At 45.2% G+C, this 123161-nt stretch overlaps 6 protein-coding genes across 9 annotated transcripts; 2 read left to right on the forward strand and 4 right to left on the reverse strand.

The window, feature by feature from the left end:
• Positions 1 to 16489: 16489 nt before the first annotated feature.
• Positions 16490 to 21499, forward strand: LOC139205697 (uncharacterized). The gene is made up of 6 exons (XM_070835987.1): positions 16490 to 16562; positions 16818 to 16992; positions 17100 to 17208; positions 18222 to 18307; positions 19658 to 19728; positions 19992 to 21499. Exons 1-6 carry the CDS (start codon positions 16514 to 16516, stop codon positions 21464 to 21466), a joined length of 1965 nt encoding a protein of 654 aa, XP_070692088.1. The 5' UTR covers positions 16490 to 16513; the 3' UTR covers positions 21467 to 21499.
• Positions 21500 to 23354: 1855 nt separating this feature from the next.
• Positions 23355 to 35815, reverse strand: LOC139204950 (aldehyde dehydrogenase, mitochondrial-like). The gene is made up of 13 exons (XM_070834989.1): positions 35645 to 35815; positions 32482 to 32586; positions 31279 to 31419; positions 30309 to 30388; positions 30086 to 30197; positions 29573 to 29701; positions 28857 to 28970; positions 27249 to 27351; positions 26257 to 26441; positions 25858 to 26022; positions 25036 to 25193; positions 24477 to 24591; positions 23355 to 23710 (listed from the first exon to the last, which is right to left on the reverse strand). The coding sequence occupies exons 1-13, from the start codon at positions 35759 to 35761 to the stop codon at positions 23678 to 23680; spliced, it is 1557 nt and encodes a 518-aa protein (XP_070691090.1). The 5' UTR covers positions 35762 to 35815; the 3' UTR covers positions 23355 to 23677.
• Positions 35816 to 36999: 1184 nt separating this feature from the next.
• On the forward strand, positions 37000 to 44328 carry rbm42 (RNA binding motif protein 42). Of its 2 annotated transcripts, none has more exons than XM_070835518.1 (12): positions 37000 to 37154; positions 37632 to 37765; positions 38673 to 38808; positions 39489 to 39558; positions 39744 to 39806; positions 40581 to 40735; positions 40908 to 41078; positions 41176 to 41310; positions 41880 to 41997; positions 42145 to 42242; positions 43825 to 43921; positions 44062 to 44328. In XM_070835518.1, the coding sequence occupies exons 2-12, from the start codon at positions 37710 to 37712 to the stop codon at positions 44172 to 44174; spliced, it is 1212 nt and encodes a 403-aa protein (XP_070691619.1). In that variant the 5' UTR covers positions 37000 to 37154; positions 37632 to 37709; the 3' UTR covers positions 44175 to 44328. The 2 variants fall into 2 exon arrangements, with proteins under 2 accessions (XP_070691619.1, XP_070691617.1); XM_070835516.1 differs by lacking the exon at positions 37000 to 37154 and adding an exon at positions 37279 to 37419.
• A 767-nt stretch (positions 44329 to 45095) lies between these two features.
• On the reverse strand, positions 45096 to 53524 carry ppox (protoporphyrinogen oxidase). Of its 2 annotated transcripts, XM_070835515.1 has the most exons (13): positions 53324 to 53524; positions 52651 to 52845; positions 49958 to 50092; positions 49444 to 49559; positions 48914 to 49046; positions 48680 to 48824; positions 48314 to 48507; positions 47366 to 47426; positions 46996 to 47114; positions 46499 to 46612; positions 45633 to 45782; positions 45412 to 45454; positions 45096 to 45320 (listed from the first exon to the last, which is right to left on the reverse strand). In XM_070835515.1, exons 2-13 carry the CDS (start codon positions 52732 to 52734, stop codon positions 45184 to 45186), a joined length of 1431 nt encoding a protein of 476 aa, XP_070691616.1. In that variant the 5' UTR covers positions 52735 to 52845; positions 53324 to 53524; the 3' UTR covers positions 45096 to 45183. The 2 variants fall into 2 exon arrangements, with proteins under 2 accessions (XP_070691616.1, XP_070691615.1); XM_070835514.1 differs by lacking the exon at positions 53324 to 53524 and having other exon boundaries at positions 52651 to 53167.
• A 5004-nt stretch (positions 53525 to 58528) lies between these two features.
• On the reverse strand, positions 58529 to 110367 carry dyrk1b (dual-specificity tyrosine-(Y)-phosphorylation regulated kinase 1B). 2 transcript variants are annotated; one of them, XM_070835513.1, is made up of 13 exons: positions 109635 to 110367; positions 71814 to 71980; positions 68270 to 68389; positions 66410 to 66598; positions 65554 to 65701; positions 63996 to 64145; positions 63422 to 63558; positions 62676 to 62822; positions 61950 to 62090; positions 61392 to 61512; positions 60984 to 61166; positions 60108 to 60211; positions 58529 to 59606 (listed from the first exon to the last, which is right to left on the reverse strand). In XM_070835513.1, exons 2-13 carry the CDS (start codon positions 71880 to 71882, stop codon positions 59091 to 59093), a joined length of 2025 nt encoding a protein of 674 aa, XP_070691614.1. In that variant the 5' UTR covers positions 71883 to 71980; positions 109635 to 110367; the 3' UTR covers positions 58529 to 59090. The 2 variants fall into 2 exon arrangements, with proteins under 2 accessions (XP_070691614.1, XP_070691613.1); XM_070835512.1 differs by lacking the exon at positions 109635 to 110367 and adding an exon at positions 85216 to 87237.
• A 537-nt stretch (positions 110368 to 110904) lies between these two features.
• On the reverse strand, positions 110905 to 119642 carry fbl (fibrillarin). Its single transcript, XM_070835993.1, has 9 exons — positions 119542 to 119642; positions 117648 to 117788; positions 117337 to 117480; positions 116963 to 117057; positions 115958 to 116128; positions 115467 to 115599; positions 114613 to 114725; positions 114166 to 114311; positions 110905 to 112106 (listed from the first exon to the last, which is right to left on the reverse strand). Exons 1-9 carry the CDS (start codon positions 119549 to 119551, stop codon positions 112082 to 112084), a joined length of 978 nt encoding a protein of 325 aa, XP_070692094.1. The 5' UTR covers positions 119552 to 119642; the 3' UTR covers positions 110905 to 112081.
• Positions 119643 to 123161: the final 3519 nt, after the last annotated feature.

Consider the following 123161-nt stretch of genomic DNA (forward strand, 5'->3'; position numbering starts at 1 on the left):
TGACCTCTTGCTGGCAGGGTCGTCCTTGTCATGATGGAGGGTAGCCGGACGGCGCTGGGGGCGTGCCTGTAAGGACCAGCTCTTGGTCCAGCTGGGACCCCCTGACAGGAGGGACTGACACCGACTGACACCGTTCACCAGGGATCCTTAAGACAACAGTTGTAACTTTAGTCACTTACTCACAAATACAATGTCCTAAAAAAGAAAGCGACATGGAACAAAACTATGACAACAACAGACTGAGGTTGTGGGAACAGTTTCCATTTGAAACAGTGTTAATAAATGACAGTGGACATGCTCTGTTCCAAGAGGCACAGGAAAGATGAGGTCAGCTAAAGCATGGAACCAGAAGTTTTCTTTCATGGACAATAAACCTAAATAGGATTCGGTTTGCCTGGTATTTACTACAGCTCCAAATACATGTCAATCACAGCTGTGAGAGCCGATTAAACACGAGCAGTCAGACGAGTAGAAGGTTGGAAACAAACTCATCTGGAGGAGAAAGCCAAGGTGAGTGATCTGCCTCCTGCCTCGGCCGTGCCGTACTCCATGTAGGCCGATGAACAGTTGTCCTGTGCAGTGAGGGGTTGCTACTGACCGTCCATGTGGGCTCACTCCAGACAAATTGGTTTAGATGATTAACTGTCGGCTTGTTTCCAACCTGTCTGACTGCTCGTGCTCCTGTCGTTACAGTCAGCGTGTTCCCAGATGAACATGATTAGGACCACGCTGCCGGACAGCGGGGAGAGGTCCCACAGCAGTGGCAGTGCTGCTGAAGAAAAGTGTGAGTGTGACAGAGGAGACACTGATGTACTGACCCCTGAGGCTCGTGGGGGTGCGGGACCTCAGAGTCCTGGCCGGGACAGCAGCGCTCTGCGGTCTCTCTGTGTTTTCAGCTGTCAGCCTGTTTTTCATTGGGTGTTTGTGCTGAGAACTGTGTGTGTGTTTTGCAGTTTCTATGCATTTGGGGTTGAGCAGCAAAGGTGTGTTTTGTGTTGTGTGTGAGCGCAGTGTCCTGGTTGATGCTGAGCTCTGTTGGAATGTGTGTGTGTTTTCCTGCAGGTCTATGTGCTGTACAGTGTGTGTAATTCTCCCTGTGCACATTTTTGATTGTGTTTGCATGTTTTGTTCTTTACTTTTTGGTGTGTGTGAATCCTGAGACAAGTTGGTTCTTTGCCCTTTGTTGGTGTGTTCATGGGGGCAGATGTGTTTTGAAATGTGCATGTTTCGTGCACTGTGTGTGTTTCTGTGTGTGTTTCTGTGTGTGTGAGTGACTATTTGTGGCGTGTGCACACAATGCCTAGTGCGTGTGTTTTTCTGTGTGTGTGTGTTAGGTACCGTCTGTGTATTTCGCGGCGCATGTGACAGTGTGTTTTTCGCCGTGCGTTTGTGTGTGCGTGTTTGTATGTGTGTGTGCTTGTGTGTGGCACGGTGTGTGTCTCTGAATTCCCTGAGGGACAGGAAAAGAACTTTGCGGACCAGACGTTCTTCACACCACGGCATCCCATCACTGATGTCCTGCAGAGTCACACACACACAGACACCATCAGCCAGCTGAGGAGACGTTCTCCTCCAACACATCAGACTGCAGTAACATGTCGTCATGGAAACACACAGAAAAAAACAGTACAGTAAACTTTTTACACTCGCCATATCAGCTGTCTTGGCGTTTACTTGTCTCCCTGCGTCATACAGCAGTCAATCAGGAAGAGCTGCTGATAAGCTGAAGGCCTCACTGTCTGTCAGACCGTCTGACACCTGTATTGTGTTTCCAGCACTGACCATCACTCCACTTTACACAGCCGCTGGTCTGGTTTATGGAGGTGTGGAAGTAGGCTTTCACACGGCTACTCCCGTCACTTTTCTTGTGAAAAACTGCGCGCCTATAAAGAGATACAGTCCAAGTGTCTGACAGCAGCGTCGCTCAGCAGACCAAAGGGGGGACGAGCTGTTGACAGCAGGCCCCTCACCTCCGCTTCCGTGGGCCTTTCACAACACACAGAAACACCTCTCCACCCCCATCTGCTCAGTCTAAACCACACTGAGCCTGACCCTCAGTAGGAGGGGGGCAGAGGGCTGAGCCTGATGATACGAGCTTCTTGATCAGGCCGAGCCTGACTGACATCATCGGCCAGTCTGGACTCAGAGTTTAGGTACTAAATGTACCGAACTAAAGAACAGGGAGGTTGTGTGTGTGTGTGTGTGTGTGTGTGTGTGTGTGTGTGTGTAAAGGGGTGTGTACATGTGAATAGACAAAGGAAAGCTATGTGCTGTAGCTGTTAGCTTAGCTTTGTCTCTCAGTCGAGGCCTATTGTGACACTGTATGTGAGTGTGTAGATAAAGGTGCAGGTTAGGAGAGGATGGTTAGTCTGTAGACTCTGTGTCTGTGTGCTGCTTTCTCAGCCTGTTGATGAACCAGGCTGGAAGAAGGTTGTGCTTCTTTGTCCTTGCTGTCCTGGTTGCAGGTTGGAGGAATCTGGTTGCTCCTTTGTTCCTTGCTAGTTACCAGCTCAGTGTTAACTCGCTGGTGTGCTGCTGTTGATCTGAAGATCAGCTGGTAGACTTTGGGTCATACCTGCTGGTGCTGAGAAACTTAGTTCAGGCAGGACTTCATGTTGCTGCCATGAAAAAGATGGTCTGGTCTGGTACAGGCCACACTGAGGCTGGAGCTGGAGGAGACAGCTGCAGGCCTGGAACTGGACCCTCAGGGGACCAGGTGAGATGAGGTGTAAGGCTTGAGCTGGTCTCCAGTAGAGCCCAAGGAGGAGAGAGTGAGAGAGAGAGCAGTGGGGGAGCTCTGGTTTTGTCGACCTGAGGTTGTAGGGTCATGTGTCACACATTGACCAATGGCGGCTGTAAAGCTGGGTCCAGGGGTGTATTAGGATATATGTGTGAAAGTAAAGGACTCTGGGAAACTGAGTTCAGAGAGGGCTCCCTTTGTTCAAAAGACAAAGAAACATGTCGTCCTCATTTCTGTTGGAGGCCAACATATGAATTTCTCATTTTTTCATTTTTTTTTTTTCCCTCAGCCCGATGTTTAAACTAACGTGTTTCTATGCGATTATCTTTTCATGCCTGCAGGACATCTTTTTCCTGCCAATAGGACTTCTGTAGGACCTGGAAGCACACAAGCTGTGCTGTAAGTTCTCATTTCATATTCGTTTTTTTACCTATAACAGCTACATCACTCAACATTTACTCAACCACTCCACCATCTCATCGGTGGTCCACACAGCCCTCACCCACCTGGAGAGCAGGAACTCATACGTCCGTCTGCTCTTCCTGGATCTCACCTCCGCCTTCAACACCATCATTCCACAGACCCTGGTGCTGAAACCCTCTACTCTGGGGCTGAGTCCTTCACTGGGGAACTGGGTCCTGGACTTCCTGACCAACAGGCCGCAGACCATCAGGATCCACGACACCGTCTCCTCTCCCATCACCCTCAGTACTGGCTCCCCCCAGGGCTGTGTGCTAAGCCCCCTCCTGTTCACTCTGCTAACATATGACTGCCCTGTGAAACACCACAGCTGTCATATAGTGGAGCATCACCAACAACGATGAGTCCAAGTACAGAGAGGAGGTGGAGCACCTGGTGGGTTGGTGCACAGAAAACAACCTCTGCATCAACGAGAAGAAAACCAAGGAGATGGTGGTGAACTTTAGGAGGGACAGGCACCCCCTCCCTCCCCTGCACATCGGAGGAGCAGCTGTGGAAGTGGTCTCCAGCTTCAGGTACCTGGGGGTACATCTGACCGAGGACCTCACCTGGAGCTGCGACACCTCCCGCCTGGTCAGGAAGGCCCACCAGCGTCTCTACTTCCTCAGGAAGCTGTGGCGTGCTGGACTGGGGAGCTCAGTCCTGAGGAGCTTCTACCGATGTGCGGTGGAGAGCATCCTCTGCACCAGCATCACTGTGTGGCACGGCAACTGCTCTGCTGCAGACAGGAAGGCTCTGCAGAGGGTGGTGAAGGCTGGACTGTGGGGAACGGCCTACCCACCACCACGGACATTTACACCAGCAGATGCAGGAAAAGGGCCATCTGCATCATGAAGGACTCCTCCTGCTGAACTCTGGCAGTGCTCTGTAGACCCTACGCCCCCCCACCCCAACCCCACACACATACCTACTCGCACTACGAACACTTTATTACATAGGTGCAATATAGGCCAACTGGCCAACTGGATCCCATAATATGGATTAGAGCAGTAGTGGAATAGAATCAATCCTTCCTCTGCACAACACAACTGATGCTCTCAGACACATTAAGAAGGTAAGAAACTCCACAAAAGAACTGTTGACAAAGCACAAGTGTTCATGGAAAACCATCCAGGTGACGACCTCATGAAGCTGACTGAGAGAACGCCAAGAGTGCAAAGCTGTCATCACAGCAAAAGGAGGTGACTGTGAAGAATCTCAAATATAAAACATATTCTGCTTTAACACTTTTTTGTTTACTACCTAATTCCACGTGTTCCTTCATAGTTTTGATGTTTTTAATATCAATATCAATCTACAATGTAGAAAATAATGAGAATAAAGAAAAACTATTGAATGAGAAGGTGTGTCCAAACTTTTGACTGGTACTACAGATGCAGTGTTATTACTAATTGGGCTGTACTAGATATGTGATATATAAATGTGATATAGATATAATTTTAATAAAGTACACCATGTTGTGGCCATGTCCAACTATTGTTTTGAGCTCTCCATCAGTTGGCTTCATTCCATTTAGAATTGCTGTCGCTCGGCCGTAAACTGAATCCAAACACCCCCGTATCTCTTGAGAAAAGGTTTTTAATAACCTGTGATTGTAGAATGTGAAGGTGCTCATTTAATTTTGTATTTAGTAGAATATGTGACTGAAGATATTTAATATGAAATTAACTTTCTTAAAACAATGAAACACACAAAGGTGTGTGTGTGTGTGTGTGTGTGTGTGTCACATCCCTGCATGTCACATTCATAGATTTGATCAAACTGGACTTTAGACTGTGAAATGCATCCAGCCTCCACTGTTACATAATGTTATTATTTATCCACATGTCACACCATCATATGTTTCACAGACTTAGACCTCATTTGTTTCTCCATATCCTCTTTGTACCATCAATATTTCATTTCAAGTGTCTGTCTTTCATAACCATTAGCCTACTGTTAGCCTACTATTCTGCTCTGTAAATACATTTGAAAATTTCAATTAATGTTTTTGATATTGGGCCCACTTTTTATTTCATTTCATAAAGCGTGCCTTCAAAGTGCTCTTTGACACTAGACCTGGGATGCCTTGTGAGCTGAACCAAATACATCATTAGAAATGTGTCAGAGTAACAGAGATCAGTATGAAGATGCTACATGGCTCCTGCTGTGTGATTCTGACCTTTGAACCTTTGAACCTTTGAACCTTGACCTCAGTGCATGTTTGCAGGTTTATAATTCAGCATGATACACACGTGGACAAAATTGTTGGTACCCCTCTGTTAATGAAAGAAAAACCCACAATGGTCACTGAAATCACTTGAAACTTACAAAAGTAACAATAAATAAAAATTTATTGAAAATTAAACAATCAAAATCAGCTATTACTTTTGAATTGTTGTTCAACAGAATTATTTAAAAAAACAAACTAATGAAACAGGCCTGGACAAAAATGATGGTACCCATAACTTAATATTTTGTTGCACAACCTTTTGAGGCAATCACTGCAATCAAACGATTTCTGTAACTGTCAATGAGACTTCTGCTCCTGTCAACAGGTATTTTGGCCCACTCCTCGTGAGCAAACTGCTCCAGTTGTCTCAGGTTTGAAGGGTGTCTTCTCCAGATGGCATGTTTCAGCTCCTTCCACAGATGTTCAATGGGATTTAGATCTGGGCTCATAGAAGGCCACTTCAGAATAGTCCAATGCTTTTCTCTTAGCCATTCTTGGGTGTTTTTGGCTGTGTGTTTTGGGTCGTTATCCTGTTGGAAGACCCATGACCTGTGACTGAGACCAAGCTTTCTGACACTAGGCAGCACATTTCTCTCCAGAATGCCTTGATAGTCTTGAGATTTCATTGTACCTTGCACAGATTCAAGACACCCTGTGCCAGATGCAGCAAAGCAGCCCTAGAACATAACCAAGCCTCCTCCATGTTTCACAGTAGGGACAGTGTTCTTTTCTTGGTATGCTTCATTTTTGCGTCTATGAACATAGAGTTGATGTGCCTTACCAAAAAGCTCCAGTTTTGTCTCATCTGTCCAAAGGACATTCTCCCAGAAGCTTTGTGGCTTGTCAATATGCATTTTCGCGAATTCCAGTCTCGCTTTTTTATGATTTGCTTTCAACAGTGGTGTCCTCCTTGGTCGTCTCCCATGAAGTCCACTTTGACTCAAACAACGACGAATGGTGCGATCTGACACTGATGTACCTTGGCCTTGGAGTTCACCTTTAATTTCTTTGGAGGTTGTTCTGGGCTCTTTGGATACCATTCAAACTATCCGTCTCTTCAATTTCTCATCAATTTTCCTCTTGCGGCCACGTCCAGGGAGGTTGGCTACAGTCCCATGGATCTTAAACTTCTGAATAATACGTGCCACTGTTGTCACAGGAACATCAAGCTGCTTGGAGATGGTCTTATAGCCTTTACCTTTAACATGCTTGTCTATAATTTTCTTTCTAATCTCCTGAGACAACTCTCTCCTTCGCTTTCTGTGGTCCATGTTCAGTGTGGTACACACCATGTCACCAAACAGCACAGTGACTATTTGTCACCCTTTAAATAGGCAGACTGACTGATTATGAGTTTGAAGACACCTGTGATGCCAATTAAAGGACACACCTGAGTTAAACATGTCCCTCTGGTCAAATTATTTTCAATCTTTTATAGAGGTACCATCATTTTTGTCCAGGCCTGTTTCATTAGTTTGTTTTTTTAAAATATTTCTGTTGAACCACAATTCAAAAGTAATGGCTGATTTTCAATGGTTAATTTCCAGTAAATTTTTATTTATTGTTACTTTTGTAAGTTTCAAGTGATTTCAGTGACCATTGTGGGGTTTTCTTTCATTAACAGAGGGGTACCAACAATTTTGTCCACGTGTGTAAGTGGCTACACACATGGGACCAGCTGTTGTAGAGAGCTCAGGTATAGGCAACAACTGGGGGGGTTGTTGTGATGTTATGTTGAGAAATGTTTAACAGGAAGCAGCAACAGTGAGGAAAAGCAGAGCGTCTTCACCTCACTAGAAACATTGGAGCCACTAAACATTGACACAAAACATGATTATTCAGGACGAAAGGAGAAATAAATTAAAATGGATGGTCACAGCATAAACCACTCGTCTGCTGACTTGTCAAACATGTTGTTGACCACCGTGGACTGATGTGGACTGAGGGAAATCTGGTGGTTAAATGTTGAGTAACGTAGCGGTTATAGTTTAAAACCTCATATAAAATGAGAAACAGCAGTACAGCTTCTGTGCTCCCAAGTCCTACAGAAGTCCTACCGGCAGGAAAAAGACGGAACACAGACATGAAAAGATAATCCTACAGAAGTACATTAGTTTGAAAATCGTGCTGAGGGACACAAAAAATGAGAGATTTGAGTCCACAGACACCACAGTCTGCCTCTAAACACTGACTAGGAGGCGGTACACTTCACTCAGGTCTGTCTGTGTGCATTTGTTTGTGATTTAAGGTTTTTTTCTTTTCATTAGTCTCCAAAATATGTGGAATCTGAGAAAACTTAAGAAATACAAACGGTGTGTTTCCAGCCAGTGCTACAGCACAGCAGAGAGGAAAGAACTTTGACTTACATATTTCTTCTTGATGATATTCCGCTTGGGTCTGTCTGTACTCATCTTGCCCAGCAGACACTGACTGGTCACATGAATTACAGAAGCCTTGTCTGTCACTCTTTCGCCTTGTTTTCTCTTCAGGTGTGGAAAGTTCACAGCCCTGTCCTGGAAAAGAGGAGAAGTCAAGAAATGTAACACAAAGCACAACTTCAAGTGTCAAACTGACCCCATGTCTGTGGTCAACAATAATGACTCCAACGACAATTCAGAAATGTGCACAACAATTAGTACAAATACGAGGGGAAAGTGTCATTCAGGCTAATTAAAGAAAGGGTTCATACAATCTCAGACTGTAGGAATATTGGCCCTCTTCATATATATATATATATATATATATATATATATATATATATACACACATACATACATATACACACACACACACACACACACACACACACACACATATATATATATATATATATATATATATATATATATATATATATATATATATATATACACACACACATACATACATATACACACACACACACACACACACATATATACACACTAAACCACCGTGATAGCCAGCACTTCATTATTTAACCCTGAGCACCATCTTTCCTTGCTCGTAACTGAGAAGTCACTACGTTTCCTCACCCCTACAACACCTGAACCATATTTCAGTTGCCATTCACAAGTGTTGTGGACATTTCTAATTGAAAACCTGTAAAAGTTCAAAAGAGGACCTGCAGACAGAAAACACACCAACGAGTGTTATGTCAGTGAGGATGCTTCCGCCAAGCACTGCCTGTGTGCCTCTGTAGAAGACATTTCAGTCCAGACAGGCATTCTGGGTAACATGCACAACTGACAAAAGTATCCATCCATCCATCATCTATGCCGCCATTATCCATCAGGGTCACAGGGGAGCTGGAGCCAATCCCAGCTGAGAGGGGGGGTCACCCTGGACTGGTCACCAGCCAATCACAGGGCCAACACACACAGACAGACAACCACTCACAGTCACACACACACCTACGGGCAGTTCAGAGTCACCAGTTAACCTGCATGTCTGTGGACTGTGGGAGGAAGATGGAGTACCTGATGAAAACCCACACAAGCACAGGGAGAACATGAGAACTCCACACAGACAGACCCCAGGTTCCAACCTGGAACCTTCTTGCTGTGAGGCAACAGTACCAACCACTGTACCACCGACAAAAGCATGAAACAGGAGAACAGCGTGATGGAAGAACAGAGCCCAAACTGTACACCCATTCAATCAATCATCAATCAATCAATCTTTATTTATAGAGCGCCAATTCACAACAGCGTTATCTCAAGACTCTTTCCATAAAGAGCAGGTCTAGACCAAACTCTTTAATTAGAGAGAGACCCAACGATTCAGGAATTGAGCGTAAACCTCCTTCCTGACTTGGAAACTGTTTGACAAACAAATCTTGTCTCCAGATCGACTAGCTGTGGGAACACAGGGGACCAGAGCCAAACAGAGCACAAAAAGAGGAGCAACACTTACAGGGGAAGCAGGACCTTGAGTTAATTGAGGTTTTTTGTCAAATTACAAGAATGATCTAATACCATGACCTGACCATGATCCCTAAGCTAATGTCCCTTTGATGCCCTTTAATTTTGAATTCCTGGATCGTTGGGTCTCTTCATTAAAGAGTTTGCTCTTTATGGAAAGCGTCTTGAGATAACACTGTTATGAATTGGCGATGGATGGATAGATAGAGATAGGTGGTGAAAGTCCAGTGATACTAAACTCCTTAATGCAGAGCACAGTTTTCATAAAATGCATACACATGTCAGTGACCTACACCACAGCAGTAGTGGGGGGTTTACTGTGTTTATTGTGCTCACAGTAAGAGTCCATATGCCAAGTGGCAACAGGAAGTGAAGCCTTGGTTCATCGGATGTACACACAGTTTCTAACACGTCATCTCCAGTACCATGTCGTCCACGCAGGAAGTATTCCTTTTCTGATTCAGGTAACGTTGGATGGTCACACACACTCAAGGCCACATCGACCCATCAAAATGACAACATTTAGACTTGTGACATCACACACAGGAATCTGTTGATCATGTGACCTCCTTCAGCAGGCTGATGGTCTGCTGATGGTCACTGTCTGCCACTGCTATGTGGCTAACGCTGCTCTGCCCCCCCCCCCCATCTGAGGAGGTAAAGACCAGAGGATTCACATTATTTTGGACGCACTTGTGGCAGAAATGGTAAATGGTCTGTATTTGTGTCATTTTGACCACTCAAATCACTTTAACATCACATCCTCATTCACCCATCATTCATTCAGGAGGAATCTCAGCTGGAGGAGACTGTTTTCACACACTGAAGCTGCTTCAGGAGCAGGTTGGGGTTCAGTGTCTGTCAGTGTCACTTTGACTTGCTGACTCAGAGGAGCCGGGGGTCAAACCAGCGATACCTCTGAGCCACAGCCTCCCTCACAGCAACTGCAAAACACATCTGTTATGTGTATACAACTTTATTTACTAGGACAGCTTTGTAACGAGGGCCGGTAACGGTCTGAGCTCCAAACTGAATCAACAGCAGCCCCCTGTGAGCGACACTTTACACTGGAGCTGGAGGTCGTGTCATGTTCTCTGTGGCTCTGATGGTTAGTCTGTTGAACGTGGCATTAGCATTTCTGCTCGGCCAGTGTGACCCCCCTTTGGAGAGCAGAGCTGGTGCTGTGATAGCTGACCAATCAGAGCAGACTGGGCTTTTCAGGAGGGGGGGGCCTTAATGAGACAAGAGCTAAAACTGAGCATTTGACAGAGGCTGAACACAGCAGCACGCAGTATGACAGGGTAAGGAAAAGGATGTGTTTTTAAAACAGGACCCCGAATCCAAGATGGACCTGAAGATGAGCAGAATATGTCCCCTTTAAATTCCTGTGTTCTGATTCATGCATCGCTCGTTGATTTTGATTTGAGTTGTTTCCATTAAATACAATGTCTACCTCAATGTTGCAGCATTTCAAAGATCATAATGAGTAAATGTGAAGTTTTCTGTTGTAGTCCTGAGGCATGCACTCCTACATAGCAGCAACCTACTACTCATTCCCAAGTGTCTCCACTTTTGCAGTGGGAATTGCCCTTTAGTAAATGGTCACTGATGTAATTTGCTGCTAAACATGCAGACTTCTTTAACAATGCAGTTTGTGCAGATTGTGTTCATGTGTAAATAACCTCACCCAAATCAGGTGTTACAGAAGTGCACTTGTAGCTGAAATAAAAACAGTGATATTTAGTATCAGACAGTACAGCAGGACTGGAACTGGGCAACGCTGCCTATTGCTTCTCTACTCAGCCCATTGCCGTGCCTCCGGAGAAGGCCGTGCCTCTGGAGAAGGCCGTGCCTCCGGAGAAGGCCGTGCACGGCACTACAGAGGCCCATCTCACAAAAAAGGCGGCCTCATGATGTGAGGACGTACACTCAAAGTCCAGTCCATCAGGTCCTCCTGTGGGGACCAGCCCTCCTTCAGGAAGCCTGTGAGGGGCCCACACTGGTCACACTGTCTCTCAGGGAGGGGATGGATCCACATCCTGGGGTGTGTTCAACCGCTCTGGTATACAGAGGGGTGTTCATTCTACCCTCAGTGGACAGAATAATAGGAACACCTGGCAGTGTTAAACGATCAGAGGCCTCCTGAAGGAGGGGTTCTGCAGGATGACCCTGAGATGCTTTCAAAGTGGGGGGTTACTGGTGGGGTGGGTGCACATGGCCTGGATCCTCTGCTCCTCTTCTGCTAACACGGACAGAGCTGAGCTTTTGTCTGCTCCACAGTCACAGCGCGGCTGGGGGGCCTTCGGGCGACCGCCGTCCGCTCACAGACACGGCAAAGACGAACAGGACCGGGGGGGTGGGGGGGGGGGCTATAAGTGTTTAAATGAAGACGGACACCCTCAGGAGGACAGCGACGCTTCCTCTTCCTGTTTAACATCTGCCGTTACTACAAGCAACCAGCGACGCATTCAGGGACCAGATCCGGATCATACGGAGCCCAGATGCACGTAGACCGAACCTGGGGGGGGGGGGGGGGGTTACCAAGCAGCAGCAGCAGGATGGATGGGTGAGAGGGACCGTCTGTGGTGCAGGCCTCCAGCATACGGACACCGACGCTGCAGGTGGCAACCCCCCCGCTCCAATCACTCAAATCATCACACACAGAAACCACAATCCAGCACCCACCTCCTGCAGGACTGCCGGCCTGATGGTCCACCGGAGCCGAGCTCACCGACGACCACACGGACAGGGGGGCTGCACGATGCCAAACCCTGAAACGAGGCACAGAAAAAATACTCCCCCCGCCCGCCGGCTCCGACTGTCCGTACTGAGCCTCCGGAGCGGTGTGACACCGGAGGGGCACCTGCACGGCTGTCCAGCAGCACCGCAGTCCTGGAGCCGCCTGTCCGGACCAAGGCCAGCCTGCTGGATCCTAGTGCGCCTGTACTGGTGGAGCTACGGCCACCACGTGACGTCAAAACCAATCTAGGTCCAGCACCCCCGGGGCTCTCCCCTCCTGATGCCGAATGCTCGCACTGACAGCTGTCCGCCCCCCGATCCTGGCCCGGCCCCGGAACCAGAAGCAGAAGCAGGCTGCAGAGCGCACACACGGTCACTCCGCCCACCCGCACATTGTGGTGCGCGTGTGCTGCTACAGTTACGGTACCGGCTGCTCGCTCCCTGGTGATGTCCCTCTGGGGGTGTCCCTGTGGGGGTGTCCCACAAGACACGAGCAGACCAGCAGAGACACAGAGGGACATCCAGCAGGATCTCACACAGAGGAGCCCCCACCACTGGCTGTCTGTCTTTCACCCTGTCTTTTTGTCTGCTTCTATCTGTCTGTCTGTCTGCCTGTGTGCTTTTCTCTCTGTGTGCCTCTCAGCCTGTCTCTCTGTCTGTCTGTCTTCCTGTCTGTCTCTGTCTGTGAGTCTGTCTGTCTTCCTGTCTGTCTCTCTGTCTGACTGCCTCTCTGCCTATCTCTCACTGTCTGTCTGTCTGTCTGTCACTCAATCTCACTGTGTCCCTCTCTCTGTCTGTCTGCCTGTGAGTCTGTCCGTTTGCCTGCCTGTCTGTCTGTGAGTCTGTCTGCCTGCCTGTTACTCTGTCTGAGAGTCTGTCTGTCCGTCTATTTGTCTGCCTGTCTGTCTCTGCCTGTAAGTCTTCCTGTCTGTCTGTCTTTCTTTCTGTCTTCTTGTCTCTCTCTCTGTCTGTCTCTCTGTCTGTCTGTCTCTCTATATGTCTGCCTCTCTGCCTGTGAGTCTGTCTGCCTGTCTGTCTGTGAGTCTGTCTGTTTGCTGGCCTGCGAGTCTGTCTGTCTGTCTTCCTGAATGTGACCCTGTCTGTCACTCAGTCTTCCTGTCTGTCTCTTTGTCTGTCTCTCTGCCTGTCTATCTGTCTGTGTCTCTGTCTGTCTGTCTGTCTGCCTATCTCTCTGCCTATCTCTGTCAGCCTGCCTGCCTGTCTGTCTGTCTGTCCCTCTGCCTGCCTGTCTGTTTCTCTCTCTCTGCCTGTATGTCTTCCTGTCTGTCCCACTGTCTGTCTTTCTCTCTGTCTTCCTGTTTCTCTCTCAGTCTGTCTCTCTGCGAGTCAGTCTGACTGTCTGTCTTCCTGTCTGTCACTCAGTCTCACAGCCTGTTTCTCTGTCTGCCTGCATCTGTGTCTGTTTGTCTGTCCGTCCATCTAGTTGTCTATCTGTCTGTCTTTCCTGTCCCTCTGCCTGCCTGCCTGTCTGTCTGCCTGTCTCTCTCTCTCTCTGTCTGTCTCTCTGCCTGCCGTCTGTCTGTCCATCTGTCTCTTTCTGTCTGCCTGTGTGTGTGTGTGTGTGTGTGTGTGTGTCTGTCCGTCCATCTATTTGTCTGTCTGTCTTTCCTGTCTCTCTCTGTCAGCCTGCCCACCTGTCTGTCCACCTGTCTGTCCATCCGTCTGCCTGTCTCTCTGCCTGCCTGTCTCTCAGCCTGTCATTTTCTCTGCTTGTCTGTCTCTTTGCCTGTCTGTCACTCTGCCTGTCTGTCTCCCAGACGGCTTCATACGTCACGTGACTGGGTGATGAGGCCTGGGGGGCAGCAGGTGTGATAAAGAGGTGGGGAGGCCTCCCGGGCCCAGACCCAGACCGGCTCCGGTCGCGGTGAGGACTGCAGCATGCCGCCGGTGTTCGCGTGCCTTCTCTGGGCTTTGTTCCGTGGCTCACTGGGGGGTCCGCTTCAGCGCGCGCCGTGGTCGGAGGGGCTCAGCGTGGACGCTTCGTTCCACCGTCTGCCGATGTTCCTGCACTCACCGGGGCCACTTGTAGCACGAGAGCTGCTCCGGCCGGACTTTAAGAAAAGCCCGCTCCCCCCCTGGCTCACTGCGCTGCTCTTACCCCCACTGACACCGCAGCAGAGCGTCCCGGGGACCGGACCGCGCGCCGTGGAGCTCTGGTGCGGTGGCGACCACATGTCGGTGCGCGTGGACCGCTTCCAGCTGCGCGCTTGGACCGTCCCGTCCCACTTCCGACTGGGCTCGTGCCAAGCGAGCAGAATCGGCCCCCGCTTCGTGTACTTCCACTACAGACTGATGGAGTGCGGCGGAGAGCCCAAGGTCGGGACACGGTTTCATAGCAGCACACCTCCTGGCTGCAGCATGTGTGGAGACATGAGGAATGACGTGTGTGTGTGTGTGTGTGTGTGGGTGTGTGTGTGTGTGTGTGGGGGGGGGGGGGGGGGCTCGGGTCCATCCTGAACACAAAGACCCTCCTGGGCTCAGAGCTAAAGATTTTCTTCATTTTAATGAAATGTATCATAAATGTGACTTCCACTCAGTATTGTGACACTAACAGTACAGCTCCAGTTCCCTCTGCCCACAGTGTCCAGAACATTACTACTACTATAACCACATGAAGTAGACAGAAAAACAAAGCAGACTCCAGAACCCCACCTGTTCCTCAGTGGAACAAGGTCCACTCAGTGGCAGAACAGAGACGAGCCTCCTCACAGGGAACCTTTGACCTCATGGTGGATTCTACTGAGAGGGCTGCTCTACTGAAGCTACCCAGTGCAGCTGTGAGCACTCAGTATTGCCCCGTTTTAATTGTCGATGTCATACACATCTCAGCCAACATCTGGTGACACACACACACACACACACCACCTATTGTCAACTGAAGAAGCACAGACGCAGCAGCAGCAAAGACGAGGCAGAGGGTGGATGTAAACCATGAAGGCTCCAGTGTATTCAGGAAGGAAGGTTTCATGACAAAGTGTTGGTTAAACCGGCAGCATACATGTGTCACACTTCAAAACGTTAAAGAGAAGCAGCACAGAAGTGTGTGTGGGGTGTGTGTGTGTGGGGGGGTCTCGCATCAGTTCATCTGCTTGCTTGTTTCCATCAGCATCTGGTGGAGCAGGGCGCCCCTGCAGTGGTTTGGGGTGGCTCAGTATCACCGTATGTGGTGAGGCCGGTTGTAGCACCATTTTTACAGGGTTTTTCTTTTTTTGTGTGTCAAGTTACTTACTTGTGACCTTGTTGCTCTACAAATGAGCTTTAATTGTCAGGCTGTCGGTAGGTGTTGCTGAGGGATCTGCCTTGCAGCTGTGATCCAGATAACGTGGAGCTCCTAGCAGGTGATCACTGCTGCAGAGACGGTCGGACTCGGAGCTGTTGGCTAAAGGGAACTCTGTAAAATGTTGCTGTGTTTTCAGTGAGGGATGAGCCCGTTTAGATTCAGGCCCACAGCAGCAGTCTCTTGTCAGTAGGTTCTCCGTCCTCATGCAGCATTTGGGAAAGCGGTGAATATGTCAGTTGTGGTGGCTGCTTGATATTCACTGTGGTTTCTTGTGGTTATGCTGACAGCCCTGGGATGAGGATGCAGCATTGTCATTTTTTAGGCAATAAAAAGCCAAACGTAATGACGGTGACATCTAGATTGATTCCAATAGCTTTAACTCTAGCTTGGACAATCGATGGGTTTTGAACGTCTCTGGTTCCTGTCTCTCAGGTTGATGGTGGTCAGCTGGTGTATACCTTCTCCCTGACTTATACTCCTCCTCGGCAAGCCTACGTCATCAGAGCTCTACCACTAAACCTCCACATCCACTGCCGTTACAACAGGTAATAATTAACCCCCGTCCACTGCCTGTCAGGGCTTTGAGCAGCAGCCAGAGCCCAGCAGACAGCTGCCACCACAGACATCTTAAATGTGTCCTCCACAGGAGCTCGAGGCCGAGACTGTCTTTGATTGGACTCCTACTCTCATCAGCTTAGCTTGTATTATTGAAAACCTTTGATTCCTTTCAAACAATCAACCTTTCTTAGCACTGATTCACTAGATTGTTTGTTCGCTTACACTTGTTTATTTCAGTGAACTTTGTAAAGCACTATGAGACACTCTGTTGTGATATTGAATTGAACACGCATTCCATGAAGAGCAGCCCAGACCAAACTCTTTCATTAAGAGAGATCCAACCATTCAGGAATTCAACATTGAGGATTCAAGGATCCCCATGAGTGGTTCAGCCGGTTCCCACTGTGTTCTGTTAGCAGCTTTAGTCTCTGATGACTTAGTGTGTCAGTGTTTATCAGCTGTAGTGATGTGGGCAAACGTTGTCCAGGTTTCCTCTGTGATGTGAATATCCTTTTTTCTGTCTCAGGTTTCATTACTCTTACCAAGTTGGCTTCAGACCTCAAGTTCAGCACACAACCCTTATGAAGAGCATCAGGAGTAAACTGAGCTTCAGCCTCATTGTCTGCAATGGTAACAGCTTCCAGTACCTTCCCAGGCCTCGGGTCAGTGGCATCTGTGCAGGCTGATGGTGCCACTGAAACTGGCATCATCTCCTCTTTCAGCCAAACCTATTACTAGAGATGGAACCTCATCTGGAAGTGTTGTTTTTGAACATGACAATGACTTTTAGCTCTAATGTGGAAGTCCATACAATTGATCATGTGCAGCAAATGCAACTAAACACAAGGGATCTGCTATGATTGGTGTGTGTGTGTGTTTTAACAGCCCAATGGGAGCCACTCCCTCCAAGCCACTGGTTCTTTTTAGGGGAGCCGGTGTATTTTGTGGCGCAGTCAGGAGTTTTGTTGGCTGGGGAGAGGCTGTTCATAGACTCCTGCTATGTCACAAGCTCCAGAGACCCAAAGAGCACGCCCAGACTGGAGATCATCACTAACTACGGGTGCGTCTCCAGTACGAACACCGTCACCAGCCCTTTTCTTCCTCTAATTGGTTTGTCACTTTACATGTCTTGATTTGATGTGTATGTGCTCTGATTTTTGATTGCAGCTGCATGACAGACAGCAGGAGGGAGGGCAGCAGCTCCAGGTTCCTGTTGGGAGGGGGCAGTGTGCTCAAGTTCTCTGTTGATGCCTTTCTCTTCAGATCAGTGTCACAGGTAAGAACAAACCTTTAAGGCCCTGCACACTCTGACCTGTCTTCAGGGATTTTGTCAGAGCAGAACTCTGAGTTGTGGAGCGATCACCTGAAATCACAAAACGTCATGCGACTACCAAAAGTGTATGAAGTTAGCAAAGGCAAGGCAAGTGCTTGGGATCAAGCAGTTGCTTGTGCTGCACATTAACATTAAAAGCGTTGTGACAAAGTGCAAAAGAAGCACATTAGAAAGGGACATTTGAATAAAGTGCTGAGACAATAGAGTGGTTAAAAACTAAAATAGAATGGCACAGGTATAAATGACAAGAATAAAAGTTACAGTGCAACAAATGAGTCCAGTATTTGATTTACTGAGAAGCGGCAGCAAACAGAAAGGTCCTAGGACGATGAAGGCTGCCCGCTCCCAGCCAGTTGGAGCCCCAGAAAGAAGGCTAATTGTTCAAGTGTGGATCTCATCATTTCACCTCATGGGGAGGTGACCAGGGACAATTAATTGGCACCTACTGATTGTTTGCAATGGCAACAGGGATGCATGGAGATGCAGCAGCTGGTGGATCCTTTACAGTTCTATCTCTGAAAACGTGCATTACCCATGTCAGAAACTCACAGTGGAGGCACTGAAAATGAAACTTTAGTTTAAGAGCAGCGGACCTGCAGATGGCTGCCACGGCGCCCTGTCACCATCAGAGACCAAAACACCACAGCGGTTGGTGCCACACCCCCACTTGGATAAACGGCCAAGCTAATCCAGCTGCTCATGGCTAATGCCTGGCTCTGGGAAGGTGGAGTGGACATGATGGGGAAATCGGACTGTTGTGCCCACATCTAGTGCTTTGAGTAGTCGAAATGACTAGAAAGGCGCTAAACAAATACAGACCATCTTTACGGGCTGAATAAGCAGAGCTGACCAACATTGGTGGAGGATTAGGTGTCAAAGCTAGAATAGAAGGCGCCTATTTGAGCTCTATGTCTTAAGCAGTGTTTCATGGCTGTTGACCTTGTGTGTCTGTACAGGTGCTTTACCTCCACTGTTCAATGTCCGTCGGTCTCACCACCTCTCACACCGCCAAGTCCTGCAACTACAACCAGGCTGCTGGCAGGTAACAACCAGTGTTACTAAAGAACCTTCTTTACAATGATAAAACGTTGGTGCTTGAATAATATAAGAATCAGAATTTTCACACATTTTGGACAGTCCATGAAGGAGTTACATGTCACTTCCTGTGTCCCCTGTGTGGCGCTAGAGAACAGCCACTAATCATGTTCTATATTCCAGTATATGAAGTGTTGACTACACCATGAAAATTTCATGCAAATCAAATGATTGTCACAGAAGTTTTACTTGCTGCTGCCACTAGGTGGTGCAATGACTGTTTGAATGAAGTTTGGAACAGATTGGATACTGTATACTGAAGTTACAACAATTTCCTGTTTCATGGTGAACAAGGCGTTGCCATGGTGACTGTGTTTGACGAAACCTCAAGAGCTTCATAACTTAGCATCATCCATATCTTGGGAATGTTTTGACTGAATTTGAAGTGGCTGTGGCTAACCTGCTGGGATGGATACTCAGAATAGAACGTATCACTTCCTGTCACCACTAGGTGGCGCAATGAGTATAGTTCAAAATTGTTCTGTAGATGTCTTCAGACTCAAATTGTAATCCAATGTATTCAATTTGGTAAAAATAGGACCTTGTACAGTCGAGTTACAGCAGTTCAAAATCTAGTTGAGAACATCACCAAGGTATTGAGGCTTTTCTGTCAAAACAAACACACAAAGTGTGAAACGGTAATGTACACTGAAGTTACAATAACTTCCTGTGTCATGGCGAGACATGGAAATTTGACAGTTCGCCACGAGTACGCCATTAAAGTTTTGCAGAGACCTTTGGCAGCTTTTCATCGTTAATGTCTTTTGTACATGCTGACCAAGTTTGAGGTGGATCGGATCAACCCCCTTGGACTAGTTTGTTAATTTACGACCCCTGTAAATGGCCGAAACTTGACCAAATTTAATGCTTAATAATTAAAGATGGACGACTTCCTGTAGGTTGTAGGTCATGGCACCAAGAGACTTTTTTTGTAGGTCTCATCATGCTTCATATGCGTCTTGAATTTTGTACATGTACGTGAAATGTAGCCCAGGGGCTAGTTCGTCAAACGCTGACCAAGTTTGAAGTTGATCGGTTCAACCTCCTCGGACTAGTTCGTTCATTTATGGCCCCTGTAAATCGCCAAAAATGCAATATGGCTGACTTCCTGTTGGGTTTACGTCATGGCTTCAAGAGACTATTTTGTATATCTTGAAGAGATGCATGTACCTACCAAATTTCGTACATGTACATAAAACGCAATTCTGGGGTTTGAATTTGGCACTAGGCCTCGCCTTGAATGAAGTAAACCATTTGCACTAATGGACATGACTGCTGTGTTCTTTGATGTGTGTAGGTGGGAGGAGCTGGAAGCCCACCCCTCAGTGTGCTCCTGCTGTGACTCCATGTGCACTGGTGCACTGGACTGTAAGTTCCGAGAACATAGTACAAGCAAAGTGTAGTAAGCCACACCACAGCAGCTGCCCACTGTAGATCAGTAAACACATGAGTGTGGCAAAGACAGATAAAGGAATATTGCATGATCTACAATGGTGACCATCTAGGAATTTTTTGTAAGACATAATCTGGTGCAATCATCTCCAATGCATCCACTCATTTAAATGAAGGTTGAAAAATGCCATTATTGTTTAGACTTTTCTGCACAGAACAATTGTCCTTTTTCTCCACAGCTATGAAGCACACAGTGAGAAGTCCAGGCTGGCACATTGGACAGACCGGTGAAGAGAAACCAAGGCCTAGGGCCATATCGTTTGAAATGGAGAAGAGCAAAGAATGGGTGGATGAAGAAGAGAAGAGGGAAGACAAAATGGACGAGGGCCTTCAAGTCCACACTTTTCCCCAGGAGACAGAGATTGGCCATGGGGAGGAAAACGGAGAGGCTGTTCCTGGGAAGACTTCTGAGCTCCCTGCTGAGAAAAAACAGTGGAGGCAGAGTGCTGCGGTCCGCCATCGGCAAAACGAAGAAAAGGAGGAGGATGAGACAGAAGAGGTGCTTATGGAAACGGCACACGGTCAGCCCAAAGAATTAACACAAGACATGGTTATGTCTGACCGGACGAGAGCAGAGGGGAACGACACTGTTCAGTCCAGGGGGGAGGTCAGTACTAAAAATGGCTCTGAGAGTGGGTCATCCAGTGAGAACAGGAGCACTAATGCTCTCAGAGATGGTTCTGGGACCACCATTATGACCACAAGAAATTTCAGTCCTGGTATTGACCATGATGATACAAGCACTCATGGTTCTGCTGACAATGTTTCCACAGGTGTCGTTCCTATCATAACACCTTGTTCAAATCCTGACCAAATAAGCTGTGGTGCCACTGGAGTTGCTGACCAGCGTGAAAGGGCTATTCCTAGTGCTGGACACGGAACCACGTATACCACTAATGGCTCGTATGACGTGAGGGCTACGTCTGGTGCCATTGAAGCTGGTTCAAAAGTCTTTGAGAGTCCACTTGGCAGTAGACTTGGGACACCAGCTGGGACACATTCCGCCACCAGTAACTTTGAAATTGACCCCCCTGTTTTTCTAGATGTCAAAGAATCAAAAGAGAGCAGGCTGGAGTCAGAGAAGTTGGACACACTACTGTGGTCAGCTGTGGACATCCAGTCTGTTAATGAATCACAGGACACCAGGTCTGACAGGATGCCAGGGCGTGTCGGTGGCTCTGTTGGCAGTAAAGGACCACATGGAGGAGATGATGATGATGATGATGATGATGGGCCTCATAGTCTACAGGTCGAAGGCTCTCAGTCAGACCAGTCAGCTCATTCAGCTGGGCTCAGGGATCCCACCTGTGAAGGTGGGGTATTTGGTGAGTGTAATTCTGGAGCTGAAGAGGATGAAGCTCTTCATCTGAGTCACTTTACTAGAGCAGTGAAGACGAAGACAGAAGTACAAGAATTTTCTGGAAGACGACACAGTGTCGGCTCACAGCAAGACGGCCTCCATCCTCCTGCTGTGGTGACAGTCGGAGCCAGCCTGCGAGGCTCTGAGAGCGGCCTCAGGTCTGACAGGGACTGGGCTGACGTGGTCCCAGGATGGGACTTGCAGAGTTTGGGCTTTGTGGTGGAGCAACCAGCAGAGTTTGGAGAGAAGTTGAGACGGGAGGAAGTGGAGGACTATCAAGATATGGTTGTCTGATTCTTCTGGGCTGTTGTACCAGAGGGCGTTGGATTACAGGTGTTAAGTCATTGTCAATACAGACGAGGGGCTGAAACGGAGCTGTGCACGAGAGAAAAGTGAGGTTAAGAAGTTGTCAAGGTCACAGTGGGGTCGCGACCTGAATTCATTAAAGCAGCAGCAGTGAGCGGAAATGATGCAGTGGATCCTCCCTCCTAAGTCAGGACCTTGAACAGCAGTATAGAGCATTGGAACTCCCAAACTGGGACCTCAACACATGAAATAAAGACCTGGATCCAGGGCAAACCTTGTCAAGACTGGAGCAGCTCAAATAGTTGGTGTAGACCTGTCGATAAATAATAAACTTCTCTGACCAAGTCCCATCTACCTTTGCCTTGCTTTCATTAGCAACATCTCAGACTAGGAAATGATTCACATGCACTGTATGGGGAAAGTATTCATCTACCCGCATCACTAGGTGCTCCGATCAGAATTTTTGGGGCTGATCTCTAGAAGCAGTATCTGCCAATACTGATCACGGGTCTATTTGAAGTCCTGTGTATTATTTAACTAGTCTGAATAATGTTGTGTATTAACCCTCATGTAAAACAATGATAAATGTGTGGTCTGAGTGTCACCACATAAAAATGTCTTTAGAACTACCCAGCCAAATTTGAAGTACATAAATCAGCATTGTTCTCTGCTCTGAAATGCAGCTAACGTCCCAATGAATTCATGTACGTGGATACAAATTTTAAACCCAAGTATTTCCATAGGATTATCTTTTCATGGCTTTGTCACGTCTTTTTCCTGCCGGTAGGACTTCTATTCAATTCAATTCAATTTTATTTGTATAGCCCAATATCACAACAGAGTGTCTCATAGTGCTTTACAAAGTTCACTGAAATAAACAAGTGTAAGCGAACAAACAATCTAATAAAGAGTCCAGCGGTCGATGAGGCCAATGGATCAGTCCGAGGCATCCCCTGCCCTTTATGACCCTCCTTCTTCAGGAAGGAAAAACTCAAAAAAACCCAGTGGGAAAAGAGAAACCTCCGGGAGCACCACAGTGAAGGAGAGATCCAGCTCCCAAGGACGGACAGGCTGTAGCCTTGGACAGACGCACATCCATTGGCTTCTGTAGGACCTGGGAGCACAGGAGCTGTGCTGTTGTTTCTCATTTTATATTCATTTTTAAACTATAACCGCTGCATTACTCAACATTTAACCACCAGATTTTTTCCTTGCTTTCCTCTTTATTTCAAAAACGAGTCCTTTATAAGTCATCTATACAACCGGTTAATGCTCTGACCATCCATTTGAATTAATTTCTCCTTCCACCCTGAAAAATCATGTAACCCCAACTTGAACCCCAACTTGCATGTGCATTTTTGCATTTGTGTGAATGAGTAAGAAAGAACAGCTTAGATTCCTCCTGAATGAATGATGTGTGAATGAAGATGTGATGTGACTCAAGTGCTTTGAGTAGTTGAAATAACTAGAAAGGAGCTGTACAAATACAGACCATTTATGTTGACATGCAGAATGGAAGGACATCCAGGAACTAATAATTAGAAAGGTGCTACACAAGTACAGTCCATTTGCCATCACATCTGATTTATACTGGATGTTCTTTGCTCCACCAAAAATAGGGTTATATTGGTAATTATGGATAGATGACAATAGATGACAAAGAATGTGAATTATCCTGAGGAGAACTATTGAGGGGCGGACTGTAGGGAAGGATACTTTCTGCTTGTGCTCTCTGTCTTGTCTTTTAGTTTTGCCTTTCATGGCAAACGTTTGGACATATTAAAAAGGAGAACAAGAAGCAAACTGAGTTTTCACTGAAACATGTAGAAGTTAGTTCCTCTCCTCCAAATAACTCACAAAGATGAGGGACAGAGCCGAGTGCCTCAGGTGCATTTATTATGTAAAACTAGAAATCTCAAAGCCACAGATTACAAAGAGACATGACTTAACCTCCAATCAGGTGGAAGATTTAATGTAAGCTTACAAACAGGTTTCTATATTCTGGTGCTTCATCATCAGTGCTGCAGAAAGTAATTTATTCAAATGTTTGACAACTGTATTCACCATTTTATTCAATCAAGATGGAAATTGTAAGTGTGAACCCACAGCGCTCAAAAGAGAGGGATTCCTCCCTGTTTCACCAGACAGACAGACAGACAGACATCAGTCTGACGTCTCCTCTCAGTCGCTGTCTGACGTCTAAGAATTCTTCTGTGGTACCTTGATGGTCACCTGGCAACAGACAGAAATTATTTCAGGATTTGAAGATGAACATTTAATGAACCTTTCATTGTCAGGGTGATCACTGTGTCATTCATAACCATCAGTTATTTCAGTATCAATGTCCCATCTGGACTGTGTTGTGAGCACGTGGTTATTAAAGGAATGAAAGTTTAAATTTAATACATTATTCACTCTTCACCTGGGTCTGCTGAATAGGATTTTCTTCTCTTATCAGACAAGGTTAAACTTTAAACCTTCTATACATAGAAAATGGGCTTCAAACACAAAGTCTCTTCATTTGAACCAAATGCCATTGCATAAAATGTCACTTTTGTAAAAGTGATCAAACTTCCACAGCAATTCTGCCCCTAATTCTATCTGCCTGCCCTGTTAGGTTCAGAAATGTACTAAACTAGCAGACTGCTGCTTCTATTTGATTTAAAACTCCATAAGACGTCATAGAAAAGTGATTTAGCTGTAGTTCAGAGATGCTCTGAGCGAGTGCACACCACAGCTCAAAGTGAGTGCCACACATGCTGAATGAGTGCTGGCTACGTCTACTGGTTGTAGCAGTGATGATTTCCTGGTTGATCATGACTGATGAGGTAAAGGCTCATGATTACTAACTGGACAATTCCACATTGTAGCAAGTTAGCATTAGCTGTGTGTCTTGACAGAAAGAGCTGCGTACCCCACATCCTGGAGGTCCTGATTCAAAGCATTTGTGTGATGGTGTGTGTGTGTGTGTGTGGTACACATGTGGTTTAGTAATTACCGTTTTGACCTCTGTGTAGTTGTCCAGACCATACTCTCCGAGCTCTCTGCCATTACCTGAAGCCTTGTAACCTCCAAACGGAGCCTGAGCCCCAAACACGTCATAGCAGTTAATCCTGCAGAGGAACACACACACACACACACACACACACACACATTTATTTTACAACATAAAAAGAACACAAGACATACTATATATAAAAAACAATACATAATAATTCCAAAAGTAATAAGTATATAGTATAAAAGTGCTAAAATGTGATCTATCTGAAAGCAGGGCAGTCAGCACTGGCTGTTTGCTGGCCAATAATTGGAAACACTAAAAACCTGCCTGTCTGCCTGCCTCCTCATATCCAGCTGTCTGTCTGCACCAGACACATCTTTGATCAGTTCACCACTAATATTGTTCAGTTTTTCCAATTTTGAACATATTTTCAAAGTTGGACACTTGTCACATACCCCTTGACCTGAGCATATCATAGCTGATAGGAATGGAGGTCAAAACCATGCTGTCAAATAACACAAGGGTTAGCCATGAATAGCTTTAGTAACACTCCTACCAGACTGTGCCGGCACGCAGTCCACTGGAGACATAGTTGGCCTTATCAATGTCTTTTGTAAACACAGCAGCTGCTAGCCCATATTTGGTGTCGTTGGCTCTGGCCAGCACCTCCTCCAGTGTCTTAAACTTCAAGATCTGCATCACTGGGCCAAAGATCTGCAAGAGAAAACATGGCCGAAACAAAGAGATAGAGATGCATTATTCAGGCCAAAATGAAAACCACAAACAACAGCATCACTTCCAGGACTGCTTGTTCCTCTTTATGCTGAAGATAGTTCCTGATGACACTGGCTGTATGTTTGGGGTCGCTGTCCTGCTGCAGGATAAATTTGGGGCCTGTTTGTATTGCATGATGGGTAAGTATCTGCCTGTATTAACTCTGACCAAACCCCAGCTCCATCTGCAGAAATGAAGGCCCAAACTTGTGAGGAAGCTCCACCAGCTTCCCTGCTGCCTGCAGATACTCGTTATTGTTCCGCTCTCCAGCCCTTCAGACAACAAACTGCCTTCTACAGCCAAATATGTCAAGTTTTGACTCATCAGTCCAGAACACCTGCTGCCATTTTTCTGCACCACACGGTGTTTTCGTGCACAGTTGAGTCATTGAGTGTTTCCACATTAGAGGTTTGTTCTATGTGATTGACTGGTGACCAGTCCAGGGTGGACCCCACCTCTCGCCCGCTGGCTGCTGGGATTGGTTCTAGCCCCCCCGAGACCTTTAAGGATAAGCGGTGTAGACAATGGATGGATGTGTATTGTATTTCACATTATTCCTTTGTTTAGCTTGCTTTCATATATTCTTCATCTTCTACTATCCTACCTCCTCTCTGGCTATGGTCATGTTGTCCTGGACGTCTCCAAACACAGTGGGCTGGATGAAGTATCCTCTGTCTGCTGCCACTCCTCCTCCACACATCAGCTTTGCTCCATCTCTCTTCCCACTGCTGATGTAGCCCAGAATCTTGTTGAACTGCTCTTGATCTACCTGAACAGGTCATCACAGAGGGAACAGCATCCAGTGTGTGTGACCACGAGTCCAAGCACTGCGTGTGCTCCTGAACACCTTCTTATGTTTTAAAGCTGCATGGAGCCATATTTCTTACATCAACAATGAATGAAATGACAATGAAAGGGACTGCTAGTGGTGACATTAAGAATTCAGCAGTTCCACTGAGCTCTATGAAGCTTTTTGGTCCTTATAGATGTGTTGGTGTGTCACCTGAGGGCCCTGCTCGGTCTTTGAGTCAAACGGGTTTCCCACCACTCGTCTCTTAGCTCGCTCAACACTCCGTTCCACAAACTCATCGTAGATGTCTGCTTGGACGTAGGTTCGAGAGCCAGCACAGCAGCACTGGCCTTGGTTGAAAAACAGAGCAAAGTGGGACTGCTCCACTGCATCTTCCACTGAGGGAGAAAACAACAAAGACAACTTTAACTTCCACAGGGAAGGATTCTCAAAAACACACAACACCAAAAGTTTCAGTTAAAAGTTGTTTAGACTTCATTTTTGTAGTTTTGTTCAGTGGACCAAGACCATTGAACAAACACATCAGCAGGAGTAATACAATACAGCTCATGTAGTCATTATCTAGCCTTGTGTTAGGGAGCACAGTCCCAAAGGGTCTCAGGAAGGCGTGATGGTAAATGGACTGTATTTGTGCAGCACATGTCTAGTCTACAGGCCGTAGCTCTACATTCACATTCACCCACTCCCTGCATACACTGATGCCAGGGGCTCCCATCCACACCAGTATGTTCATAGACTTAGATCCACTTTCATAGTACGTCTGTTTAAAGAACATTATTTTTTCCTGATTTCCTGTGTGGTCAGATGAATTTCATTCTTAATATTCTTGATTTCCTCCAATGTATCCCGTGCCAATGTCTATTGGTGTTTTCTTTCAAAGTCATTTAATCTATTGTGTAGATCCTCTAATCGTCTTATGACGATATTGCTGATTTTCCCCTTTAAAGCATCTCACAAAATGGGAGGAGAGACCTCTCCATTATCATTATGAGACCAATTTCCTTTTTTAATTTCCTCCTTAAAGTTGTTCATTAAGTTCAGGAGGTGAGTATTGAGTCTCCTGATACAGAGGACACAGGACCAGACAAAGAAACAGCCATCACAACACACACAAATCAGTAAAGTATTCAAACACAGTAATGTACAATATCATGCAGTTTGGGAATCCCAGACAGAACACATACTGTTGGCATCAGACAGGATGATATTAGGACTCTTTCCTCCCAGCTCCAGGGTGACTTTCTTCAGGTTACTGCTGCCTGAGGCCTGCTGGATTAGATGCCCCACCTGAAAAGAAAGAGAGGGTGACGCCTTCGCCTCAGCTGAAATTATTTCATTATCATCTCTACCCCACGTAAGCCTTGTGTGTGTGTGTGTGTGTGTGTGTGTGTGTGTGTGTGTGTGTGTGTGTGTCTGTCTTGTGGTCACTGGCAACAAAACCTGTTTTGTTTGCACACATTTTGGCCTCTCTGGCTCAGAAACAGACATCCAGAGATGTTTGGCCCAGAGTCTCTGCAGGTTAATTCCATACCTGATATGTTCTGATCCACTACAGTCACACACGATATGACGTGGATAAATTCTGGTTCCTTCATTGTGTTTCCTGTAGTGGTGACCTCTGTTAGTGCTATAAAACTACTACAGCTTATTCAGACGACACTGTGAGTTACAAGTGGTCATTAAACGGATTGGAACAAAGTTTGTTAATAAAGATTGTACAAAGCCTTTCTAGTTCACATTATTTCATAGACATGCGAGTACAGCGTGCTGCGGCCCCGTGGATGTCGCTGCTGTCTATGAAAGCATGTTGGAGTGTTCACTCACTCTGACATTTATCTCCTTCTTTCACTCTGTGAGAGACATTAGCAGTCTGTCATTTACTAAAAGCTTAATACAGAGCCTTTAATACAGAGGATCACTTTCTCTTTTGCCCTTTCCTCTTTTGTGTCACTGACAGTGACAGCAGAATCATAGCAAAAACACAACCGTACAGTGACCACTTCATGGACACAGCACCTAGTAAACAAATGTGACTGTTCACCCTTTGAGTCAACATTTAGCAGACACCTGCGGCAAGACTTTGCACTACCACTCAAACTTTGTCAAGCTGTGTGGAGACTGAGGGAACTTCAGATCTGTCCAAATTGTGGAGCAGGCTGAGGTCTGGACCAGCTATCAGCTGCCGGCTATTGTTCAGACACATGTGCTTAGAATAAAACACCTGAAAACAGGAAGTTCAAAGCTTTTATTTTTTTGTTCATATCAACCCCATGACCCCATATTCACTGTTACCATGTTGGTCATTATTAGTCATATTCCCATTGTCAGTACTATAGTTACTATTATTATGGTTGTTTGCTGAGCATTTCCCACTGCTCACCGACAGCTGGAACCGTTCTTTTATCCATTCTTGTGCAGCTTTGAACTTCCCGTTTTGAGGTGTTATTGTGCTGCTATATAATCTCCCTCTGTATTGCAGTTGTCAAAACATAGCGAGTTCCTCTGTGGTTGGCCCCTTCCACGTCCTCCCACAGGACCTCCTGCAACGTGATGCTTTTAACACCGTCTTCATGCTGGTGATGGTCTATAGATGTGTGCTATTTGTCTTACATCAAATACAGTGTTTAAGCTTGCTAGCTCTGACGGCCTGATACGGGACGTCACGGTTTGAGTCTCTCTGCCCCATGTGGTCGTACGTGTGTCTCCTGGCATTTAAAGTAGTTAAATTAGTTTATACTAATTAATTAATTATTGTCCTGCCAATGATAACTAAAAGCAAAGACTTTTCCCACCTCTGTGGAGCCAGTGAAGGCCAGCTTGTCAACATCCATGTGCCTCGCGATGGCAGCACCAGCTGATGGTCCCATGCCTGGCAAGATATTCACAACACCTTCAGGAAAGCCCACCTGGAAACAGAACCATGTTCACGAAAACTTGTGAATCTGTGTTGAGAGCATAAAGTGCACAAGTTATTCAGAGTGGGCATCATGAATATTGTATAAAGTAATTACATACACCATCACAAACAGCTGCTATCACCAAAATGCTAACAAACATCCCATAACAACCCGTTCTTCATAAAAACTGCAAAACACAACATCCTTCATTGTTCTTCACTTCTTTACTCCACACTACTGCTGGTGTTGTTGGGGGAATCTAAAACCTGGCGTACCCAGCTTTTACATCAAGGTCTGATGAAGATGAGCCAGAGGAAGCATTTCTGACATTTTCACTCTTTAAGGAAGGAAAATAACTTCTGACACTTAACCTCATTATCTGTGCCCACAAAGCTGAGGCTACCCGCTTTGATACATCTCCTGATGAGCAAAGAGAGCCATGTCTAATGGTTTGGGAACACACAGCAGACCAGTGAGAGCTGTTTGGGTTTAAAAGAGTGAAGTTAATAATTTACTGCTTTGTTGAAGGTGGCCGTATTGTTAGTTTATTGTGTGTTTATGATCATCTCTGTTTGTAAGGAGTGTAAATGAAGAGAAAAGAAACACGGTACCTCTTTAATCAGGCTGGCTACGTAGAGCGCTGTGAGCGGTGTCTGCTCGGCAACTTTCATCACCACAGTGTTACCGGTCGCCAGGGCAGGGCCCAGTTTCCAGGCCTGCATCAGCAAAGGGAAGTTCCACTGCGGGGAGAGAGGGAGACAGACCAGGGGGGAGAGAAGGACAGAGGGAGAACGATCAGGAAGGGGCTGCTCACATTCTGCCTCCAAATATTCATTAGGAGTCCATATACAGTATATGTCCAAAACTACCGTCCTACCGTCCTGTCCTCCAACTACCAGGACAGAAGGTGATTTTTTTCTCTTCAGAGATCTAACATCTATCAAACAAGCTCATGTTGGCTAACAGAGATCTAATAAGCATCTCTCTCAGCGTCCCTCCCTGCCTCGCTCCCTCACTCCCCTGGGGGTTAGGCTCAAGTTGGTCTTTCTCAGGTGAGCTGGTCTCTCTCAGGTGCAGCTGTGCAGCCGATTGTATGCATTTCCAGACTCTGCAGATGCCCTCACCGGTATGATCTGTCCACAGACTCCAATGGGCTCATGTCTGGTGTAGCAGAAATAATCTCCATCGATGGGGATGGTCTTTCCCTCCCATTTGTCAGCCCAGCCTGCGTAGTACCTACACACAACACAGCCACTTATGTGTGTGCACAACATCTGTGCTTCCACAAAAGGGACGTTTTTCCAAAAGCTTAAAGCAGAGCTACTTCATCTAGATTGTGTCCATTACCTGAGACATTTCACCACGTTGGGCAGGTCTACGGTGTAGGAGACAGAATATGGCTTCCCATTGTCAAGGGTCTCCAGTTCCTGTGGCACAAACAAAGAAATCAGCTTTACACGATGTACCTTCTGTAATATTCTGTGAAATGAGGCATTTCCAAATTACTCCCAGTAAAATATAAAATCTCTTATTGGTAAATAAGGGACAATAGAAAACATATGTTAAGGAGTCTGGGTAATGTCCACAGTTTGAAGGTGGAGCCTTATGCTGGCAGGCAGGATGGACTAGTCACAGAGAAAGACTCAAGTTTGGGTTAGTTCAGAAAAGGGCAAAAGGCAATAATAATAATCACCCATAATTCAAGTGGTATACTTAACACAGAGGAAAAAACAATGCCTGCATAGAACATGTGTGACCAATCTGTGCTCCCTGTAGAGGATGTCCTGACCTTACTACTTGGTGGAGGAATTCCCCCCAGTCATCCAATAAGCTTATGATACAGATATTACACATAAGTAACCTTCCCTCAATGTCAGACATTTGTCTTGAATCTGATGTCTCTGCTTAATTATTCCTGTCCTTTATGTCACTATAGTAAAGTTAAGCAGATTGTTCTTTTTATTCTCTGTTCCACTGAGAATGTTTCAGCTATGTGCACTACCGACCTGCATCCACTCTGCCCCTGAACTCAGTGCATTTGTGTCTTGCACAAAGCTAGGCAGAATGAGAACTTAGTGAGCTAACATGTTATCACAAAGCTCAGCCTGTGAGCCCAGAGAGCAGCTGAAGCTAAAGCTAACATTACTTTCCTGACACAGAAGCTGTTTTCTTGCCTTTATAATGTCAGTTTACAGAGTAAATAGTGATTAACGAGAATGTGTGTGTGCTCATGTGTCAACAGCACGTCCAAATAAAAGCAACCCTGTTGATTCCCAGATGCTGCTCGGTGGAGTGTCAACATTTAATACGGACTCACCGCGAGGTAAGCAGCATCCCTCTCAATGGCATCAGCCAAACGGTTCATTAACAGGCCGCGATGAGAGGCATCCATCCGTCGCCACGGTGACCCCAGCCTAAAGGCATCACGTGCTGCTTTCACCGCCTTGTCTACGTCTGCCTGGAAAGATAAAACCACATTTTGTTTAACTTGCTGGTTTGGTGCTTTTAAAAGGAGCACTCCTGTGAAAACAGATGTCTGGAATACCAAATGCTGGAAAGGTGTAGGACACGTAACAGTCGTAACATTACGTTGTAACAAATGTACAATCTACTTCTTCTCTGGTGATTCATACAACTGTGTGACACTATGAGCCAAAAACAATGATCAACTGGAATCAATTCCAAAAACTAAAATAACATCCTGTGTGACTTCCGGCCCTGTGATTGGCTGGCGACCACTCCAGGGTGACCCCGCCTCTCGCCCGAAGTCAGCTGTGATTGGCTCCAGCTCCCCTGACAGATAAGCGGTATAAATAATGGATGGATGGATGGATGTGTGACTGAAAAATAAAACTGAATCTTCTCTGTTGGAGAGTTGTTTTCCTCTTTAAGTTGAATTGATTGTTGTTGTTTTTGGCCCCATTTTCAATGTACACACTTCCCCTCAGTCAGGTGATCAAAAGAATCTTTGCTATGTGGATGACATGCTGTTATAATATTACACTGCAATCCAATAATTGTAGCAGCGTAGCTAATATAACAACACTTCTTTATACAGGCTGTGATACCGACCAATCAGAGGACACGACACTTCTTTATACAGACCGTGATACCGACCAATCAGAGGAGTCTTCAGTTGGAGTTACCAAGGTCCATTTCAGGTGCAGTAAATGTGACCCATACATACTTCCCACTTCCACTGGATTCTAAATGATAGCACTAGTGGTTTCCTCACAGCTTAAGGGTTTGGCCAGAAGGTTTGCAGTTTGAACTTTTCTGTGAGGAGTTTGTATTTTCTCCTGCTCTCCGTTCCTCCCACAGAGGAGGACCAAAGACATGAAGGCTACCTGGTGACTCTGAATTGCCCGTAGGTGTGAGTGGTTGTCTGTCTTTAAGTGTCAGCCCTGTGATTCAGGTCGTGCCCCCCCTCTCGTCCAAAGTCAGCTGGGATTGACTCCAGCCCCCCTGTGACCCTTAAGGATAAGCAGTATAGAGAATGGATGGATAAATGATTGTTTACCCCATCAGCCTCTGCAACTTGACAGATGACTTCCCCGGTTGCTGGGTTGATGGTGGGGAATGTTTTCCCACTCACTGCATCCTGCCACTGGTTGTTGATGAACAGCTGAAACATCCAAATGTATCATGAAGAGGGCTGAAAACAAACATTTCTTTCACTGCTGAAGAAAAACTTTACTCTGTTATTTTACATCGTCAACACTTTTGAATTAATTGTTTACTAAAATAAGTGAAACAATAAATCACGTAAAAAACAGAATAGAAGAAAAAAGATGATCATGTGCTGCTGCTGCTCCAGAAACCACGACCATTTCAAATGTAAATGGAGCAATTTGGGGTTCAGTGTCTTTCCCAAGGACACTTTGACATGTTTGTGGTAGCAGGAGATTTGAATCATGTCAGCCTCGCCTCCACTCTGACAGGCTTTACACAGTATGTTGACTGTCCCACAAGGGAAAACAGGACTGCTTTATGTAATGTCAAGGAGGCATACACTGCTGCAGCCCTTCCACCACTTGGTAGAAGCTCCGCCTGAACTAAGTTTCTCAGCACCAGCAGGTATGACCCAAAGTCTGCCAGCTGATCTTCAGAGCAACAGCAGCACACCAGCGAGTTAACACTGAGCTGCTAACTATCAAGGAACAAAGGAGTGACTGGATTCCTCCAACCTGCAACCAGGACAGCAAGGACAAAGAACCAGAACCTTCTTCCAGCCTGGTTCATCAACAGGCTAAAGGTCTGTACATACTCCACCATGAGAGGTGGCGAGAACAAGAACAAAGTTCGTTCTGGCCAGGACATTTCATACTTCTTCACCGCCTCGGCCAGCTAATCTTCAAAACTCTTCATTGGTGTAGAACCTTCTGGTGTAGAATTTCCGCTTTTCCGCATTAACCACGCCCACTTCAAGTTTCTGACCAATCACACAACGGTTCTCGGACACCACACGAGAAAAAAGTTCTGCCCAGATGATGTGGACCTTCTTCTTCCCTTTTGAGGACTGGTAACAAACTCTAACTGGGCATATATAGCAGAGCATTACTGTATCCATGGCTAAACAATGGTTTAACCTTGTTGATGTGTTGGTTCTGATTTGCTTTAATGTTCACAGAGTTTGATTATTGTGATGTGTTGTAGTTTACTGTGCAGCCATACAGTTAAGTTGATGTTAGTTTGCTCACACAGACACAGAGTCTACAGACTAACCATCCTCTCCTCTAACCTGCACCTTTATCTACACACTCACAAACATACAAATTGGCCTTCTGAGAGACAAAGCCCACACACCAAGAGGTCTGACTGGCCACCATTTTGTCTCCATTTGGTTCTGCCGTCTTTTTGTAGTCCTCCATCTTACCTTCTTTTACATAATCCACTGTATACACACACACACACACACACTCTCTCTCTCTCCCTATTGTTCTTTAGCCAGGGACACTTAGATTGTTTGTATGTTTGACTTCGTTATATTTTATTAAATGTTTTCTGCACATGCTGTCTTCTTTATTATTGTACAAGAGTGAACACTGCCAACCTCTACTCTGTCAGGACCTCTGAAATCCTTCGACTGGCTGTCAGTGTGGTAATTTTGGTTTTAGTTAAGTTAATTATTAATCATTATACCAAACTGATAGTTTAGCTATTTTATGAGACTGACATCTTTTTCCTCATTTATCAAGGTGGTGCCCCAATTGAGGTGGACACTAAGTCCCATTAATCAATATAATAATTCATTTTCCCTGATAATCATTAATCATTTCCGCCTCAGAAAAGGCACCAACCCTGACCATGTTTTGCTGCCCGTGCCAGGCAGAGTACAGACTACAACACATGGTCTCAGGTGTATTGTGATGAACTAATATCATGTTTTACACTGTTGTGTTCAATAAAATGAGTACATTACATCACACTGTGTCGTTTTGTGTAGATGCCAGCCGTTGTTCAGGCGCCTGGTCGGGCCTGCAGCCTGGATCTACAGTGACATGGACAAGACAAGGACCTTTCATGACACTGGTCGAGTCCAACACCCACTCAGGACAAGTCAGCGTGCTAAGTTTGTCGCTCAGTTGAGAGATAAATCTTTTCCACAATGATATAAATCTTACTGAAAATGTTAAATTCATTTAATAAAAAACAAAAGCAAAGAGTGGTGTATAAATACTGAATATTACAACCCAATGCTTTCTGAACACCAATCCTAAAGTGCAAAAGTTGTGTCCACAAAACTTCTAATTAAAAAAATCTGAAATGTTTAACTACTGTCCAACTCTTTTTTTTTTATTCATACTTTTATATATTTATATTTTACTTTGTGTTTGAAGTTTATTCTTATTCTTTTGGAGCTGTGTGTAACAAAAAGCAATTTCCCCCTGGGGATTATTAAAGTGATTCTGATTCTGAACTCTCTATTGAACACTTTTATAAATATTTGTATGCAAATTCTAGCTTGTTGACCAAGAAAATCCTTAAAATTCCAGACTTATTTCTGTTGTGGAAAACTTCTATCTCTCAATCACGTGACAGCCTTTTGGTCATGGTCTTGTCTGGAACCATCGACCACGGCCTGGACAGGCAGCCCCCACCTGACGGGCCCCCACCTGACCCTACCCAAGCACCTGTGTCTTCCTGTATGGTGGCGATTCTGATCCCTTTAAACACTTTAAACACTTTAAACACCGTGCAAACTGGGATGGCTTGATGCCTTTGGGCTTCCATATCTCGCCAGGTGTGCAGAAGAATGCCAGAAATGAAAAGATATGGGATGGCAGGGAGCGGAGGGAGAGCAGGGTGAGGAGGGAGAGGAGGCCAGGCTGGCCTTCTAGTTGAGCACAATCTATTAACGTCACGACCGGACGGGGCAGGAATCGATATGACAAGGGCGCGTGGCTGATAATCAATAGCACGTGACAGCTCCGAGTGGGATTTCGCAATCAACAAGTTGGCCTGGAAGTCCTCTCCAAGAGTCCTGCACTCTCTCACTCTCTCACTCGGTCAGTGCCGAGCAGGGACACCAGAGGTTCTGTGGACCGGAGCCACAGCAGACCTCTGCACGACACACCTGAGACGAGCTTTCCTCCCCACGGAGGCTCAGCTGCTCACACTTGTTGCCTGCGCAGTTGGCCAAAGTCCAACGTCCCGCCGGGGCTCCTGTGAGCCCACCATACCTTGGTGTAGTGGACGTCGGGCTGGGCGCTGGGGGCCGGGATCGCTGCCGCAGAGTAGTGACACACCGGCAGCTGGCTCAACCTGGGGAGGGCCCGCGAAAACACGGTACGGAGCATGGTGCGAGGGAGGCGACACGGACGGGCTGTGTGTGCTGTAACTCGGGCGGTCAGCCTGGGGGTGGCAGAGCTAGACCTCCAGTCCCTCCCACTCTGTATACGTCATGGCCCGACGTAGAAACACTTCCGGATGCACGAGCTCTACAGTCAGGGGTTCATGTCACTGTTGTTCTCCCTCTGACAGCTATTTTTTCAGTGGCTGGTTTGCGTGGATGATTAGATAAGGTTGTACCCATGTGGTCCTGCTGTGTCTACCAAAAGCCACTGCGGTCAGACCAGCCCCCACTTCGGAAAACACGGTCAAACCAGCCTCCACATATTTTTGCCATGTGCGTGTACACATGACATTACGGTAAAAGGACAGAACTGATTTCAAAATAAAAGCAACGTTATAGTAAATGTGATGAACTTACATGCCAATTATGAATGAAAGATAGAGCGATTATACAGTTATTTATGAACGTACTTTATGTTTGTTTGCTTGCTTGAGGGAATCCTCCTGTTGCCGCAGACTAATTTGACTCCAGACTGACAGCAGACCACCCCAGGGTGTCCCTCAGATGATCTCGGGCCATTCTTATGCAGAATTTCAAAATTAATTCAGGATGATAACAGCAACACCCATTACAAGAACAAGATGTTTCCTTCAAGCAAGCAAACAAACATATAGATTCATAAACAAAAACAAATCCATTTATAAATAGCCATATAATCTCTCAATTATTCATCCATAATTGAATTCTAATCAAGGCTATCACATTTACTGGAATGTTGCTTTTATTTTAAAATCCGTTCTGTTCTTTTACCGTCATGACATGTGTACAAGCGCATGGCAAGAGTATGGTTATCACATGTAATTGTTGGCCCGCCTTCCTTTAAGTCACATTAAGTTCTTATAATGACTCTTCCAAATAGATACTGTTCAACGTCTTTAGTCTTATCTTACCTTATCTACCCTCAGCGTCCAGTTTATTAGGTCCACCCAGCTCAAACTCTTGTAGTCCCCTCCTATAGATACATTACAGTAATTAATCATGAAGGTGTTAATCAGCTTTCTGGTGCTATTGCACTGAGAGGTGTTCTAAGAGGGATTATGTAGAAACTGTTCGAAATGTTGTGGTTATGGCGAGCAGTTGGAGACACGGAGGCTTTCCAAACTGAACCCTGGGTTTGAAAATGTATTTGGACTGAGTAAGGCACTAAAAGTAGTATTCTAACGAAAGAGTTAACAGAAAGTCGCTCAGCAACTTGAATGCAGTCGGCCTGCTGCTCCACGTCCACTCCTCCAGTAGATGGCAGCACTGCTCATTTACAACCAACGAAGAAGAAGAGGACGGAACCACTCGCGACGCTACAACGGAAAGGCCAGAAGAAGAACGCCATCAGTCAGGCAGTAAGACCGCAGCTCGTTTGGTGTTATTAGTTAGTGAATAGTTACCATTTGGAGATGGTCACTCCAAGAAGCTAACCGGATTAACGGAGGAGCCACAAAGCACATTTCACGGCTAGAAGCGTTGATACTCTAGTTCTAGCTGCAGTGCTCGCTTAGCTAGCTTGTGATGTCCCAGCTAACGCTACTGTAGTTAAACAGCCTGCTTTAGCTCAGCGTATCCAAGAGGGGACGATTCATATCGAGAACGTCGAAATTATAAATCTAGGCAAGTGTAGTAACCGATAACTCTCATTGTGATCATGCAAAGAATTGGTGGACTAGTGGAGAAACGATGGGACAGTCTCCGGTTCAAACCCGGTGCAGACTAGCGTCACCGTGCTGGTCCGGTCCCCCGATCATGGGGGAGCTCACTGCTTTATGTGGCTTCACACGTTTCCTGCCGCTCCGCAGTGACTTTGTTTTCTCTGTCGTGTCCAGGTGTCCGGTGGCTGGTCTGGAATGTGGCTTGGTTGATCCGTGGTTTCACCCTGCGATCACTGCTTTTGTTTCATAGCAATGGCGCTCAAATCAGGAGAGGAGCGTCTCAAGGAGATGGAGGCTGAGATGGCTCTGTGAGTACTGCTGCTGTAAAGGCTCCCTTCACCCACAGCACACAGGACGAGTGGCACCAGGCTACAGTGGTGTAAGGATGGTAGAACCACACTACTGGTATGGTACAGTGGTGTAAGGATGGTAGAACCACACTACTGGTGTGGTACAGTGGTGGAGGATGGTAGAACCCCACCAGTAGTGTGTTCTGCAGGCTTGGGTCACTGTGACCATGGTGTTACTTGTTAAATCACTTGTGTCTAATAAAGTTACATTAAGCCACGTGCAGAAGAAAAGACTGTTCACACAAAGACATTTTTTGTCCCAGACTGTGACTCAGACTACAAAACTGATCTCAGACCAGGTCTAAATTCACAACTAATCCAAGAATAAACTTAAGCATTATTACAAGAACATCTGGAGAGAGGTCAGGGGCCGGGCTGTGTTTAAGATGTGGACAGGTCACAATGAGGTATAGACACGTCCCTGAACTGCTTGACCCCGAGGATCCATCCTGACTGACAGAACTGCTCATTCTGTGCCAGCGAGGGGGTTTTAGTGTAGAATGAAATGCATCAGTGTGACTGATTACAACACCTCATTGGGTCCATGGTAATCTAGTGTGCCACTCCAGGGAAAGCATGGAGAAAGTCTTGGTAATTCATTGAAACAGGGCACAGAAGTGATGCTTATAATAGATTATATAGAAAAATAACAAATATTTCTAATGAATAAATAATATCCAACATATACAAATAGCAAAAGAATGAAAGAAAACCTTTGTGGGCTACTTTACAGGAGACATCACTCTTCCTGTGGTGGTGTTAATCCCTCGGGGAATGAATTCTCAGCTTTTGTTCTCTGCACCATTTTTCAGTCATTCTTTGTTTTCTCTTTATGTTTTTGTATGTCTGTCCTGTCCTGCTGCAGGTTTGAGCAGGAGGTCCTTGGTGGTCCGGTACCAGTAACAGGAGGCCCACCTATTGTGGAGGCGGTACCTGTAGCTCTTTCTGTTCCAGCAGTCCCAGTAGTGCGAGCCATTATAGGCACCAACACCTACAGACAGGTTTGTACTGTTCCAGCAGCAGCAGTTATGTACTGTCTATGTGCTGTACTTACATACATGTACATACTCTAAATAGTGGGCATGCATGATAATCACCATCATTCTGATCAATAATAAAATCATCATCAGTTACCACAATGATACGTTGATTTGGGGAGTAGAATATTTTTGTTGCACATTGGAATAAACAGAAGAGGGCTTATAACACAGTAACAGAACAATACAACAACAAGTTTGTTCTACGATTTGTTCTACGATTTGTTCTACGATTTGTTCTACGATTTGTTCTACGAGCGAATCATTCGATCATGTTCATTTGATTGTGGAAAGCCAAGGTTGTAACTGAGAGGAATAGTGCTTTACTTTTCCAGTGTTTTGTTGTCCCTGTCCCAGCTCTTGTTGAGATGTGTTGCTGCCATCAAATTCAAAATGAGCTAATCTTTTTTCACGCAGTGGTAAAATGTCTCACTTTCAACATCTGACATGTTGTGTATGTTCTATTTTGAATAAAATATGGGTTCATGAGATTTGCAAATCTTTGCATTCTGTGTTTATGTACAGTTTACACAGCATCCCAACTTCCTTGGAATTGGGGTTGTACTTTTTGTGCTCATTCTGTCATCTATCTCTTTTGCTTTGAGTACTGTTGCTCTCTCTCATTCTCCGTCTGTCTCTTGCAGGTTCAGCAGACATTAGAAGCCAGAGCTGCAAGTTTTGTTGGTCCTCCACCCCCGGCCTTTGTGGGACCAGGTGAACATAACCTCTTATATGCATACACTAGCTAGGGTCTGGCAGTGCTTTACTATGCAGTGAATATTCTGTCCATATTTTTCTTTTTTAAAAAAGATGCATTTGAATACTGAGGTTTGACACACAGCCCAGACCTCAGCCTGCTGTTTGAGTCACACTCACTGTCTGACTTGTGTCTGTCTCAGTCCCTCCAGTACGTCCTGCCATGATGAGACCAGCCTTTGTTCCCCATATCCTGCAGAGACCTGGTAAGGTTACCTTCAGCCTGCTAGTTTGCTGCTCTATTCACTCACTTGCAGTTTTTCCAATTTAAATAGTTTCAGCAGAAATATCATGGTTAAAATGCAGCTGTTAGAATAATAATGCTGCTGCTGATGACGATAATACTGTAAGAAAAACCCTTTAGTGTGATAACAGCCTTCAGAGTGCTTGCAAGCATGTGTGGCTGAGCAAAGGTCATTGTAACAACAGGTATCAGCTGTTGTTAATATCATTAGTTACACCTGTGTGTGTGTGTCTTTTTTATTATTATTTCACTGAATTAGACCATGTTGCTTTCTTGTGTGTATCTGTAGACTAATACAGTATTGATTTATATATACATTTTTGTCCCAATTGTGAGACTACTGCACAATATTGTTATGTTGACTTAGTGTGTGCGCTATAGTAATCCTTGAAGAACATTGCTGAGACTAAAAGTTTTACTTTCAGTGGAAATGCTGTGGTTCCTGTGTGCTATTGATGTTATCCATCAGCTGCAGCAGAGGAATAAGGATCTCAATAAGTAGAGTCAAAGATATTCAAAGCTGAATTAGTCATATCACCCACTAGCTTTTTGACTCTGTCCTGGGGAGGGTGAGCTGAGATCCACGCACACAACAACAGCTTCTTCAAGCAACGAGAACAAAGTGCTTTTCAGAGTTAGGAGGATAATGTTTTCATGCAAACTGGTGAGGACAGAAAGTCTGTGGTGTCCCTGCTCACTTCTCCGCCTTCTTTCTCTATGTTCCTGTCCCCAAAAGGTGGTCAGAGGATGCAGATGATGCGTGGTCCTCCAATGGCACCTCCTCTGCCCCGGCCTCCTCCACCTCCTCCCATGATGCTCCCTCCCACCCTCCAGGGCCAGACACCTCACGGTGCTTCTCCACCCATCCAGCACATGGCTGCTGCGCCTCAGGTCAGAACTGTGTTTCAGCAGGGGGGGGTGCGCCCCTGTAGCAGGGAGCGCCTCCACACACCGGCATGTCTCCTCATGTTCACTGTGACGGTGTCCTCAGTATTCACTACTAACAGAAACAACACGGAGACTTCATTTCTATCCTGTCAACACCACCTTCTGTCTCTCTCAGGTCAGTGACATGGTTTCAATGGTGTCACCACCGCCCACAAGACAGGGGCCCCCGCTTCCCATCAAACCGACTCCGTCAGTCATCCAGGCGGCACCGACCGTGTACTCTGCTCCCCCCGCCCCCGTTGGACAAAGACGAAATGATGTTCGAGCTCTAAGACAAGCCAGAATGGTACTGACTGCTTCTTTGTGCGCCTGAATGTGAAGCTCTGCTGCTGTTGTGCTGTTGATGAGGTGATGGTCTGACTGTCTGTGGGCCCCCCCCCCAGGAGGAACTGGCAGCGCGGGTTGCAGAGCAGCAGGCAGCAGTGATGGCAGCAGGTCTACTGGACAAGAAGGAGAGTGAAGACAGCACCACCGTCATTGGACCCAGCATGCCAGAGCCCGAGCCCCCCCACATTGAGGTAAAGCTGCATTCTGCGCTCCAACTGTGACGCTCTCATGATTTCCTTTAACTCCAACTGAAGAGGAGGGACCCCACTGCTCGACATTTACATTAGAGGTTTATGGGAGATGTTGACATTGTTTTACTATTATTATTATTATTTCATTAGTTTATTTAACAACAGAGAATCGTACCGTACCTGTTACTGTACCTCTGCTAGCCCTGTTAGCCTCCACTCACCTCTTCACTTCAGCTGTCTCCTTTAAATTCACTCGGCCCGTCAGTCAGATCAGGACTGTTTGGTATCGTCTGGTTTAAAAAGGCCTCTCGTCAAACTAATTGCAACCAGTATTGGCTGATGATGATCGGTGGCCGAGCACCCTGAGGAAGAGATTTAGCCACAGACACAGCTGTGACATGAGCATGTACCTCGACCACAGCTTCTACGGCATACTAAACACTACAAATACTGTACACACACACACACACACACACACACACACCTTTCACCATTTAAAATACCAACAATGTACAGGGAAAGACATCATATGTTGTGTGTGTGTGTGTGTGTGTGTGTGTGTGTTCCAGCCTGTGGAAAATGCTACTGAGGACAAAAAGAAAGCGAAGGTGGAGAAGGTGAAGAAGTGTATCCGTACTGCAGCGGGGACCAGCTGGGAGGACCCCAGTCTGCTGGAGTGGGATTCAGGTATGAAGAGCAGCAGGGGGGACTGAACAAGTCTTCATAACGCTGTCCTCATTCAGTCATTCTTGCTGTGTCTGTATGGGCTTGGGGGGGGGTGGAGATGGGTGTGTTTCCCAGCTGATCTGAGTCCTGTTTGTCTCCTGGTTTCAGATGACTTCCGTATATTCTGTGGCGACCTTGGTAATGAGGTTAATGATGACATACTGGCCAGAGCCTTCAGCAGATACCCGTCATTCCTCAAAGCAAAGGTGCGTGTTTCTCCTCTTCAGACAGACCTGACGGAAAGCTCTACAAACTTGGTCTATAGTTTTTTATCAAAGGGTCACAAGGTGCTTGAAGAACTTGAATTTTGCTCTCAGAAATGGAACACCGTGAAAATCAGGCATTTTTTCACTTGGTCCTTGAAAAGTACTTAAATAAACCTTACAGTTAGCTAAAGAAAAGGAGGGGTGTCCAGTGGAGGAGAGGATGCTCTCCGTTCCCATAGAAGAGGTTATAGCTGACGGCAACCTACAAGGCTCATTGAATATCCGTGGATAAAATGACTATAACGGATGTTTCTATCTGTAAGTGGTGTGCATATGACACGGACTTTGCTCAGAATAAATTGGATACTAGGTTTAGGAACTGGACATTAAAAGGCAGAAGTGCTCTTTGTGATCTAATGAAGGAGGGGACAGTGTTCAGTTTGGAATGCTTAAGGACCAGATTTACATTCTTTAACAGTGAGGTGAAGAATGTAAGGAACCAAGCAGAGGTTTGATAGAACTGTTCAGAAAAGTGTTTAACTCCTACTTTGTATATTAGGACACAATGGGAGAGGGAGGGAAAGATAATCATATCTGAGGAAGACTGGAGAACAATGTGGATGTATCAGTGGAAGTGTACCAGTTTACAGACCTGCTGGAAAAACTTAGAACGGCCTCACCTTTTGATGGTAATCCCCCAGTACGCTGGAGAAATAGTAGAAATGTGAACCTCCTGGACGATAACGGCTTACATTAACCATAAACTGGGACTATTTTTGTCACGCTGGGAACATTGGGTTAATTACATAACTCCCAGTAGACCGGATCTTGTATTTGCAAATCTATCTTTTATTTGTAAAGCATCTAAAAATGGGACATCAGACAAACAAAAGGATATTTTATGTAAATGTGTTTGATGCTGATTTAACTAAAACTGAGAGGAGAACAGAAGTGTTGAGGAGCAGTCGGACAGTCTGAGGCCCAGCTGGTGCTTTAGCTGCAGTGTTACAGGCTAACAGCCAACGGAGAGCTAGCGCGATGAGCGAGTGCTGGACTGACAGTGAGGAGGTGGAGGTGTGGCAGCCGTCAGGGCCACACAGGTGAGCTGATGGGAGCAGAGTGGCTGAGCAGTAGAAACAGTGATGGAGCTGAACATGAATGTGAGCCACGTTCTGTGATTAAAATAATGACTGCAGTCCTTCGAGCACAGACTGATGGTGAACAATGAGCTGCTAGGCTGGGCCATGAAACAACCACCTTAATAATCTCAGCTTAATGTTCCCGGAGAGATGTTCGCTACACGTTCCATCGAGCACCCACACACCAGGAAAGGGGGTGCTAATGCACCTTAGACTCTAGCTGACACCTGCCATTAAACTATTATTATTAGATTAGAGAACTGAATCTTTCCTGAAGACAAGTAGCAGGATGAGCAGCGGCTCTGAGTCGGAACAGGGTCCCTGTTTCCTGAGAGAACAACCACTGTAGACGACAATGACACTGACTTCAGGACAGTTCTGGGACGGTGGTGAGGAAGGTGTGGAGTCGTGTGGTCTGTCAGTAAAATCTTTGCTGTCACCAGGTGGTGAGAGACAAACGTACAGGGAAGACCAAAGGCTACGGCTTCGTCAGCTTCAAGGATCCCAACGACTACGTGAGAGCCATGAGGGAGATGAACGGTCAGTCATTTACACACACACACACACACACACACACACGCCTTGTATTCTTCCATTCATCCTTTGTCCTTTGGATTCTTTCCTCTGACACTGGTTAATAGTGGCTCCTGCCTCCATGTGTCCTCTCTATGTTTGTCCAGGGAAATATGTTGGCAGCCGTCCCATCAAACTGAGGAAGAGCATGTGGAAGGACCGCAACATGGAAGTGGTCCGCAAGAAACAAAAAGAGAAGAAAAAACTGGGCCTCAGATAGTGGTGGAGCAGGAGGCCTCCCCAGTGGACAGACGGTGATGCTGAGAACAGGACTCTTTCTTTTAGATCTGTACAAAGGCAGCACGGTGTCTCTCCTGATTGGAGAGGTGGCAGTTATTCTTATTTTCTTCAATAAAAACTTCATTTCTAAGTCACTGACATTCATACATGGATTTTCACACTATGGTACTTCTACTACTCCCTGTAGTACTACTGCTGGTACTGTCTGTAGTAATACTGTAGTACTACTGCTGGTACTGTCTGTAGTAGTACTGTAGTAGTACTGCTGGTACTGTCTGTAGTAGTACTGTAGTAGTACTTCTGCGGTCTCTGCTGCAAAGTTGGTGATGAATCATTTCTGACCTTCTAGGGTACAACCTGCCTCCTGACTGCAGTGACAGAATCTAAAATGCTGCTGACTTCACACAGGTCACACATGCTCATATCAGGGAGTAATGAACCCCTCACAGAACAAACCAGTGATCCCTTTAGGTACAATAAGGCTTCAGCTAAAGTGCAGGTCACATGAGTGATCAGTCATCAGGCAAACAGTGTGAACACACCTGACAGAAGTGTGGAACATAAAGCCTGTGGTGATAGTGACAACACACACACGTGTGCCTGCACTATCTAGAGTGGCTTGGCCACGGCCAACCTGCCTGAGTACACTCTGGTGTTGCATCACAATATAAATAGTAGAATAAAAGAACTCCATACATCTCCTGGGTAGTGCTGAAGCTGAATAAGAAAGCAGCTGTCTGCACGATGACACTGCTGTTATTCTCAAGTGAGTTGAGGTGTGTGTGCTTCTAGCTAAGGAGGCATTATGGGTAATGGTTGCTGGTGATCATATCCTGTGGTCTGCACAATTGACAACTGGCTGCCAAACACATGAAAAGAAATTCTCAACAGCACACGACTGGATGTCTTCATGAGACCAACAAATATGAAATGCTTTACTTTTCTCACACACAAAAAAACAGATCCACATGATGCTGTCAATATCAAATTCAAATTCCAGTTCCCAACAGGTCCTCTACAGCTGTCCGTCCACTAAAGATGACATCGTTCACTGACACGCCATCGTAGGAGGAACCAATCAGAGCCAGTGACAGATTCTTCTCCCTTATGAAGCTCCGCATGGACTCTGGAGAGGCAGCCAGACAGGCAGTACATGACGTTTCACTACACCCTGTAACTGTATAACATTTAGTCGGAACGTATCCACACGTACTCACCTACTCTCCGGGAGTGTCCGAGACCGTACTGAGGTATACAGTCCTGGAAAGAAAGATATCATCACTGTTCCAACAAGCCAACGACATGGATGAGCTTGTGGGCAGGGACACAAAGGTCCAGCCTCTAACAACTCAAAACTATATGTGTAATGTAACAGAGAGCATGTTTGACGTGATGTAGCAGCAGTCATCCGGACTTTCTTTCCACATCCCTGTCGTACCCTCTGTAGAGCCACCCGACTCCAGCTGGGTGCAGCGGTGACTCCCAGGTGCTCCTGCACCGCCTCGGTGGCTCTTGCTAAAAGATGCTCCTCTGTTACGGCTTCTACGGCCCCAAACACTTCATGGAACCAGGCCCCACCCATCATGACCTGGAAGACATGACCGTGACCTTAGGTCAGAGGAGTAGACTCACTGCACTGGGCCACACTGCATACATGTCACGAGCAGAAAGCACCATTTCATCAATACAGTGTCAACGATGGATCAATTGATCAGGTCCCATGTGAAACATGTACACAGTCACTCAGAGATGAAGCCACAGAATTAGCATCAGGAGTCTTTGAGCCTCTTTGAGCTCGCTGTTTTGATTTTCCTATGTTGTGTGAAGGTCCGTCACTTTGTGTCTGAACCCAGCCGAGCCCTGTGCAGTCACCCGAGCCTGGAGGGCAGCACTATTAGGCTAAAGGTCAGGAAAGACACTGGCCCACACTCCTCTACTCTAAATGAGTGCTGGTGTTACTCTAAAAACATGTTCTACATTACTGTCTAAAGGCTGATAATGGAGCCGTAACATGACTTGTCCATGCGTGAAGTTGCCACTGCGCTACAAACCACATGACTACATCAACAGATGATCTGGACGCCTCTGTCTTACAGCCATTTATCAAAGGCAGCGAAAGTCTGGCCATTTCTGCATCTGAAGCTTTGCACTCTCCTCTTGTCAGATCTAAAACAGGCAGTGTTTGTCCACCCACCTGATCTACAAGTGTCCATTTGTGTTACAATGAAGACAGGGAGAAACTAGAATGCCAGATAGGCACTTTCAGTTAGCCCAAAATGTGTGTGTGTGTGTGTGTACACGTACCGTCAGTCTGGTAGTCTGTCCATGAGGTCTGTTGTGTTGAGGGAAGGGAACAGAGTCATAGACCACCCCGAGTACACCCCGATTCTCTGATGATGGGACGAGGTGACCAAACCCCTGACAACACACATACACACTTAAGAGGTAAAGCTGACCATGAGCTATACTGAGCTATTATCACAGGAGGATATTGTGTGGAGTTGTTGGCCCCTGGAGGGTGGGGGGGGTGTGTCCCTCGGTCATTAGGATGTGAAGGATGCTCCTACTGAGTTCACAGGCTTCGTCTCGTCCACACTGTGATCAGCACACACTCTGAGTGGGTGAGATGAGCTCGCACCTCCAGCAAGTTAAAGCACAAATCCTCAGTTTGGAGTCATTTTCCAGTCAGTATGACGGCAAAGAAGGATGCTAATTTGCTGCATTTGTTTGAAATACATTTACCGCCCCAGGAGGGCCCCATACACAATGACCTGTCGGGTGTTTTGTGTGTGTGTTCTCACCATTACAGGCAGCACGTCGCCCTCATACTCCAGATTTACCACAGCGACTGTTACTGAGGAGATGTCCTGCAGCTGCTGGATGAGAGGCTGGCAGGAGGAGGGCAGGGCTGAGGACAGGGCTGTTGGCGTGGGGCAAGAAAAGGGTTTGTTTTCTTTTGTTTTTCTTGTGAATCGTCAGAATGAGTTCTAAAAAGTAAAACCCACGTTCACGAAATGCTGTTGTTCTTACATATTATTCTGCAACAGTAGGTGTAACATCAACAAGTCAAAGACATGAATCATCAAAAGAGAAGGCTAAAATAGTGAGACAGCCTTTAAGCAACATATACTGAGGGGTACGTGAGGCTCTTCTCTGTTCAGCACCACTTGCCTTTAGCAGGTAGTGCAGAGATGATGTGGTTGGCTGAGACGACTCCATCCTCCATATGGATCTGCACACACAGACACGCCGATTGTGAACGCAGCCAAACACACTCACTCTCTCTCTCTCTCTCTCTCTCTACAAAATGTCACGTCAATCCATAACATAGCTGTCAAGACATTTCACTAAAAACCAAAACTGTGAAGATGGTGTACATCACCCTCTGGGGAGCATGAATCTACTGAACAGCTGGGACGACACGGCCGTCCCAAGAGCCACGATGCTAGCAGGCACGCCTACAAATGGGGCGCAAACTTAGTGGCACTTGAGAACTTACAGCTGAGTTATTAAAGATATCTATAACGTTATTCCATTCTAAAGTTATGCAGCCTGGGGCACCAAGCTAAAGCAGCTAAATCCTACCATCATAGTCAGAAATATCACCGCCCCCCCCCCTTTTAAATGATGTGAAGCAGCACAAGCTCTCCACATGATCTCTTTAGAGATCAGAGAGGCTGCTTTCAGCCACTGTTGATGTTTCCATGGTGACAGTAATGTCACTGCAGCAAATATCATTGCAAACCTACAAACTGTAGTTAGAAACTTGACCGGCCAGAGGAAGCTCTCAGGGGGAATGTCACTTCATGGTAACTGATTTGCTTGCATTCTATTTCTTATTAGTATAACCTTTATTTGTTGGAGGGGATATTTACCTTGTTTACAGCCTCACCACTTTCTTTCCTCACCGGGGGGGACCAGCCGACATGCTGAAGTAACTTTATTTCTGAGCCAACTGACAATTTCTTAATCAGATGATCAATGTTTTTAGCCCAAACCTAATGACGGCTATAAATGACGTGCTTAATTATCTGTTCTGTGTGTGTCATGAAGGAGCCAGTGCTGTGCAGTTAAACATGCTTGTATCCAGTCAATGTCTTCTGTGGTCTCCTCACTGACCTTCCAACCAGAGGCTGAGGGGCTGATGTGTTTAACAGCTGCCTCTGTGTGAAGCTGCACTCTCCCACTCTGCTGTAGGTGCTCAGTGATGGATTCTGGGATGGACTCCACACCCCTGCTCAGGGACCACTGGGCCCATGACTCTTTAATAGATCTCTGAGCAAGAGGGCCGGGGGGGACCACGGCGGTGGGACCTGCAGTTTTCACACAGACAGCTTTAGTCCCATAACAGCACACAGATCACAAACAGCATGAATGAAGCGCTACTCTTTTAGCACCACCGTCACTGAGACACACAGAAAACTACTGCGTTAAAAAGCAGCTGGTTCCAGACGCAGCACCAGTGCAGTCAGGCCTGGGGTGTACCTGAGCCCAGCAGCAGCCCCAGGGTCAGGGAACCTCTTCGCTGCTCTGCGTTGAACAAGAGAGGAAAACAAGAACGCACGCTCAACTTCCTGCAGTCCCCCGCAAACACACCACGACACAAGCTGTCCACAGCTATGTCTGCCAGCTAGACAAGGGGACAAACACAGAACATTAATGGTCCACACAGCCCTGGTCCCACAAGTCTGACAGGAAGCTCGGGGATCTTCCTCGTACCTCCTTCCCCAGTCTCCTGGAAACAAATGAATGGATGGACTCATCATCCTCCTTGCCTTTCTTCACCAGTATCTCCATGGCAACACTCAGCAGGAGGGGGCGAGAGAAGGGTGGGACAGTGCGCAGAAGTCCACTGAAAGGAAGATGCAGAGACACACAAAGAAATTATTTCATTCCCTCCAAATGGTGTTTTCTCTCTCACACACACACTCACACACGCACGCACGCACACACACACACACACACACACACACACACACACACACACACACACACACACACACACCAGTGTTGTCCTGTTGTCTTCTTTCTCTGTCAGATAATTAAATACACATTAGAGGTCTGTTTTTAAGAAGACTGGGAAACATAGATTTCCCTCTAGAATTAAAAATGGAATGGATCACAGCAGCACTCAGCCACAGGCCATGAGCTGGATGATGGAGAGACAAAAGGCCGTGTGTGAAAGAGATGTGTGTTTATTTACTAGCAGCCTGGCCAACATGGCAGCTCTGTGCTCGAACCCGTCCTACCTGATTCCTGAAGGCATCCTGTGCAGCTGCCTGTTCACATACACATATCTGTTCTTGGAGGCCACGTGGCTGTAGGTGACTGGCAGAATCTCATCCCCAAGGCCCAGGTCATCCACCTTCACACACACACACACACACACACTTTTTAATGACTTTTTGTATTTTGAATAGTACTTTAAATGTAGAAGTTTGCAGTTGGGTCTTATCCACGCTGCCCCATACTAATCCATCAAACCTGGATGTGTAGTGGTGTCTGGGATGTGGCTACACTCCACACTCTACACAGTCTCCTCCAAGTTCCAAGTTTTTATTTCCAATTCAGAAACCTGCAGTTGATTTTAAAGTTTGCTTATCTTATCTTGGGCGTTTTGTTTGACTACAACATTGACATCTACCGAGTCCCTAAGGCAACAGCTATAACTTCATAAGAAGTCGTGATAAATAACAGTTTAATTATTTTAGAAGTGTGACAGACGATCATCAGTGAACACACCGCTGACTACAGCCTCATTACCATATTGAGTGTGTTGCGTCCAACTGCCCCAGCGGGTCGGATCCCTCTCGGCCCATGTTCAAACACTGCCCCGTCTGACCTCCGGGTGGACCACAGCCAACCTCCAAAACGACTGCTAGACTCCAACACAATAACCTGGAGGAAAAAAAGAAAAAGAGAAAGTTGCATCAGCAGAAATGAAAATAGGCAGAAAGACAGTCGATAGATAAAGCCAAAGCGTTGTAGAGGTCCTCAACTCAAACGCTGCACTACAGCATTTTAGCTGCTAAATCACCAGCAGAGCTCAGAAGCTGCAGCAGAAGAGACAACATATGGACTGTCAGACTGGAGGAAGGTGCCTGCCTATGGTGTCAGACATCCAGACCAATGACAGCAGGATGAAGTTCGACAGAGGACACCAGGCGCATCAATAACTAACTAACTAATTAACAACTCCAGACCGGTGCTAATAAAGCTTCACGACTTGAGCCATGAGCGGAAGATTCTTCTGGCAGACCTCTCATCCAAGCTTGAATCAGCACAATGTGACTCTGACTAAGTCTGTGAGCTGCTCACTCAGGAACACATTCATTTGTAACGCGCTGCCCGGCCACCTTCTGTGTCAACCACTCCTTGTTTGTGGTGGTACAGCAGCATGCTGCAGCCCGGCCCTCAGCAGGCCTGTGCTCTGTGTTACTGTGTCCGGTTCAGGTGTATTTCTACGTTACGCCTCATGTTGTGGGAGCATCAAAGGAAAGTTTGTTTTCTGTTCACCACTGAAATATGTTTTCTTTTCAGTTTTTCGATATCTGCATGGAGGACAACTAGTATGAAGCTGCTGACTGGTCGATATGCTCTGGTCCAACCAAATTCTCATTGGTCGTACAGACACCAGTGTTACACTCATAAATAGAAATGCTCTCTTACAGCTGGGGAGGCAGTTTGTTGGTGTCATTGGGCAGAAATCCCATAATAACCTTTCATCATGTTGTATCTCAGGTGGTCTGATAGAAAACTGGCCTTGTGCGCTTCCTCTGGGCTGCTTTCAGGCTTTAGTAAGTCTACCCGGTGACAGGAGACTTTGGCCAATCACAGGTCCTCTCAGAGAGAGAGAGCGTTCCTATTGGCTGCTCTACAAAGTCTCCCTTCAGGTGTGGCTGAAAGTCTGAAGACGGACTCATCAGACAGAGTCTGACAGAGAGGAGACAATAAGGGCAGTAAGACAGGAGTCAGAGTCACCAAGAGTCTGAGAGAGGAAGAGAAGTTCACATCATTATCCTGTAATATTTCATGTGTAGCAGTGGTTCATTAGCTGGTGTCATGGAGTAACCTTATCATCAGATCTCTTAGAAGACATCCAGATGTTACCAGCAGGTGATGAGTCCCCATGTTTAATATTGTTAATAGTTTAGCCTCCTGCTAACCATAGCCAAAGACTGCAGCTAATTCCAGTTCATGTTCATGTAGCTAATGTTGGAGCCTGAATCACAGTGCATCATGTCAAAGGGCTTCACAGGGCCACACGTCTGCAAAGACAACATGATGTTAACTGCTGCTGATAGTAGCACTGGGATCACAATCATGATGACTGAAGCTGCCAACTTCAGTGTCCCGCGTGTATGAAGCAAACAAAACAAGTGAATATATGATTGTATGAAGTGTATAACTTCATACAGTTCATGCAGAGTATGAAGCGCTGCATTTTCCCGTGCTCGCCTGGTGGGGGGGGCTTAGGACAGACCCGGGAGAGCTGCAGGAAGTTTTTCAAATTTTTCAAATTCTGGCTTTTTTCTTGCCTTTCCCAGATTTCAGCCTGAACTTATGCCGCAATTGGATTGAAGAGAGAAGAACATGAAGCACACGAGGAAAACATGTTACAGATCATACTAACTGTTCGGACAAGATGGGCCATGGCTTATCATGGCTCCATTCAAAATGTCACAGAAAAAGGAAATATACATTCATCTTGTTGTGATGTAAATGTATATTGTGTTTTTGGACCTGTATGGACAAGGAGCTTAGCGGTAGCTTCAAGAATGGAAGACAGCTGGATAAATGATTGCTTTTAGCAAGAAAATGTGTTCTGATAAGTTGGATCAGCCCTCCTACTGTTACTTTATGGTACACAGAGATCTCTGGTGCCCTCCTACATGAGAGGGCGAAGTCTGAAATTATTCATTTCTCAACAGTCCAGCACCAGTGTTTGCCCTGAGGGCTTCCAGGTCACTCACTTGGACTGAGGTGAGGTCGAGGGTGACGGAGCTGATCTAGGGGATCTTTAGGTGGATGATCTAGGGGATCTTTAGGCGGATGATCTAGGGGATCTTTAGGTGAAGGCTTTTTGCTCTAGTTGATTTTAAATCACTTTTCTTGTCTGTGTTTCCTGTTTCCTCCTGGTGATGTGTGCTTTTTACTGTTTGTTTATGATATTCTATGCTGTTGTACTTGTTCTATGTTACTTAAAAGGGTGAAATTAAAAACTCCCACCTCCCACACCGCTGTCTCCCTAAGCTTTTCAGTGCAAAGAGCCCTGAAGCCTTTTGCAGTGTGGGACAGGAGCTACACATTGGCCTCAACATGCTAAATAAATGACATTTGCTATTAGAAACCACCCATCTTCCCTCTTTAAATAAACAGTATCATCCAGAAAGAGCAGCAGAGGATGTGTGAAGCATATAACACTGTGTGTGTGTGTGTGTGTGTGTGTGTGTTACCTTGGTAACCTGAGGGCTCTTGCTGAGGTAGTATGATGCAGCCAAGCCCCCGATCCCCCCTCCAAGGACTGCAACTGTGCTCATTGGCTGACTGCAAACACAACCCGGACTGAATCGCCTGCAGAGCTGGACCAGGGGGCGGGAGAGGTGAGAGCCGCTGTGCTGCTGTGACAGGGTGTGTCTGCTTCGGCAGTTCTGGTGATAAGATGGAAAACAGCTTATCAGACGCCTCATTCTGTGCATCCAACGGTCCACCATCACAGCTCCACCATCACAGCTCCACCACTGTGCTCCTCCACCACTGTGCTCCTCCATCGACCACCATGATTTTTCAAGCAGGATGTCCAGCTTCAGCTTTAAAGGGCTCTGGTACACCTGGTCACCTCCTGTCACTCACAGACACAGGCACAGACACACAGACAGACACAGACAGACACAGACACAGGCACAGGCACAGACACAGACACAGACACTTCTTCTTCTTCTACTGCTGCTGCTGCTTCCAGTACTTCTTCTTCTTCTTCTTCTACTGCTGCTGCGTTCCAGTACTTCTTCTTCTACACAGACACACAGACAGACACAGACACAGACACACAGACACAGACACAGACCTCTGACACACAGACACACAGACACACACACAAACAGTGAAGCTACAAACGTCCGCTGTCACCTTTCATGTGACGCAACAGCCTCCTCCGCCTTCCGCGACACCAGCGACAACACTTCTTCCTCCCCCTGCTGCTGCTGCTTCCAGTACTTCTTCTTCTTCTTCTACTGCTGCTGCGTTCCAGTACTTCTTCTTCTTCTTCTACTGCTGCTGCTTCCAGTATTTCTTCTTCTTCTTCTTCTACTACTACTACTTCTACTGCTGCTGCTGCTTCTTCTTCTACTACTGTGCTGCTTCTTCTTCTTCTGTGACATTTAACGGCAGGGTGGAGCCTTACCGTTGCTCTGGTGCCCCCCTCTGGACTGGACAGTGTCCACAGTGTTAGATTTTCCCATCAGTCCTGGCGGCCCCTCTCACTGTGTGTAGTCCCGGGGCGCTGGGATGGAGGCAGCTCTCTGGGAGGATGTGGCCACGCAGGCTGTGATGTTTTGCCGATAAGGTGAAATCATCCAGAAGCAGCCTGAAGTACAAGCCGGGTTAGTTTAGCTCTGACCCCGGGTCTCTCTCATCCCCTCCCGGGGAGATCGCCCCTCCCGCTGCGGTGCTTGTTCCGGGTGGACAGAAGATGCTGTGGGCAGCGATCGAATTCTGCTTGAATCCAAGTTAATGCAAACGAGTAATGTAGCCACAAGTTAGTGATGGTTAAGCAAGAAAGGCCAAACACTGGCTGCTGTGTAGCAAAGTGTGAACGAGCTTTCAACAGGCCCGTCAACAAATCACACACACATGCTTCAGTACCCCCCCCCCCCCCCCAAAAAAAAATTAGTCCATGCATTTGTCACTTCTAGGTTGGACTATTGTAACTCCTTATTATCAGGCTGCTCCAATAAGTCCTTAAAGACTCTCCAGCTGGTCCAGAACGCTGCTGCTCCTGTTCTGACCAGAACTAAGAGAAGAGACCATATTTCTCCTGTACTGGCTTCTCTTCATTGGCTTCCAGTAAAATCTAGAATAGAATTTAAAATCCTTCTCCTCACCTACAAGGCTCTTAAGGGTCAGGCTCCATCATATCTTAAAGAGCTTATAGTACCGTACTACCCCACTAGAGCACTGTGCTCCCAGACTGCAGGTCTACTGGTGGTTCCTAAAGTCCTCTAAAGTAGTTCAGGAGGCAGAGCTTTCAGCTATCAGGCTCCTCTCCTGTGGAACCTCCTTCCAGTCTGGGTTTGGGTAGATGGATTTTTTCCTTCAGTCTAAAACTTGTCCTGGTGGGGGGTCGTGAATGACAGCAGCTGGCCTCCTACCACTCCCCCACAGCTGGAGCGACCACCAGAGAGAGGATGCTGAACACACTCCTTACTCCACTGCTCACACAACAGGGTCCACTGTGAAGGCGGGGGGGGCTGTGGCTGCTCCGACCTGTTAACACGGACACAGTGGGGAGCTCTGGTTTTGTTGATTTGAGGTTGTAGGGTCATGTGTCACACATTGACCAATGGTGGCTGTAAATCTGGATCCAGGGGTGCGTTTAGCACATATAAGTGAAAACTTAAGGACTCTGGGAAACTGAGTTCAGAGAGGGAGCCCTTTGTTTTTTCTTCAAAAGACAGAGAAATGTATAGTCATCACTATTTTCTAGTGGAGGCCCAACACCATCCATGGTACATTGTTCAGTACCATGATGTAGGTTTTCACAGTTCACATTAAAACACGAGAGCCCCCACAGGCAGGTTACTTCACAAGTTGTCAGTTATGGCTGAATGACATCATGTTAATGTCCTCCTAAGTTAGATGTGTCCAGGCCAGCTTCCCTGTAGGCCATCCATCCATCCATCCATCCATCCATCCATCCATCATCTGTACCGCTTATCCGTCAGGGTCGCGGGGGAGCTGGAGCCAATCCCAGCTGACTTCAGGTGAGGGGGGGGGGGGGTACACCCTGGACTGGTCGCCAGCCAACCACATGGTAGGCTACACAATCGTCACTAATAACAATCAGCACAGGTCTGTTCTAAACATTTAAAGATGTAACGGTTGGTGTATCCATCCCATAGCACAGTGATCAAGCCAAGAAGATGTGTGCTTCACTAAAACAAGCCCAAAGACAGGAACATTTCTGTTGGATGAAATCAGGCTGCTGCAACTTCAGCAAGTGTTTCTGTAATACAGGATGACTGACCAGTCAGCATCATAACCCCCCAGTGACAGAGACATGAACTGGACCAGCAGTGTGGTTCCAGTATACGCTTTAATACCACAGCTCAGGTTTGATTATGGTTTACCAGTTAGTGCTCATAGTGACTGACAGTCTGACTCCAGCACGGCCTGTTCTCTTGCTTCTATGTGAGCAGACAGCGGATGATAGGGATGATAGGGTGGGGTGTATATTCATCATGTTACCTACACTTTACACTTTAACCACAAACATGACCGATGGTGGGAACAGATGTGTGACAGCTTCCTCCATCAGAGCTGTGTGTGTTCACAGCCTTACTGGCTGGATGGAGGTAGAAACCTTCCCACATCCATCAGATCAGTAAGATACTTGGAACAAAAATCAAAATGACGACAAGGACATTTAGTTACAGACTTAGTGCTGTTAGCAGTGTTTAACACACACACACACACACACACACACACACTATCGTTCTTGCTCTGATGTAACGTTGAGATCTCTTAATGACATCGACAAATCATCCATCCATCATCTATTATCTATAGCTTATCCATCAGGGTCACAGGGGAGCTGGAGCCAATCCCAGCTGACTTCGGGCAAGGGGGGAGGGGGTGTGTCACCTTGAACTGGTCACCGGCCAATCAGAGGACCAACATATAGAGACAGACAAACACTCACACACACACCTACAGGAAATTCAGAGTCACCAATTAACCTGCATGTCTGTGGACTGTGGGAGGAAGATGGAGTATGAACACCCAACATGAGAACTCCACACAGACAGAGCCCAGGTTCAATGTGATAGAAAAGCAAAGTCATTGGAGTGTTTATTTCGTTCTTCAGCACATCTGTCTTCCACATGGAAATACCACCAGTTAATCCGTCTCACCGGGGGGGACGATCCTCACCCCCTGCCGGATTAGACAGAGGTGGCGTCATTCCTCCCGAAAAGCATCACACAAAAAACACAACTATTCAACAAACATGTGACAAAAAAGTAATAAGAAAGCTTACCTGATCGTACATATAGGACAGAAGGAGAAAGGGAAAAGGAGAAGATCAGGAGGGGATCAGGAGGAGAGCAGGAGATCAGGAGATCAGGAGCAGGGCAGGAGGCCTCCTGTCCCTGTGTTTTAGTTGCACATGTGAAGCCTCCAGCAGCTTGATGTGGAGGACATGATGTGTTCACTGGTCATGTCTGAGGGTCGGTGGTTTGGTGTGACGCTGGCTGACACTCATGCGGAGCAGCCAGACGCTCTCACAGGTGCACAAGCAGCAACATAAAAGTGTAAAAGTGTGCACTTTGTAGTTAAATGGTTGTGTGAATACATTCGGTTCATGATGGAATATTTCATAACAAGCAGCTGACACACATATTCAGGCCAGTGGCTTCCTGCTGAAACATGGCACACAAGACACATCTGAGAAATACGAGACCTGCCTGAACCAGAACTGTGTGCCACAAATGCAGCCACTAGTGTAAATGGTGGTCCTGAGGGCCCTGTGTGGGCCCTGTGTGGGCCCTGTGCAGGCCCTGTGCGGGCCCTCTGTGGGCCCTGTGTGGGCCCTGTGTGGGCCCTGTGCAGGCCCTGTGCAGGCCCTCTGTGGGCCCTCTGTGGGCCCTGTGTGGGCCCACTGTGGGCCCGGCCATGTCTGCTGTCTGTCTGCCCGCTTTCTAACAGCAACACTGGCTGTGCTCCCGACGCTCCCTGTGCCATGAACGGTTGTATCTGTGCAGGTGAATCTCTGATCTGGGGTCTGCATAACAACAGCAGTAAACACTATAGTGCATATACTACAGGGCACAATACAGACACAAATAACTGGAACAAAATGAGGTTTGGAAATATGACCACTGTAACCCAACAAAATCGGAATATTTAACATGGAAATCGTGGATCTCTGTGTTTTGAGTATCAAATAGAACATAGAGGAAACCCTCAGCAATAAAAAGACACTAACCAGTGAATCCATTACATCAGCTCATTATGAAGAGTTATTTCATCACACTTGTTGTCTGTCAATCACCCCAACAGGCAGGCAGTGATTGGCCATGTGCTCACTCAGACCAACGCACCAGCCAATCACACCTCACGGTCAAATGCTGTAGACGTTTGTGTGCATTCGGTCATGTGATCAGCCACAGATTTATTATTGGAGGTCGAACTCTTTGGGTGTCTGTGGGACGTTTTGGTTTCCCATCAGGTGAACTGTGTGTGGGTCCTGCAGGGGGGGGTGAAGGCACGCCAGCAGCCGGCGGTCAGAGCGTCCTGAGTGACCTGTGGGGGAGCGCCATCCTGGCAGCGTATGAGGTCATGAGCAGGTGGATCACATTAGCAGGAAGAAAAGCGGAGATCTGATGTTTGTTTGACTTTGGTGTGCAAAAGTATACTCTTTATTCTTATTATATATCCAACTTTATTTTGCCCCAACCCCTCCCCTCCACCCAGCCCCCACAACCGGTGGCATTCCCATGTCACCAGTTACTGTCACAATAGCCAATCAGAGCTCACCTGCAGAAAGAAGGCAACCAAACAAAGAAGAGCAGAAAAAAGGGTTACTTTCAGTTTGTTTTTTTTCATGTTAAATAGTAATAAATACATTGAGATGCAGTGGTTCTTACTTTATCCTTTTCTCTTAAGCAGAAGGGTTAAAAAGTTTTTTTTATTTCTGTTTCTATTTCTTTTTATTTCTTTATTGATCTGTGTTGGATCTTTAGCAGCAATCCGGACCAGTTGTCATGGTGATTAGCAGCACAGAGAGGAGGAGCTGTCTGGAGGAGAAACACAACAGGAGAAGGAGGAGAGGACGAAGAGAGCAGGGAGGCAGGGAGGATAAGGGAGAGAAGGAGATCCCTCTGAGCGCCAGGGAAGTATCAGTGTCCTGTCACCTTCTCCACCCTCCACCTCCCTCCCTCCCTCCCTCCCTCTCTCCATACTCTGTCACAACCAGGTGGAGAGCGACAGGGCAGAGGGAGGACAGACTCTACGAAAAAGTAACACACACGGGAGAGGGAATCCATGAGTCCTGAATCACACATATGTTGGTGTTTTCTTCCTTTCAAACAAGCTTCTGTCTTCTTCATGCAGCAGTGTGTGTGTGTGTGTGTGTGTGTGTGTGTGTGTGTGTGTGTGAGAGAGTGTGTGTGTGTGTGTGTGTGTTAAGACTGCTCTGTCTGTAGGAGCTGTAAATATGAATATACTAATGTCAGAACTAACCACTGTCAACATGTTTGTGTGCTCTCCTTCCTCTTACAGCCACTACATGGAGTAAGATGGAAAAGCATGGCTCCTCTCTCTTTGCTCTTCATCCTCCTCCTCCTCTCCAGGCTTGAACAACAACCAAGTAGAACACACAACTCCTCAAACCCAAGAAAAATCAAATAATAATAAACAACAATAATAATATTAATAAAAACAAACTTGTCACAATCATTCCTTTCCAATTACAGTCGCAACAAAAGACAAAAAACTAAAACAGGATAAAAGGAGAGTTTCCCAGCTTGCTCCTCCTCCCTCCTCCTCCTCTCATGCAGTACAAACTGTCTCCTTCAGCACAAAGTTCACCTCTTTGTCTCTGAACTCTGGCTGTATGTGTGTAGTTGTAGTAGTTGTAGTTAAAATTGTATGGCTTTAGGGCATGGTTTAGGTTTTATCAAGAGTTGGCTGGCCCCTCATCTGAGTCCGGCCTCCCTCTGCCCCCCGCAGCGGGGTTATTGTTGTTGGAGGCAGGGTAGTAGTCCTCAGGGGGCGGGGCTTGTGGCCCTGGGGCGGTGGGGGCCGTCCGAGTCCGGAAGGCAGAAAGTCCGATTGGCAGAGTGAGAGGCAGGGAGGCAGAGCCAAACTGAGAGGCCTCCATGGAAGACACCGCCCCCAGGTGGTGCAGCCCTAGGGACACGCCCACATCCATGCTGTCACTCATCTGGGGCGAGGATCCCTGCTGGCCCCCTCCTCCACCGATGCCCGTTTGTCCGCCCTGCCGCAGGCCACGCCCACCGTTCCCGTGGTGGGAGTAAGTTGGGTGGGGGTGGTGGGGTGGGTCCAGGAAGTGGCGCTGGTGCTGTTGGGAGGCAGCCGGCTTGTGGAGCAGCAACTGGGTGTATGCTGGGTCCTGACCCCCACCTCCACCATCACTGCCCGGCCACATCCTCATCTGCTGCTGGGAGGGAGCCTGGGGGGGGGGGTCCAGGACACAAACACAGAGGTGAGACACATGCAGAGGAAGTGCTGTGATGTCATGGAGGAGTGAAAAGAAACAGATGGAACATAACAGTGTCTGCTGCCCCCCCCCCTCCACCTCCCCAGCTGGGGGGGCACACTCCCTAACCCTAACCATTACTAGTTCCACCTACGTTTAGGGGCTGGCAGCAGTTCTGTCCACTGTGATTGGTCGAGGAGATCGCCCCCCCCCCACCCTTACACTACAGTTGTGGTTGGACCTGTCTGATGCTGGTTCTCCACCCATCCTCTTCTGCTGGCTGCTCCACACACATTCACTTCTTAGCTGCCTCCCTAACTGACGTAGCTGACGTCATCCCACCACCTTTCTAATGAGCTGTGCTTTGTGGCCAGGGATGGTCTTTTTGCTTATCACTGTCTGTTCTATGTTTCTATCATGTCCTAGATGGGATCCAACACGGGGCTCCACTCAGTGTGTGTACAGAGAGCCTACCTGAGGGCTGGTCATCTCATAGTCTGAATGTGTAACAGCAGAGTTGTAGTAGCGGTTACTGTAGCGGTAGTTGCGGTTGTCATTGGAAGAACCACTGGAGCCACCTGGAAATACAAGAAAGCCACGTTTACCTTCCACACAGGTCATGCAGCTCGTCTTATCGGACTTGTATTAGATTTAAACTCTGTCATGACGACAAATCGTTCAGTGCGAGAAGGCCTGGGTGCCCGTTGGTACAGGGATGAATCACCGCTGCTCTAGTCAGGATTTCTCTTGGGAGGATGTCACAGCGCACGTTTGGTTCACTTTGTTGGAACCACAGAAGAAACATCATTACTTAGTTCTGGTCCAGTTCGTGCTCACAGAACGTACTACAGACAAACAGGTGTAAAAACAGACAGGGAGCTCGTTCACTGGACAGTTTAGGATGTCAGGCGGCTTCATCTGTCCTCTCTGGAGTCACAGTGAGCCCACCAAGGCATGGATATGAGCATTATTAGTCCTTGATGGTCACCAATAATCCAGACAACTAGAGATAGGACAGAAACAACCTCAGCACCCTGAGGTGGGGCCACCGTAGCACCATAAACACACCCTCCACCAGGGTCCAGTCCTTCTCAGGGCCGCTGCAAACTGGCTGACTGCAGCCACGTGCTGCAGACTGTCCTCCGTCAGGCCAAAAGGAACTCCCCCATCCCTGTTTGAGTACTGTTTACAATAGTGGCTGCACTTGTGGCATGGACAGAGCAAAGTGAATCATCTCTGTGCAGACATGGTCAACCCCTGGACTCAATTCATCAGTTTCACAGAACTGGAACAGTGTATTAGAGGAGAGGAGACAGAGGTGGTGAGAAAGAGTCAGAGGGACTATTTTACCAGAGCTAGAGACAGAGCTAGTAGTGGAGGTTGAATGGGAGTGGTCCATGGCAGGAGAGGTGGATGTAGATGAACTGGTGTTGGTTCCTTCATCTGTCGTCTTCTTAAAGAAATTGTGCTGCAGGGCGTAGAATGGCGTGATGCGGCTTTTAGGGTCGTAGTCCAGCATGCGCAGGATCAGGTCTGGAAGAGGACACACAGGACCATGATGATGAAAATAGACCAGACAGATGTGGCAAAGGGTGCAGGGGCATTACTGCCTCAATGTCTGTGTAGATAAGCACTCAGGAGGCTTCTCCTTCCCACAACCATCTCTGCTGTAGTGTCCATGTCAGCAATAGAAGCCATCATGTTTGGCCAACCAATACAGTGTCTATCGGTGCAGATCTATACAAAGTCTTGGTTTACCTTTAAATTTCAGGTAGTCACAGGGTGCGTGTCCTGGCTCCCCTGCCCTCCGCCCCCCCGGGCCCCCAGTCTCTACACCCAAAATCTCATGAAGACGCCGTGTGGCTGGGGGCTTGTACTCCTGGAGGACACACATACAGGCAGAGTTATTAAGAACAGTCTGAATCTGTTACCTCCCATTCACACTGTCTGACTCTCTACGGTGAATCTTACTGAGCTTTAACATGGTTCAACACTGAATCCACCAATTCCATCACAAAAACAATGATGATGAATTAAAGTCCACAACAGCCCATGTCCTGATGATCACCAAACTTTGGCAGAAAACAGTTCTCAGTGAAAACTCCCAATGTACTGAAAAGGGTTTACAATTTACATTTGCAGTTTATTGTCTTTCTTAAACGTCTACACTCATTTTAAATGCAGCACTGCGTACTTTCACTGTGTACCACAGCTGGAGACGGCACAGTGGATTCATGTGCATCATTTCACCAGCAGCAGTTAGAAGGCACCAGGCTGAAGGTCATGAGAAATGTAAATGGGTCTGAAATCAAATACCTTCTTGATGTCCTTGTTTTTCTTCACTGTCCACAGACCATCTGACAGCTTGTCAAAATACTTCCTGGCTTTAGGAGCTGCATCCAGCATGTGACTGGGAGGGATGCCCAGAACCTCCACAATCTTATTCATCTGGTCAACCTAGACACACAGTGTGGAACAGTTAATGCCACTCAGGATACTGGCTTTGAGATTGAAAACACAAAGGATCCATGTAATGAGCAATGAGGCAAGAGGGAAGTGACGTGGACGAGGAGAATAAATGGACTTTTAACTATTAATGTCACATATTCAAAACATGTCCACTACTGCTCTGATGTACACTGTTTCCCATAAAGATGGAATCAAATGTTTTTTACCTCTCCTCATGAAATGATTGTGACAATGTGATTTATTCTTGATAAATAAAGTTTATATCTTCTCAACTTTATTGATCAAACTCTTCCAAACACATCACAGTGAAACTTAAACCACAGTGAACCTTTACAAACTGTGTATTCAGGCTTTAACTAAATTGGGGGTATTGAACAATTATTCCAACTTTATGGGCAACAGTGTATACACACACTTGATGAATGGAAGTATACTGTAAGTCATGTGTGAGCTGCTCATGAGAGCACACAGTCTAGCCAGCTTGTTCAGTCAAACGCAAACTTTAACAAAGGAACATTCTGATCATCGCCCAGCTCTTCTTAACCAACACGTTTTTGGTGCTGGTGCTCTTACCTCATTGGAGCCGCTAAAGAGAGGCTCTCCTGTGTGCATCTCCACCAGGATGCACCCCAGAGACCACATGTCGATAGCCAGGTCATACGGCATCCCCAACAGCACCTCAGGAGAGCGGTAAAACCTGCTCTGGATGTACTGGTAGATCTGAGAGGAGGACGAGAGGGAGGTGGAGTTCAGACACTCAATTCTATCATGTGAGGAAAAATTCAACTACTTTTAATACACGTTAAATATTTATCAAGTCATGTCCGACCTGTTCACCCCTGCTGTAGAGCGACTGTTCCATTGTTAGTCAGTCTGTGTGTGTGTGCTTTTTCAGTAAGCGTCCACTAGGTGGAGGTGTTCTCCTCACTGAGCAGCAGTGCCACCAGTCATCAGTCTGTCACTGACTCATACTAACACATACCCCTCATGCTTAAGTTTAACACAGCTGCTGTGACTTCTTTCAGATGGTTTTCCAGACTTTTGAATTGCATATAGTGTAAAAAGATTTAATTAAACTATACAAAAACACATGGGTAAAGAATGGGTGAGAACAGTAGCACTACTATGTGTATGTGAGGTTTCACTGTTAATAAGTGAATAATGGTGGATAATGCATTTACTCATGATGAGGGTCACTAGGGTGGACGAGCGGCACTTCTCAACAATGATTGTACATGGAGTAAAGTAATACTGTACTTTGACAGGCACATGGGGAGGGTTTGTGTGCGTGTTTTAACATATGTGTGGATGCTGCTCACCCTCTGTCCGAGCTGGCAGGAGGATCCAAAGTCAACTATCTTGATGGCAGATCTCTTGGGGTTACACAGCAGGATGTTCTCTGGTTTCAGGTCGCAGTGAATGATTGACAACTCTGGAGTAGCCAGGAATAATAGCGCTGCGCACAAAAAAAAACCAAAAAGATAATTTAATCTTGTCTTTCCCATCAGAAACAGCTTCTACACTGCTTACATTTGCTGTACACCATGACTGTGAGTGTAACACAGTTCTTGTTTCTTATAAATAGAAGACCAATTTGAAGGTGATATGGATTCCTGAAATTCTACCAGCAACAAATCTGAAATGCATCTGTAATTCACTCCTGAATGTAAAGGAAAAGGCAAAGAGTTTCTATCATCATCATCATCATCATCCTGATATACATTTCCAGAATTATGTCCCCTGTGTGACTGAATGGCATGTGGCCGACAGTTCTTCCTTCCTGATTTGATGATGTATTTAAGCTGCATTGATCATTTGTGTTTTGGCCACTTGGGGGCAGACCACAACAAGCTAAAATCCCATGTGTGACATACAGGTGTCTCCACGGCTCACCTGTACACAGCTGCTGTGCAAATTTCCTGGTGAGGTTGAGGGACACTCCTCTGAAGTTGGTGTTCCTCAGCAGATCGTACAGGTTGTAGCTCAACAGCTCAAACACCAAACAGAGATGGTTCCTAAACATAAAGTGACGCTTCAGGTGGACTGCACAGAGACAGATTGACAGACAGACACACAGAGACAGATGGGAGACAAGGAGGTGGGTTAAGATACACAGTGACACAACAGTCGGATCAGGTAAGAGTACTGGATGGATGAGTCAAATCATTTCCTGCCAAAGAACCAAAGTCTTGGCTTTGAGATGTAAGTGCCATTCAAATGTCCAAACTGCCCCAGTTATCACAGGTCCCAGCACAGCCATGAAATGTGTTCTGTCAAAATGAGCTCTTCTTTGGAATCCACACTGGAGGTAACAGAGGCAACACCCTCCATCCACTCCACCCTTCAGTGCCTGGCTTAGACCAGCACTGTCCTTATTATCACAGAGCTGTGCGTTAGACAGATCTTTGCTGCACAACTTCTATTTTGTCAAAACAGCTCAAGGTCACTTACTAGCTTTTTAATGGAGCTTTCAATAGTGTCACAGTGTTCAGAGGGCGCAATTCACATAATTCTTTTATCCTGTGAGTTAACCGTGTTAATGACAACAGAGCCATTTCATCCACTGATGAACACAATGAGATTAGTCAAAAACTCTGGAAAAAACTTAGTAAGACCTTGAGTTAAAATTTTTGTCAAACTTCCATTTCCAAGGTCACAAATAAACACATAAATAAACAACTCTGACTTTGCTGCCCACGATGTATTTTATTTTGTGTACTAGTGTGAAGTGTTCCTAAAAATCAGATAGTTCAGTGTCACAGCTAGAGAGCAGCACTCCTGTTGTCCTACTTCCTGTTCACTGACAAAACCTTTGTGTGTCCATAGCCCGTCTGTGGGTGCCGAGTGAGGCTGGCCCTCACACCGACCTGAACACCTCAACATGTGTCTGTCTATCTGTCTGTGTCTCTGTCTGCCTGTCTACCTGTCTGTGGAGTCAAACGCTCAGCAGTGGTTTAAACCTGATGAGCTCAGACAGACAGGTGGTGCTGTGCTGTGCTGTGCTGTGCTGTGCTGTGCTGACGTCACTCATGTGAGTCATGAGGATCTCCAAAGTGGAGTGCATGTGTGACAGATGACGTGAAGAACTTCAGGGATGCATTACACCCTGCAGGGTGGGACTATACATCACTGGGAGACCTGATCCCATGAATATTCTGGCCTCCTCTACTTTGGATTTCCTTCAGATGTCGTACATCCCAACAGTTCCTCTGTGACTGGCAGCTCTAATCTGACCGATCTGACCGCCACCTGCCCGCGGCATCAAGGTCCTCACAGACTGAGCACACCAACAAACCTGTGAGGCCTGTGTTGTATCTGACCGCAGCACCCTCTTCCCTCCCCGTAGTGTGTGTGTGTGTGTGTGTGTGTGTGTGTGTGTGTGTGTGTGTGTGTGTGTGTGTGTGTGTGTGTGTGTGTGTGTGTGTGTGTGTGTGTGTGCTGTCCTTCTTACCTATGTAATATTTCATCTCAGTGTCATGCTTGTTCATGAGCTCCAGCAGGCGTAGTTCAATCTGCGCCTGGTTTAGAAATGCCTTTTTGTTCTTAATGATCTTAATGGCAACCCATTCCTGCTCATGGTGGTCGTAGGCCTTCACCACCTGTGGACAGACGTCAGCACACACTTAGCCATCACATGCCATGAAAGACACACGCACTCTGAGGCTTTCATTTTCTTCATTAGATTCCAGTAATGTACTTGACACACGCACACACATACAGATTGATAACCATCCTCTCACCTCACGCACAGAAACAACATCAGCTTTCCCAAAATACAGATTTGTTTCCATTGAAGGTTCAGATCTTCACTGAACTTGTCACTTACTGGAGGAGCCACCTGGGACATTAAATAAATGAAGTGCAATTTGGTGTCACATGCTTGGTTTTGTCTACAGACTGTGGAGAAGACGACCTGAGGAGAGTGGTCCTCCAAAGCAGAGGCTAAGTTTGAAAGGAACCTTTATCGCCTGTGAAGATATTTAACCTTGCTATCTCAACAAGAGGAGGTTTCTTCATTGAAAGAGAAACAAAGAACGGCTCTTCTACCGACTGGCTTCCGCAGTTTTAACTGCATGATCTGACAGGTTGAGGTTATCCTGTGTTAGACGCTGATAGACAGATGGCTCATCCAGTCACCTGCCAAGTGTGTTTTGAACACAGCTGCCCCTTTACAGACAGATTCTAAAGACGACTTCCCAGATGGTTCTGTGTAACAAACCACCTCATGTGTCAGTTTAGAGGATTTTATAAACCAGCAACAAGTGTGGATTCACTTTTTATACTGAAGTTTCCTTTGCCGGCCTCACCTGTCCGAAGGAGCCCTTCCCAATCAGCGAGTCTATCTCATAGCGGTCCAGCCACTTTTCACCATTTTTGACAATGTAGTCATAGTTGTCGTCGTCATAGCCGTCATTGTAGACCTTTCTCTCCTTCTTGGTGCTGCTGTCCTCTGGAGGAACCTGCTGGGCCCGCCGCTTCTTCTTAGTATAGTACACCTGATGATGGAAAAACAGCACAGTTCCCAGCTCTGCTTCCCCATACAGACATAGAACAACCCCCAAACCATCTGCATACCAGTAAGGGAACAAATATGGTCCACTCAAGTATGTGAATGCAACACCCAGCCCAGCCCACACAAACATGTGACCCTGACGAACAGCCTCAACGCGCCTGTTACGCACAAATCCTCAGTCCTCATGGGGGCCATGTGGAGCAAATGAGAGCATTTCCACATACGTCATCAACTGTCTGAGTGAAGAGGTGACGAAGTGTCCTGTCCATGCATACACACCATGATAGGGACATGTTGGGCTACAGCTTCGTCCGGCCGCTCAGCTGTGGTTGTTCAGAGCAGAAGTGAACCCAAACAGAAGAGCTCAGCTCTCTCTGGCTGCTACATGCTACAGTGTCCTCCTAGCTACAATGCTCAGATTACAGCTTGCACTTAACAAACTGTGTTAAGATTTTGAGGTGACAAACGATGCATGAAATTGATTTTGCGTAGCTCGAAGCATCTGCATTCACATACTTGCGTGGACGATGTTTGTGCCCTAGTTCTCATTATTTCATTATTCAGTTCTCCTCAGAGTTTTAACTTCTTGAAGCCTGTAGCGGTTACATCAAGACAGACTGACTGGGTCAGCGGTCCAGCCCCCCACTGCACACAGTACAGGGTTTCAATTTAGACCTAAATGACTCTTTAAAATATGTCCCATCAGCTTCCTTAACCATCCTCAGCAGAGCCTTCACCCACTCACAGATGTTAGGAAAGCTTCACCGTGATCTCTACAGCCGTTAGTCGCTGGGGCAAAGCACAGGCACTGTATGTTCACACCAGTTATGCACAGGTACAGTACCCACACACATTCATCCAAAACTCCTCCCCCCGCCGGCTCACCTACACACACTCCCGTGCCCACATCACCCCTGTCCTCCAGATCCTCCCCTGGCTCCCCATCCCACAACGGATCCAATTTGAAATCTGCCTGCTCTCTCACAAAGCTCTCCACAACCTGGCCCCTCTGACGCTCACCTCCCGTCCACACCACTGAGGACCAGACTTGGAGTGACAGAGCTTTTTCCATTGCTGCCCCCACCCTCTAGAACTCTCTCCCCAAACACAGTATTTGTTGTAGCTGACCTACAGAGATATCATTACCTTCTAAAATTGCTTCAATGGACCGACATCAACAAGTATCCCCAGATATTATTAATTCAGGGGGCGGCCAATCTACGAGGGTGTTAACAGGAACATCATGAAGTAAACCCTGTTTACAGGGTGAATCTTCCCTTTAAACCAATCGTTTCCAAGATTAAAAACCAAGACATTGGTGCTAGAAAGCAGCTCAACAGCAGTGTCCGTTTTACTTGACTGGAAATATACTTGTCTTTAATTCTAAGTTTGTTCAGTTGACAGAGCCAAGGAAGACAAACGCTGATGCTGACTAGGATTCTACTTTCTGCAGCTTCTGTACACCCTGGCATCGGTCCCTAAATGGTTAACGCCAAAATGATTACCCTTCTGTTGGTTGTTCCACTGACTAACATTGCTTCAAGAAATTCATAAAAACGTGAAAAGTCAAAAAACAAACTCATGAACAGGTCTGTGTGTGTGTGTGTGTGTGTGTGTGTGTGTGTGTGTGTGTGTGTCATATCAAGAGTCATACCTCATTGATGTGCTTGTAAGTTTTGATGAGATCAACAGAGAGTTTCCTCAGTGGGGCGCTGGCAGGGTCTCTGAAACTGGGGGGGATCCTCCGCTGGAGTATGGTCATATCAGACAGCACCTACAGAAAACAGCAACACTTCATACACTTCTCAGGTTTGTATTAGCACATGACAATGTGGAACCATGAAGATGGGGTGTAGTTGTGGGAGACTAAACCTTCAACACCTCTACTTTACCAGCCCAGAGTTTGTGCCAAGTAACCCCAATAAAACCACGACCCATCCACGTTTACAGATACATCCTCAGATACCACATTATACAGGCTTATACTGTACATGTGCTGTATATATACAGCTGCACTCATAATTATTCAACCCTCACTGAAAATGAGGTGTGTGTTCAATGAACAACTCAAACAACTGATGTCACTTCACTTTTAGTGACAAAACTATTCAGCCCCTTCTGGACAGTTCTCTTGACTTACCCTTATTTCTAACACGCACCCAAATGTCACTGTGAACAAACCCTTAGCCGGTCTGGGTGTTTGATGTGTTCTATCTCAAGAACACCTCATGTAACTGCACCAGGTGTTCTTGAGACAACGCCCGGTTTGCAAATGAGTGCTCTATGAGGGATTCTATTAAGAGGTTCAATCGTTTTGAGACTGCATTAAAAGTGGTACTTTGTGTTGAATTTGGAGAAACCACCTTTATATTAGTTGTGTTGAGCTATTTAAATTGAAAGTTTGTACATTCTACCAGGACAACTATGATGTGGATGGTGATTGCTATGAGGGTTGAATGATTATGAGCGAACTGTATTTAACCTGGGCTGATTATTAAATCAACATTCTGTGACAGTCCACAACCTCTCGTGCCAAAAGAGGTACGGTACACATGTTGTAAACTGCTGATATTTTGTGGCATACCAAACGAGGTCTGTACATCTGCAGACAGGTACAGGCACACCATGCTGTAAAAGTGACCAAAAAACTTCTAAGCCTCTGCTTATTCCATTAGTCACTTATAACTGTCCTTTTCTTACTCGTGCCCTCAGCTGCTGATGGACATCTTCACTGACGGCCCTTTAGCATTAGCAGAGCTAATTTGATGAAAAGGGGCATCAGTGGACACAAGGACTCCAGCTTGGCAGTGTTTGTCTGATCTGGTTGCCTGAACCACCTTCAGCAGCTTCTCACTCAGTGCGGTGCAGTGAGGTCACCTGCAGCCATCATCTTACTGTCTTAGACACCGCCTAAATCTTGTGAGCAGATGTGAACATTGGACTGAAGACTACTTGCTAAATGGAGCTTTTCCTTTAAGTATAGCTTTATCTCCTCCACCAGCGCTCACTGCAGCCAGCACGCACCAGGCCATGGTGATCTCCACGATCCTTTCACTTGTTACGGACTCTGAACTATCTGAAGTTCTACATCTGAGGCAGCTGGACTCCCTCACCTGCAAAACACCTCTCTGAAAGACTCTGCTTCTCCTCTTAAGTTACGCTCTGATGAAGTCTCAAAGACACCTTCCTTGAACAGAAGGGGCACCCTAAAATCACCGGCCTGAGGCCTCTCCACACCTCAGCTGCACCTCCAGTCCTGGCCATACACACTGTGCAGTGCATCACAAACATAAGACGCAACAAGATGCAGTATTGTTGGGGTCAAATACTATTCTTGAGTCAACCCAAAGAACTTCAACACAGCTCTTGCTTCACAGATAGATAATGCATGGCAACACAATCCTTGAAGTCAGTGCTGTTGCAGCAGCCCCCACATTATACCTAGTGGGAACACAGTCAGTCATTCTAGACCCACAAATCACATGTAAATGGGATAAGCAAATTCCCATGACCCTTGGATTATCTGATTATCTGAGAGGTTAAAAAGTTCCTCTGCAGGTACTCTGCACCCAGAAGAAAGCTGGCCTTGTTCTTCCGGACCTGCGACTCTACAGCTGGATTATGTCCTTCCTGGAACTTGACATGAGCTTTCCCAGGTAGCAGTGCGATTCCTCAAAGACGCAGACACACCTCTGAAATAGACATTTCAGAGCAAATCCGCAGCAGTCTCTCTGCACCAAAGAAACCTTGCCTATAAACAGTTTCTAACACTTTGGCTGCACTTCTTGTCCGTGGGGCAAAACATTCAGCTCCAGGTGCTCCTCAAAGTGCTCCTATCAAATCTTGTCAATATCCCCGGTTGGAGAGAGTCCTGACTGAGCAATCACTGCATTGCACTTTTCTCAAGGACGTACTGATGTTGGCAGTGATTACCATGGCAACCAACAAAACTTGTGACTTCCAACTTCAAAGCATTTGGAGTAGCTCTAATGGGTACGCTTCCTGCTTCACCTCTGAGGCTCACACACAAAAAACTCATTTGGATGGAATATCTCAAATGAAAATTCAACAAGCTAAGTCACAGGCAAAGAAGTCTGCTCTGATTTCCAGCGTACTGACAACATTTCTAGATACTTTACAAGGATAAACTGTTCTCTGTATATATTGTAGTATGTATGAAGTGTTCCATCACAGGTTTGAATCAGCTGTGCGCGCAGCTGGATTTATACTTGTGGTTTAGGGGTTCTCGCTGAGACAAGACATTATTAGATATAATTGAAATGTTTACATTCACATTATTATGGCATTATTCTAAATAATCAAATGTGTTGCAAGTACATCTTCAGCTCTGCACATATTCAATGGACAATACAACTATGTGGAAGTGATACAGAGGCTACAGACTGGTGGAGTATTTAGGAACTGTAATTAGTCAGCTTGGCATGTGTTTACCCAAAAAGTTTCTGATATTGTTACAGATGTTGTTAGTGAAAATATGGCACATGCCATATGCTTCCCAAGTGTCGCTGGTTCAATTACTGCCAATGACCTTTGTGGCTTCATAGCCCCTACCCCCACCAAGTTTCTTGGCTGTCTTTTCACTGCACTGTCTAATAAAGGCTAAAAAATAATCTTTAAAAAATAACGTGATGCATGATGACCAAGGGCTCAGTCATACACTCCCTTTTGGGGCGACTGTTGCTCAGAGGTAGAGTGGGTCGTCCCTCAATCGGAAGTTCGCTGTTTGATCCCCAACTCCTCTGAGTCAGCATGTCGAAGTGTCATTGGGCAAGACACTGAACCCCAACTGGCTCCTGGAGCAGCTTCAGTGTGTGAATGTGTGTGAAAGAACAGTCTCCTCCAGCTTAGATGTGATTGTGATGTGATGTGTGAATGGCTGAATGAGGATGTGATGTAAAAGCACTTTGAGTAGTTGAAAACTAGAAAGGCTCTATAGTATAGAGTCTATACAAATACAGACCATTTACTTCTCAGTAACATTAGATGTATTTTGTGATCTAGCGTATCTGCAACCTTTAGCTCACTGCCACCATCAGCCTTTCTACAGTGAATCCAGGACTGGAAAATGCTGCAGTGCTGCCTTCACAATCAACAGGTGAAACAGGTGAACTATAAATCAGTACCTGTGCCAAAGATGTGCGTGTGTGTGTGTGTGTGTGTGTGTGTGTGTGTGCTACCTGCTGCTGCTCGGCCATGGAGTGGATGGAGCTGAAGGAGGGGTGTGTATGTGTGTGCTGGCTGGTCATGGCTGGCTCAGCGAGGGAGAAGCCCTGGGCAGTGGAGGAGGAGGAGGAGGAGGAGGAGGAGGAGGAGGAGGTGGGCGGACATCCTGAGCTGCTTACACCTGGAGAGAGAGAGAGACAGAGAGAGAGAGGAAGACAGATGATTAGAGGAGGAAACCACAACTTTCTGATGTGCTCCTTTCCCTTTATCTTTGGTACATTCTGACCAGAGACCACATGTCCATCACAGCCCAGTCATCGATTATTATTACCTTCCTTTTTGGCCACACATCTTGTTCTATCTACACACAACCAGCTGAAGTCACAGCATAGTTCCTTTCTTACCAAGCTCCAAATACACAGAAAACATTTTCATTTTCATTTGTGGACTTCATTTGAAGATAAATCATCAGTGTGACCTCCAGAGTGACTTCCAAAACAAAAAGGAAAAAGAAAAAGTTAGTTCAAGCTTAAGCCCATCAATATCTTGACAATATATCCGATGTTCAGTTTTAACATTAACACATAACATCAAAAGTCTGCTAAGAACGTGGTCATTAAAGAAGTGTGATGTGTTCTGTAAGACAGGAGCAGGAGGACAAGGTAGAGGATTCACTGTCCTAAGTTTACTGATCATTTATTTCCACAGTTTGATGAAGAGCGGGGAGAAGTGTAGCCTGACTCTATAAGACCATGTTCACTCTCCATCCAGACCATCAAGGCGTCCTCCCACCATATCACCACATGGTAGGGCTGAATGACCCTGGTCAGAATGAGAATGACTCTGTTCTCCCACAATTCTTAGGGACACCACGTTCTTAATGAGAACTACAAATCACAGACTGTATTGTCTTCATGCAGACAGTTCGAGCATTATCATTCGCTACTGGTAATGATCACCTCAAATGCATCTGCATGGGATGCTGAATTCAAGAATAATCTACTAAGCCCAGCAGGTAAGAGCTTGGCCCAGTCCAGTGTGATCCTCATCTGTTGCATTTCTGCCTTCAATGCTGTTTCACACACACGTTTAGTGTATATTATTAGAGCAGGTAGCACAACATGAAGAGCAGATACAAGAACACATCAAGTAGGGTTAGGTCAGTCCCCTGTTTTGCAGCTTTGAACAGAAGCATATCCTTAAATCCAAAGCCCGCTGCTGATGTATGAGGGGATGGGCAGCAGGTATTTTGCACTTGAACACACCACAAAGGCAACCACTGAAAGCTGGCCAGTGGCTAGCAACATGAGCATACAGTTTGCACTGCAGTGTGCTTCATTGGACAGAAACCAGCAGAACAAACTAGCCACCCATTTTCATGCCACTATGACTCTGACCAAGCAATCTTGTCATATACCTGAAAATTCAACTGAGACATTCTCTTTAGATCATAAAACTACATAATAGATTTAATTAGAATATTCTTCAGGAGAAGGAGGAGGCTCTTTGACTGTTGACTTCATGCATCGGTCAGTCTCTTCCTGCAAATGCAAAACCAAACACAGACACAGCATTTCTGCATCAGTGCGAGGTGGGGACAAAATCCAGCCACCAAACTGATATTTCCTATCCGATCCTTATCGTAGCCAATCAAAGATTGGCGATTGTTTGTAATAACCAATCAGTGTGCAGTATCAGTGGCTCTTTGACCTTGACCAATCTAAACAAGTGTTGGTAGACCACAGATGTCAAACACACCAGGGAGTTCTTGTGATCATAAGCTAAGCTAATAGTTGAATTAACTCGTTATACATTCAAGACAAATTATCCTTCAACTGGTGACCCCCGCAGACAAAAATACACAAAAATAATCATTACAAAACAAAAACAACTCCCAACTACTGCAGCTTCAGTCTGGAGTCTTCAGTCAGCTAGGCTATTCACCTACTCCAGATCCACGTAGCAGCAGATCTAGCTACCAAACAAGGATGTGTGTGGGTTAGAATAGAGCCAGGCTCACTGCATAATTGACAATAGTCTGATTTACAGTGGACAGGGAGTGGCTCAGCTGCTGACCAAGTCTCTCCTCGAGTCCCGTTGCTGGACTGAGAGCAGTGATGCACAACAAGCAAAGTGTGGAGTCCCTCTTGTGCTTGGTGGGAAATATAAACAACACAATGGGATTCCAGCTTTTGTGAATGTGCTTAAACATATGGCAGCTCATTGTGTGAAGATAAAGAGACGTTGCCACTTGGATCTGCATGAGCTATGTGAAAGATTTGGAAAACATCAACAGCTAACTCACTGTCAGATGGTTATGGTCTGAATGATCACTGTGATAAGAGAGACTCCTGTGTGACACAGCAGTCTCCTAATACAGTGATTGGTGATTGAGGAAAACTGGTCTTTGTATTTGGTGCAGTCAACACTCCAACACCAAGCTGACAGTTTCCTCATCATCTTCCATCTACAGGTTGGTGTTGAGCTTCTAGTGTGCTCTGGTGTTAGGTACTGCCACAGAGAGAGCTGGTGGAGGGGTTACAAGCTTCTCCTGATCAGGCCACTAACTGGGCAAAATCCAAGGACCGAACAAAGGTAACGTAAAAATCTATACTGAAGAATGAGTACATGCAAATGACATCTCTATCATTCTATCATTATCATTTAAAAAAAATGCGATGCTCCAGTTTAAGTTAAGAAACAGGTTTTCATAAAAGAAGAGGCAGCAGCAATAAAAGGAAGCTATAGCACGGAAAACTCTTTGGCTGTGACTAAACATCAAAGAACAAAACAACAAGCCTCTCTTGTCCACCAAGAACGATGGGCTCTGTGTCCTGTCAGCAACATGAGTCCATGGAGTGGAAAATAGATGGACCTACGTGTGTTAAATAAGTGGCAAATGTAAGTAAAAGTAAAAGAGTTTCCAGGACTGCAAAGCTATGTGCATTTTAATATCACTGTAACATAATGCAGAGCAGGCATTCAGTGAACATGTATAATGTGACTCCCCACGGTGGAGACAGGTCTCCTATTCGGTACTCCACATCTTTTTCCAAATTGCTCCCTGAGATAGAACTCTGTGGCCAAACAAGGCTCCATTTGTTAACGTAAAAGCCATGTATGGATTGGTTTTTAAATTACAGCGTTGTGCAGCTTGGTGCCTCTGTGTTGAACTGCATGTGTGTACTTGTGTTCTGTTGTGTGATAAGGTAAAGAAAGTAATCCAATCACTGTCACTGGAGCTGTTGTGGTGCTCTGGGTCCTGGCCTGCTTACAGATATGACACTGCTGGAGAGAGAGAGGGAATATCTGCCTAGTACTGAAAAATCTGCACCGTCTCTTTAAGAGACTGAGAGGCACTCACAGCACTTCCTCAATCTGGCATCCCCTTTCTTATGCTGCCATTGGTCAGGGCCCCCTCTTTCTCTGTCAGCTGATTCGCTGTTGGTATCTAAGGGCTGGCTGGCCAGCACTCTATAAATAAACCCAGTGCTGTCTCAGCAACCAGCCTACAATACTCATTAGCTACTTCTCTCTCTCCTCTTCCGCCTCTCTCCTGCTAAGCGAGTAGCTTCCAATAGCAGGCCCGGCTCTCAGCAGCAGCAGTCTGACATACTCTCCCCTAGCAACCCAACCCACCCTACCAGCCGCGCTCTCCTCCCCCTTTCCTTCATCATCCTTTCTGCTTTCTCCAACCTCTCTCTTCTATTTATCCATCTATCATCCATACATCTCCCCATCCCTCACTCCCCTCTTCCCTCCTTCCTGACTTCAATCAGATGAAAGCTCCATATGTCTCAGTAAGAGACATCTTCTCTTTTTCTGGCGACTGTTTCATCGCTCCATCAGTGTTGTGTTGATGCACAATGATGTAACAATATTTAGGGTGACAGTGAGGAGTCCCTCCAGGAAGCTCTGCACCACACAGTACACTCACAAACCAATGATGGTAACACTACTGGACCAAGTATGTTTGAGTCCATCAGAGGGAACCAAAGGCTGCCAAAACTGCCTCCTTTAACAGCGACTGTAGCACCTGCACAAACCTGTTTAAACTTAACTAGAGTCAACACCAAAGGTGAGTCTGGTCTGAGTGAAGCTAAAACAAATGCTGCTAAGTGAAAGGTTGACAGTTTGATCTGCTTGAGAAGGGCCTGATTTCACTCAGGCCACTGCTCCTTCACTGATCAAAGCATTTACATGATGCATTACTTGCTAAACTTCCCCATGAAGATGAGGTAAAAAAATGACATGAACTGGACTGGAGAACTTTGTAACAAATGAACAAATCTCTTACAAAAGTGCTCCAGACAAGTCTGGCCATTGCTAAAGCTACCCAGGGCACGGTGCCCCACCCACCAACAGGGCCACTCCATTTAATACACAGATGTGAACAAGATGACCAGCTAAAACAACAGCCAACACCAAGTGCATTAAGTCTTTAAGGCAATTCTACTCATCGCGTGTGTCTTTGTGTGTGTGCATCGTGTCTTATTATGAGAAAGTTATGAGAACTCTGGTTTTCCACTGTCCTTGTGAGGACAGTTCTGCATTGTGAGGACATTTTGCCTCGTCCTCACAACTTCAGAGGGCCATTTGAGGGCTCCGACTTTAAGGGTAGTCAGCTGAAGGTTAGAGTTAGGGTTAGGTTATGGTTAAGGTTAAGGTTAGCGTTAGGTTAAGGTAAGCGCTAGGATTAGGTTATGGTTAGGGTTAGGTTAAGGTAAACGTTAGGGTTGGGGTTAGGTTATGGTTAGCGTTAGGATTGGGGTTAGGTTAAGGTTAGCGTTAGGATTGGGGTTAGGTTATGGTTAGCGTTAGGATTGGGGTTAGGTTAAGGTTAGCGTTGGGATTGGGGTTAGGTTAAGGTTAGCGTTAGGATTGGGGTTAGGTTATGGTTAGCGTAAGATGCTGGGGAACGCATTTTGTCAATTAGTGTCCTCACAAAGATTGAAAGACAAGTGTGTGTGTGTCTAACGAGGGCAGTGTTGGTGAGCCGGGAGCATCCTAAGGTTGAGCTGGACAGCACACATCATCTGAAAACACGCCCACCGTGTGCTTCTGAGGAGACTGCTCTCGGTCACTGGGGTCCCACAGTGCTCAGCATGACAATAGGGCTGCACAATCAACTTAGAAATACGATGCAGTCATTTCTCTGTCTGTGAGTGTAATTAAATGTGCAGGAGTATTCTGGTTCTATTTGCACATGTAAACATCCTTTTTTTTCAGAAACCTGAATATGGTCTCATTCTCATGTAAACAGGATACAGCTCAAAACAGGGATCCTATTGCTCATGTAAAAACAGGGTAATGGTCAGTGAGTGTGTTTACATGGATACGAATATTAGGCTCATCAATCATATTGGGAATATGGTGTTTATATGGAACAAAGGTTATTAATTACTGTATGCTATTTGCACCTGTGATCTGCACAACACAAACTGTCAGTTTGTAAATGGTGCATGTTGGGAAACCAACGTTCTGTAATCTGTATACCAATATATATCCTTTTCCCCATCTGAACTACCAAATACTTTCAACTCTTAATGAACAAAGACAAAGATCTGTTTCCTCCTCACTCCAGAAGTGAGACACTTTGCAACAGTATCCCAGTTTATTTTGGCATGGCATCTTCAGGTTTCTCAGTACTGGGATAAGGGTTTACCCCGGTTTCTGAACTCAGGATTGACACAGAAGGGCACACTTCAAAAATCTGATCATAAACTGAACACTGTCAATGTTAACACATCCACTGAGCATCAGTCTCAAGGCGTGTCAAGACTCAAGTGTGACTGCTTGTAAAGTCTACATAAAGATCCAAGCGTGCATGGTTGCAGTCTGTGCATGAACTGAAGATTGACTCCTCTGTCCAGGAGCAAAGAAACTATGAATGAATGAACTATGAACTATAAATGATAAACAGTCTGTTTGTATAGCACCTTTCTTGTCATTTCAACTACTCAAAGCACGTTTACATTATATCCTCATTCACCCATTCATTCAGGAGGAATTCTAAGTTGGAGGAGACAATTCTTTCACACACTGAAGCTGCTTCAGGAGCAAGTTGGGGTTCAGTGTCTTGCCCAAGGACACTTCGACATACGGACTTGGAGGAGCTGGGGATCAAACCATCGATCTTTCGATTGATCGACAATCCACTTTACCTCTGAATCCATCCGACCCAAACTTAAAGAACTAAAGTTCTGAGGGAGTCTGAATCTTGGCTGTAACATGATAGTACAGTTAGCTTACAGGCACAGCTAACTGTACAGCTGGCACACTGGCTGTTTGGCTTTAGTGCACTCACACTTGTCCATTCCAATCACTGAAAAACTGCACAAAATCAGTCTGTGTCCACAAAGTCACATATCCAAGGGAGGTACCACTGAGATGTCAATCTGTCGTCTTATGGAAGGATTTTTTGGACTTATCGCTATGTTCTGATTTAAAAAGCAAGCTCAGCTTACACTAAACTCATTGTATTCACACCAATATTAACAACATACAAGTTCTTTAAGTTCATCTTGCTCCCACTCTCAGGCCAAAGTCAACCAGCCATTCAGCACAAAATGGCCGTGGCCAAGTCGGGCCATAGCTTTAATTAATGATGTGAATACATTGGGGATTTTGTGAAATATCCTCAAACCAGCAGGTGACAATACCTGCATGAGAGGGGCCAGAGGAGAGAGGTCTGAGAAAGACGTTGTCCCAAATACTGAAAACCGGCTGAGCCTGGCAGCATACTGCAAAATAAATCTAGAAACAGTTTCACACTGTACATTACTCTGTAAATCTGTAAATAAGACTCATTTTGTTGGTTGCGTGTAGTAGGCCGGCTGAAATAACTTGACCGTTACTGCACATACTGTCATGAAATGTTGGTTCAGACACTCATTTCCCCTCCGAATAAATGTAATAACGTTGGTGAATGTATAACTTTTGGTCTAGCGCCTCCATCTGGTCAAAATTTGTCCAAGTGTAAAAGACAAAACTGCAAAACTACATTCTCATCAGTCTCAGCTGTCCTTTGTGTTTAGTGCTAATAAGCAAATATTTGTATGCCAATAGTGAGCATGTTTCCGTTAGCATGGAGCTCAGAGGATCAGTGCGCCTCAGTACAGCCTTGGAGCCACAAGCATGGCGTACTCTCATCTATTCTGTTTTTAACTCCACAGCATTCAATCTCAAGAATCACTGAGCAGTGGAGGCAACTGACTGTCTGCGGCCTCTCAGGAGCACTACGTTTCTTGACGAAACATCCCTTATCACACAGCAGATGTGCTTTTGGCACAGCTTTACTGGACTGGTCTGAACCACTGAGTTGCTTAATTGATGAACATTAGTATCATATAAAGATTTCTGAATGATTCTTGACTTTAAAAATATGGCGCTACGATGATAGAATAAACCTGCTTAAGCCATGCTAGCAGCTCTGTGAGGCTGTCCTGAGGCACACTGACCTCCTGAGCTCAATGCTAACAAACAGGTTTCCAACCTGGTAGCAACGGCAGTCCACAAAAACAAGGTAGTCTCCACCAACGTCCAACCCTGGTCGTGATGGACGATTGGCTGACGTGTGTCAGACCTATGTCACAGTGATGTTATGAGAAGGGTATTAGTAAGAACCGCATTAGAACAGCAGCTCATAGCACAGGATGCTGACAAAAGAATGAGGTATGTTTACACCTGAATTAAAGATGGTTCTTGAATTTAGTAAAGCAAGTCATCAATAATAAGACCATGGAGCACACATACTGGGAACTTTTTCCTGCCAACAAACTAGACCACAAAACAGCAAGAGGGCCTTCTTATCCAGAACTAAAAGACAGAGACAGCATCAAAATCCCAATTATGACAATGATCATTTCTTCTGTTTCTCCAAGGACCGTGGATACATCTTTAATATTTGTTCAAATACCTAGTGGTATTGTATATAAATTAGAGCCAGGTTTGCATGGGATTTCACGTGATAATATCAGTCAATATCTGTTATTCGACATAAACAGTAACATTTTTGGTAAAGTCTGGTTACATGTTATTATCAAAGAACTGTGACCGACATATGTAGTCAGCGTGTCATTTTACAAACCTGGAAAACATACATATACTTATTACTTACTGACTGACAGTTCATACAGTTGCACTCAGTGGCACTGGCAAAAGTTACAAACATTCAGCTTTGTTCAATGAACAATTGAAATAGAATAGAACACAACTAATATTACAGGTAGTTTCTCCAAATTCAACACAATATGCCACTTTTAATGACTACAGAATAGAATCCCTCATAGCAGCACTCGTTTGTAAATCAGGTGTCTCAAGCACACCTGATGTAACTAGTCAAGGACCTCATTAGTTGCATCAGGTGTGATCGAGATAGAACACATCAAATACCCGGACAGGCTAACGGTTTGTTCACAGTGACGTGTTGTATGTTAGAAATATGGGTAATTTAGTCAAGAGAACTGTCCAAACAGTTAAGAGAGGAGATCATTGCTTTGCACAAACAAGGAAAATGATAGAAAAAGACAGCAAAGGCACTGAATGTTCCAAGAGATGCTGTAAGAAGCAAAGTTCACACGGTCAAAGCTAAAGGATCACTGGCTGCACTACCTGTATTGGCAGAAAGAGGAAGATATCAACAGCTGCCACCAGATTTCTGAGGAGGCAGGAGGCCAAAAACCCTGGAGTGACTGTAAAAGACCTGCAGTAAGACTTGGTGGCAGCAGTGACTGAGGTTTCAGTTTCTACAGTGAGGAGCACACTAAACACTGAAGGCCTCCATGCCTGAACTCCAAGACCTACACCACTACTGACCCAAAAGCACAAGACCAGTCTCCTCCAATAATGAGACAGATGCTGATAAGAACCCCCTGCCTACAGTGAAGCATGGAGGTGGCTCAGTGATGCTCTGGGGCTGCTTTGCTTCTTCTGGCTTTGGAAACCTGCAGCGTTTGGAGGACCAGATGGATTCAAACAAGTATCAGGAAATCCTTGGAGAAAACGTCAGGCCGTCTGAGGAAGCTGAAGCTTGGGCATCACTGGACCTTCCAACAGGACAATGATCTCAAACATACCTCAAAGTCCACCAAGGCTTCAGAAAAAGTCCTGGAAGATACTAGAGTGGTCGTCACAGTCACCTGACTTGAATCCCATAGATGGGTGAGATATGAAGAAGGTGGTTGCAGCACACAATCCCAAGAACATCAGAGAGCTGGAGGCTGTTGTCCATGAGAAATGGGCTCAGATTCCTCAGGCGCTCTGCTAAGTACTAAAGATGCTTGTCAACAAGGGGCTGAATAACTTTGAGACTGCAGGAGTCAGTAAAAGTGGAATATTGTGTTGAATTTTGGGAAAACATCTGTAATGCTATTTGTGTTGAGCTATTTCAATTGTTCTTGTTTGAGTTGTTCATTGGCATCGACTATCACAGATGACAGTTTGTAAATTTTGCCAATCCACCTAATGTGCAATGACGGTTGAATAATTTTGAGTGCAACTACATGACCTGATCCTGATATATCTGTGAGCTGTAGGCTAATATCAGCCGACAACATCACTTAGCTGCCAGTACATTAAGTACACTTAGCTTCAACAAATGCAGTCTAGTCTTATAATAAATAAATACTAACTGATTTCACTTCATGGACAGTTTGAGGGCTGTAGTTTGTGCTGCTGTTGAATGTATTGAAGTGGCGTTTTTTGGTATTTAGTGAACCCTTTTTCATATCAATAGGGTGGGCAAAAAAGTTGGAAACACTTCTCAGTACAACATGGTATCATTCTTCAGCACTATAACTAACTGCCAGCATAAGCAGAACATTTATTCTACATCTGTCTGAAACAGTCTGAACACAACGGGAGCATCAGAAGCATAAAGGAGGCTTTCCTGTAGGGCCGCTGGATTCCAACGGAGAGTGAGCGCTGCGCTCAGGCCGGTAGCTCCACTAACATGAGCTGGGACAGTTATTGACGAACGCCCTTGCTGGCATGTTGCTCGGTGAGCACTCACAAGTGGGAGGGCAGTGCTACGGTGACGGCTTTTAAATCACAGTGTTACAATGGTAGAGGCTCAGCGGTCGACAACGGCCGGCCATCAGTGATGGATGGTGCCAACCCTTGTTACCATCACCGCAGCAAACATCCAACAATGAGTCAAATTGCAATGGAGAGAGCAAACCTAATGTAGACTACACAGGTCTAATAATGAACACCAATCAGCACAGATCATTCTTTTACCTCTAGAGAACTCTTCACAGATGAATACAGCAGACAGTCAGACCACAAAGCCTTCAAGCAAATCAATACAATGTTAAAATCCATCCTGCTGCATACAAGAAGCCAGTGTGATGTGGTCGTACCTCCTCTCTGATTAAAGGCACTGGGGGCTGAGTTCTGTACAATCTCTAAGGACTAAACTTATTTGATTGACAAATAAATCACAGCGTGCGGTGAAAACAGCATGTTAGACAGTATCAAATTTGATGTCAGCAAGTTTGATATGTTGCTACAAGTAACCAGTGGACGACAGGGTCTGTCTTATGATATGCTGAATCCTGAATCGTTGGGTCTCTCTCTTAATTAAAGAGTTTGGTCTAGACCTGCTCTTTATGTAAGGCGTCTTGAGATAACGCTGTTATAAATTGGCGCTTTATAAATAAAGATTGATTGATATGCTGTAACTCAATGTTATCCAGTTTTTCACATTAACCATGCAAGGATGTAGAGAACTCAGCATACTGAGGTGGGCTTAATGGGGAGCTACAGCTGAGTAAAATGAGATGCCATGACTATGAATGTCCGACCTGACAGAAACATTTAGAGGGAATACAGTGAAATGGTAAATGGTAAATGTTCTGTATTTGTATAGCACCATTCTAGTCATTTCAACCACTCAAAGCGAAATTCACACTTCATTCATTCAGGAGGAATCTAAGTTGGAGGAGATTATTCTTTCACACACATTCACACACTGAAGCCGCTTCAGGAGCAAGTTGCCCAAGGACACTTTAACACGTGGACTCAAGGAGCCAGAGATCAAACTGCCAACCTTTCAATTGATGGACAACCCATCAATTTAGCTGGGAGCTGGGGCCAAAAGTGAACCTTGAGGCACACCACACAAGAATAAAAAAGACAGTTGTTAACAGAGAAACAGAACGTTTCGTGTCACAGATAAACTCATTCATGCTTTGACGGATACACACACCCCGTGCCCTGATGTGTCAAACATGTGCTGCAATGAGGTGTGTCAGGCTGTACTCAGTCAAGTAGCACCTCCAACAGTCACTGAGAGTTTGCTCAAGAATGGTGATTTCAAGCTGTGATGCTGCTGAAAGCAACACTGACACGTTTAAACATCTTTCACAGACAAAAGATGTTCATTTGATGAAACAACTTCATAATTAAAAGATAAGTGAGATATTTGAAGGATGAGTGACACACAGCAGACTAATACTGATCATAAAGGACCCATACAACAGATAACAACAGAGACGTGATGACAAAGACCAGTGAGAGCAAAGTGACGGGGACCAATAAGGAGTGAAGAGGACCACATAGGTGACAAGGTTTCAGAGGCTCTATAGTCATACAGCTTGATGGAAAGAAGTACAAGACAAAAAGGTCCCGGAGCCCATCTCCACCAACTTTCTCAGAATGATCCTCTGAAAATTCAACTAGGATGAAATAACTGAACCCCAGAGGATGACATGAGGGCCGCTTTGACAATAAATTCAATTTACATGTCTTGTAGTTTTACTTGGTGATTCTGATCTGTAATCAGCAAATCCAACAACTGACAGACTGATCCAGATACTATGTGATGCTAGAAACAAATTCCAATCAGAAAATGTGATCACTTGTATGACAAGCAATTAACACACAGAAATAACTGAAAATGTTTTATCAAAACCATAAAACTATGTGTCCCAGCTACATGTGAACAGAGCTCCTTGTGTGTTGTGTACCTGCTGTGGAGCTTCTCTTCACTTTTGGGTAGATTTTCAGCTGATCCAGGCCTGAGGACACACACACACACACACACACACACACATCACTTCCAACCTGTACCACATGGAATGGGCACCGTTGCCCACGTACGATAGCTGGTATCTTGCCCAAACTGCTTTATACATCCATTGAACAGCTGTTGTTAATCTTCATGACATGTCAAAAGTTTCACAGTGAACTGATGACCCATGTAACTCCTGCTTAATAGTTTGGTTTTTGAACTCCAATAAAATCAATATCATCTTTGTATTGTTTAAAACTGACGAAATATGTGTGCATGGCTATAGCGGCAGTAATCACTCATTCAGAGGAACCAGCCTGTGATGAATGACATCAGACCTCCACAAACTGTCACCACACATTAGTAAGGAATTTCAGAACAATAGTCAAAAGAACACTGATCTGTTCTCCACAGCAGTTGTTGCTTTGCATGTTCTTTTATTGCCAGAACTCATTGACAGAAAGTATCGATACTGGCATGGTACTGACTTTACATTATAATGAAAGCCAGTCAAGTGGAAGACATTTCACAAGAGAGGAACAACACCTCAAATGTGCCCAGTCCTCGTGCTTTGCCCCCCAAACACACACATACAACAACCAGAGCACGAGACATGGAATCATGTGAGCATCTGTCATTGTAAGCCTGTCTGTGGACTGAACCCAGGACCTTCTTGCAGTGAGGAAATTAAAACTGAACTGCACCTTCAATTATATTTCTCTGAATTAAAACATACCATGCAAAAAGATTATTATTACTAGATTTGAACCCAGTCCAGCGCTTCTTTTCAGAATACACACTGAGTGGTCAGAACACCACTAATAATACTACAAAGTTTTGTTTTCTTTTGAACACAGTCGACCCACATCCATAAAACAACCTGAGGACCGCTGGTTGGACACCACTGGCATAGCTTAACAAACAAAGCAGATAGCTTTGTTTATCATATCCTACTTGTGTGTCATGGTAAAACTGCATGATCATGGTCCCCCAGTGGGGGCACAGCTCACACAACATTGTCACACATGGTCCCTGAGCTCAGTGTGTCCAAACGACTGACAGACACAAAACACACCTGTTCAACACTGTTCAAGTTAAGGCTGAAACCATGTTGATCAAAAGCCAAACTGTCACACACATACATGAAGCCTGCAACATCACCACTCAAGGCCAACACATGCTGAGCATCCTGACACACACACACACACACCATCGAGACATATTCACTGCAACACACCCAAACTCTGCGAATCACTGACAGCAACTAAATAACTATCACACCATACTGACAAACCACACACACAGACACAAATGAGGGCATCAACACACACACCTGTAGCCAGTTCCACTACATTATTTACGCAGTTTTTAATCAGTGATATTGTGTGTGTGTGTGTACTGACTCTTGTTCTTGCGCAGCAGGGCAGAGGTCATCCAGGGTTCTGATTGGACCATCCTGCAAGAGGGCACAGTCTTGTCCTCCACGGATGATGATGTGATCACCATGGAAATGCTTGGCAATTGTTCAATCCAGCAGGGAAATACTGTCAATCAAAACACCTTGACAGAAGCGAGCTTGCAGAGCTCGTCTAGATGACTGTCATCAGAAGTGTTTTCAATCCCAGAGTTTGCTTCAACAGCTTACATCCAACTAAATTAATGAATCTTGAAATGGCGGGAAACTGACCAACCAATCAAAAGGCACCTTCTTCTCTGGCTTGTTTCTTTTTTCTAATTTTTTGTGACTGTGGTTTCTAAGGCAACCAACTGGTGTACAGGCAGCTTGTCTCTCTGGAGTAAAAATATAAAGGGTGTAATCTCTGTCTTCTGAGGAGTTACACTATAGATATAGAGCTCTCATTCTATATATATATATTCTGTTTCTCTGTGAGTCTGGGGGTGGGGGGGGGAAGAATATTTGGTTAGTCAAGTTGTTTTTTTGTTTCGTTGCTTTCGGCAGTTTCATGCATTCTGTCTGTGTGCTGGAGGTTCGTACTGCTCCAGATCGCTGGTGACTGATGTGTTTTAAGGAGCCAAACATAGGCCTTTTATCTGTTACAGTAGGTTAACAAGTGGCTCCTCTGATTAAGAGCTAGAGCTAAAAGTCCAGGGGGTAAAGGCATAGACTCTGCTTGCTAGGAAAGATTCACTTAGTCCAGGGCAGAATTACCCAAAAGTACACAGCTAGTAGTTCTTCAGACATCTTAGTTGGAATCCAGGACAGGGTTCTGTGTCCAGTGCAACCTTAACCAACAGAATACAGTACAGACTCCATGCTCAGAGTGCTTCCATGAGATCTTGTATTCTTTAGCAAAATAAGTTCATCCAATTGTTGTTATTCTTCCAGACTACATGTAAAATCAATGAACTAGCTGTAAGTCAAGTCTGTGCTAACCAGGCTTGCCCAGCATACTGCCAGGTGGGCTGAGCAAGCTAGTGTGACAGAAGGGGTGGAAGAGGAGGAGGCGGAGGGGAGTTGGGTTTCCAGCTGCCTGCTTTTACCCCATCCCTTCCACTAAAAATAGCTCCAATTACTGGCGCTTTCTGGGGGGACTCGTCACTGGACAGAGCAGGGCAGTGTATAGTGATGTTATCACTCAGATTAATCCAGTGACACACACAGCCCTCCACTGGCAATGTCACAGAGCCTGTCCAGCCAGGGGTCCACAAAGTGTGTGTGTGTGTGTGTGTGTGTGTGTGTGTGTGTGTTGCAGTTGGTCTCTCAGCTTCCCTTCAGCCACTGCTCTCAGCAGAAGATGGTTGGCTGGCCTCTACCAAAGGAAGAAGGAGCCCTTTTAAAAAGCCAGACAATAATGGAGTCCCCAGACTGTGCAGGAGGTCCCTGTGACAGGCAGCCACACAAACACAGGAAAACAGAGCAGTCCACGGAGACCTGGAGGTCCACACCGACGGAGTATCCACAGTCACGGGACAGAGCAGGGACGCTGCTGCTGTGCTGCTCCCCTCTGTCCCTGGGGGGGACGGTGAGATGCAGTACGTGGGGCTAGATGCAGATGTTTCCCATGCTGAAGGAGCAGACAGAAAAAAGCGCTGGGGCCTACATTATTTCTCAGCACTCCGACACGCTGTCCAGTTCACCACAGCACCGCCCGACCCAGGAGCGAGTCCGCATCTGAGGTAATCACACTCCTGTCACCCTCCAAACGCTGTCAGGAGCCACAGCGAACCACAACGTGAGTCTGGAAGTGAACTACAGAAACCGGATCCAGTGAAGTTCCTGAGCTTGTCGTCAGGCGCCTCTGATCGCTTCTTGACGCGCCTCCTCTTCGCCTGCTTTCGCTCTTCTTTCGCGCACTTTATGTCCTCCTTTATTCGTCCTTCTCACAGTTGAGGCAGATTTTTTATTCCTTCAAGATGGAAACCTTCACAGGGGCGATTTGGACTCATGTTTGTCGCCCGTTTCCCTCCCCCTGCTTCTCCGTTAGACGGAATCTGTGCTGTCTCCCACACGGCTCCCCCACCCTGCCGTGGGGACTGTACCAAGTTCCTGAGGCAGGGGTCGGAGCTGCCGTGTCTGGGCAGGCTCACATTGTCCCGCCGAAGCCACCACAGATACACGTACAGGACGAAAACACGGCGCTGGTCTTTCTTTTACATTTTCACAGGCAGCACTCGGGGGCCGGCTCATTTTAGGAAGCCTTGTCAAAAAGCGGTGCGAGTTAGCGGGACAGTAACCTTCCACCTGGCCGCAGTAGTCTGCTCCAGCAGCCCTCTTCTGTCCTGTCCATTTATAGTAACAGCGGGATATATATACTGGAACTTTATATACACCATGCACACACAACCTTTACTAAAGCCCTCACACACTTTGGGGATGAAGCTCTGACAAAAGACCAGCTCATTATTACTTTTCTACACATCTACACGTTTGAAACTTGACAGAATGACATTCTAAAATACATGTAACTGTATTCTAAAGGTTCAAACATAGTTTTAATTAAAAGTAAACTACACACACATATGTTTATTATATTTTATATATATATGTGGAGGAGGAGGGGTGGGGGGCAGAGACCCACAGAGAGAAACACCTTTAAACGTGTCCTGATGTACAACAGATGTATGTCTTCACACAAAGACTGCCTTTCTAATCGCAGCGATCGTTACTCAATAAAGAATTCGTTCTCAGTGGACCGACTTTAACACAGCGGGCATAGATGTGACATGATTACAGCCTCTGGTGTGATTCTGACCTGCGCCAGGAGCGGACAGCTATCTCTTTTTATTGCTATGTGTGACACACAAAGGCTCATGTAGTTCTTGCAGTCTTTCAAAATTCCAACTTGTGTGTAGCCGGGCAGGCGCGGCCTCTCCACCCTCACTCAGCAGGCTCCCTCCACGGGCCCTGTTGCTACCCGACGCTACGGCAGCTGCAACGCCATTGGCTACATAAAGTCCCGTCCCTGGCTGTGATTGGATAGCGGATGGGACTGTAGGAGGGGCGTTCGGCTTAGTTTCCCAGTGTGCCTTCAAACGGCGCGAGGCAGGGATGACGCGGAAATAGTTTGAAGATGTCAGGTAGAAATGGAAGAGGGGAGGTGGGTGGATGGGGTGGATACAGGCGGGGAGCGGGGGGAGAGAGCGGGGCAGAAGGCTAACATAAGCACATGGTCACTGAGTGACTCTCCACAGCTGAGATGTGTGACTGCTCTTCACAGCCCAGCCAAACATAAAAGTTGTTACTGTTGCTATCCGAGCATTCCGGCTAAATCAGGCACAATGCTGCCTGGGAACAGCTCAGCACACACAGTGTCATAGACCAGCTGACAGCTCCTTAAAGGAAAATTCCCCTTAAATACAGCTCACACTGCAGTGACAAATGTGTGCCAATGGACGGCTTTTTCCCTTCAATGAGATCTTAACATATAATAAAATGAAAAAAGGGCCGGTCACGCTTGCTTACTGTAATTTCCTACTGTACAAAGGTACGCCCCCCCCCCCCCCCCCCCTCCTTGATAGTCCTGCACTGACGCACATCAGAGCCCGTCTGGGGACAGGATTCAAACAGCAGTCCACTTTGAACAAAACAGCTTCTTCCATTGTCTTGACTATTGTTTACTGCTGCAGCTTCCATCTTAATTTCTATACTGTCATACATCATATAGAAACACACTTTAAGCCCCCCATGCTGCTCCTCTATTCTCAGTGTGTGAGCCTTAATGCAATGATACTGCACATAAAGCACTTTAATGACACGCTGCAGAAACAATATAGTTTGTTAAAACTGAGTTAAGTGTTACTGAGAGATCTTTAATTTATTGGTACATTTTTTTAGAATGCAAAACTGAGCTAAACTCCAAGGCAGTCAGTGCATTCAGGGTCTGTAATGTCCCTTGACCCTTGTTCCTGCAGCCTTCCTCAGTATCTCCTCCAGCTTGAGGCTCCAGAACCCATGGTTGAAATCACTGCACTCCCACACACTGAAAAACAGCTGACCAGTCACAGCTAAGATAAGACAGCATGGCCTAATGACATGCTATAATTATAGAGCTGGTATTAAAGTGATCTTTCTCAGAGATGTAACATTATCGAGTCATACAGCACATCAGTGATGCAGGTTAATGTGGTAATCACATGCAGATATATCAATCAATCAATCAATCTTTATTTATAAAGCGCCAATTCATAACAAATGTTATCTCAAGACTCTTTCCATAAAGAGCAGGTCTAGACCAAACTCTTTCATTCATAGAGAGACCCAACAATTCAGGAATTCAAAATTAAGGATTCAAGACTCCCCACATGAGTAAGCATCAGGCGACAGTGGCAGGAAAAACTCTCCCATCACTACAGGTGATCCCCTGGCGACAGGTCTGTCTGGTCTGAGGCCAGGAGCGTGTCACAAAGGTCTCGTGCATGCCACACACACACACACACACACTCTTTTTCAAAGGAAAAGTGTCACATTTTAGTGACTGTCTGTGTGATTGCCACTCAGCAGCTCCACTATGATCCCAACTAAACAACTTGCCATGTGTTGAAAGGTTTAGATACAGCGCTGGGTGCGAATGCCAGGACAGTGGTTGGATCTGATGGTCTGTCTGTCCACACCAGCTGATGCTTTGATACAAGGAATTATAAATAAGGTGCAAGTGACCACTTTATCAAACAAAATATCCATCCATCGTAAAAAAGCATTCCATCACATTTCCACACAATTAACACTCATTTCAACTACTGCATGCTATTTCTGATTCTGATAACTGCTGAGTTGATTCAGGCCCAAACACACTGTTACTTAGTTTCTAAATATGCTAAACTTTACCATCAATACTTCCTCCTGTCTATTAAAACGTGTTAATCTTCCCGTTTAACTAAAAGGGTCATAAGGAGAGAAAAAGATGGACGGACTGTGGTTAACTTTAGCACATGTAGCACCACAGGCACTGGCCTTCTTTGTCTTGACTGTACACGAACTGACAGTTAGACCATAAGAATTACCTTGTAGTAGTCTTTTTACCTATGGGATGTTAGCAGTCATATTTACCGAAATGCTTTGACTTTAGTTTAAAACTGTTGATTTCATGAAAAAATGTGCAAATGTGACAGTGAAAATGAGAAGATCTCACAGGAATACAGGGAACAGATGGTTAACACCTAAAAGCCTGTAAAGCAGCACTCCTGACCAGTGGTAGGAAATTGTGAGCAAAGTGAAAAGCAAGCAAACTGATCTTGAACAGAGTCTGAACATTTGACTTTACATTTGAAGACCATTTGATAGATTGTTTAGGCATACATGCACATTCATTTTGATATATGTCAAGTACATTTCTCCAGTGGGCATGCCTGCCCTCAGATCCACAGCGGGCAGGGATGCTGGAGGAGGCTGGCACAGACGAGCAGACAGAGCTTACCTCTACGTCAGCCACCAGCCTACTGTGTGCACATGGAGAAACATGGAGTCTACTGTGTCTCTTCTCCCATGCCATGTACACCCCACAATTACGTCAGCTCCACAATTACCTGACAGAAGAGCAACAGGTGAGAATGTGTGTGTGTGTGTGTGTGTGTGTGTGTGTGTGTGTGTGTGTGCTGGGGCAAACAGGACATTCCTATAGTACAAAAAGGTTTTTTTTAGTTTGTTCACTAAAAGAAGTATGTTTACCACAACCGCAACACACCAAAAGCCCTTCCACAACAATTATTATTTAAAAAAACATATATAGTATAATCAACATGTTGGACAGAATGAAGTACAGCATTTATATCTTGTCCAAAAATCACTGAACTAATATTTTGGCATCTATCAAAAATCTATTTATTTCATTCAAAACAGTTAACAACACAACAGAAATGATTTCAAATAATTTTCTGGAATTTCATGTTTTATTGACATATTTTAGACTTGAATTTAAATAAAGATAGTATTGACATTGATTAATATACTATCCAAAGATAGTCATTTGCAGTAATAGATACATGCACACTGGTTCGTATGATAACTTCATGTGTTTACAGCTACAACATAAATCAGTATCTTAATCCATTTGTCTTTACATTGTTGGTGCTCGGAAACTAGCATTTACAGCAGTTTAACACTCCTGCAGAGCTACAGTAGCTTTGTTAAAATAGATTTTTAGCATTATTATTTATTTATTCCGTTTTTTCTTTACCCATTTTCATTGATTTCAGCTTTTTGATCTGCTATCTTTTAAAGCTCATTATAAGGTCAGAGCCTGATTCAGTGCATTGTTGGATTGTTGGGTAGTGATACAGCATATTTCACTGGCAGAAAAGCAGCTTCCTGACAGGGGACTTAAACAGGCTGTGGAATTAGATGCAGTCCTTTCCTCTTATCTGTTTAGCCCATTTCTCTTCTCTGTTGACAATTCTGAAACTCAAGAGCTATGGCTACATTAGTGAGTATGTGAATACACGTTAGTAATTCCCTTCACAGAGTTACTGCCTGGCTTCCACTAAATCACGTTCAGCTGTACTAACCAGACAGCGGAGATTACAACAGCAGAGCGAGGAGGCAAGCAGACTCTGAGACTCACGTGCCTTGCAGCAAAATTCCACCCGGCAACTATACACTGTACCATGGCAACAGCCTTGCCATTGGTCCCCGGTGCGTTTTCAAATGACCAATGGGATGGCCAGCCGCGGGTGATGCTTGTTGCTAGGTAAACATGATGCAGAGGAAAGATAGAGGAGCAGAATTACCATGCTGCTACTGCAGGGTGCTTTCAGCAAGGAGTGGAGGAGCACTTCACACTCAGAGATACCCTTCTCACTTGGCGGTGCCAGAGAGACAAAAACAAAAAGAAGCAGGAATGACACAGGCAAAGAGGAAGAAAATCTAAGACTGGGTTAAAGCCTGTGGGAATGGTGCAGCCAATGTTCTGCATGCACAGATGCTATTAATGTACATTTAGCTTGCCAGCAGGGAAAGTGAGCTTCAAAATCAAATGAGCAACCCACTCTCAATCACCTTTCCCAAACAAAACATATTGATATGATTTACTGACTCACTGGATTTCAATTAATAAAAAAAACTTGTTGAGAACGGTGCTGCCTCGAAACACAGACCGAGTTAGCACAGTTAAAACATCAGCCACTGCTGGAAATAAATCAAAATGAACAATATCAAGTTGGGATAACACAAGAGCATATAGTCTGTAGTGACTTATTATTACCATTAGTTAGCAGCATCAGTCAACTGTAAGACATTGTGCAATCAGCCTGCCAGACATCATGACACACAGTACAGTGTATGCGTGACAGTACTGCCATGCCCGCTCATACCACCCTCCTCTGTAGTGATTTAGTTCCTTCAAAGTTCAGACAGGCTCTTATTATCCACACTCAAAACTATTAGAATATTAATGCTGCGTTTCTACTGTAGCTTACAGTTTGGGAACCTGACCTGCAAATGACCTCATTACAGGATCCTACAGTTCTCATGACCCCTGCAATGAATTCTGGTCCAGTGTTTATTTTAGTATTACACGTTTCTGTATTCCATTTAACTTGTTAAAAACATATATCAAATGTCTATGTCTCTATATGTATATCCATACACACACACACACACATATGGTAAGTAGGTACATGTATATTTACTTGAATTTAAACTTCACACATTTTTATTTAAAAGGACATCATTTTTAACCTTTTTAACCCTGACACTACCGGAGCCATTGTTCTTCAACAGAAGCGCCTGTCCAGTGGTTGAACAGCTCTACAAACCTCCCCCCGCACCATTCAGTGTCCAAACTGGGGGCTGTGTACGGGCAGGATCAGCAAAGTCAATAGGGAAAAAATGATCTAGGACCACAAAAAGCTAAGAGACAATGGTAGAGCATGGGTGAGAACACGTCAGCCTTAGTCGGTCAGTCAACAGATGAAGAGAATGGAGGGAAGGTTGTGATCTGAGAGGATTCACAACCGATCCTGAACTTGCTTTCAAAACAAATGCACACACTACCTAGATCAAGACATTAACAACAGTAGCTGCTGGTGCTCATGGGAAATGCAACCCACGTTGCGGTACACCACCACCTCCGTCCACAGGGGCCGCTATAATCAACACAAAGTGACAGCTGCTTGTAGTAGCTTTAATAAACATCTGACATTACTTTAAAGCCAGTGCTGCAAGTGAACTGTTCCATGTTAAGAGTTGATGTCTGAAAACACAGAAACAGCTGCTGTAACCAGCTGCTGATCAACTACATCAGCAGCTATCAGTACCTTTATTCATATAAAAATCCACTGTCCGCAATTGGAAATCCATAGTTCACACAAAATCACAACTTGTAATACGAGAGAGGTGAGGCAATGGTGAGCTCACAGAGAATCATCCCCTCGGCTCTATAGACCGTTTTAGCTCATTGTGGCTTTACAGCCCAGTTGTATCATTTAGTCTGGCTATTCCAATGCGGTGACTTAAAACAAAACAAAAAAAGTAAAACTGATGTCTTTTTCAGCAGTGAATGAGGTTTACTTTTGAAAAATAAATGGACTTGCACAGTTTGTTTGCAAACGTCCATTTCTTGGAGGTTTCTAAGGTTGAGGACCATCTGTGTTGGAGGGACAAATGTTGTACATACAGAGCCTTGGGTCAGCCTGGCCCTCTACTGGACAAGTATGTAAAATAGACCGTTGTCATATCAATAATCTGGCAACTCTCACTTTTTGAATATGAAAGTAATGAGACCAAAGCATCAACAATAGATGGTTCACAGATACAGTGAGTGTTTTAAGCATGCAGCAAACACTGGTGCATTTCCACAATATTACTCTACATGGTGTCTCAGTTGGCTGTGATCAGAACATACTTTAGTCCACAGCTACCACTGAAATTAATCTGACATGTTTTTCAAGAATCTCCGTCCATGAAACTAAGAAATTAGATATGCAAAGCAGGAAAAAAATCTATTGCTAATATGCCACCAGATGCACAAGAGCCAAAAGCCTTCACCTCATGCAACATCAGTCATGTATCATCATACTTCAGCTGGGAACCAGCTCTGTCCAAAGTTTGGCCGCCTTTACACGTCATCATTTATGTAAACAAATGTTCACAAGCAATGTGTTGTCATTGTAACGTTTGTGGTCTTTGACAAGGTGGACCTACGGAGAACATCTGAGGAGCTCTACCTCTTTTACTGAGAACCAAAAGGTGCTCTTCTTGTTGATGGGTTTTTAGTGTACTTATACCAACTAAAACACAGAATGGTCTGACAACACACAACCATTGGATCATCAACATGTCACGTTCAGTAAAGCTGAAAGCTGGTGCCAACACTAGCTTCATCCCTGTTATAGCAAATGGGTTCAATTAGGTCACTGTTCTGCGTTACAGCCAGTCCATATGAGCCTATACAGCTTTGGTCTAGCTGTAGTCAAGACTGGAATAACATGTACACTCACACACACGCAGGCACTGTTGCCAGGCGAGACATAGTCAGGTTCAGTGCGAGACCCAGAAATAGAGTCCCAGTAAGGACAGGTGGAGGGGCCACTTGCAACAACCCCCGCTTCCAAATTACCAGCACTAAGGGAGAGGTGGGGGGACAGAGAGGGACAGACTGACAGACCTGAAGTGAGAAGAATAAACTAAGGCCGCACAAGCTGAGAGGCTTGACCAGAAAGTGGATCTCATAACGGTGTACGTAACAGATGTTACTGGCTGTTCATTCAGAATTTGGCCTTTTAGTTGGACATGTTTGGACTGAGTGAAACGTGTGTGAGACAGGAGACACATATTCCATGTCATAGCATGAATCACTCCTTTGAGTGCCTGTAAGCGAGGACACATTCAGGACCTTATACTTGACTTCATAGCTAACTGGACACATTTGGTCTAATTCAGCAAAACATTGAGGTCCACAGTTTCATTTGACCGTCTGCCTGTGTGACGTCAAATGACTTTAGTAAGAATAAGTTTAGGCAAAACAAAAAGTAAACAAAAATGAAGGGAGAAAATAATCAGACCTCAAATGCATATCACAGACTTCCTCAGCCATGGAGTTTGCCCAGTTCTCAAGGAAACAATGACAAGTGATTAAACTCTTGGGTTGGCTCACCCTCCAGTTTCGGCGGTTCGATCCAGAGTACGAGCTTAAACCAGTTTGATTCAATGTGGAGTGACCAAACCAGCATTTGTCATAAATATGTCAAACTGAAAAGTAGCCTGCATCAGCAACCTGTGCCAGTGGTGCTGAATCCGCCCTGTACTGCATTAATAATAAGCAATATGACACAATGATTCACATAAAAATCACACAAAATCCTTGGGACTTTAGATGGTGTGTGCACATGACAGACACAAAGGTTAGCCCCGTTAGCATCCAAGGCTAAAACATAGATCAGCTGAGCGTAGGACACGCCAGCTGTTAACTTTCACTTTCTTCATGACCCTGCTGGTCACCTCCTGTGAGCCTAGTTCCGTCTAAAGTTCAACATCATTTTGGTTATTTTGATGTCAGACATTAGAAGAACAGCTTTGGAGGCTTGGCTTTGCCAGTTCCTATGAAAGTTGCTCAGTGGCACATGTATCTAAAAAAGGTCGACTTCCCGGGTATACATGCCCAGATCCTCTGCGCATGGACATCCATGCCTCTGCATTGTGAGGCGCATATATCATGTGTCCGCTGACGTCTCTTTCACAATGCAAGTCTATGGGAAAATAATGTTTGGCTACTATGTCACACTGGCTTCAAAGCCTGGCGCACTTCCTGGGGGCTTGGTCCCAAGGACATATTATAAGAACTGGATACTGGACCGCCGCACAGCCTCGCTTCCATTTTTCCCCAAAGATCACTGCTGTGACAGAGACGTCTGTAAAACTGCTGACAGAACGCCTCCAGCTATTCGCATGGCCAATTATTCTTCTCTTTAAAATGTATATTTGTATCTTTTTTTGCTTAATGATGTCACCACTGTGCTACAAGTCCTTCAGCAGAGCAGCTGGGCCAGAGGCATGATGGGAGGAACACTACTGTGCATATTCAGTGGGCCACATAACCTGGAACCTAACCCGGAGGCCAGAAACTTTTTTTGGCCAGAATTGGCGCCATCTTTGCCTTCGGTATCCACTTCATAATACATCCATGCTTGGTCCGGATTGTTGCTGCTACACTATGCTTTCATTATGTTCCACTCAAGAGAGGCTGAGTCACATGGGGTAAAATCTGGTGTTCATGGTCCAGTCTGATCTTATGCTTGATATAAAACTGGTTTAAAAAATGCTTACAATCGGCCGAAGCCTATTAAACCCCATCCTTATTTCTGTACAGGACCATTGGGTTTACCCTAATGTGCTCACATCTTCTGCAGGTGCTTCCTCTGCTACTGACACTCTCAATGGCTTTCCTTACTTCTACCTCAACTGAGAGTTCAAAGGTGTTCACCTTTTACACTTCAACTGACATTTCAACTGCTTACGGTGCTTAGCAGGGATTCAGACCAAAAACAGCCCTGTATTAAAGAAGTAGAGAAGGTGATGGGGTTCGTGATGAGACAAGGAAATATTTTCCAGGAAGCCCAGTTTGAGGAACCGAAGTGCTAAAAGTTTATCAGTCACTAAAATACTTACATGAGATAGAAAGACTTTTTAATTAATCCATTGGGAATGTGCATTTGATTGGACAATGCTGCGCTTGCTGGATGACACTGTCTTACAGCAAAAGTTGTTGCTTTGCTGGGGCTAAGTTGGCAACGACAGACTGGTTCCATTCAAATGAATGAGAGGGCTGCCCTTCAACACAACTACTTTTAGCAGTTATGGCAGTGACAGTCAATGGTTACACAAGCTGAGGAACGTTTTTTTTACATACATGTATGTGTGTGTACATCACAGGAGACCCGTTTTCAAAAATATGCTGTCAAACAATTGTATATGAACTTAAATATAGTTCCTTTGTGTTGATTCTACAGGAGTTCTGTGATTTTACTTAAATACTCATTACAAGCTTTAGTCATGAGAAAAAATGCAATTAATCACAATTACAACAGATTGGGTGATTCATTTTTAAATTAATTCTTTTCATTGATTAACAGCCCTGATATATGCATATATATATATACAGACACATGTAAATGGTAAACCCTATGATAGCTGCCGATAATACTGCTTTTTCAGTGGGTGTTTGACTGACAGGGTTGGGACTAATTCTGTGCCTGACTTTAATGGATGAGATCTCAAGGTACAGCTGGAGGGAGAGGTGCCTCTCTACTCTTTGCAGATGATGTGGTTCTGTTGGCTTCATCAGACCTCCAGCATGCACTGAGGCGGTGGATTGGTCCATCTGAGTTGGGAGTGAGATGTTGCCAAAAGTGAAGGAGTTTAAATCCCTCCTGTACAAGAGTGAAGGTAAAATGGAGCAGGAGATGGAGACAGATCGGTGGGGCACCAGTAATGTGGGCACTGTAGCAGCACGGCATTATTTTTAGAAATAGTTTCATATCTACTTTTCCTAAAATACGGTCAGGACAGGTTAATTGTAATCCAGGACAGTATTAGAATTCTTAAATTGTTTGAAACTCACCTTTTAATAACAAAAACAAGCTATGTAAAATCAGCTAGTTGTGTCCCAGGTTTTTATCAGGCAGACCAACATTTCGGAAATGTTGTCCTGGGAACACAAATTGACACTGGGTCACATGACTGCACCAGGGTGTTTAGCAGCTGTCACTTAGGGACTTCTAGAATTAAATTCAAGGATAAAGCTGTACGGGGAAATTTCCAGAACATTTAAAAGGTCTGTGACACCTGTGTTACCAATTTAAAACTGCACCTTTAATGGGTTTAAGAGGCACTGCTGATAAGCAGACTTCTTATTTCATTTTCTGATGCACTATTTGTGGAGCTAACTGCCACAGCTAACGTTAGCTGCTGGCTAAGATGGAGTTCAGAGTGATTTCCACTGTTTTCACACTTTAGAAGAAATTAAGCATATTTTAAAAGCACATCAGTGTCTACATTTATGTTGTTTGTGATTTCTATTATGCAACTTAACTACTCTATGAACTCATTATTTTGGTTGGTTATGAATGAAAGTGTCAGTGTGAAATCAGAGAGAACAGAAGTGTGTGATTGGAGAGTTGAGTTGATGAGCTCAAAGCCTTTACTTGAACTGTGACTCTTCTCTGAAAAATACTCAGGTCTTTTAATGTGTGCACAGTTTGCTTTTTTAGTTAGTTATTTCCTAACTGAATCTATGGATCTACATTCTAACTTCATCTTATCTTGGGTCCCATCTGCTTATGGTTCACAGTCCAGTGCATGCTGTCAGAATCTGCAGCCATGTCCTGTGTTCCATTTCACTATGGTGCCCTATGCTCTGGGCTACAGCCTTTGAACCCTTCAGAGTCTGGTTGTGCGGATGATGAAGTCCACAACGCTAGCAGCACCTCCAGTAGCAAAACAACCGGTCCACTCTGCACAGCTACGTGCACTGAACAGGGACGCCCCCCAACAACGCTTCAAGCAGGAATACCAGGAGCAAGCACCTGTTTCAAACAAGCACACACTCTGGATGGCCGCACCCTGAACAGGCTGTACTAGTTCTTGAATGAATTTCATAGGAGCCATGTAGTTTTTAAAAACCACTATCGTTTAACAGTAGATAATGATAAGGACTGCTCTTCTTCTTTCCACTGGAATTGTGGGAAAAAATGTGACTTAACTCATTAAAAAAAACAGGATTGTCATTTTGGATAATGGCTAATGTTTTCTATGTCACAATACATACTGCTGTGTTCTGTGTTTAGATCAAAATTAGCACTGCATGAAAATATGCAGCAAATCATCCATTTCAATGAAGCAGCCCCTGCATCTGTAACCCCACTGTGCAGTGGGGTTACAGATGCAGGGGCTTCCTCACAAAAAAAAATTGAACTGCAACACAATGCAATGTCATCCTGCAGTTTCCCTGGCAATTGTTGCAATGGAGGATAAAGCCTCATGTTCGCTCCAGATAAACTTAAGAATGAATTTTTGCACCGAACACAGACTGTGAAACAAATGAGTCTTTCAGTGTAGTAGTGCTTCAAAGGAAGGGCTATATAAGTTATATTTGTGCAAAATTGACATTTTAACCACAGAAACAGATTTTTCGTGAGCAAGCGTGTCAAGAAATTAACAAAGAGCAATTACCAGAGAAAAACAAAAATGTACTCTTTGCTATATACATTTATTATTTTTCCTACCATCTACTTTGTCAAGTTGAGCAAGAGCACAGGCAATCCCTAGAACAAAGTGTTACAGTGTGCCAGCTTGCAGCTAGAAAATTGGAGGAAGTCGTTTCAGATGGCTGCTTTGTCTCCAATCTGACCGAAGGTAGAATTATCCTAACTAGGAGGGTAAGGGAGCACCAGAGGAACAGGAAGAAGCTCCACAGTCTCACATAAGTAGTTTATACAGTTTAACTTCCACAACTAGTTTTATGAACTTTAAATTCTGTCTGCTATCTCGGCAGGTTGCAAATTTCCGTGATATGTGCAGTAGCTAACTAAGCTCGTCACCTCGGGGATTAGCTGTCACACAGCCTGGCCATTAAAATCTTGTAGTTCCTTCAAAAACTTAAACAGTCACCAATTTTTCTTTATTATTAAACATAGTAGCACAAATGCCCATTTGTGAGTCCATTATTTATACACCCGACCTACTAAAGTCTTTAGTTCATTTAAAACTGCAGGCACAAGAACAGAAAAATGGGTGTTGGGAGCAAAAACTGGTTGTTCTATCCAGTGTAGCTTATCACAGTGGACAACAACTGACACTGCATGGGACGCCTCACAATGTCCAACAGAATGTCTTCAGTGTCAGAATTCTTTTCTCCTTCTCTAGTCTACTTTGACAATTTTCACAACATGCAGCATGAATATGACCAATGGGAGCAGAGTGCTCTATTGAGGTTGTGAAAACAAATGCGACGTCGCGTGCTAAGCTTTACTGAACGCAAGACAGCCAATATCATCTCTTTGCTTTGGATGCCATTGTTTAGTTGGCTGCGGCTGTGGCTCAGAGGTAGAGTGGGTCGTCCCTCAATCGGAAGGTCGGTGGTTTGATCCCCGGCTCCTCTGAGTCAGCATGTTGAAGTGTCCTTGGGCAAGACACTGAACCCTCCTGAAGCAGCTTCAGTGTGTGAATGTGTGTGAAAGAACAGTCTCCTCCACCTGAGATTCCTCCTGAATGAATGATGTGTGAATGAGGATGTGATGTAAAAGTGATTTGAGCACTCTAAATGACTAGAAAGGTGCTGTACAAATACAGACCATTTACAGACAAAAATAATGTGTAGCCTGAACCAAGCTTTACATTCTGTCAAGTTGAGTTAGCGCGAAGGCAAACCTGAGAGCACACAGGCCATATTCTGAAAGAGAGGCACATTTTGATCAGGATGCACACTTGACAGTGTGGATATGTGAGGTTTCTCCCCTTTTTGGGGGGATAAGTATGCTCTATGTTTTGAAACTGTGATTTGAGGTCTGTGGTTGATGTAACCAAGATGTGTGATGCTGCCATGAAATCAGCTAATTAACTATGGGACTGTGCCCTGTTTTTTTCTTTAGCCTAGATTTTGTTTACATTTGGCAAGTTGACACCATTAAAAGTATGCCAAATTAGCTATCAGCAGTTCCTGTTTGCAGTGTACCCATGCATGTACAGACGACCATCACTGGATTACTTTGATACTGAAGAAAACTTAAAAATTTAATGATTCTCAGGCAAACTCTGGAGCTCTAAAGAGCAGTCTTTATCTGTGATTTCTAAGCAGACTTACAGAAATGTATTCACGGTGAGCACATTTTGAAAGCAAGTGTGTAGAAGTGTGTACTCTTTGGTGATCCTGAACAACATGTATGGTCACAATGGCCATATTAATCCTACATGTTTGATATCCTCATTAGACAATATTGATGGATGGAGTACGATTGTGGTTTGGTTACATTCATGGCATATAACTGTGCCACTTTTACTTTTTAAATGTAATAGAATCACAGTGTAAGATTGCTTATAGTGCAACTTAAGGCCAACAGAAAAACTTGGCCTACCGTTGTGATAAAGCCTCTTTTACACATGATGATCCATCAGTGTAGGTCCAAGATGTGCCCGACCTGCCAGGTCTGCTCAGGGTCCTGCATTTACAGATGGTGTTACACATTATGATTGGCTGTACATTAGAATATACACTTCACACACTTCACTGTAGACATTCTCTATAGATCAAAACCTAGAAAATCTTAAAATCTGATCAAAGATCACGTATTTCATGGAACTAACACTGTAAATATGAACCTTATTTTGTAAATCTCTTTCTCTACAGTCAAAATTGGCTCTTTTAAATGGTTGTCTAACACGTGAGGACACAGCATCCATACACTACAGCAGCCTACATATAGCCAATCATAAGGTCATGATGTGTCATATCATCTGTAAATGTGGGACCCTGAGCAGATATATGCTGAGCACATCTGGTACCTACACCAACACTTGCTGTGTATGATGGGCTTTCACAAAACAATCCATTTTAACTGTTACCATGTTCCAAAAATGAAGTGGGGGGGCAGTGGGGAGGGAGAGACAATGACGCCACAGATCATGAAGCTGCAGGCAGGCACTGACTGAGTCAGTGAAGAAGAAACAGCACCACTTTCAACAACAATGGCTAACACATAGTGGTGGAGGAAGTAGTCAGATCTTAGTCTAAGTGAGAACACCACGCCATGGAAAGCAGCTCCTTGGCCACAACTCTGACTGCACATTTAAGATGTCTCAAAATAAACACAACCATCAGTAATGAAAACTGTAATGTAATGTAATGTAATGTAAACTCTGTTGTGGGGGTGTGGGTAGGTGTGAAACAAGTAAAAACTGGTAAAGGTGGAGCGCATTTCAATTTATTTCTATATATGTTGTGCATAACTTTATGAGACCAATGGAGCCTTATTCATATAACAGTATCATTATTTATTAATTTTAGCATGAAAGGGAAATGGAAAGTAAGTGCAAAAAACAAGTCACATTTGTACTTAAGTACAGTACTTAGCCACCGATCAATGGGATTATTTACGAATAGATATTAGTAGTGCTAACTGGGTCCTGAGTTAGTAACCAGGAGTATTGTTTATAACAACATTGACAAGTTTTAACTTGCTGGCGTTGAGACAGTCCCATTTTTAGCCTTGGAGCAAGAAGGCCTGACCGAGGATGCAACACTGACAAAAGTCACATTTCTAGAATGTTGAAAATGGAAGTGTTTCATGTTGCTGCTGTCACACACTAGCATTAAATCTAGCAACGTGAGCCCACACCTTCCAATGGTTTGCCCAGTCAGCCATGATGACTGGATAGCACAGAATGTAAACACGCAGTTATGCTACTTAAACTGTATCACTTTGTCATCATTAGGAGACGGTTAGGAATTCATACTGAACTTGATATTTGAAGGGGCAAAAGTAACCTAGCACTGCCCGACTGTGTTATACCAAAAATGCACTAACACATTGGCCTTAAGCTTGGGGTGAGCAGCAAACCTCAACTGTTGAGGCTTGTTGCAAATAGATGGAATCAAGTATCAAATCAACTTATCAGATCTGAATCCTTTCAGATCTCCATTTGTTGGCTGAGAAGGCAGAAACACTGCAGTTTTTAGAGCCAGTCCGATTCATGTTCAGAGCCTGTACCTACAACATGAAAATGAGATAGGCAGCATACATAGTAAATCAAATGTTGATGAGGTGTGATGTTGTGGGGTGTAAATCTTTAGCAATGTCACAATTCGAGTCAATTCCAATTCTTCGTTGTCTGATTGGATTCAGAATTGATTCTTGATTCAGCTCCCTCACACTTGTGTGCCAAACCATCCACTGGTGTCCTCAGTCCACTGAAATACAAATATGGAACATGACTGACAAAAGTTAGCAACTTTAATTAGTGAATTTATTCTTCTGAAAGCATGTGAATGACGTGCTGCGTCAGCCCAAGCGGCAAAAGCCAACGCTGTAAAAGACGCTGAGCGGGTACAGGGTTTGTGAGGTGAAATAGACTGAGCACCAAGTTAGTTTCTTCACCCCAGAGTTGGTTTGAAGTGTTTAATGCTTCATTGTGTGTTGGTCAGATGATCTGATTTGTTGCTGCTGATCTAAAATGTGTCTCTGGCATAGAAAGTTCGCAATATACTTCACAGTTGTTTTGCAAAAGGCTATTCATTAAATCGCAGTCATTAAATCAAAAAATGCTGCAACTGCTCCTTTTTTGATGTTGAGATAAGTTGAGTGTGCACACTGCAGATTGTCCAGGTGCTGCACTGTCCTCGTTTTTTCTGTTCGATCACATTATTTGCAAAAATTTTGAAAAGCGATTTGACATTTGCGAACCGCTTGATAATCACAGGAGATGAGAATCAAGATTCTTAAGTAAATCAGTTTTCTCACCACTTCTAAGCAGTAGTCCATTGTACATGCTACTTACTCCAAAGGACCTAAATGTTTCTATGATAGAAATCAAAGTGTAACTGGGAGATTAATTGACATGAAGTGTTCAGCTGATCAGTTCTCTAGAGGAGTCTCACAATGCTGCGTCACAGTTGGTTGTTATACAGACACCTGACCGGCTGGGAGACACCAAATTAATCCCATTCATTTGAATTCCTACGTAATAGCTGGCTACATTAGGTACCTTCAGCCTTGGCAGTCCTGTGAACTCTGACGTGAATAGTTAAATATGATAACCCCGAGATTCCACCAGGCACGTCAGTGTTTTGTTCCGTCCTCTGTGCAACTTCTTGCCCCACCTGAAGCTCTTCACAAGCACAGCGTGGCTTTGCCTGGCTGATTAGCTGACTTGCTCAGATTTTGTTGATTTGGACATTTCCCGTGATTTCCGTGCTTCCATAATGAGCAAACAAGCTCCATTTCTTTATCTGTCTGGTTTAAATGCGTTTCTTGTAGGCATTTCCAACTTTTTTGTGTTGTTACCTTATAGACTGCAGGGTAAAGTGAAAGTGTTTCTCCACTTCCAAGATGAACCTCTCATTGTCCATGGTGTTAAAAACCCTGTAACTGGTTGACTGGTTGACACCAGTTATGAAATAGTACACATGTGGTGATGTGATATACGATCAGGAGTCTGCACGGGGTGTTTTATTTTGAAAACTGATAGGATTCTCTATGTGGTTTCTATGTCTGACTTCCTGCCTGGCTCATCTGCTCTGTGCTGCTTAACGTGGTGCTTCTGGTGGAATCTGAAGAATTAACTAGAATGCGTGCAACAGTGACGTGCGGTGAGGTTCGTGGCTGGTGAGACACTGACTCTTTCAGTCAGATTTACAAATATATGAACCCAATAGAGTAGCTTAAATTCACCATTCAATTGGCAGCTTACACAATGAAAGTATATACTGCAGTGTATGCGTGGTCTTACCTTTACTTGTAAATGAAGTCCATTCGCTTACCCTTCTGGACAAAATCTCTGACTTTGTTGTAAAGCATTGGTCTTCCATTAATTATCACTTCCTGTTTTGATTGAAAGTTCAGTTTTGATCAATTTTGTAGTTTAGATATGGAATCTTCCATGTTTGCGGTCAGAACAAAATCTAAAAATGTATGAACTTACTGTAGTGCCATTGACTGCGTAGAACAAGCAGAAACCCGTGGGCTCACGCACGCCCCCTTCTGTGAGGCAGAGGAACTGGCTGCTGCACCTCATGCTTTTTAGTGCGGTTTTATGTCAGATCAACAAGCCTGAATTATACACATTCGTGAAATACGTTAACTATTCTATAGAAAGTGATGACATACAATAGGCGTCAACAAACTTTACGTTGGTGACAAACAGTGAGAAAGCAAAAGACATGTGCTCACACCCAGTTTGTGAGGGATTGTGCTAACTGAGAGGAGGCTCAGCTCGTCTCAGCCTCCCCTTGAGTGTTTCCCCTCTAATTGAACAGGAAATATGCAAATTCAGCGATTTTGATTTAAAATAATAATATTAATATTTATTTTATTTTACCATTATTTGTTTTTTACTTTTCATGATGACCCCCTGACCACACGTCCCTGGGGTGCAATCAGCTCTGACGGGCACGTTATAGCCAGTACAATGCAGACACACCTGATGGAGTTTAGTAGTTAGTTATATATGCACCTGCTGCAGTTAATGGGAAAGTTTCTTGTAGAGAATCTAAGGGATGCTTGTGCAAGAGGGACAAACTGAAAAAAGACTGCACAGATTAGAACTGTGGATAGCTAACAATAGGTCTGATATCCCCCTGATGCCAAGAAACAGACACCGCAGGTTAACCAACGTGTGGACCAGCCTGCTCCGTCTCTGCTCAAATTGATGAGTCAAGAAGCTCCACTTAGTAGGGACGCCACAGTGAGGACACCACTTAAGAAAGTCTTTTACTTATGACACCAGATATTTTACAACAAAAGGTAACACCTCCCCCCCAACCAACCCTACCGCTGCTTCATCACACGCTCACAACAGTTACCAAACTCTAAAACAATTGAGATTTTAGTTTTTTGGCCATTTTGCCCAGCCCTATTAACTGATGGGCTAGCAATTCTTTTCGCACACATGATTGGGTATGTTGTCCTTTGAACTTTCAAGCAATTCATAGATGTATTTTCAATGCAATTTCTACCTGGGATTAATCTGGAATGTGTAACTGAATACATTATCTTAATCAATCAATCAATCATCTTTATTTATATAATGTTCATATTCAATGTTCAATTCATGACAGTGTTATCTCAAGACACTTTATATAAAAGAGCAGGTCTAGACCAAACTCTTTCATTAGAGAGAGACCCAACGATTCAGGAATTCAACATTAAGGATTCAAGAATCCCCACATGAGCAGCATCAGATATTATATTAGGACACAGTGGAGGAAGAACTCCCCTTTAACGGGAAGAAACCTTGAACAGAACCAGGCTGGGGGGGGGGGGGGGGGGGGCTTTCTGTCAGGGTCTGTGTTGGGTGGCGGTTGGACAGAGAGAGAGAGAGAGAGGAGAGAGAGAGAGAGAGAGAACAAACAGCAACCAAAATACTAACAGCATTGAAACATGACAATAGTTAATATATGAATAATAATAGCAGGACTAATATTATTAGTCATTACCTGGATAATGACGTGATCATGGGCCTTTGCATTTACATTTAGTATTAATCAGTGTCATCTTTATCTCAGTCCTGCCCTCAGTTTGACAGGCAGCTTGAGTTAGCAGGAAGATGAAGAGTTGGGTGTCCTTTCAACTTTTTGGGAATTTTTTTTTCTTAGGAGTGGCGCCTCTTCAGATGTCAATCACACCTGGCTTAGATCTTCAGGCCAGGCCCTGTCCATGTGTGGCTGATGTGCTATCACACACTGGTCTCTCAGTGCATTACATTAACGGACATTTTTTAAATGATTTTTTCTGCACATTGCTCATATTCTTTATACTTCTTACTGTGAACTTTGTTCAATATTTTGGACATGCCTGCACACACTGTTTCTCTTTCTGACAGCAATGTGTTGTACTGCATTTACACCTGAAGTAACTTTTTACTCATGCAGATGAGATATTCACAGAAGGTTGTCTGTTAATACCACGTTAATACTCAGACACAACTTAGCAGAAAGCTCTGTCCGGTTTGATAAAACTTGGAAAATTCTGATCTGCAACTCACAACAATGTGTGGAACTCATCTGTCATATCGTGAGGTAATGGAAAATCAAAATATGTACAATTTTTATGACATGGAATTTATCCTGTTACAAGGTTCAAGCTATGTAGTTATCTAAAGTAGTTTTACTGTTGCTTGTTTATTTCATAATTTCTTTTATTATTATCATTATGTCATTGTAGTGGTAGATGTCATTACAAAAATGTAATTGCATTTGGGTGTTACTTTACATAAACAGCAAATGTCTGAACTTGGTTGTACCGATATTCTCCACTCTTTGCACACCTTAGTCAGCCCAAAACTTCCAGTTTCCAGATTAAATGTGGTGAATGCTGCCAGTCAGTTGCATTATTTGACATGATCAACATTAAGGAGGCATGAATGTGTACAGAGTCAATGGACAGAGACAAACGGATACAGATCCACACTAGGCAGCAGCAGCTAAAGCAAAGACACATCTGCTCAAGTTGAAGAAGTTTCAGCCAAGATGACTCTGTGGATATAGCGACAGGTTCAGAGAGGAGCTAGACCATTTGGAAAAGTAGATGATGAACAAAAAATAAGTGGCATGAGACTTAATGGTAATCTTTGGAATTAGTTTTGAAATTGGTGTGTCAGAGCAATCACACACATATTCTGAGCTTGTTGTCACAGCTGTGCCGTCAGTGAGGGAACACGTCCACTGGTTGTTTGAGGCCAAAAGACAGAATGTAAAACCACTCCAGCAGTAAAAGCAAGCCAAAAATGTATTTAACATCGTATCAGTGGCACACACCGTTATCTTGGGGTGACTGAAGGATGCTCTGCTCCCCCTGATAGAAGACTGATTGACTTGATATTACAATCAATTTTTGGTGACGCATGTCCCCAGGCATATTGTGGGATGATACTGTGCAGTATTGCACATATATATTGTTACACCACAACCTACAAGCGTAGGTCAATTTCATTTAAATGTGAAACTATGTCTCACGGTAAAGTAATTTCTAACTTATTTTGTGCCTTTTTTTCTGTCCAATTAGAAGCTATGGTGACAGCTACAGGTGGTAAATGTAATCAGATAAATCTTAGCATTCATACACGCTCAGGATGGCGGTGATGGCTAAGCGGTTGTGGCACACCGACAGTGTTGTGGAAAGGGGCTAATCCTCCAGCTGGGCACAGGTGCTTCCCCGACAGGTTCAGCTGGACAAGGTTACATGACGAGCAGAGCTTAGTGCCTTAGCGGGCAGTAGGCACAAACTGAGTGGTTTCACTATCCACTGTGGAGCGACTGCTTCAGAACAAACATTCAGACTTATTTCACTCAGGTGTTTGTGTTCTGCTATAAGGTGAACTAGTACAAAGACCATCCCTCACTGCAACTGCACCTGTCTAGTGTGCATGTCTAATTCCACTGAAAACTATTTAATATGCAAATTGCTCACTGGTCTGTGAGGCATCTCTGAGAGAAGCTTCAATCTGAGGAAACCCGTCCTTCCTTCCATCTGGAACGGTCCATTGTGGCCTATTTACAGCCTTTTTGATGAAGTGGACAAATAAACAACCATGCCCAGTACTGGTTCGGTATTACCACTAACTTAAGCAGAGGGGTTGGGGACAGCATCTGAGACAATCCACCTGAGTGAAATGGACACTAATGTCAGACCACATCTTCTGTTGAGCCGCAGCAGAAAGGAAGACCGCAGAGACCCATAGAGACAGACAGAGGAGATGTCAAGTCATGATTCTTCCAGCTGTGCATCAGCACCCATTTCATCATAGTCCTGTTCCTTGCCTAGGGGCATCCATCTCCCGGCAACCGGGGGCCTGTGTCCCTCCTCTCCAGGGCAGGGTAGGGGCTGGGGCTGGGGCTGATGCGGTAGCTAAGCTAGCAGTTAGCGATAGCTGAAACGCCGCAGATCGACAGAAGACAGTCAGGGGCAGCTGGCTGGCTGGCTGGCTGCTTTATGCACCGAAACACATCGCCACCCACACCAGGGCATAAGCACCTACTGCACATCAGAGGACACCAACACGTTTCGATCATGTAGCAACACATCCACTAATCTCCATTCCTTTTGGTCGGCCGGCATCCTTTCCCATTCACATTGGTGTCGTGCTTTAACTCAAGGCAGGTCGCGATACCACAGCTACTGAAACTTGCCTAGATACACACACACACATACACACACACGCACGGATCGCATCAATCATTATCCTCTTTATGAGCAACCCAACACTTGGTGAACACCTGCGACGGTTCGCGGTTAGAGACGACTCCCTCACAAGGTAAACCAGAAGGGCAGCTGGTTGATAACCGTGGACTTGAGGACATGGCAAGCTACTAAAATGGGGTAACGTTATGTCCACCATCATAATGCTCGTCTTAGCTACTGTAGATGCGACAGTCAAGTCTTAATTGCTCAACACGATCCATTGTCCAACACCGACACTAATCCGCCTATTTGATCGAAGCCTGCCTCCTGCCCCATTAGCCATCTTACCAGCAGTGGCGGAGTAATGGGGACACGAGGCCGGGTGACAGGGGCGAATAACGTAGGAATGGGTACCACTGTGCTACCAGGCACTGCTACCACTGACTGACTGACTGTCAAGCCTCCAACACACGTTAGAGACAACCACAAGCTAGTCCCAGATCCATACATGAAGAGACGACGCCGACCGGCTATTTCTTACCTCAGGCGGTGTGTCGAACCAAGTTCCGCGTAGCAGCCATGTTCGGAACCCCTGTCACCCTCCGTCCACACGAACCGAGCCCCCTCCCCCGGGTCAGCCGTCCCTCTTCCACAGCAGAAATCCAAATAATGTGCTGTAGAAGCGTTTATCGGTATATTCCCGGTGAGATTAGTTTCCAGTAAATAGTCGTTTTTCTCCGGATTTCAGAGAGCAGGTTGTCGACGGGGACTGATTGCCGGCGCAGCACAGCTAGCCGTGCCTAAGGGGAGGTGGGTAGCCCGCCGCCTCAACCGCGGACCCCACGAAATCAGTCTTCTTTCAACTCAACAAACTCAATTTACTTGTTCGAGATTTATTATCGGATTTACAAGAGACGAGCTTATCACTACGGCGTGGACGAGTTGAACTAACATATCCGTCAGGTTTTTAAAATCAATTTAAAAGGCAAGAAGCTAACATTAGCTAGCTAGCTATTAGCTAGCATGCTAGCTCTCGAATAAAACACTGCCATTGGAATTTGGAGGAAGACAGTCCGCACACAGCTGGCTGCTTGGCGGGCAATGTCCAGCCGATAGGCCGGCTGACAACACAAGATGACGCTATGAAAAACTAAATATATTTTAGCAGGCGCAGCTTCAGCTAGTTCTATGCTGGCCAGCCCCTCCGTGATGTTAATATCGGTCAAAGGAGAGGGGCTGCATTGAGAGCGCACTCCCGACACCAGGCAAGTACGGCCCAGCGCGTTCCAGAGAAATTTCCCACAAAATGGCTGCCAAAACAAATCCACCGCGGCCAGTCGCACAGGTTTACTTCCAGAAGTTTGGCTTTCAATGAAACAGTGGTTGCGAAATTATTCTCATGTCGCATAAAACGACATGACGAGCCCCCATCGAGGCTTCGAGGGGGAAATATGTAGTTTGGCGCGAGCTGGTGAAGTTACCATAGCCTGAAAGCTGGCTGGCTTTATCCATTTGGCTGCTGCGCTCACCTCGAACGGTGTTCAGCCAAGTCACTCCGACTCTCAGGGCTCAGTCTCCCCGATAACGGAGGACCGCAGTCAGACTTGAGGTGTGGCCGGACAGTGGGCCAGCGGAGCACCGAGGACCTCAACTCGGCCACTCCTGGAAAAGTGTGCTTCAACAGCAGGCCATTAAAGGCTCTACAGGAGGGAGTGTGAACCAATACTAATGGTTTGATCAATTCACAATAAAAAGTTAAACATCATGCTTGTAGCTGTACCCGCTTAATTAGTCAAAGATTAAAGCCAATCAAAACAAGAATCAAACATTTTATTAAAACAAAGTTGCTGGTTATGTCAAAAAATACATAGGAACTGTTCAAGCATATATTTGTTGTAAATATATCCATTCCACTTCATACTCTGCCAGCACAAAAGTAATTTTAGTATAAAATTACTGGGAGTGAAAAAGTCACCATCTATACATGTCAAGTTGACCAATTCACCTCCAAACAGATGAGCATTAGGAGTTCTTTACCTACAAGCTCTCATTAATGAGCTACCACACGTACACACAGCATCTTTAGACAGAAATGGAGATTTACTGTACACGCCTTGAGAGAGAGAGAACTGACATTTGACTTGTGCACATACATACTAGCCATCTGGGGTGGATCATATGGATATTATAGGGATGTCCTTAATATTGGATGTGCTGTCTGGAATCAGTATCGCCCAGACAAAGGCAGTGAACAGAAGAGCAGGGAACAGATTCCACTTAAAACACTAAAGTAAAATACATACATCCAGTAAGAAAAGGATTGGAAAAACAGATGCAAAGAGTTGTTGAAATAGAAGTACTGACCCAACAGAAAGTCTCACTGGAGCCTTAAATCAAACCATGGTCAACCAAACCTGCTTAACTACAACCAAGTCTCTGAGCAAACCTTTCAGACAAACTGTTTAATACTCCTCAGGGCAGAGGGAAGGAAACTGAAAACTTCACTGACAACTCATCCAAGGCTGGGGACACATTACACGAGACTGGATGTTTAACACCTGACCACCGTCATCCACTTCAATGTTTCTGGTGTGTAGTCGTGCAGGGACACATACCTGACAATCACTTGTACAGCGTGTCACGTGCACTTTACACATTTAAAAAAAATAAATTACAACTAACAACTTAGTTGTGAAGTTAACACAGTGTAACTTCCAATCTGACAGATGGGTATATGTGGCTGAAATGGCCCAAATGTCATGTAACATGCTCCCAACCTTCTGAGTGATTGAAAAGCCCTCCAGCGGTAGGATGGTGGGGCAGTTGACTGTCAGGACTAAAAAAAGAAAAGAAAAACCCAGCCAGATGTTTACAGTGTCACGCTGTGCAGCAATCTACAGGCAGGCAGACATGAAGTGGAGGGCAACAGACAACACTGACAGTACGAAAAGTAGATGGTGGTTGAAAATGGTATTCTTCTCCCACACTTCATTTCTTCTGCTTAGGGGGAGGTCTGAGGGGAGAGAGAGAGAGCATGTTAACGCGATATATGACAAAGAGCAGGAAGTGAATATGTAGCGCTGTCTGCAGCAGTCTGGGAGGGTCTGGGTGTTCTCTGGTGGGAACGACCATCATAACTGGACCCAACTATGAAAACAAGAGCCAAGCTGCAATAAAGCAACATGAAACTTAAACAGTGATGTGTGCAGCCTCACCTTGTGTCCCGAGATGTGTGTGTGTGTCTACAAATCTGGATTCAGAATTCAAATTTAAAGACTAATAAGTTCAGTATGTCATTATACTTGAATGCAGACTTCCATTAAAAGCCTGACACCAGACTGTGCTGCACTTTGTCATTTCAATAACCACACACAATTGGGTGAGAGGGGAAACCGAACACACGTTTGTCATATTTGGACCTGATCACAGTAGGTCCACTAAAAGAGCTTGTTTGATCCACTGACGGGCTCAGATTGTTGTTCTACGTGTGTGACAGCATTATGGAAAGGATCCCTACAGAGAGAGACCTGGAAGATCCTTTTGGTTTAACCACCAACAGCACTCAAAACACCAACATACATTCATTTTACTCAGGAGCCATCCTAGCTCATTTGCTGTCCATTCTTGGCTATGTTATTTAAACATGACACATTTACAGAACGACCTGCGTGCATGATTTTAGACAGACTGACAGTGAAGTGAGCTAAAAAGTTAGGATAGTGAGGAGGAGTTTTCTGTTCTCTCACAGGCTGCATTAATGATTTTAACTATTATTTTGCCATTGAGGTATTAATGACCGTTGTGAGTGACGTAAGCTCACCCCCCCATATTGTTAATTCACATTCACCTCAATTTTATCATTCAAGATATTACATATTATAAAACAGGCAGCAGAATTTGCTCTGTGACAGCACAAGCACTCAATCAAAAAACGTTAACTTTAGCCTTGTAATTCCTCACAGGCTGTATATGTATGTGAGCATTTGTCCATGCAGTTGACATGAAGAAACGATGAAAACACCCTTTGATTTTTGACACAAAGGCTAGAGAATGTGTGTGGTATGGTGTACACACCTTCTGAGTGCTGTCAAGCACACAGGGGTTGTAGAGATGGCCACTTTATTGCATTTAGGGAGCACCAGAGCCAATCATTGAGCAGCAGCACTGCACTGCTGTTGAATCGCCTACCCCACGTGTTTCAGAAAATCCGTGCATTTTACCGATTTTTTAAAACTGGTGACATCTAAAACATACTCGCATTGCAGACCGATTAGCAATGACCGGCTTGGAGAGGCCCATGACTGGCCAATCAACTCTTACTGGGCGCGGGCCATGGCTAATGTCGGACCCTGGTTTTGTCCTGGCCCTGTTTTGGCCCTTAGGATGCCAGTGTTTCCTTGTTTATTAAACTGATTTTATTCACTTTACGCATAAGATCATGGTTGCGACTCTAAATTAACATGATGTTTAGAAGGCAGTACAAGACACAATTATGAAGCTTGCAATAGCCATCCGATTACCATAAAAGAGCAAAGGTCTTAAAAAGGGGCTCTAAGTACTATGGAGATCTATGAAAATTAATGCAGTGAAAGCAGTCACCAAAATTTTAGATCACAATTTAACTCAAATCAACACAGATGTCTGATAAGCTATAGGCCACAGTGAAACAGACTTCTTAAATGTTTATGGTGCCAACCCAACCACTGGGAGCAGGAAAGGGACACCAACATGTGGACAGGAGGGGGTGGAAACACCCTGCTCTACCTCCTGAGCCACAGCTGTCCACATGTTGCAAAAATACTGAACTCAGTTCAAAGTTGAGGTTTGTTCCACCTACTGTCATCAGCAAAAGAATATACCGTTGATTTTATTGTAGAAAAGAACTATTATGAAAAATTAACATATGGAGATTTTGGCATTTCCAAGAAGCAGTCACCCTAAATGTTGCTGAGAGGTTTGTGGCAAATGTAGCGTCCTCGATTGCACACATCTGTTCAACATCTGTGCCTTCCTAAAACAAGTGTCTGCTTCAGTGCTCATTCAGGCATGCATGGTAAAGGGTGTCGGTGTACCTGTAGACGCCCACCACCACAGCGTGATCTCTCTCATAGGGCTCCAGTGTGAGCTGTTCTTGTGGTTTCATGTTCTCACTACTCATCTTCTTCACTTCTGAGGCAAACACTGCCTCTGGAGCCGCCGTCGAGTCTATGCAGTTCGCCTAAAAATTGAAACAGACTTGCTTCAGCTCAGTGGATGTGATTACAAGTCAGAGGAACACTGTACATGAAAATACACTAAGAGCAGACAGTTTTTTGTCCCCAATTCAATTCCAATGCATTCAGTAGGAATTGAAAGAAATTGAGGAGATGAATTACAAACTAAAGAAAAAGTTTGTCCCAATCAACCTTGTCTCAGCTGTCTGAGACAGCAATCATGTCTGGACTTCACTGTCACTTAACTGGTTTACCACATGATACCTGGAGTTAGTACTTGTGTTGAAAGGTTGGTCATTAGCGTACCTTGATAGAGATGACAAAATGTCCTCCGTTCTTCAGGAAATTGTGAGCATTCAACGCAACAATCCTTGTCTGATCCGGTTGGGCAACATCAGCAAAAATCACGTCCACCATGCCTAGAGAAGGACAGACCATTACTGTCTGGACACAGAGCAGTGATTCACACATTCATGCTGCTGTGGATCCAGTTGGACTTGACATGTCAATGTTGGAGATGAGCCTGGTGACTTCACCAAGCTCACTAGTGCTCTTGCCAATTGCAGTGGTAGGGCATGAAGTATGCAAACCCTCAACTATTCTTTGTGGTTAAAGAAAGAACAAGTGATGAAAAATATTCATTGACCTTTTAACAACGAAAAGATAAACTCTAGAAACATGTCAACCTCAAAGCAAAAAACCTGAAGCCATGTAATGTGAAAGACAAGTGGACAACTGGACATCAACGTTCAAATGCAAGAACCTGTGTGCACCTGAAATAACCAGGTGTACAGCCTGACTGGTGCCTGACTGGTGCCTGACTGGTCAAGCTGGTCACCGCTCAAACATGATGTAGGTGCTTAACCCATGACAGCAGCTTACATTTCACCAAAGGCACATCTCTGCCAGTCAGGTTTGCTAAAGTTAGCAGTTCTTGAGATGAAAAGGTCTAAAGTATGGACTTAAATATCTACAATGATGGCTTGACATGTAAAAAACATGATTCAAGCAAAAGAAAAACAGAGGCTTGTATTAGCTGTGTAGTGATACAGTGAACTCAAGTTTGACTCAGTCTAAGCTACGTGGCTCACAGGGTTGGTTGCTATCAGAACCATGGAGACCTGTGTGCAGGGTTCCTGCTCCGGCTCAGGATCACTTACCGACCAGCATGCGGTATTTGTGTGGGTGCCGAGCATCTTCAATGATTGGAATGATGTTGGTGCGTTTCTTTGCTACGTTGAGAAGATCACGACCCGATCGATGAGAAAACTCCACAGCGTAGACCAGCCCTTCCTGTAACCCACAACACACACACACACACACTGGTTACCCCAATGTAACCTTTAAATGGTTCTTTTAAACAAGTCACACTTTTTAAACTTTCACTCAAGAAAAGAGCAGAGTTTAGTGATTAACTGGGCCTCCAATTAATCTTTTTAGTTTTTATGTAGAGTGTTCAGGGTATTTTTTCCATGCACACACACAAATTTTCAAAAATTATTCAAGTTCAAAAATTGCGGTGTGAAGTTCATGCTAACATTTGGTGGAAAATTGCCATATGGTGATTTGAGGCCACGGCGTGTGGATGTGCTGTATTGGACTGAATTAGATGACGTAAACCTTATAGAGCCACACAATGGACAGTGCTCACCGGTCCAACAATGTCAGAAACGTGGGACACTGTGGTGCCAGATGCAGCTCCCAGGTACATGACCTTTGCCCCCGGCTTGATATGGATCTGGTCTACTCCTCCCAAGATGGCTGCTGCCAGCTTGGAGCGGAACGGATTCCAGGCTCTGTATTCAATCTTGGTCTCTCCTTCCTAACAGACAGAGTTAGAAAACAGTTAATCATCATTGTATGTCAGACCATAACACCAGAAGCCACCAGTGTGGATCTCACAATGCTAGGGCCTCATTTGTAACTGGAGTACACACAAAACAGGGAAGAGCAGAGGCGTCCACCACTTCCCACGACATCTATAAAAGAAGCTGACAGGTGTGTGTACCTCTGTGGAAAGACTGACCCACGTGTTCCAACATTTTGGAGACTAGAAATTGATGCAGGTAGTGACATGGTGAAATGAAGCCAGTGTTTTTGCTTTATAGCAGGTGGCTGCAGGATTCAGGCATCAGTAGTTTTGAAATATCTCCTAATCCTGTGCAGTGGTACCACTTTTTGCCGTCACTGGAGACATGGCGGTGGCTGCCACACACACTCTGCCTTCTCCAGTCGCCTCACATCTTCACAGCCTCCAAACAATGCGTGCTTTCTCATCTCCAGCTTACCCTCAAGCACCTTCATTTGTGTCACACGGTGGGAAATGAGGCCGATCCACCTGTATGTTTCCAGGTGGACTGATTGGTAAAGGGAACACTACCTGCATATTTTTGAAGTTCTATTTTTTTGTGCACACCATTTTTGCTTTTTGTCCAAATGTAGTTTAGTCTAGATCCTACACACTATTAGACATGAGGCCCCCGTACTCGTAAAGACGAATGTGCTCTTATGTTTGACTGACATGTGATAAATGCAACATTACGTAACCAATAGTTTTCAGTGCATGCAGCACAGGTTAGCAGTTATGATGGTGACATCATGTCAGTGTTCTACCTCCAGTGTCTGACCACTGTGCTGCTGTGAAGTACAATCTCACCTCCACATTGATCCTCTTCTCTCCGTACACAGACTCTCCTACCACCATGTTCTTGGTTACCAGGGCGTCCTCCTTCCCTCTGCAGATGAACACTCCTGAGACACATACCAAAAATTCAAAATTGTAAATCCAGTCAGAGAAAGAACTCACATATAGACAAACAACTCCACGAGTTAGTTAGTGTAGCTACAGTTTGTCTGAAGGGGGAGCTGATGCTCCTTCTGGGTTCATACAACTCAATCACATTACATCTGCATTAGAAGATAGTCACTTAGTTTAGAACATACACAAACCCCCCAGAAAGAAACCACCACTGAAAAAAAACTAGCACCAAATACTAATCCAGAACCACTGGAAACCAGGGGAATACAAACCTTCATGCCTGTGTGGCTCAACCAAGACCCTTTTCCCTGCTCCAAAGCCTCCTCTGCCGCCCCTCCCTCCTCTCCCTCTCGGGGTGCCTCTGCCGCCGCCCCGGCCACGAAATCCTCCACCGTCTGGAGACCTGAATCCTCCACCTGAAAAACAGACATGTTTTAATGGAGCTACTCCGGTCAAAGTTGGACACAGTATCTGTGGCCTGGTCATACAGACTGCACCAGTTTATATTGGGATTAACAGATTATGTTCAAAACTTGATGGAATAATATAGATGACACTTATTATCCACATCGCCCAGTCTTACCTCTTCCTCCCCTGAATCCTCCTCGATCACCAAATCCTCCTCTTCCTCCCCGATCACCAAATCCTCCTCGTCCTCCCCGATCACCAAATCCTCCTCTACCTCGTCCACCTCTTCCTCCTCGGTCCCCACGAGGACTGAACCCTGGAAACCAGTAGAAACAATAGGGGTTTTTAAGTTGACTTCATACAAGCTCACAGCAGCCCAGTTCTAGGGCCACAGGCCTGGGCTGCTCTGCTCAGGGCAGCTGTGCTTTAGTGGGGGCGGGGAGGCTAACCAGCAACAAACCATCCAGTCAGTCTCCATCCTTGACGTCTTTAAAAATACCTTGTGATTTCATAAAGCGATGTTTATTTTCAAATGGGGAAAGGACTCAGACTCCAACAAGTCACACAAAGGTGAGATTTTTGCTTTAGTGTACATTTACCAAAGAGGAGACTAAACATGAGGACTGTGGCTGGTTTGACAAATGTGTCCGGTTAACCAGGTTAGCCCAAACCTTGCTGAAGTGCAGCATGCAGCTGCTTCACTAAGGTTCTCTGTGGGAACCATCCGTCCATCCCACACAGAGCTAATCACAGATCTAACCGGCAATGGCGTGAAGCCTTTACCCTCCCTCACCTCAGGTAGTTTTATCAAACCAACTGTGCATTTTGTGAATTGAACTGGAAGATCCGTGCTGATATCCAGCCCTGGTTTTTCCTCCTCAGTGACATGGCACAAACAGGTGACCGGTTATACAGACTGAACAATTAAAGCGCAACACCAGAGCTTATGATGTGAATATGGTGCAGATTTAGAGTTGCTTTTGCTAGTGGGAACATTATATGCATGTGTGTGCGGTGCCAGTGTGTTCCTGTATACATGTGTGAGCTAATTAACAATGCTGGTGTGTTAAATCTGTTAAAACTAGACTGGTGAAAGGGTGCTCATGTGTGCATGGCATGATAATATACACATTATATTCTACAGTGTAAAGTGTCCAGCCTGTTACTGACTTTATTAGTACCATTAATGACATCGTGGCTATTGATGGAGCTGTGGGGAGCAACAACATCCACCCTCTGGGTCTCCTTGTATGTCATTATCCAACTTTTGCCTTCGAAGACCGTTTGTCAGAAGAACTAGAGAACTGAACCATCCCGCTCCTCCAGGAGGATCCTCTTCTTCTGCTACCGGGGCTGCTGTTGGATTCCTGGTCATTATTCGACCCCCGGACTCCGCTAGCAGCCTGGTCCGCACGTCAGGACGGTGTGCTGCTGTCGCCTTGTTTCCCCACACCCATGCCCCGGGGTCGTGTAGAGAACACTGGGTCGGTGGACACGGACCGAGTGGTGCTCACAGATAAACACGCTGCCGTTCCGGGCTAATGCTAGCACGAGCTAACAGCTATCGCTACGGACGCAGCTTTAGCCTCGTGGCGCGTGGCAGGAACTGTTTCAAACACCACCATCTGCGCCGCAAGCACACGAGATAATCGGTCATTTCACAGAAACCTTGCTGTCTGGTTACATCGTGGCAGTCGTGGCTAGCTGGACTGTTGTGAGCTGCTGGATGGAAGCTCAACACGTGTGTCAGCGCCGTGAGGGCTGCTGCTCCCCCGGAACTCCCCAGGCCGACGGCCCCGACAGCCTCTCAGTCACATCCCATGTATATCACAGGCTAGCTTGCATGTCACCGACCTTACCGGGGAAAGCGTCCACATTGTGGGCAGCAGCTTTCTTTCTGGTGCTCACACTTTACTGTGAGCTTACCTAGGCAGCATGGCGGCGTAGGCCGAGCACACACACACACACGTCTTCCACTTAAACACACGGCGGATGGAGAGACGGGCAAACAAAGTTCGCCGTCACTGTCCGCCGGTACTTAAAAACACGTGCAGTCGGGTCTACTGTACCTGGCCTCATTTTGTTTGGAACAAAGTGTTTCGTCGATGCTAGCAGGACGCTTCTCCTCCGCCTCTCTCGGTGTCTCTGGGTAGCGCAGACCACACGTGCAGCTACTACACTTCCTTCTTCTTCTACGGCAGCTGACGCTCCCAAACAGAGGGAGCTTACCGCCACCACGTGGTGTGGAGTGGGGGTACGGCTCCCTGTAGCGGACCAGTCATGCAGTACTTCTCATGACTGTCTTTAAAAAGTAGACACGCCTGAAATGCAAGGAAGTATTATCATTATTCTAATAAATGAATAGCCTTTTTGAGGGCCGAAGCATACTCGAAAACTCATCAAACTTTGCACGCGTACCAGTCGTGGTGAAAAATTATCTTGCAAATGGGGGTCGCAGAGTGGTTCCATAGCGCCCCCTAAATTCAAGCCCCGGCATTGTGTTTTACATACATGCACAAAATGTGGTAGGTTCATGTATCTCTTCAGGATGTACTAAAAGGTCTCTTGAAGCCATGACCTAAACCCAACAGGACGTCGGCCATATTGGATTTTTTGTGCATTTTTGGCGATTCACAGTTGTCACAAATGTACCGAGGGGGTTGAACCGATTCACTTCAAACTTGGTGAGCGTGTAGAAGACCTTAACAATGAAAAGTTATTTAAAGCCTGAGTTTTCACCAAACGGTGTGGGCGTGGCCTCAAACTGCAGTGCCTTGCCATGAAACAGGAAGTGGTTAATAATTAGGTTCTACATGATCCAATCAGCACCAAACTTGACTTGTTTGATAAGAGTCCCCCCTGAAGACATCTACATGTCAATATTCAATTTACAGTCATAGCACCACCTAGTGGTGACAGGAAATGCTATGTTGTACGCTATGATGTCTCAAGACAACCCAGTTTACCAGATCCACTTCAAATTAGGTCAGGAAAGCCTCTAGACGTTGATGATATTCCGTAGTGAAAACTGTGGGTTTTCCTCGAAAGGTGTAACAGTGGCGATGCGGCGAATTTCGGTCCTTCGCCTTGAACAAACAAAGTGCTGTAACTTCACTCTACAAGGTCCTGTCTTTACCAACGCTAAAAAGTTTGATGACAGTCCGGGTCTGAAGACATGTACAGGCCAATTTTGAGCCATAGTCATAGCGCCACGTAGTGGCGACAGGAAGTGACACGTTCCATTCTCTGACGTATCCCTCCCAGCAGGTTAACCACAGCCACCTCAAATTTGATCAAAAGGTTCCCAAGACGTGGATGATGCTAACTTGAAGCTCTTGAGGTTTCCTCAAACGCTGTCACCGTGGCGACACCTTGTTCGCCTTGAAACAGGAAGTTAGTTTTTAAGGGCTAAGTATGGTTGAAATGTAACCAACTTTGGCACACACATCAGGAGGCCTGAAATGAGTAATGTGATTTGGTTCATGGGTTTGGGTGGGGCAAACAGGCTCTATGGCCCCCCTACAACATTTCACTGACCTAGTCCCCGCATTACGTTTCATCTAGGTGTACGAACTTTGCCAGGCTTATGGACCATGCAGAGAACTACTAAGAAGTCTGTTAGTGCCATGACCTAAACCCAACAGGAAGTCGGCCATTTTGAATTAAGTGTGAAAATGTGGTCACATTTTGGCTATTAGCTGGGGTCATATGACAAACTACTCAAAGAGGGTTAATTCCGTCAAACTCAAACTTAGTTAGCGCGTCCTCTGCAAAACTCGAACAGTGTGGACGTGGCGAGCCTTCAAATTTCCATGTCTTGCCATGAAACAGGAAGTTGTTGTGACTTCAGTGTACATTATCCAATCTGTTCCAAACATGTCCTGACGTGCAGAGGTGCGAGGGCCGGCCATCACTGCTTGCAGTTTTAATTTTCATTTGTTCTCATTTAATGTTCTTATTGTAATGTCTGGTTCTGATGCACCAATACCCTCAACCCAAATCAGGAAGAAACCTTAACCTGAGATTAACTATACTCCTGCAACAACCATACAGAAACTTGAACTTGTTTGCTTTTGTATTGTGTATATAATAAATGGTATCAGGCTACATATGTTATGGAAACATCTATAACTTCCAGTCAAACCTTTATCTCTATATATACACATCACACATTACAGTAACAAAAAGGCAGATTCTTACTTTTTGTTCTGAATACTTACTTAAATTCAAAATTTCCAGTGTTGACCTACTTTCACCTGTATTTACCTGCATTCACATGAATTATGCTATTTCTTATTCTCTTAATAAGAGAACGATCAAAACATATTCTCTACACAGAGACAGTCCACATCACATTTGTCACTGCTGCCATACACTGTATAACATACACAGTGAGTGTATAACAGTGTTATGCCTGTAAGTGTTCTCAGGGCTGTTTGTACCTTTTTAACTCTCCTGTCTATCACCCCGCCAGGTCATCTACACCTGCTGCCTGTGGGGGATTTTGTTTTTGTGTCTTTGCCTTTTGACTGTTTGTGTCTTATTTCAGTATTCTGGTTGTTTTGTGTTAATAGAGTCTATGCTTGGGCTTTTCATAAGGTGGGTGTAATCTAAAATTGCTGTATGTGCTGACTGTGCCTTGCTATGTATGCTGATAGAGCCTTTCTGCATATGCTGATTATGTCTGTATCCACTGTACGTAACTACAGGTTCCTCCGGTAGTGGGTCGAAGTGATCTCTACACAAACTGTACTCACAGGATGTTTCGGTGTACGTCATGATGATTAACCCCAAACACTGAGTTGTATAAATATCCTGTGTGTGAGACTGGAGCTCTGGAGACTACTGTCTCTGTGTGAAAACACAATCTGGTGTCTCTCCGTTCATTCAGAATACGTTTTTCCACAACACAGGGTTAAAGTGAAATTTTGGGTCAATGGGGGAGTATTGTTCCCCCCATGGGGCTGACATATGCAGTCAGTGTTTAACATATAACATATGCAGTCAGTGTATAAGATAATATAGGGAGGATTCTGGGTAAACATTGGGTCACTACTGTAGGAAATAAGTAACTTGATAACTGACAACAACATCAAACATGTATATTGTTTCTATCGTTATTTTCAGTGAAAATATACTGTAGGTAGATACATAAATACACTTTCAATTGCAAAGACTGTGTTTGTGAAGCGGCTTGACTTTAATCAGGGGGACTATTGTAAACTGGGGGGGGCAGAGAGGGCCAGCAAACAGCTTGTTAAACAGGGGTTTATTTGATATCTTCTAGTGAATCCTTTAACACTAGCTCTGTGGTGAAGCTCGTCTTGTGGATCTGTAGGTGGTGTCAGCTAACAGTAATGTTAACATTAACTGGTGAGTAACATCAACTGTATAGATTACCTGAAGCTAACTTTAGCTAAACAGACAGAGAAACTGGTGATGTAGCGTCATCATAAGCTAGTTATCCTGAACTAACATTATCATTACTTCCCATAATAGATTTTACCCATAGGCTGACCGTAGGCTAGAATAGATTTTACCTATAGGCTGACTGTAGGCTAGAATAGATTTTACCCATAGGCTGACCGTAGGCTAGAATAGATTTTACCTATAGGCTGACCGTAGGCTAGAATAGATTTTACCTATAGGCTAACCGTAGGCTAGAATAGATTTTACCTATAGGCTGACT

This window comes from Pempheris klunzingeri, chromosome 8 (assembly GCF_042242105.1).
Source record: "Pempheris klunzingeri isolate RE-2024b chromosome 8, fPemKlu1.hap1, whole genome shotgun sequence".
Lineage (NCBI taxonomy): Eukaryota > Metazoa > Chordata > Actinopteri > Acropomatiformes > Pempheridae > Pempheris > Pempheris klunzingeri.

Excerpts from the sequence above, each read along its gene's own strand:
- fbl (XM_070835993.1), bottom strand. Across the intron at positions 116,129-116,962 it reads AGAAGAGGATCAATGTGGAG|GAAGGAGAGACCAAGATTGA; the intron begins GTGAGATTGTAC and ends TCTGTCTGTTAG. Across the intron at positions 114,312-114,612 it reads ATTTTGTCATCTCTATCAAG|GCGAACTGCATAGACTCGAC; the intron begins GTACGCTAATGA and ends TTCAATTTTTAG.
- ppox (XM_070835514.1), bottom strand. The coding sequence starts at position 52,965 with ATGGAGGAGCACAGTGGTGGAGGAGCACAGTGGTGGAGCTGTGATGGT. Across the intron at positions 48,825-48,913 it reads CCAGGAGACTGGGGAAGGAG|CTGGCAGACATAGCTGTGGA; the intron begins GTACGAGGAAGA and ends CCCCTTGTCTAG. Across the intron at positions 45,783-46,498 it reads GACAGACTACCAGACTGACG|GTCATGATGGGTGGGGCCTG; the intron begins GTACGTGTACAC and ends CATGTCTTCCAG.
- LOC139205697 (XM_070835987.1), top strand. The coding sequence starts at position 16,514 with ATGAAGAGCATCAGGAGTAAACTGAGCTTCAGCCTCATTGTCTGCAAT. Across the intron at positions 16,563-16,817 it reads CAGCCTCATTGTCTGCAATG|CCCAATGGGAGCCACTCCCT; the intron begins GTAACAGCTTCC and ends GTGTTTTAACAG. Across the intron at positions 18,308-19,657 it reads TACAACCAGGCTGCTGGCAG|GTGGGAGGAGCTGGAAGCCC; the intron begins GTAACAACCAGT and ends TGATGTGTGTAG.
- dyrk1b (XM_070835512.1), bottom strand. The coding sequence starts at position 85,318 with ATGGTGATCACATCATCATCCGTGGAGGACAAGACTGTGCCCTCTTGC. Across the intron at positions 65,702-66,409 it reads GGAAGGGCTCCTTCGGACAG|GTGGTGAAGGCCTACGACCA; the intron begins GTGAGGCCGGCA and ends GTCTGTCCACAG. Across the intron at positions 61,167-61,391 it reads TGACTACCTGAAATTTAAAG|ACCTGATCCTGCGCATGCTG; the intron begins GTAAACCAAGAC and ends GTCCTCTTCCAG.
- LOC139204950 (XM_070834989.1), bottom strand. The coding sequence starts at position 35,761 with ATGCTCCGTACCGTGTTTTCGCGGGCCCTCCCCAGGTTGAGCCAGCTG. Across the intron at positions 30,198-30,308 it reads AACGTGGTGAAATGTCTCAG|GTACTACGCAGGCTGGGCTG; the intron begins GTAATGGACACA and ends TGTTGTGTGTAG. Across the intron at positions 23,711-24,476 it reads ACTACACAGAGGTCAAAACG|GTGACCATCAAGGTACCACA; the intron begins GTAATTACTAAA and ends GTCTGTTGCCAG.
- rbm42 (XM_070835518.1), top strand. The coding sequence starts at position 37,710 with ATGGCGCTCAAATCAGGAGAGGAGCGTCTCAAGGAGATGGAGGCTGAG. Across the intron at positions 38,809-39,488 it reads GCACCAACACCTACAGACAG|GTTCAGCAGACATTAGAAGC; the intron begins GTTTGTACTGTT and ends TGTCTCTTGCAG. Across the intron at positions 40,736-40,907 it reads ACATGGCTGCTGCGCCTCAG|GTCAGTGACATGGTTTCAAT; the intron begins GTCAGAACTGTG and ends TGTCTCTCTCAG.